Source organism: Phacochoerus africanus, chromosome 4, assembly GCF_016906955.1.
Source record: "Phacochoerus africanus isolate WHEZ1 chromosome 4, ROS_Pafr_v1, whole genome shotgun sequence".
NCBI classification, from domain to species: Eukaryota; Metazoa; Chordata; class Mammalia; order Artiodactyla; family Suidae; genus Phacochoerus; species Phacochoerus africanus.
The window spans coordinates 77,888,184-78,026,094 of NC_062547.1; the positions used below are offsets into that span (position 1 = coordinate 77,888,184).

Consider the following 137,911-nt stretch of genomic DNA (forward strand, 5'->3'; position numbering starts at 1 on the left):
CCTCTGAAGCCTCTGGATGGAGTACAGCCCTGCCACACCCTGATCTCAAACCTGTAGCCTCCACAACCTTGAGAACATAATCTCTGCTGCTTCAGTAGCCCCAGGAGCAGGTGCAGAGGGATGGCTGTTTCATTCCTTTAGCAAGGGAGTGACTGATGTGGGTGGCGGCCTGCTTAGTTTTGGGGGGATGCCAGGCTGTGAGCCAGGGAGGCTCCCTGTAGGCAGAGGCCCTGAGACGCCCTGGCCAGCCCTGCTCGGCTTTATGAGCAGACACACCTGGGAAGGAATTTGCAGCAATAGCTGCCCTCTCACCTCCTTTTGCTCCTCCTTAGCTAGTGTTCTGCCCAGAAAGTGATAGGCTGTTCCCCTGAATGAACTGAGGCTCACATGGCTGTGGGGTGGTGGCCTTTCCTAGCGACTGAGTCTGACAGGTGACAACAGGACAAGACCAAAACACATGCACTGAAAGTGAGACCCAGCTCCCAAACTGCAGAGACTGGCCTGACCGCGGGGAACTCAGGAGAGTCCTGAACCCCTGGGGCTGTGGTTTAGGGGAGAATTGCTGAGCTTTAGGGTTTCCTGGCTTTTCTAGATGTCCCTGTGCACTGATGACTTGTCCTGGAGGAATGAGAGGAGGGCCCTTTGTTTTTGAGAAATCCTCAGACCTACAGGAATCAGGCAGACAGTGACCCCTTCCTGTTGGATTCCTAGCCGGCAAGTGTGGTCACATTCATGCCCCCCCCCATCTCCATCTCTGTCTGTCCTTGTCTCTCTATCTCTCCTTCTGTCTCTGCCCATCTTTCTATTTCTGTCTCTCTAGCTCTCTGTTTCTTCCTTTCTCTCTCTCTCTCTCTCTTTTTTTTTTCTGTCTTTTTAGGGCCACACTCTTGACATATGGAGGTTCCCAGCCTAGGGGTCGAATCAGAGCTGTTGCTGCTGGCCTACGCCAGAGCCACAGCAATGCCAGATGTGAGCTGCATCTGCAACCTACACCACAGCTAACAGCAATGTCAGATCCTTAAACTACTGAGCGAGGCGAGGGATCGAACCTGCATCCTATGGATACCGGTCAGTTTTGTTAATCACTGAGCCACGATGGGAACTCTTCTCTCTCTCTTTCTGTATCTCTTACTCTCTGTCTCTGTCTCTCCCTGTCTATCTCTATGTCTCTGCCTGTCTCTCTATCTCTCTGTCTCTCCCTGTCTCCCTGTCCCCCGGATACGGCGGGAGGGCTGGAACCGGAAGACTATAATTGCTGTTGGATCCACCCTGTCCAATTTCCCAGAGGCTCCAGGCTCAGCCTGCAGGGAAGTTTCCCCTGGGGTCCCAGGCCAGCCCAGGCCTGCACTGTGGCCAGCTGTCCCACTGCTTCCAGGCCTTATTCTGGCGCAGATACAGGTGCTCTGAGCACCAGGCATGTGGGGCTGGGTTTCTAGAAACTCGTGCCAGTGGCCCCTCTCCCTCCACAGCATCCAGCTGAAACCAGCAGTGACCAGAGCCCTGCCTGCCACACCACACCAATGCCCTCTGTTCCTTTAGGCCCCTCAGGTTCCCTCTCACCTGGGGTGGGTAGCAGATAAGCTTCCTCCCCCAGGGGGCCCTGGCCTCCAGAGTCTGGCCTCCACTGCTCTCCGGCCAGTGGCCAGCGGGAGCCAGGTCCCTGCCCATGGCCTCCCCACCTCCAATTCAGGGTCTCGCTGGAGAATGTCAGTGATCCACAAAACATCCCCAGGGTTGACCCTGACCATGAGCTGTGCAGTCAGGGAGCACCTTGTCCTTCCTCTGTGAACTGGAAAGTGCATGCAGTGAAGGCTGGGGTGAGTCCTGTCCTGTGGGTGGGGACGCTCAGCCCTCTCCCTCCCTGCTGGGTGCTGAGGGTCTGCCGTGCAAGGCCCTGAACCTTTGGAGATGAGCTGACATCCCTCCTCCTGGGGTCCCCACGAGGCCCTGCTGACATGGGTCACCCTCTATGGGGGCATCCTGGGCACTGTGGGGTCTGAAGAGGGTGCCTGGCCCCCCCACTCAACACTGGAGCCCTGAGTTATGGGGACAACAGATGTCCCCAGATATGGGGCAGAAGCATCCCAGGTGAGACCTCTAGACTACAGGAAAGTGGGATGCACTGGGGGCACCTTGTGGGCTTGGCATGGCTGGCCCTCTGCCCGCCCCAGGCAGAAGCAATATTACCTAGGTGTTGAGGGAAAGACTCAGCACAGCACCACACCCTTGGGATTCCGTCCATGCGAGTGGAACCACAGGCAGGACCCATCTCAGGCGGGTCAGGAGCCCGGAGGTGGGGAGTGCTCTTGGCCGGGGGGCTCCTGCTCTGTCCTGACCTGGGTGCTGGGTTACACAAGGCTGTCCTCCTGGAGTGTTTGTCAAACACCTAACAACCCTCCAGACTCAGAGGATACCAACCCCGTCCTGGAGATTTAACTCAGTTCTGACCCTCTGCCCAAGTCAGTGCAGACTCCGAAGATTATGGACTCAGCTCCACAGGACAGCCCCACCCCCCCACAACAATCCCAAGTCCATGGTGAGCCCTGAGTTTCTGACCGACCAGCTACATACACATCAGGGTGCCCATTCCCCCTCCTCAAGCTTAATCCATTTGCTAGAGTTGGAGTTCCTAATGTGGCACAAGGGGATCAGCAGCAGCTCTGCAGTGCCATGCTGCAGGTCCCACCCTGGCCTGGCACCATAGGTTAAGGATTTGGCGTTACCACAGCTGCAGCTTACTTAGGTCACATCTGCTGCTCAGATCTGATCCCTGGGAACTCCATATGCTGCAGGGCAGCCAAAAAGAAAGAAAGAAAAATATGCTAAAAAAAAAAAGAAAGAAAGAAAAAAGAAAGACAGGAGTTCCCAATGTGGCTCAGCGTGTTAAGAACACAAATCCATGAAGACTCGGGTTTGATCCCTGGCCCCACTCAGTGGGTTAGGGATCTGGCATTGCTGTGAGCTATGGTATAGATCGCAGACATGGCTTGGATCTGGTGTTGCAGTGGCTGTAGTGTAGGCCAGCAGCTGTAGCTCCAATTTGACCTCTATCCTGGGAACTTCCATATGCTGAGGGTGCAGTCCTAAAAAAAAAAAAAAAAAAAAGTTTTGCTAGAGTAGGTCACAGAACTCAGGGAAAATAAACACACCTTCCAGTTTATTACATAATGAGGGCATGGCAAAAGACACAGAGGAAGAGGCACAGAGGGTGGGGTCCAGAGGTCCCTGTGGGGCTGGGGGGGCGCCCCCCCCCATGGCTCGTGGATGTACCTGTGTGGCCTGAACTCATCAAATCTGTCCTGGAGCTGCTGTGGAGGAGGACAGGCTGATGGATGGGGCTCAAAAGTCTATCCCTGTCATTGACGTAAACTCAGGTGTGGGTGAAAGGGGCTAGTGAGGATGGTTTTAGGAGCTCTGTGCCAAGACAGGACAAAGATCATACTTGGCTATCGCCGTTTGGTCTATGAAAAGCCATCAGGCTGCTTTTTTTGCCTTTTTAGGGCAGCACCGGCTGCATATGGAGGTTCCCAGGCTAGGGGTCTAATTGGAGCTGTAGCCGCTGGCCTACACCACAATGCCAGATCCAAGCCTTGTCTGCGATCTACACCACAGCTCGTGGCAATGCCAGATCCTTAACCCTCTGAGAGAGGCCAGGGATCGAACCCACAACCTCATGGTTCCTAGTTGGATTCGTTTCCGCTGTGCCACAACAGGAACTCCACCATCAGGCTGCTTTGACCTGGGTGAGTTCTGTACACAGGTGACATGGCAATAGACAGCAGAAGGTTAACAAGGCACGCACCCCTCCCAAAGCCATCAATCTTGGGATGGGCTATGCAATCATGAGAAAAACATCTGAGGAAAAAATCTCCACCAAGGAACGTTCTCCAAAGCCCCTGACTCATGTGCTCCACCCCCGGCCCAGACTGCCCAGGGCACATAAAAGGCATGTCCCAGAAATCCTCACAGCCCAGAGCAGCCCAGGGACAGGAGGCCTGAACATCCTGTGGGACCCTGTGGGGTCCTGGGGCTGAGAGTGTCAGGGCAACCCCAGGATATGAGAATAAACTATAGCATTTATTTTATTTTATTTTATTAGCCACATCCATGGCATTCAGAAGTTCCTGGGCCAGGGACTGAACCTGCGTCACAGCAGCAACCCAAGCCATTGCAGTGACAAAGCTAGATCTTTAACCTGCTGCACCATGAGGGAACTCCCTATTCCTTCAACTTCTTCCTCATGGGCAGCAGTAACTATGCAAAAACTCAGGTCAAGATAAGCCTGAGAATTTTGCACAGCAAAGGAAACCATAAAGAAAATGAAAAGAGGAGTTCCCGTTGTGGCTCAGTGGAAATGAACCTGACTAGTATCCATGAAGACAGGGGTCCGATACCTGGCCTCGACCAGTGGGCTAATGATCTGGCATTGCTGTGAACTGTGATGTAGGTCACAGACACAGCTCACATCCTGCATTGCTGTGGCTGTGGTGTAGGCTGGCAACTGCAGCCCTGATTCAACCCCTAGCCTGAGAAATTCCATATGCCATGAGTGCAGCCCTAAAAAGAAAAAAAAAGTATTGGCATATAGTTTGCTTACAATATTGTGTTAATTTCAGACAGCAAAGTGACTCAATTATACATATAGATATATCCTTTTTTTTTTTTTCAAATTCTTTTCCCTTACAGGTGATTACAGGTTATTAAGTAGAGTTCTCTGTGCTGTACAGCAGGTCCTTGTTGGTTACCTACTTTATTTATTTCTTTTGTTTGTTTTTTGCTTTTTTAAGGTTGCACCTATGGCATATGTAAGTTCCCAGGCTAGGGGTCAAATTGACGCAGTAGCCACAGGCCTAAACCACAGCCACAGCAATGCTGGATCTGAGCCTCGTCTGCAACCTACACCACAGCCACAGCAAAGCTGGATCCTTAACCCACTGATCAAGGCCAGGGATAGAACCCATGTCTTCATGGATACTAGTCAGATTCATTTCCACCATGTCGCAGCAGGAATTCCTGGTTATCTATTTTATATATAGCAGTGTGTGTTTGTTAATCCCAAACTCCTAATGTATCCCTCCCTGCCCATGTGGTCATTTCAACATGGCTGTTTGAGCATTTTCATAATAAAATCAGAAGATTCTGCTGGAAAACAGCAGTTCCTCACATGGTGAGAGTCACCACACGGCCCAGCAACCTCACTCTGCCCGACAGGTGTGCACCCAGGAGAACTGAGAACACATGTCCACACACACCTGCTCGTGAACCCACTTCCAGGCAGCCAGAGTGGAAACAACCTGGATGCCTGCTGACAGGTGAGCAGAGGAAGACCATGTCCCCCACACACGGGAGCATTGCTTGTCCCTGAAGAGAAGCCCCAACACTCGCTACTACCTGGATGGACCTGGAGGCCACGATGCTCAGCGAGAGAGGCAGACGCAGAAGGATACACAGGGTGGGATTCCATGGATGGGGAACATCCAGAACAAAGGCACATCCACAGACATAGAGGTGGGGGTGGGGGTGGGTGGGGTTTCTTGGTTGTCAGGGAAAGGGGAAGCAGGTGACTGCTGATGGGGATAAGCTTTTTTGAGGGGGTATGGAATGTCGGACTTAGAGATGCTGGTTGCACAACCCTGTGAATACTGAAAACACTGAATTACTTTTTTTTTTTTTAATTTTTTTTTTTTTGGTCCTTCTAGGGCCATACCTATGGCATATGGAGGTTCCCAGGCTAGGGGTCTAATCGGAGCTACAGCTGCCAGCCTATGCCACAGCCACAGCCACACCAGATCTGAGCCGCATCTGTGACCTACAGCACAGCTCACAGCAACGCCCGATCCTTAACCCACTGAGTGGGGTGAGGGATTGAACCTGCAACCTCATGGTTCCTAGTCAGATTCGTTAACCACTGAGCCACAATGGGAAATCTCCCACACACCTTTTAAATGGATGAATTGTATGGAATGTTAGTTATATCTCGATAAAGATAGTACCAAAAAAAAAAAAAAAGGAGAGAGAGAAATAAGATGTTTTTTCCCTGTCTCCCCTCCAGCTTCCCTGCCCCCAGCCCACCCCTCCAGAGAGAACCTGGCTTTGGAATCCAGCACTGGCCAACACCGCCCTCTGCTGTTGCCTCGGACCCTCGCCAGCTGCTGGGCACTCTGAGCAGCCTCAGAAGTGCAACCTCTGTTTTATTATCAGGGAGAGTGAGGTGGGCCCTGAGGCCCACTACCTGTGGGGACAGAATCCAGGCAGGCTCACACGGTTTCCTCGTTACCATTTATTGGTCCTGAGACATGGCCAGGTCCCCGACTGCCCCTCCCTATGGGGCCACCCTTTGGAGCCTCAGGCAGGAGGTGGGACCCTTATCCGTGGATGACCTTCTTGATCCAGGACTTATAGGGGGCCACGGCTGTGGCCACGGGGGGCTTGAAGATGTCCGTGCAGGCCTCGGAGCTGAAGGACAGGATCCCAGCCACATGACCTCTGCTGCACACCACGGGCCCACCTGAGTCCCCCTGCCCAAGGCACAGAGCAGTGCTCACTCTTGCTGCCCGTGGAGGGGTCTGACTATCCCGGGGTGGGTGGGTGGGGTTGGGAGGCGCAGGAGGCTGATTACAGGGCACAGACCCCTGCCCCGGGGCTGTAAGACCCCACCCCCAGCACCCCTGGCTGTAAGGCCCTGCCCCCCAGCACCCTGTCCCTGTGCCCCACCAACTTCAGTCCCTCCTTCCTTGTCTCTTTTAACTCTCTTTGCTCCTTCTCATTGCAGGGTCTTTGCACAGGGTAGATCCATGCCCTGATCTTCGGTGCTGGAGTTCCAAATCCAGTTCTGCCACCCCTGCCTGTGTGACCACAGGCAAGCCACTTATCCTCTCTGTGCCTTAGTTTCTGCATTTGCTCATGCTGGTGCCAACGTTTGGGACCCCCAGAGAATGGAGGGAGCAAGGACCCAGGGAGAGTCAGGTTGTTGGGTTGCCCGGTAGCCCAGCCAAATGCCTCCCATCAGGTCCACTGCCTGGCACCCCACCCTAGCATCCTCACCTTGCAGGGGCCCTGGTTCGAGGAGTTGGCCTCCAGGCACATCATGCGGGGGGTGATGTCACCATGCCAGTAACGACTATTGTTGCACATCCTAGCATCCAGCACACGCACATCCAGCTCCCGCAGTGCCTTAGCCAGCTTCCCACCCTGGTGGGTCAGGCCCCAGCCGGCCACACTGCACCGAGCTCCTGCTGCCACCGCCCGGCGCCCTCGGGGCAAGTCCAGGGGCCGGATGGTCCTGCTGGGCTTCACCTTCCCGTCCAGCTACAGGGACAGGAAGGGGCAGTTGAGTGGAGGAGGGGCAATGGGGGAGGGACCTGGGGAGGGCAATGGGGGAGGGGCCCTGGGAGAGGGGGAATGGGTAAGGGCAGCGGGGAAGGGTGATGGGGAGGGGAACCTGGAACTGTCATTTCTCCCATTGGCAGTACCTTCAGCAGTGCCAGGTCATTCTCCAGATGGGGTGGTGGCTTGTAGTCGGGGTGCAGGACCACCTCCCTGATGCGGCAGGTAAGGCTGGGGTCTCCCAGCACATGGATCCCCAGCACCAGCCTCAGCAGTTGCTTCCTAGGTGTGACAGATTAGGGTGTGGGAGGCAGCCTTGCAGCCTGGGGATACTTCCACACACCCCAAGCCACGCCAGAGGCATGTGCTGTGTTGTCTAAATGCTGACCACCACCCCCTAGCCTGGGGCTCCAGACAGGGCTTTTGTTATGCCTCAACATCAGAATTTGTTCAGAGGTTGGTACATGACTGACTGGGCCCATCAGTACCTATCTTCATAAATTTGCCCGAACTATAGAGAAACAGGCTCCTTTTACTGGACTTAAGGAGGGCCCATCCTTGCCACCATGTGAGAGGGCTTTCCTAATAATGTGGCCAAGGGGCTAGACAGCAGGGGTGAGAGACAGGCAAACTTCTTTTGTCTGTGTGTGTGTGTTTTTTTTAGGGGCACACCCCTGGCATATGGAGGTTCCCAGGCTTGGGGTCTAATCGGAGCTTTAGCTGCTGGCCACAGCCACAGTAATGCCAGATCCTTAATCCACTGAGCAAGGCCAGGGATCAGAACCCGCAACCTCATGGTTCCTAGTCGGAATCGTTTCCACTGCACCATGACAGGAACTCAGAGACAGGCAAACTTCTGAGCACCTCATGTGAGTACCTAGATCAAGCCATGCCCGAAGGCTGTCTCCTCTTTTTGTTTTAACTTACAGGAACCAACAGACCTCCTTTGGTTACTTTACCCTGTTTGATCTGTGGTCTTTATTACTGGCTAGACTAGAGGTAAGGTATCTCTTATTTTGGGGGGCTTCATGATGGCATCAGGGACCCAGGTTCCTCTGTGCTGGCTCTATCATGCTCCTAGGCCATGGGCACAGGTGGGAGACACATACTTGGGTGTCACAATAGACCAACTCTGTCCATTTGGACGTTTCTTTTTTGTAGCAAATACACCTGTGGATGTGACACTAGGCTGTGAGGATTCGCAGAAACTCTCACAGGCTAGTGTCACATATATATGCCTAAAGGTCGATGACATACGCATGCCTCAGCAATCAGTGGAGAGGAGAAGGGGACCCCCCCCTCCCATGATGCTATAATTGGCTTAAACCTCTCAGGCCCCACCTCCTGGTGAGAATGGGGACCCCGGGATAGATGGGACAGATTCGAGGACCCCCAGGAATGACAGGGGTGGGGCAGGGCAGGGTCACTCACGGCTGGACCAGGCAGTGGGCAGCTGTCAACACCCATTGCTGGTGCACGAGGACACCCCCACACAGATGGGTACCGGCTTTTTGCAGCGAGACCATGTATGGATGGGAGTTGTGGTTAGCCTCTCGGCCCCCAATTATGTGGGTCTCAAATGTGTTGCCTCCTGCGGTGGGGGGACAGAAAAAGCCAGGTTAGGGCTGGGTACCCCTCCCCTACCATGATCCTCTGACTCCAGTTCTGAGGTCCTGGACCCATAACAGATTTATCATCCAAACACAGTCCCTTCTGCTCCCCGAGATGATCAGGTTGACAGGATCCCTCCTACACCTTTACTCCCAAATCCTGGTCACCATCAGGTGACCATCCTACATCTATACCACATCCCTTGCTTCTGGACCCGACTGAACCTCCCTGAGCACCACAGCTCAGCCCCTACTCAGCAGCCAGGGGAGCTGTTTAAAGTGGAGAAACCGGGAGTTCCCGTTGTGACTCAGCGGTAATGAACCCAGCTAGTATCCATGAGGATGCGGGCTTGATCCCTGGCCTCGATGGTGGGTTAAGGATCCGGTTTTGCCGTGAGCTGTAGTGTAGGTTAAAGGTTTGGCTTGGATCCTGTGTTGCTGTGGCTGTGGTGTAGGCTGGCAGTTGTAGCTCCGATTCGACCCCTAGCCTGGGAACCTTCATATGTCGCGGGTGTGGCCCTAAAAAGCAAAAAAAAAAAAAAAAAAGTGGAGAAATGGGGGAGAATGTGAGGTGTGAGACAGGGCGGCCACAGTGCCAACAGTCCAACAGCTCCTCAAAGGTTAAATTATCACCTGCCCAGCAACTTCCTCCAGCAGATGAAACACGAGCACACAAAATGTGCACATATGTTCACAGCAGCACCATCCACAGCAGCCAAACTGTGGGACAGCCCAAATGTACATTGATGGGTGAACATATAAACAGACGTGTTCCTCCACACAAAGGAGCATCACTAGAGGACAAAAAAGAGAGCAGCGCCAACCCTTTCTACCACGTGGACGGACCTGGAGGCCACGACGCTCAGTGAGAGAAGCAGACACAGAAGGACACACAGTGTGGGATTCCACGGGTGGGAAACGTCCAGAACAGGCTCATCCACAGACACAGAGAGTGGGTTCCTGGTTGTCAGGAGTTGGGGGAGGGGAGGAAGAGCAACTGTTGATGGGGAGACGGTTTCCTCTTTAAGGAGACAAAATGTTCTGGAATTAGACTATGGTGATTGTGGCACAACTTCGAATAGATTAAAATTCTCTGAATTTACACTTTAAATGGGCAAACTGCATCCTGCGTGAATGATATCTCAATAAAGCTGCTATAAAAATTGTTCTAAGGGAGTTCCTGCTATGGTGCTCTGGGATTGGCAGCATCTTGGAAGCACAGGGACTCAGGTTCGATCCCTGGCCTGGCACAGTGGGTTAAGGATCTGGCATTGCTGCAGCTGCAGCTTATGTTGCAGTGGTGGCTCGAATCTGATCCCCGGCCTGGAACTCCACATGCCATGGGGTAGCCAAAAAGAAAAAAAAAAAAAGAAAAGAATATGGCATTGTCACCACTATGGCTCAGGTCACTGCTGTAGCGTGGGTTCAACCCCTGGCCTGGGAACTTCTGCATGCCATGGACAAGGTAAAACAAACAAACAAACAAAAAACCAGGCCTAAAACCATGTATGCTCAGCAAATATTGATGGATAGATGGATGATGGATGGATGGATCCCTATCCTGCTGGGTCCCAGTTTATCACAGACCATTGTCATCCAACCAGGCCAGGCCAGGATAGTGGGATGCCCATCACCCTCTTCCTTCCATCTCATGCTCCCAGGTGTCAGCTCTGGCCAAGCATACATGGTTTGGGGAGGCAGCTAGCTTGAGCTCAAATTCCACTCTGTCCCTCTCAGCTAGATGATCCTGGGTAGGTCACCTCATTCTCTGGGCTGTGGTTTGCTGCTCCGCAACTTGGGGTTGTGTATAAATGTGTGTCACAGATCCTACCTCTTGGGTACTGCCAAGGGGGCACATAGCCCCATGTTCTGTAAACCCAGCTCCAGGGTGAGGTGAGGAGCACAAGCTCTCCTCAGAGTCCCAGAGTCTTCCTCAAGATAACTGCAAGGGGAAGATGAATGGTTTCACCCCAAGATGCCTGGTGAAAGTCAGCTTTCCAAGTGGTCCAGGTGACAGCACCAGGTAGTGGGTGAACACAGCGCCCCCGCCAAGGTTCCTTGGGAAAATGCACAACTTGTACCCAGGCAGGGCATCAGCAGACAGGCCCTGGGGCGTCATAGGACCCAGGAGAGAGGGAGAAACTGCCAAAGAAGAGGGGACCAAAGACAGCAGGACAACGGGTGACCCATGCTGGACCTCTGCTCCCACAAAGGACACCAGGGGGACAACTGTGATAGGTCTGTAGATGAGCAGATAGGGAATGACACCAAGAATCCACCAGTCACATAAAAGGACATCCTTGTTCCCCGAAAACACATGCCAAAGCACTTAGGAGTAAGGGGTGGTGTGTCTGCAACTCACTCTCAGGTGGTTCAGAAGAATCGTGATTAAACATACATGTTTATATCTTACACACACACACACACACACACACACACACACACACACGGTGGGGGATATGATAAGGCAATTGTGGAATAATGTTTACAACCAAGGAATCTAGGGAAGAGAATTCAGAGGAGTTATCTGTAGGATTCTCTGTAAGATCAGAATTCAGTCCAAAGGAAAAGAATGCAGAATATCTGTCCTGAGGTGCCCTCACCTCTAGCTTGAGGCCCCTGCTCAGGCCTGGCCCTCGCCCTCGCCCTCAGGCTTCACCTAAAAGCTCCTGGAAATAAAATTCGCAGGCTCTCAAGTCCACATCTGAAGCTCTCAGCGCATGCGGAGTTGAGCCACCATCAGATCATGTGGTCCCAGAACAATGCCTCCCCCTAGAAAGAAAGCTAAACGGTGAACAACCCTCTTCCCATTGTAGTTTTCTTCTGTATCTTCCCACTAGGTCCTCTGTGTGCCCGGCACAAGATACATGAAGTCCAGCTGTGTTGGTGAAAAGTGAAACTCCCCCCACCTCTGCATCCCCACCTCTGTGCTGGGGCCTCCTTCTAGAAATATCCCAGTAAATGGGGGAAGGGATTCTCACAGATGTCAGAAAAGAGCCCCGGGGACGGCAGGTTAGTTCTTGGCTTTTCCTGCAGTCTTGTGAGGCTGCTGTAGGGTAAGCACCTTGTGCTTTGGGGGGAGCTGACATCTCTTCAGTGGGTCCCCTTCTGAGGACAAGGGAGTTGTTCCAATCTCTGTTCCAACAACCAGTGCTCTGCCTCCCACCCAAGGACTCTGGGTCCCAAAGCTTCAGGCCTGGGTTCCCAGCCCTGCTCACCTGCCTGCAGGACCAGCAGCAGCAGCAGCAGCAGCGGTGGTGGCTGCAGTGAGGAGCTGGCAGCCTCCATGGTGCAGGGGAGTCTGAAGAGGTGCTGTCTGGGCCCCCGCTGAACAAAACCATCCTTCCTGTGGGGGAGGTGACATTCACACCCCTCACTGGTTCCATTTCATCCAGAATGTGTTTTTGAGACACATGGGCTCTCCAAAGACAAAACCCCATCACTACTGTTGCACCTGAAAAATGTACAAGAATTTCTCATTATCATCTGGTATTTCGTCATGTTCAAGCCCCTCATCTCATATGTGCTGTTTTGTGGGTTCAATGGGATAATTTCCTTGCTCCTTTATCTTTTTGTGGCAAAACACACAACCATACATTTACCATCCTAACCACTTTTTTTTTCTTTTTAGTGTTGCACGTGTGGCATATTCAAGTTCCCAGGCTAGGAGCCGAATCGGAGCTGCAGATGCCAGCCTATACCACAGCCACAGCAATGTGGGATCTGAGCCATGTCTGCGACTGCATCTCACAACACCGGATCCTTAACCCACTGAGCAAGGCCAGGGATCAAACCCACATCCTCATGGATACTAGTTGGGTTCTTAACCCGCTGAGCCACAATGGGAACTCTGAATCTCTCCCCTTTAAACACTGACTCCCCAGCTCCTCCCCCAGCCCCTGACCCACCATCTACTTCCTGTCTCTGTGGGTCTGACTCCTCCAGGGACCTCCTGGGAGTTGAATCACTCTTTGTCCTTCTGTCTTTCCATGTCTGGCTTCTCTCATTGAGCATCATGTCCTCAGGTCCATCCACATTGGAGCTGGTGTTAGGATGCCCTTCCTTTTTAAGGCTGAATCATATTCCTTTGTATGGATGGACCAGTTTGTCCATCATCTGTCCACGGATACCTGGGGTCTTCTAGTCTTTGGCTATTATGAACAAAGGTGGTATGAATATTCCTGTGTTATGATTACCTGGCAAATCCCAGGGTCCAAGCCAGGCTCAGAGGCAGGGAGCACTGTGATGATGTCTGCCCTGGGCTAGGCAGGGAGGGTGCAGGTATTCATGACCCCAGGAAGTAGGCTCCATTGGTATTGGGGGAGGGGTGATCATACAGGAAACAATAACAGAGGGTGCCTGCTTACATTAGAGTTTCACACAGACAAATAATTTTGCAGTAGAGTTATGTCCAGAAAACTGCATGGGATAACCTAGCAGTAAAAGCCGTTTACCTGAAACCCAACCCAAGGCTGAGGCCCAGAGCTGGGAGTGTTGGGACTCCAAGGCCTCAAATACCAGTGGGGTGTGTGTGCACCAGCTGGGGGGTTTTACACCCAGCTCCCACCCTTGGATAGCCCTGTGGAGGGCAGGTCTGTGTTCCCTCCCCCAGAGGCTGGGGGCTGGCACCTGCTTCCACCTGTCCCACGTATGAAAGTGGTGCCATGTGACCCTGAAGGTGGTGGGGACGAGCTGTTCCTAAGCCCTCATCCTGGATCCTCAGGCAGGTCACCTAGGTGGTAGAGTAGAGACGAGCCAGCCCTGTGCCCCTGTGCCCCCAACATGCACAAATCAAGCACAATGAGGGGTGAACACTGAGTCTGGGGTGGTCTCTGACACAGCAGTGGAAGCGGGGATGGGGAGGAGGGGTCCAAGTAGAGCAGAGGGGCCAGATTGGAGGTGTGAGGGTGATGGTAGGTGGGGTGGGGTGACTCCAGGACAGAGGGCAATGATCTTCTGCAAGTGGCCAGACACTCTGTTGCAACTGCTCAGTTCTGAGGCTGTGGCTCAAAAGCAACCAGATAGAGATGAAGAAATGGGTGGGGCTTTGTTCCAATAAAATTTTTATTTACAAAACAGGCAGAGCTGGGGGGTGGGTCTGGCTGCTGAGGACTCCAGGGTCTCTCATTGCAAACTGGCAGCTCCGGGATGCTCAGTAGGTGACACCAACCCCGGGGATGCGGGGGGAGGAGTCTGCAGGCAACTGGTGGGACCCCCAGGACCCCTGCAGCTCTAAGACCACACCTGTAGGCAGCTGGGGCTTCCTTTTATAACCAGCTCCCTCTTGCCCAGATCCCAGATCAGCAACCAACAGGAATCCTCAGGGAACTTCCAGGCCTGCCTGCCCGCCAGGCTCAAAGGGGTGCTGCCCGCCATGGTCACACACACATGGGCACAGGCCATGCGCCCGGACCCCGAGGTCCTCTGGCTTCTCATAAAGTCGCTTTATTTAGATTCCAAACAAACCAAAGCAGAGCGAAGAGTGACCCCAAGTTACTCGTCTACTTGAGCTGGGACCCCGAATCTCTGGCTCCAGCCAGCAGGATGGACAGGCAGCTGGGGTCCACAGGCCCAGCTCCAGCAGCGGGTGGACGAGATGGAAGCAGAGGACCAGGGAGGGGCCTGGGGATGGCCGGGGGCCGCACACCGCCGGGAGGTAGTCACAGCGGCAAGAGGCGCCGAGAGCCCACACAGTCGGGCGGCTGAGGTAAAATTTGTAAGTTTATTCGTGGGGATGCAGTGTCAGGACTCCTCGGTGCCCGAGTCATCCTCGTCGTCCCCAAAGCAGCTGTCGGCCTCGGCCTCGCCGTCCTCGTAGTAGTCATCGTAGAAGAGGTCCGAGCCCTCATCGGGCACCGGGGCCTTCGTCTTCACGCAGTACTCGGCCAGCGTGGTGGGCACCTTCACGCCATCCCGCTCTGCGTCCACCTTGGTCCCCAGGACCTGCTTCCTAGAGGGAGACGGGGGAGTCAGCTGGTCCTGTCCGGCCTCAGGGACTGGCCTGCAGGGACTGGGCACAGCTCTGGGGCCAAACAGGTGCCACCCACCTTGGCCCCTCATGTGCTCCACATGGAAAACTGCCAGCAGCCTGGGGGTGGGGGTGGGGCAGCCACACTACAGGCGCATGGCCCCAGGGTGCTGCGACCAGAGAACCAGCAGACAGGCCAGCCCCATGGGAGGAAGCCTGAAATGGACAGAGCAGGACACCGGGGACGCCCAGGACAGCCGGAGACTGATCCCTAGTGAAGCCCATGCCTGTCTGCAGGAGCTTGGGTTGCAGTCCTGCTTAGGCAGCACGTGGGACAGCCAGGGTGGCCTGAACTAAAGGACATGGGCTGCTCAATGATAGGCTTGTTAGGAAGACCAGGTCCCCAGGTGGGCAAGGGGGGAGCAGCCCCAGGGGAGGGCATGGCGGATCCCTCAGCAAACCCACAGTGTGCTCAGAACATCCCACCAGGGTTTTAACTTAAGCATCTTCCCAGCCAGCAGGATGTCTCTGCACCAGCTTCCTGTCCAGAGTTTCATCAACGCAGCAGCACCACTGAAGGCCAACAGCCCTGAGCCTGAGCTCTGCCCCTGTGGTTGCGCAGCCAACTCCAGAGACAGGGGTCCACAGGCCTGCACATACGGCTCAGGCTCAGCCTCTGCAGGTGCACATAGCAGGTAAATGTGGGCATGGGTGCAGGTGGGTCGTCATGTAGACCTGTGTCTGACTTACTCACTTTCTACAAGGTAAATGCTTTCTACAGATTAAGGGACAGACTGAAAACCTAATTGGAATAGGCTTAACAAAGGGTTTAAGTTTGTCACAAAACAAGTCACAAGCAGAAGTTCCTGCTGCAGCTCAGCAGTAAAGAGCCTGACTTAAAAAAAAAAAAAAGAGAGACTGACTAGTATCCATGAGGACAAAGGTTCGATCCCTGGCCTCACTCAGTGGGTTAAAGGATCACGCATTGCAGTGAGCTGCAGTGTAGGCTGCAGACTCGGCTCAGATCCGGCATTGCTGCAGCTGCGGCATAGGCTGGCAGCTATCTCCAATTCGACCAGGGAATTTCCATGTGCCACAGGTGTGGCCCTAAAAAGCAAAAAAAAAAAAAAAAAAAACCACCCCCCAAAAAAACCCCCAAACACAAAAACCAAGTCACAAGCTCCAGGAGGACAAGTGACAAAGGAAAATGGTCAGCACAGCTCACAAGACACAACAAACACAACAAGGAAGATAGGAAGTCCCTTGGGGCATCGCTGGGGCAGGCCTCTTGCGCTCTGGGCCCCACACCCAGCCAAGCACCCATGGTTCAGGGAATGTTTGCACAGATGCCTCTGTGAGGATGGCTACCTGCTTCGTCACAGCAGGGACAGGAGACAATGAAAATGAGGGACGGTTAACCCTGGCAAATTCCTAAGTAACGCACTGCTTCTATAACCAAGAAAAAACTGTTTTTCATGAAAGAAGGTATTTCCTAAATATGCTGATATCACATGCCTTTGTTCCCTTTTGCAAGTGGAAGTGACATTCACAGCTATAAGGTGAAAAAATAGATCACACAAAGCATACATGGAAAACACACTCCTGGAGGAGAGCAGCAGAGGCCACAGGCTCACAGACCTACTCTTGGGGTGAGCATGAGGGGTACACGCAGGTGGAGGGGGGAGGGAGACACACACAGGCAGACTGGCAGGATCTCTGCCCTTTCTGTCACAAAGCAAAAGAACATGGCAAGACCCCCTGCTGGAATTCAGTGGTCACAGGATGTTTATCTCTGTGCCCATGTGAGGTATACACATGCACATACTCTGCGGTGCACATGGCACAGCCATGCTCGACGTGCACCACACACTCCCAGGACTGGGACGCCTCGAGGCGCGCAAGAGGAAGAGAAGCAAGGGTTCTCCAGAGAGTGGAGGGAGCAGGGCTCACCGGATGATGTCCGTGTACTCCCGGTCCCTGCCTTTGCTCTCTTTCCACTTCCTGTACATCACCGAGGCATCCACGTTGGCAGGTGAAAAGGTGTTCGGTTCGTTGAGGAGGGAGATGACGCTCAGGAGGATGGTCCTGGGGAGCAGGAGTCAGTGTGGGGGGTGTTCTCTGCCCAGCCAGCCTGTCGGGAGCATGTTCTCCTGGGAGCCTCACACCCTGAACCATGCCCCACCCCCCACCTCCCAGGCTCCTCAGACAAGATCTAAGGGAAGCCAAGGCCAGAACCACCTTCCTTGCACTGAAGTAGGCCTGTCCCCCTCCCCAAGGCATCCTGCCTGGAGAGGGGGTCCCCTTATGCCACCCACTTTTGCTGTGGCCTAGGCCGGAAAAGACATGCAGCAGGAGGCAGGGTGCCTGGGCCTCTGTGGGTGAGCAGTCTGCCTGTGGACGAGGGGCTGTGATCATGGGCTGGAGGAAGAAGGGGAGACCCCAGGGCAGGCAGATGAAGATGTGGAATTCCCAGAGCCATTCCTGAGGTGGGTGGGGCAGGGGTGTCAGGCAGGAGGTGGGGTCCCACGTTGCCACCACCAGCATCTGAGCATCCAGGGCTTGCCAGGCCAAGGACCTCACCTGACATTCTGGGTGGGGTTCCACCGCTCCGAGGGCAGCTCCCCACTCTGAGGGTCGTCAACCGGAGGATGGAGAATGGAGATGCACACGTCCCCAGTCTGCATGGTACAGGAGGGGGTCAGTGCCTGCAGCTCCAGATCTCATCCATAGCACCCCCTCCCACCCACCCCAATGCAGGGGACCAGCTCACCTCATAGATGTTGGGGTGCCACATCTTGGTCAGGAACCGAAAGGCTGGTGGGGAGTAAGGGTAGTCAATGGGGAACTTGAGGCGCGCCTGGTGGGAGGCAGAGAGCATGGGCTCAGTAGGGCCAGAGCAGGCTGGCCAGGGACCTCGCTTGCCGGCCACAGCTCACACAAACCTGGGGCTTTTTTGGGGTCACCAGAGCTGTCCCTGGTCCCTGCCTGCTGCTGGGGGCATGGGCACTGCCAGGGAGCAGCTCCAGTCCTCTGGGCCTGGGGGAGGGGCGGGCACATGCCAGCAGGGGCCTGGGCCTCAGCTTCCAGCTTGTGGGGGGATTAAAATAGCCGAGTGTTCACCAGGCAGTCATCCCCACACCTCCCTGGGCAGGCGCCCGCCGTGGGCGGACATGAGTCAGCGCTGGGCGGAGAGGCTCTCTACCCAAAGGTGTCAGTCCTGGGGGGGGGTGGTCAGGAAGGCGGACAGGAAGGTCACGGGGCAGATGGGGGAGGGCCCTGTGGGTGAAAGCTGTGCCTTGGCTTCAGCCTATTTAAGCCCTAGTCCCAGGATCTGGTGGTGCTTTAGGCTCTCAGAGGCCAGGCAGCATGCTAGGGGCCACACTGGGTACACTGCTGCAGGTCCTTCAACTGACCTGTGGAGAACTGCTCTCCTGTGCTGGAGACACAAGGGAAGTCCCTCTGCCAGCCTGGAACTCAAGCCTCAGACTCTGCCCTGGGGTCTCCAAAGCCCAGTGCTGGGTTTCTAAGTGACAGCCCAAGACCAACTGAAGCTTCCTTAGCAAGGCAGGGTGACAGGCCTCCCCTGACTAAGCACCTAGCACCCACCAAGTCCCAGGGTGCCTTTATTGCTGTGCAAACTGCAGCTCAGAAAAGGAGAGCACTTTGCCTGAGGGCACAGAACTCTGGAGGGGCTCCCAAACTTGGGTTTCCAGGGCATGCCTTCATCACCTGCTGCCCAGGACCCTCTGGCTCATATGGGGAAGTGGGTGAGGCCTGGAAAACTCAGAGGAGGAGGTTGGGAAGCGATGGTGGACCCCCTGGCACTTCCAGCCCCTGCTATTTCTACATCTTTTGGGACACGAGGATCAGAGACCACCGTGGGTCCCAAGCTGGCCTGACGACAGATGCTATAGCAGGCAGATGTGAAATGTGCAGCACCCTGAACCCAGTCCTTCCTTCTTCAGAAAAGCAGGATTATTCCCCCCAAAGCCAGCCTAGAAGGCCCTACCCACAATCCCCTGTAAACAGAGAGTAATAGCCAGAACCACCCCCCTATTCCCCCCCCCCCGCCCCGCCCCCATCCTTTCCTTTCCTTCCAGAGTCCTGGCCTGGCCGCAGGGTGGGACTCTGCTATCCCAGCTCTGAGCACCGGCCCTTATCCTCACAGCCAGTTGTACCCAGAAGCACACAAAAGAGACCAGGGAGGGAAGCTGGTTAGATCACTTAGTGAGCAACCCTAAATCCATGCCCTGCATGGGGAAGATGGATTCCAACCATAGAACTCAGCCCAGAGCTGTCCACACTCATCCCCCCCATCCCACCTCAGCAATGCCAGTAGCCCAGGCTGTTCTGTTGAGGTTGCTGAGCTAGCCAAAAGTGCAAACACAGAATCTGTCCAGGCGGCATCAGCCTCCCCACCCCCCAACCCAGGCCTCCCAGCCAGGCCTGCAAGGCTCTTGGCAGGGTGTGTGTGTGTGTGTTCGTTCCCAGCTGATGGTTCAGGCCCCATCTCTCGCCCAAGGAGACCCCCTGCCGTGTCCCTCTGGCTCAAGGAGCAAAGTCCTTTGATCTGGGAGGGGTCCTTCAAGACCACAGCTAGACTCAGATCCTCCCCAGGTTTTGGCTGGAGTCCATGACACACAAGTCCCCAGGAAAGCACTTGCCTCCCAGCTCTGACAACAAGAGGGAACTGCTTGGATTTAAGCCACCACCGAGGGCCCAGAAACCACGAGAGCTTGAGATTCGGGCCCAAGAAGCCAACGACTCATTGGAACCTGAAAAAGGCCAGGACCCCAACCTTCTGAGGTGGGGCCTGGGGTGGGTTCTGCTCCGTGGTTTCCAGGGACAGGGAGGAGGGTGGGAGTGACCGTCAGAGAGAGCAGGTTACATAAAGCTCAGGATGAAGCCAAGAGGGCCTGGCCGGCTGCTATCGGCAAGGGTGGACGCTTTCCAAGCAGGTCCCTGCTGCCAAGGCCCCATCCTGGCCTCTGTTGGAACCCGAGCAGGAGGCCGAGCCAGTCCCCAGGCCAGCGGGCCTCCCTCCCCCACGCCCTCCCTTCCCAAGCCGGCGCTCCCCGCAACAGTATTGGCTGGTTCTGGGGAGGCTTTTTTGTCTCCTCTGAGCAGCGAGCAGGGCCGGGCGGCGGGGAACACTAAGGGCTGGGGGAAGCAAGAACCCTGCACCCAGAGAAACACGAAGGGTCCTAGGTTTCCTCTCTGGCGCCTGAAGCGGGCTTAGAGGGGATAGGCGCTTCTCGGGGACTCCTGAGGCCGGACAGGGAAGAAGGGGTGACTGAGAGCCCCGAACTCGCCGGAGGCGGCCAGGCAGTGGAGCAGAGGGAGGAGGCCCCGCGAGGGGAGCGGGCAGGGAGCAGAGGTGGAGGAGGGGCCCCGAGGACCCGGAGCAGGGTCGCTCGCTCGCCCCCCTCTTCGCTGCTCACCTTGAAGTAGCCGCCCTCGTAGTAGGTGTTGGGGGGCCCGAAGATGGCCACCTCCCAGTTGTACAGATCGCCCTCGTCCACCAGGGTCACCCGGAAGCCCTCCACCGGCTCCTCCTGCAGCCCCTTGAGCTCCAGCAGCAGCGCCTTCTGCGAGCTGGGCACCAGCGGCCGGGCCATGGCGGCGGCGGACGGGCCCGGGCTCGGGGCCGGGGCAGGGGGCGCGCGGGGCCGCGGGGCCGCGGGACCGCGGGACGGGCCGGGGCCGCCTTCCTCCTCTGCGCCGCCGCCGCCGCCGCCCGGGGCACCCGGGGGATCCACTCGCTCTGTGCCGCCGCCCGGCCCTCGCCTCGGCCGCCGCGCCCCGCCCCCGCCGCCTCCCGCGCCTGCGCGCAGCCTGCCCCGCCCGCGCCTGCGCGCCCGCCCGCGGGGCACGACGGGAAGCGATCCCTCCCCCGGCCGCCGAGCGCGCCGCCGGGAGCCGGGGGCCGCGCGCGCAGGCGCCTTGGCGCTTCCGAGGCCCTGGGAGGCCTCCGCCGCCCCGGCTCTACGAGCTCCCCTGATGCCTGTGCGCGGGGCCGCGGGCAGGGCTGCGCTGCGCTGCCCCGCCCGGCTCGCGGCCCTTTTGGGCCTTTTTGTGACGTCCCGGCGCGGGGTGGGGCCGGGGCGGGGCCGGCTCGAGCCTCAGTTTCCACACCCATGACCCGGGCCCAGGCTGCCCCGGGCCAGCCGAGAGGGTCCCTCTACTTCCGGCCCTCTTCCCCCTTAGGGTGTGCTCTGCCCCACAGTCTCGGGACCTGTTCTGGCCAAACCCCAGATAAAAACTTGACCCCAGCTGTGTCCATATCAGGCTGACCTTTGACTCCAGCTAGCCGGGGGGTGGGAGGGGGTGGGGGGTGGGGGGTCTGGGCTTCCCCCCACCTTCCGACCCCGCCTGGCTGACCTGACAGCACCCTGGCCCAGACACCCACACAGCTCTGGGTCGGAGATGTGTGTATGTGCGCGCGCTCGGACCTGGTCTACAGCCTTGCAGGTCCGCAGGTGACAGCTCCCCACGAGGGTGGGCATGGCCCCCGTGGCCTGTGGTGGCCTTGCTGGCAGGTGACCCGGGCAGCCAGCAGCTGCACCAACACTTGAGGCTGGGCAGAGCTGATTCCCTCCCCCGCCTGTCTGTCACCTGGGCCTGGGCTGGCCCCAGCTGAGGACAGGCAGGTAAATCTGTCTGGAGATAAAAAAAAATGTCATCTCTGGGAATGAGCAAAGGAGCCTGAGAAAGAGCCATGGGCAGAGCAGTAGCTTCAGTGGCTCTCATCAATACAGGGGCTTGCCCTGCACACCAGGGGACCTGGAGGGGCCTCCCCTATAGGGTGGGCCACACACACTTTGTCCAGAGATCCCTGGACAAGTATTCTCTGTCCCTTGTTCTCTGCCAGTGACACCAATGTCATAGTGTTGGTCAGTGGCAGCTTGCTGATAAATAGTAATTAGAATTAATTATGATTCTTCCAGAGAAGTTTCCCAAGATGTATCCCCATGTATATGGCAGGAATTATTGGGTGGGTGGGGAATAGGTAAAGGGAGGTACCAGGTTTACATACTCTGCATTCGGTCCCACTGAGGCTTTGTCTCCCAAGACAGCCTGCATCTCAGGCTCTGCAACGTCCTGAGGTTGTGGACATCCCAGGCTTCTGCCTGCCCATTTTCTGGCCATGGCACCTCCATTTCCTGAGGGGGCCCCCACTCTTAGTCTGCAAGGTTCGAATTGGACTGATCCCTAAGCCCTGGCTGAAGTGGTTAGTTTAGCATGTGACTTGACTGTCTAAGGAGATGCAGCCTGGGATATTTTCTGGGACACAACGCTGAGATGGCTGAGCTGGGAGCCCTGGGCCTTGTGCATAGGCCCATCTCATCAACATGAAGTCTTTGAACAAAGCTGGCACTCAGGAAAGCTAAGCCAACTGATGAGAAAGTGCCAGTGACTGTGCTCCTGGATCCAGCCATGCCTGACCTCCCCTTGCAATGGTGCAAGTCAATAAATTTCTTTTTTTTTTTCTTCCGCTTCTTACTAAGCCAGCAACGTGGGATCTGAGTCAAGTCTGCAACCTGCATCACAGCTCACAGCAATGCCAGATCCTTAACCCATTGAGCGAGGCCAGGAATTGAACCTGTGTCCTCGTGGATGCTAGTCAGATTTGTTTCCGCTGAGCCACGATGAGAACTCTTTTATTAAGCCAGTTTGAGTTGAGCGTTCCATCCACAGGCTATAGAAGAGCCCTGGGAGTTCCCTGCTGGCTCAGTGGGTTAAGGTTAAGGTTCCGGCATTGTCGCTGCTATGACTCTCGTTACTGCTGTGGTGTGGTTTCCATCCCTGACCCAGGAACTTCCACCTGCTGCAGGTGCAGCCAAAACAAAGAAACAAAAACAAAAAACAGAGCCCTGAATTCAAATCTAGGTTCTGCCTTGACTTTAGAAATGGTCCTCCAGGGAGTTCCTGTTATGGCTCATCAGTAAGGAAACTGACTAGGATCCATGAGGAGGCGGGTTCAATCCCTGGCCTCAGTCAGTGGGCTAAGGATCCGGTGTTTCTGTGAGCTGTGGTGTAGGTTGCAGACATGACTCAGATCCTGAATCACTGTGGCAGTGGTGTAGGCCAGCAGTTGTATTCAATCCCTAGCCTGGAATTTCCATATACTGCGGGTGTGGCCCTAAAAAGCAAATAAAACAAATGGTCCTCCAATGCTCAACTTGTTTATCTTAAAATGAGTTACATGAAATATAATGCTTGTAAGCCCTTGGCATGGAGCTGGAATATGTTACGGAGATTTGCGCAATAGCATTTTGCTGCAGTTGTGCCTGTTGGGAAAAGTCATCATCTCAGGAGGCAGTGGGGCTGCAGGGCTGAAGCAGGGGGGTGCATGGGCCCCTAAGTTCATAGCAGCACTATTCACAATAGTCAAGACATGGAAACAACCTAAATGTTCACTGACAGGTGAATGGATTAAGAAGATGTAGTACATATACAGCCATAAAAAAGAACAAAATAATGCCATTTGCAGCAACGTGTATGCAACTAGAGATTCTATACTAAGTGAAGTCAGAGAGAGAAAGACAGGGGAGTTCCCGTCGTGGCGCAGTGGTTTACGAATCCGACTAGGAACCATGAGGTTGCAGGTTCGGTCCCTGCCCTTGCTCAGTGGGTTAATGATCCGGCGTTGCCATGAGCTGTGGTGTAGGTTGCAGACGTGGCTCGGATCCCGTGTTGCTGTGGCTCTGGCGTAGGCTCTCTCTGGCTTGGGAACCTCCATATGCTGAGGGAGCGGCCCAAGAAATAGCAAAAAGACAAAAAAAAATAATAAAGGAAAGAGAAAGACAAATACCACATGATAGCTCTCATATGTGGAATCTAAAACAGCCACAAATGAACCTACCTACAGAATAGAAACAGACTCACAGGAGTTCCCGTCATGGCTCAGTGGTTAATGAATCCGACTAGGAACCATGAGGTTGCGGGTTTGATCCCTGGCCTTGCTCAGTGGGTTAAGGATCCGGCGTTGCTGTGAGCTGTGGTGTAGGTTGCAGACGCGGCTCAGCTCCCACGTTGCTGTGGCTCTGGCGTAGGCTGGTGGCTACAGCTCTGATGAGACCCCTAGCCTGGGAACCTCCATATGCCTTGGGAGCGGCCCTAGAAAAGACCAAAAAAAAAAAAAAAGAAACAGACTCACAGACATGGAGGGTAGACTTGCAGTTGCCAAGGGGGAGTGGGGAGGGAGTGGGATGGACTGGGAGTTTGAGCTTAGTAGATGCAAACTATTACACTTAGAATGGATAAGCAATGAAATGAGGTCCTTTCATACAGCACAGGGAACTATATCCAGCTTCCTACAGCTTCCTAGGACAGACCATGAAGGAAGATAATGTAAGAAATGGTGTGTGTGTGTGTGTGTGTGTGTGAGAGAGAGAGAGACAGAGAGACAGAGAGACAGAGAGAGACTGGGTCACTGCTGTACAGCAGAAATTGACACAACATTGTAAATCAACCATACTTAAAAAAGGCGGGGAGGGAGAGAATGTGACCCCTCACAGGGAGAGGGACATGGAGAAGGAAGACAAAGGTTACAGGGTGGGCTTCAAGTTCAGCTCTGTCTCTTTCTGCAGTCTGCTCTGAAAGCTGGGTCCACTCAGCTACAGTAGTAGACAATAATGCCACAGATGTCCACATCCTGACCCCAGAGCCTGGGTATACAATGCCTCACCTGAGAGAAGGAAATCTGCAGCTAAGATTCCACCCCTTGAAGTGGGATGACCTGGTTCTCCAGGTAGCCCCTGTGAAGGGGCCATGAGCCAAGGGCAGTGCCTCTGGAAGCTGGAAAAGGCAAGAGAATAGATTCTTGCATGGAGCCTCCAGAGGGAACCAGCCCTGCCCACACCTGGATCTTAAGACTTTTAACCTCCAGAATTGTAAGATAATGGACTTGTATCTAAGTTGCTCACTTTGTGGTGACTTGTTACAATAGCCACAGGGACTAAATACACTGGCCTCTATGAGTGTCAGATTCTTCCTCTGGAAAATTGATTAATTAATTCATGGCCTTCCACGGACAATTCTAGGTGCTGGGGGTACAGCAATGAATAAAATATGCAAAAATCCTGCCCCTGGGGGGACTCGGAGAAAGGACATAAAAACCTGATATTTTTTTTTTTGGTCTTTTCTAGGGCTGCACCCATGGCGTATGGAGGTTCCCAGGTTAGGGGTCAAATCCGAGGTATAGCTGCCAGCCTAAGGCAGAGCCACAGCAATGAGCCACGTCTGCGATCATACACCACAGCTCACGGCAACGCCAGATCCTTAACCCACTGAGTGAGGCCAGGGATTGAACCCACAACCTCATCATTCCTAGTCAGATTCGTTAACCACTGAGCCACGATAGGAACTCCAAAGCTGGTAAATTCGGGTAGCAAAAATTGCTATGAAAAAAAATAAAGCATGGTGAGGCATTAGTAACAGGGGGTAGGGCAGGAGGGTTATTTTAGAAAGGGGGTCTCTTAGGAGGTGGCATTTGAGCAGAGAACAGAACGAAATGAGGAAGTGAGACACATGGGTCTGGAGGAACAGTGTAACAGGGAGAAGAACAGCTCATGCAAAGACCTGAGGTAGGGACAAGACAGACTAGCTAGAGACCAGTGTGCCTCAATCAGAGTGAGGGGACAGAGGCAAGAAAAGAAACTGGGGATTCTCTTGGCTCAGCTCTCCTGAGTGCTCACTTTGTTCACAGGCCTTATGGTAAAAAGATAGCTCCAGGAGTTCCCGTCGTGGCGCAGTGGAAACGAATCCAACTAGGAATCATGAGGTTTTGGGTTCGAGCCCTGGCCTCACTCAGTGGGTTAAGGATCCAGGGTTGCCGTGAACTGTGGTGCAGGTCGCTGATGCAGCTCGGATTCTGCGTTGCTCTGGCTGTGGTGTAGGCCAATTTGACCCCTAGCCTGGGAACCTCCATATGCCACAGGTACAGCCCTAAAAAGCAAAAAAAAAAACAAAAACCAAAAGACAGCTCCACCATCCAGGCCTAGCTTCTCCCAACTCAGCTGCCCCAGAAAAGGCCTCAGAGTGGCACTTCATTGGCCAGCTGGGAGTCACATGCTGTTCCTGAGCCAATCACTGAGGCCAGGGCAACTGGAGCACTCCTACTGGCTGGGGGTGCCCAGAGGGGTGAGGACGTGACTGGGCTGGTGTGGAAGGAGCAGGCTGGATGAAGCTGGGATGGCTGTGCAACCCACAGGATGAGAGAAAGGCCAGCTGAGGGGACAGGGGAGGCATCCAGATGGAGTCCCTGTTCTGGGCAGACTGGGGGGCTTCTGCAGAGACCACAGGCTCCAGAGGAGCTCCAGGTTCAGGGAGGCTGACTGGAGGCTCCGTCCTGCACGTGGCAGGCCTGGGATGTCCTTGGCATGTCCCTGAGGAGACGCCCAGCAGGTGCTTGGCTCTCCAGAGCTGGAGCACTGCAGGGCTGGACCTGAGATGTGAATTTGAGACTCCTTGGTGACCAGGCAGTAATTGAAGCCACAGGCCTGATGAGATGCCAGGGGAGGAAGCACGAGGAGAGGCAAGGCCCCTGGAGGAGCAGGAGGACACCCCTCCCTCAGGGAAGGGGCAGGAGGAGGAGCCTTCTGTGAGGGTTGTGGAAGGACTACACAAGGCAGAGAGGCTGAGTGTCCATGCTGCTGCAAGGCTGGGGAAGCAGGACAGCTGCACTTCCCCAAACTATGCCAGTAAAGGGCAAACCAAGACCTCTGGACCCAAGATCAGGCATGATGGTCACTTAGGAGAGGCAGTGAGGGAAGATGGCTGGGGCAGGGGAGGGGGGAGGCATCCTTGGCTGGAGGTGGCCACAGCCTGATCTGGGGTGCCCCTGGAGCATGAATTGTCTCCAGCGTTGGCTGCCTCTGTGGCAAGCAGGCTGGCTCCTGGATTCTGTCACGGTCACTCATTGGCCACGCCTGCCCCAGAGGGAGGGATGGGGCCTCCTGGACATGTGGCTCTATCTCCAGAGAGGCAGCCGTGAGCCAAGGCAGCTGGGGAGGGGATTTGGTGGCACCAGTGACACCTGCTACACACTGTCCAGCCCAGTTCTGATGACCAGGAGGCGGAGGTCCCTCCCAGGGGACCACAGAGTGGCCCAGAGGATGCTTGGGGCCCATGCGTCCGCAGGGTACTGCGTCTGGATCCTGGCCCCTAACATGGGTGCTTGGCCTGGCTGTGAGCTCTGGGCTGGTGGGGGTCTCAGCACAGCTTGCTCCCTGATGTCGTCCGGTCCCACAAGGTCCTCAGCCCACTCACACGTCTGGCCTGTTTTCTGTGTGCTGAATTGGTAACAGCTCATGCTTACTGAGCAGGGTACTTTTTCTGAATCTTCTGGTTATGTAATGAATGACCCCAAAACTTTGTGGCTGAATACAGTAACAATCATTTATTTAGCTCACTGACCTGCAACAGACACTGCTGGGCTTCCTCACAAAGTGGTTGCTGTGTTTTATGCCAGCACCCACAGGGGTACCTCTTGCCTTTTGTTACCCAGGCCTGGAAGCCATGTGCTGTCAGGAAAGCCATCAAGTTCAAGGGGGGGAGGGATGTAGATTCCATCTTTTATCTGCCCCTGGAGGGGATGGAGATTCAGGAGGAGCAAGTGGGAAGGCAAAGGAACCTGCAGCTATTTTTGGTTTTTGGTGTTTTTTTTTTTTTTTTGGCTTTTTAGGGACACACCTGTGACATATGGAAGTTTTCAGGCTAGGGGTCAAATTGGAGCTACAGATGCTAGACTACACCACAGCCACAGCAATGCCAGATCTGAGTCATGTCTGCAACCTACACCATAGCTTACAACGATGCCAGATCCTTAACCCACCGAGCAGGAACAGGGATTGAACCTGTATCCTCATGGATCCTAGTCGGATTCATTTCCACTGAGCCACAATGGGAACTCTCTGTGGCTGTTTTTGGAAAGCCCAGTCAGCCACAATCATTTGCTCATGGATTAGCTGCCCAAGGCCAAGGGCAGATGCTGGGAAACAGGGAGGCAGGGTGGCCCTGTGTGATGTCCTTCAGTCAGAATAAGGGCTGTCTTGAGTCCTGTTTAATGGGGTAGGAAATTGAAGCCAAGAGCATGAAGTCTCTGCCCAAAACGGCTCTGGGCTGGGAAACTACCCCATCCAGGAAGTGATTCTCCTGGGGGAGGAGGGTCGCCTGGGGGCGGTTGGCAAACCTCACAGGTGTGCCTGGACCTGGGATGGGCCAGACAGTGTGGCAGAGGTGCTGTGCCTGTGGGTTACAGAGCACGGCCTGGTTCAGATCCCTGCTCGCCCCTTGCTGGTGGTGTGACCTTCACTACTCTGGGCCTCGGGGCTTCCCCATCCACCAAACTTGGGCAGTGGTTTACCTTCCGCATAGGGCAGCGATGAGTCAAGACACTGCCCGACTTGGATGCGGTTAGCCACTCCTGTCATCACCATCACCCCACCTGCCCGGCCCACCTCTTCCCTTGACAGGGGGGAAACTGAGGTCCAGGGGGAACTGCTAGGGGGCTGCCCTGGTGGAGGGAGACTGGGGGCCCTCCACTCCCATAAAGCTGAGTCCAGGGCTACCCTGGGGTCTCCCAGAACTGGTGGGACCTGCTGGGGGCTGGCTGGGGTGTGGCCTGAGTGGACTGTATTTTCTGTGGACGTGGGCTAGGGCTGGGGCAGCACACACACAGGTGGGCCTGGCTAACAGACTTTATTACTGCTGAAGAGGGGGCCCTGGCGGGCGTGCGGGGAGGGACTCTCAGCCTCCCCCAGTGGGGGCTGGGACATCATTCCAGGTTGGAAGCTGGGTGTGGAGGGGCTCCCTTTCACCCCCGCATGCAGGGACATCCCAGTCCCGGACCCGAGCCCGTTTTCTGCCCAGGAGCAGGTGAGTCGGACCTCGAGAACCCCAGCTGTCCGGGTGGGGAGAAGGTGGCTGCCAACGGAGGCGCTCAGCCCACGGGCTTGACCTTGGCGATGAAGAGGGCGGCGGCCTTCTCCAGGAACTCCTCCCGGGTCATGGGCGCGCTGGGCCGCCGAGCCACCAGCGCGCGGTCCATGGCCAGCGCCAGGCTGTCGGGCCCCAGACGCGAGCCGGCCTCCAGGTAGCGAGCGGGCGCGGTATCGTCGCTGGCCTGCAGGGCCCCCGCCAGCGTGTCCAGCACGGCCTGGCCCACGCGGCGGTCGGCCACGGCCAGGCCCGGGTCTTCCAGCAGCCGGTAGAGGGCGCCGGCGCGCGACACGAATTCCAGCAGCACGAAGCAGGTGAGCATGCCCGCGCGGAACACCGCCAGCGGCACGGCCTCGTGGTCCCGGCACTGGATCTTGCGCAGCAGAGGCGCCACCACCTCCTCGGGGGCTTCCCCGTCGCGGCAGATGCGCTTCAGCAGCTCACTGTACGTGCGCCCATCCAGCCCCGGTTTCTTCTTGCGCCCGCTGGCGCTCAGGCATTCGTAGGCCACGCCGACGTTGTTGTTGAAGGCTGTCCTGCGGGGCGGAGGGGGCGTCGGGCCGCGGAAGAGCCCAGCCCACCCGCAGCCCGCCCCCCCAGAGGCCGATCCGGCCTCAGGAGCTTTGCCCCCGACTGCGCCCTCACCTGGAGTGCCCTCTCCCGGGCTTCTGAGTCTTTGCTCCATGTCACCTCTGGGGCAGGCCTCCCCACTCCCTAACTCCTGTCTCTACTTCTCTTCATGGCAGTCACCACGTCAGGGGCTGTATCTGCCGGTCACTGTTACAGCCCCAGGGCCCAGAACACTGCCCAGGAGCCTGAAAAATGCCCGCTGACTCAGCCACGGCGCACCTGCCCTCCTGCCGGTGTCCTGCGCACCCATAGGGTGTCACTGGGGCCACACACTTTTTACCAGAGGTTAACTCATTGCACCCCCGCAGGCCCAGAGTCAGCAAATCACAGCTTGTAGCTCACACCGGGCTGCAGCCTGTTGGTGTTGGTGAAGATTTATGGGCAGGTGGCCACGTCAGTCCAGATACACTGCCTGTGGCTGCAACAGCAGAGCGTGGTAGTCACATCAGGGACCTGCTGCAGTGCTGACACTACTTACCGCCTACCTGATGAGGATCCTGAGGTCCTGCCAGGCATCCTGGCCAGGCTGTACCTCAGAGGTGGTGAACTGCTTGGGCTGGGGGTTAGCCTGGGAGTCTAGTTAACCCGGCATCTCAATCCATCCTCACCTGGACAGCCAGCGCTCGCCTGTGGCCTGGTTCCATTTCCACTGAAGTAAATGGGAAGGGAGGCTCAGGGTGGGATGATGGTCAGGCCAAGGGCCCCACTAAGAGGTAGACGCCAGGGCTCACACCCACCTTTCCTGGAAGCTTGGCTCCACTTGGGGCAGGACATAGGACATGTACCGCAGCTCCACTCTTAACTGTGGGACCTGGCATGCTGCCCACCTCTAGGGGCCAGCAGGGGTGTGAGCCTGGGACATGCCAGGCTGGAGCACAGCTGGTGTCCAGTACCCTCCCTGCTGCCCAGGGCTAGGCCTGGATGTACTAACCCCATGGGCACCAGGAATCGAGGCCCTTCATAGAGGAGGAACTGAGCCCCAGGGGGAGGATGGGACCTGGGATCTCTCCCAGCTGCCCATCCTCACTGTGGGGTCCTCACGATGTGCTGGAGCTTTAGGGTGCCAGATGCAGTGTCACGACTGGCACTGCACCAGCTGCTGCCACCTCATAACAGCCCTTTGTAGGGGCTCCTGTTATCAACTTCTTCACCAGGACAAGGGGCTGTGAGCCACCCTGGCAGTGGTGGTTCCACATCAGCTCTGTGGGAGCGTAGCAGTTACCCCACTCCTAGGTCACATCACAGCCTGAGTCAGGAACCAGGAATGGCTTGGCTGGCAGCCAGGACCCCAGCCTCTGAAGGATCCCTGTGGAGGCCTCTTCCCCTCACTACATCATACTGGTCCCCTACAGCGGGTGGCCCAGTGTGACATGGGAGGGGGCCAGGAAAGCATGAATATGGGGGGATCTCAGGGGCGTCTTGAAGGCAGGTGGCCACACGTGACAGAAGCATGGTAGGGCCCACTTCCGTGGAGGTTATAAGAGCCAGCCCAGGAGCTCCTGTTGTGGCGCAGTGGTTAACGAATCCGACTAGGAACCATGAGGTTGCAGGTTCGGTCCCTCCCCTTGCTCAGTGGGTTAATGATCGGGCGTTGCCATGAGCTGTGGTGTAGGTTGCAGACACAGCTCAGATCCCGCGTTGCTGTGGCTCTGGCGTAGGCCGGTGGCTACAGCTCCGATTCGACCCCTAGCCTGGGAACCTCCATATGCTGCGGGAGCGGCCCAAGAAATAGCAAAAAAAAAAAAAAGAGCCAGCCCACAGCCCTTGGCCACTGGCTTGACTGTGTAGGTTCCCAGACAGTCCCTGCCAACCCTGCAGTGAGAGGCCCCTTGGCTGTATGAGGCCATAGAGATTTCAGGTGTCTGTTCCTGCCACCAGTTCATCCTGGCAGTGCCTGAGGGTTCCCCATCCACTCTGCTCTGCTGGACCACTCCCCCAGGGGCCTGTCACTCCCTTGTTGCCTTGAGCTAATCCTCGTCCCCTGGAGGTGGCAGCAGGGGTGGGGCCCAAACCAGCACTAGTTCCAGCCAACTGCCCTTGCTGTCCTGTCTGGAGAACAGGTGTCCTGGTCCTTAAAGCTCAGGGAGGACAGAAGGAAGACTGTGCCTGGTGGCCCAGACCAGGCCAGCATGTGGCAGGGCCCGCGTGTGCCTGCCCTTAGCGAAATCAAGCTCGTCCTGTTGCTGTTTAGCACGGACCCCAGGCCTTGGGCAGGAAGGTTCACCGGAGGCACTTCCAGCCCAGTGAGATCAGAGTAGCAGGTGAGATACCCAGAGGAAAGCCATCCCTGGCGCTAGGCTGCAGCCTCTTGTCCATCATCTGTCAGTCCGTCTGTCCTCCAGGGGCTCCCCAGCCACCTGGTCCTCAGGCTTCATGTGAGTCACCTCCCACACAGAGTGGTTTGCAAAGCATGTGGGGCTTTGTTAAAAAAAACCAACCTCTCAGGAGTTCCCACTGTGGCTCAATGGGTTAAGAACCCAACACAGCATCTGTGAGGATGCAGGTTCAATCCCTGTCCTCGCTCAGAGGGTTAAGGGTCCAGCATTGGCACAGGTTGTGGCTTAGGTCAAGATGTGACTCAGATCTGGTGTTCCTGTGGCTGTCGCATAGGCTGGCAGCTGCTGCTCTGATTCAACCCCTTGCCTGGGAACTTCCATATGCCACAGGTGTGGCTGTAAAAAAACAAAACCAAAATCAAACAAACAAAAAAGAACCTCTTGACAGGCTGTGTCCTGGAGTGACAGAGACGTCCTGCTGCTGACTGGGGGCTCTCAGTGGGGGTGATTCTGCCCACAGAGGACACCAGTGATGCCTGGGGTCAGTTTTGGTTGTCACCAATGGGTGGGTGGTGGCCCAGGACGGCCCCCCACAGAGTGACTGCCCCCAGTGTCAGCAGTGCCAAGGGGAGGGACTCTGCCATTGTTTGGAAAGGAACTGGGTTTCCTCCCTGCTCACAGCAGAGGCCTGCATAAATTCCCACTGAGGCAGCAGGTGTAGACCAGGGTGGCCCCGGCGTTTGTGAGTCACCCCCACCTCCTGCCAGGTGTGTATTTAAACATGTGCAGCATCCCAGGACCTCAGGGGTCAGATGGTTGTGGAGCACAGTCTCCTGGAGTGAAATTTCCTAACCCAGGGGTCTCGCCTGGGGAAAACCTGTCCCCATGGGTCACTGGGGATATCTGTGCTTGTCATGATGGGGCTCCTGGCCGTCAAGTGGGTGGGGCCAGGGAAGCTGCCCCCCGCCCAAGCCCAGGATGGGCCCCTCTGCTGAGAAGGCTTGGAGCTGAGGAGCCTGGCTCAGACCAAGTGGTGCTTTTGCATCTTTTTTGGAGCCACAGTGCCCAGGTCTGACTCTGGCGCTCTCCCCTAGTGCCAGGGTGGCCCCTGCAGGTCTGGAGTCAGCTGTGTCTGTGCTCCGGGGGCCAATGAGATGTCAGCGCCACCATGACCAGTCCTAGTGGCCAGCACTTCTGATTTCTCAGGCACCAGCAGAGGGGTTTTGGTAACATTCTCCCCAAATCTTTCATGCTGAGGACACTCTCAAGAATGGCCCCATGGTGCTCCAGCCTACCTCTCTGCCTCGGGACAAAGCTGTCTGGCCTGGGGGGACCACCTCTCACACCCAGGACTCACCTTGACCTGGCTTTGGCTTCTGACCTGTCAGCAGAGGTTAAGGGGCAACTGACTGAACCCACCATTGAGCCCCCTACCAGCCCTGTCTCTGGGGGGATCAGGTGCACCCTGGAGCCCTGGAACATGGCCACCAGCACCTGCCATGGGTCTTGCCCACTCCTGTCTCTCTGTGTCCCCAGCCAGCACCCCAACACCCCTGCAGTGCAGTGAATAGTGGCCCCCAATGCATGTCCATCCAGAACCTGTGAGTGTGGCTTATTAGGGATTAGGGTCTCCGCAGGTATAATTAGTTCAGGATCTGGAGATGAAGTGAGACAGCCTGAAATCCAGTGCCAAGTGTCCTTGTGAGAGACAGAGACACAGAGAAGAAACCATGGAAGATGAGGCAGAGGCTGGGGTGATGCAGCCAGAGGCCAAGGATGCTTGGAGTCCCCATAAGCTGCAAGAGGCAAGAAGGACCCTCCCCTGGAGTCACCAGAGAGACCAGAGTCTGCCACACCTTGATTTCAGACTTTGGCCTTCAAAATTGTGGGACACTAAATTTTTCTTTTCTGGCTGCCCTGAGGCATGTGGAGTTTCCTGGTCAGGGATCAGATCCAACCTGCAGTTGTGACCTATGCTGCAGCTGCAGCAACACTGGATCCATAACCTATGGTGGCAGGCTGGGGATGGAACCTGCGTCCCAGTGCTCCAGAGATGCCGTGGATCCCATTGCACCACAATGGGAAGCTGCAATTTCTATTGTTTTAAGTTACCAAGTTTGTGATAAGTGGTTCCAGCAGCCCCAGAAAACTCAAACAGCTCCCTTTGTTCAAAACTCAGGACACTTCTCAACCCTCATCTACAGAGCCACTGGACCCAGGGCTGCCAACAGCTCACAAGGTGCCTTTGTGTGAATTAGTAGAAGCTCTGCCAGAAGGCTTCACACAAAAGTCCCCACCTGTGATGTCTATGGGGTGGGTGACTTGTGCAGTGCCTGACCTAAACAACTGTACACGACCCTGCTACTGACTCTCTTCCTCCTGGAAGTTGTCCTGGGCTGCCACTCTCCTCTGGTTCCCTCCTCCATGTCTGGTCGGCCTTCTCATGCTGTGGGTTTGCTGAGGCTGTGGTCCCTCAGAGTTGGATCCTGGGCTCTTCCCAGCTCCCCCGAAGCCTTCATAACCCCTCCCAAGTGACAACCTCCTGCCCCTGTCACACGTCTCCGTTGCAGACCTGACTGCCCACCTTTCTGCTGCAAGATTTTCCCAGCCCCCTACTCAGCTCCCCTCAGAACCAGTGTGACCTCCCATCTCAGGACCTGTTCCTGTTCCTGTTCCCTGCACAACTCCTGCCACCTCGGCCCCAGCAAAAGCAGCAACTCGACTTTCAGAGCATATGCCCTGAGCTCTGGACGCTCACCAGCTTGCTCCCTGCCAGGTCCCTATCTCTGGCCACCCCCTTTTCTGGCTGTCACCTTGGACACCCCTCCTTCCCCCTGTGGTACAGATAGGCACTCTGCATGGATGCCTGCTCTCCACACCCCTCCCCACACCCAGGCTTCCTCCAAGCCTCTCTGTGCTCCCCTTCTTAGGAGCTGCCTCCAGATAGGGGGGCTGGGGGATTAGGCTGAAACTCTCCCCTGCTTGGCTTCCTCCCCTTCCTGGGTTCTCTGAGAGCACCTTCTTATAATGTGATCCCCATGTGAATGCTCGCCTCAGGCTCTGCTTCTGGGGAACCCCCAATCCAAGTCCCAGCCCACCTACATCCAGCAGCGACCTTGTCTGGTTGATGCTGGTTCTCTCCATCCACCTGGTATGGCTCACACATTCAACGAGTGTTTCTCAATCCCCTTCTATGGGCTCAGAGCTGGGGGTGGGGGTGGGCGGCAGGCACCATCCCCTCCACACCGCCATGCGAAAGTTCCACGGCCTTCCCTTCCCCTGTGGACCCCCACACTGCAGCCCTACAGCCTCCAGGCCAGTGCGCCTGCTGGCCTTTCCCTGTGCGTCATGCAGGCCCCTTCCTGGACACCCCTCCTGCCCGCAGGAGGCCTTGCCTTAGGGCTGCAAGGGGAAGCTCAGCACCTGCAAAAAGGCATCACAAAAGACAAAGTCGACCAGAGCTCGCAGCACCGGCCCTCATCTCGGTGGCCGAGCCGGGAACCTCCAGCTGACAGCAGTGCGCGCCCACCCCGCGCCAGGGGCAACGGACCACAGTTCCCAGCAAGCCCCACGCTGTTTCGCCGGCGCCGAGGCGGGGAGCGAGCAGCACGGAGCACGCTGGGAGTTGAGGTCCGGCCGCATCCCCTACCCGCCCGGGCCCGGCCCAGCCCCGCACCTCTGGGAGTGGTGAGCCAGGCGAAGATGCCATAGCGCGCGGCCCAGGCGCTGCTGCTGCAGCAGGAGCTGGCCCGGGGGCTCCCCGGCGCCGCCGTTTGCAGGCGAGCGCAGGCCCATGTTCTCGAAATAGTGTGCAAGGAAGGCGATGGGCTCCTCGGGTCGCGCCTCCAGCACCTTCAGCAAGGCCGCGCGCAGCATCTCCGTCACGCCGACCTGCCGCAGAAAGTCCTCCTCACTCTCGGCCGTCACAGCTGCTCGGGAGACCCCTGGCCGGCCGCTGTCCGTGATACTGGCCGCCTGGGTCATCGCCGGCCGCCGCTTCTCCACTGCCGCCATCTTCGCTGAGGGCGACAGGGCCGGAAGCGCCGCCATATTTCACAGTACGCTAGCGACTCGGGCCGGCCATCTTGGTTAAGGGCAGAGAGCACCCGAATCCCGCTGGGATACTGGGAAATCACCACCGCAGGCCACTCATTCTCCTAGGTTCTAACTGGCATTCTCTCTCAGGTTTCCTCTTTACGTGTGCTGGCTGGTTTTCCTGGCTTGGGCCAGGAACTTAAATTTTGCCAGACTCCAAAATGGATCCCTAGGAAGGGCTTGGTTTCTGGTGTGAAGCTGGATTGCTTGCCATCTTGGAAGTGGGCCCTTCATTAGCACGGTGCCCTGGCAACCGGTCTCCTTGGTTACCAAAGACGCCCTGCTGAGCATAGGCTGTATGGCTCCACCCCACCTCCAGGACTAAGTAATGTCCCCCTCCCTTTTCTGATTTTCAACTCAGCGTTTATGCTCAGCCTAATTCAGTCTACGTCTGACTGTGTAGCACTTCGTGGGGAAAAGCTCCCTCTATGCACCAGACTGTGTTCGGGGTCCACTCTGCGCTCCCTCTGCCCTTAGTCCCCGGTACGCACCTGCTGAGTGAGTGGAGTACTCACGGTTCCCGATTATTCGCCCCTGGCTATTACCTTTCCTTCCCACCAGAGGGATCTTTGTCGCCTGCATCCTCTATAATTCTCAACTCTCTCAGAGCACCCAGTTATAGCAGGCTGAAGTCCCTGGCATCTACAGTCCTGCCAATCTCATATCCAGCCCCTCTGTCTCGCTTTTCCCGCCGCCTTAGCCCACAGCCATTCGCAAAGACATGCTATTTCCCTTAACAAGTCACCTCTGTCTGTCTTTGCCCATGCCATCCCCAACAAATCTCCGCTGCTGCTGCTTTTTTTTTTTTGGCCACACGGAAATTCCCAGTTCAGGAATCAAATCTGTGCCACAGTGGTAACAACACAGGGTCTTTAACCCGCTGAGCCACCAGGGCACTCTCTCTTCTCCGCTTCTTTTGAGGAATCCTAGTTATTCTTTTAGCATCAGTGTCCCGTCCCCCCCCCCCCCCCCCCCCCCGCCACCCGGCCCAGGGAAGGGCAGCAGGCAGGCAGAGTGCACACCTCTCCCCGAGCCCTGGCCAGGTGGGGCTGGGGTGTCTGTTCTTCCTTGTCTCTCTGGGGAGTCACCCAGAGCAGAGGATGCCTGGAGCTGTGTAGATGATTCCAGTGTCTGTTCTACCACAGGAACCACTGCCAAAGTTAGGCCAGATGCTCTTTATTCTCCAGCTCTGCACTGTTGGGGTGGCTCCCCAGGGGCCTCACTGAGGGGAAGCCCAGCCAGCTGGGAAGCCTGTATGTGCTGCCATCAAGGTAAAGGGTGCATGGTCAGCCCCTCTGCTGTCCATAACCCTGTTAATGTCCTCTCATTGCAACTGAGTGGAAAGAGAGTCCTCCTCTTTGTGGTCCAGGTGGCGCCGGAGGCCCAGAGGAGCGTAGGCCCAGTCATCAGCTGGTGGGCCGGCAGCGTTTCCACAGGCGGTAGATGAGGAACACCAGGAGAAGCAGCCCCAGCACCAAGCTACCCGTCCATAGGGCTGCAGATGCTGGCAGGGAGCCTGGGGCAAGATACAAAGGGAGCCCTTACACCCCTGCAGGTTTGGGGAGCAGCTTAGCAGAGTCTGCTAAGGGCTCCCACATTCACCGAGTCCCCTAACATTTTACAAAGGACTTCACCATTTAGAATGTCTTTAGAAATGTACAAAAATCGCTGGACTATCCAAAGGCCCTTATTTTATTTTATTTTAATTTTTAGGGCCACAGCCACAGCATATGGAAGTTCCTAGGCTAGGGGTCGAATTAGAGTAGCAGCTGCCAACCTACGCCACAGCCACAGTAATTCCAGATTCAAGTTGCATCTGCAACCTGCGATGTAGCTCATGGCAACGCCAGATCCTTTACCCACTGAGTGGGGCTAGGGATTGAACATGCATCATCACAGATATCATCTGGCTTCATTACCGCTGAGCCACAACAGGAACTTCCAAAGACTTTGGAGTGAACCTTTTTTTTTTTTTGGTCTTTTCTAGGGCTGCACCCGTGGCATATGGAGGTTCCCAGGCTAGGGGTCTAATTGGAGCTGTAGCCACCGGCCTATGCCAGAGCCACAGCAATGCAGGATATGAGCCGCATCTGCGACCTACACCACAGCTCATGGCAATGCCAGATCCTTAACTCACTGAGCGAGGCCGGGGATCAAACCCGCAACCTCATGGTTCCTAGTCAGATTCGTTAACCACTGCCCCACGACGGGAACTCCCTAGAGTAAACCTTTTGAAAAGTTCATAGGACCTTATAGTGAGAAGTAGGCTGTCCAGTGAGGGGCTACTTGTCAGGACTGCATTTAAAGCATGGCCATTCTGAATGGACAGCACTGTTCATGTAAAATGCACATCGTATTTTGAAGACTTAGTTTGAAAAAAAAAACTGATTCATGCTTTGTTGTAAGTTACATGTTGAGAAGATAATATTTGAGATATACTAGATTTGATGCAATATATTATCAGACTTTTTTTTTTTTTTGGCCACATTCACGGCAAGCAGAAATCCCCCAGGCCAGGGATCAAACCTGTGCCACTGCTGTAAGCAGAGCCAGAGCAGTGACAATGCCAGATCCTTAACCCACTTAGCCACAAGGGAGCTCCTTATCAGACTTTTTCCATTTTTTTTTTCCTGAATGTGGCTACTAGAAAAGCTGAAATTACCGAAGTGGTCATATTTTATTTTATTCCACAGGCTGTTGCAGTCCATAGAGGTCAGGATTTACAAACTACTGTGACATCTATATGGTCCCAGAAACTTAACAGTTATCGCCATGCAGGCAGCTATGACTTAACAGTGTTAGGGAAGCATGGCAGACAGCTGGGGACATAGGCTGGCAGGGTGCCTCCCGGTTTAAAATCCAGACACGAGGTTTCCCTGCCTCCCAGCCTCCCCCAGTGCCCACCCCAGCCCCCAGACTCACAGGTTTCTGGGACCAGGTACAGGTTGGCCATCTGGCCCCCTGGGTCCAGGCGACACTGGAACCAGCCCTCAGGGTGGCACTCAGTCCACAGCGTGCTCCCGCTGGTAAGCCAAGCCTGGGCCCCGGCCTCCCTTGTCTTGTAGGCTGCCAGCCCACCGGGAGCCTGGGTCCAGTGCACGGCCACACCTGGGCCGCAGGCCGCCTCACACAGCAACTCCAGAGTTCCCAGTGCTGACACCTGGTGGATTTCTGGGTGGCAGGGCCTGGTGGAGCTGTTCCCTGGCTCGGGGTCGGGACTCCTGGGGCTGTGGGTGGAGGTCTGTTCTGGGGTCTCAGGGGAGGTTGTGATGGGGGACTCCAAGGAGGTTGTGACACAGGGCTCCGGGGAGGTCAGGCCCTGCAGGACTGGAAACAGGGGAGCATTTGTTCTCCCTGCTGCCTAGGCCCCTCCCCTGCCTCAGCCTCTCCATCTGGACCATGTGGTTGGGCCAAGACTGCTCCCAGCCCCATCTTGGGCCACTTGGGTGAATCTCAGGGTGCCCCAGTGAGTAGGGAAGGGGTGAAGGTCCATTGCTGCCCATTCCCCTCAGCAGGCATCTAAATCTCTGTGTGTCACTTTCCTCAACTGTAAAGGGGGGAGAACCCCCTACCCCAGGAGCATGGCAGGCGACATGTGCTCAGAGTGCAGGGCCTTAGAGTACTAGACTTTACTATGATGGAGCTGAGGGGTGGGGAAAGGGAAGGGGATGGCTCCACATCCGTGAATGAGAGTGACACATTCCTCTCTTGATGAAACAACAGCAGGGAAGACAGATAATGGAAAAAAAATCCAACACATATGGGATGTTGATAAAAGGTGTCAACAAAGCCTCTGTAGAAGAGAAAGGGCCTGTGGGGGGGGGGGGCTTGACCCCTAGGACAGGGAGGTCAGGGCAAGGCTCATTGGGAAGGTGACCTGAGAGGGGTGGAGGGCAGAGCAATGCAAAGGCCCTGGGGGTGTGTGTGTTGGAGGAGCAGCAGAGTGAGTGGGGGGTAAAGAGGGAGGAGGTGAGGGCAGGGAGAGGGGCACGAGGTGGGCTATGCAGGGGCCCATGGGCATACTCAGAGGAAGGTGGGAGCCCCGGAGGGCTCTGAGCAGAGGAGGGGCAGAACCTCACGAGCCTAGTAGAGGGCAGTGCTCAGCAAACATGTGGAAGGAAGGAGTGAGAAGTAGCACTCTGGCTGCCACCGGGGGACAGACTAAGATCCAGTGCAGTTTTCCCACCTGCTATGGGGCTGTGACCAGTCCAGATGGGAGCACAGCAAGCAAGGGCGGAAGCAGGATTCCAGAAGCACCCTGGGCACTGCTCATCCAGGCTCACAGGAGCTGGGGGGCGTGACCTCACCCACTTCCTGGACGATCCCCAGACTCACCTGGAATTGTCCGGCGGTGGCTCAGCTCCAAGCCCGGCAGGCTCATGGTCACCTGGCAGTGGAGGGTGGGTGGGGCAGGGATTCCCAAGGGAGGCAGCAACCAGCGTTCTGTCACTTGGAACAGTGGGTCCTCATCCTCCTGGGGCTCCTCCATCACATCCCTGTCCAGGGTCTGCACCCCCTCAAGTTCCTGATCCCCCAGGAGCAGGGACATGGAGAAGACATCAGGGCGAGCAGGGCTGACGTTGTGGGCTGTGCAGGCTACCTCTCGGTCCCGCCCGGGCACCAGGGACTCTGGTGACACAGTCAGCTGGTCAGGGAAGGCTGTGGAGGGAGAGGTGGGCTAAGCCCTGAGGGCTGGGCCTTGAGGAGGGGGCACTGGGGTGAGTGTCGGCTGCTGGTGCACAGAGACAGGGAAGACCCAGCGCCACACCCTGTGTGGTTAGAATATAAAGCACTGGAGTGGAGTCAAGGGCAGAAAGGGCAGGTATGGAAAGCTTGGGGTGAAGTTTGGGTGGTGGGGAGAGGGGATCTAGGGAGGAGGGAGCAAACTGCAGGGCGACTCAGGAGGACCTGCGAGGCCAGCCTCAAACTGGGGAAGGATGGGCAATCCGGGAAGCCTCCCAGGAAGAGGTGCCAGGGGACAGAGGGAAAGCAGGGCCGCTGACTGGGCCCGGTTTTTGACAAGGCAGCAGGCAGGGGGTGCTTACCGAACACCAGGAGATTCACTGTGTGATGGAAAGAGCGTTTCCCGCAGTAGCCCACGCACATGCGGGTCCCCGCAGCCGACAGCGAGGCGTTGTGCACCCAGAGGACGCTGCTGCCCGTGCCTGACTTCACGGAGCCCAGGCTGGTGTCCAGGCCCCGCCACTGCACCGAGGCCACCTGGCCGTCTGCGCAGGCCAGGCGACAGGCGAACTGCCGCGACTCGCCCACAGCCACAGCCACCTCGGGCTCCGGGGGCTCCACCTCCAGCCGCCCACCTGCTGGCAGAAGGCACCCTCAGCCCCGCCTCCCCAGGCCCCGCGCCCCCAGCCTCAGCCCCTCCCTCCTTTGCTCTCTGCTGTCTGTGGGCTCGCCCCTCACCTCCCAGAACCGCCCATCCCCTGCCTGAGCCCCTTCTTCTCCCCTAAGCCCCCCTCCCCGCTCAGAACCTCCTCCCCGAACCCTCACCGTGGCCAGGCTGGAGCAGCCCCAGAAAGAGGGGAAGCAGGAGGGCGAGGCCCTGCTCCATGCTTTGTCCCCTGCTCTGTCCCCTGCCGGCAGGGGAGGTGGCTTAAATAGTGGCGCCCCGGGCTCCTTCCCGCTGACCCTCGACCCTGCTTCCCCTCCCTCTTCTCCAGCTGCTCCCCGGGGGTTTCCTGAGGGGCTTTCCCACTCTGACCCCCGACCCTGGAGGCGACAGAGAGGCAGGGGCTGGGGGCCAGAGATGGGGGCGGGGAGGACAGGCCGCCGAGGTTACACAGGCAGGCGGAGGGTCTGGGCCGATTCCAGGTCTCATTTTTAGAGACAGAAGATGGGAAGATGGAGGCGGAAGAGGAGTGACTGTCGAGGTCAACTGAATGGAAATCTGAGCCCTGCCAGGCTCGCCCCATCCTGGGAATCTCAGCCTTTGTTGCCCAGAGAGGGTGCATGGCGCTGGTGAAGAGCAGCCTCTCCCAAGCTTGGGTGGCCGCATTGGGGGTCTGGTCTTCCTGTGGGGAACCACTTGGAAGATGGTTCCCTCAGGGACAAGGACGTTGTGGGGGTGGGGGTCTCCTGGGGGTCATATCCTCTCCAGGGTGATGGAGCTGAGGTCCACCGGCCTGGGACACGTCACCTCCTGAGCTTGTCTCCCTTTAACAGGCAGGCCTGATGGAGGTGCCCAGCCATGAGGCTGCCTCAGTGCTCAGTTCCACACAGGACTGGGGTCTGGGATCCACAGGAGAAATTTGGGAGACAACCCACAGCAGTCATCAGCCAGTCCTGAGAACTTCATCTTCCCGGCACCCTAATCCATTCACGCCCTTTCCCCTGGGCCCCTCAGCCTGGGCCCCTTTCCTTTAAGGTGGTTCACCACCCAGCACCCAGAGCGAATTTAGAAACACCCTCTGAGTACACAAACACCCCGAGGCTGCCTGTGGCAGAAGGAAAAATCCAAACTCCTCCCTGTGGCTGGAGCCCACTGGCCTGGGCAGCCTCAGGACCTTAGCACATGCCTCACCCTGCTGGGTTTCTGCCCAGGTGAAGGCTCCTGAGTGGGTTCCCAGCAAGTTTCCCACAGCCCCTCCTCCATCTCACTTCCTCTGGTGCCTTTTCTTCGAAGTCCTTCTCAAGGTCAAGGAGCTGAAGTCATTTCCCCCTTGAACTGGAAGTGGGAATGATTTTGTCTCCCCGTTCCCCCACCCCCGTTGTGACCCCGGCCTGATAAAGAGCAGACACACAGGAAGAAAAGGATGGAGGGTCCTGGTTGCCCCCCACCACCCCAGCTGCCTTTTTTTTTTTGCCATTTCTTGGGCTGCTCCTGGGGCATATGGAGATTCCCAGGCTAGGGGTCTAATCGGGGCTGTAGCCGCCAGCCTACGCCAGAGCCACAGCAACGCGGGATCCAAGCCATGTCTGCAACCTACACCACAGCTCACGGCAACGCCGGATCGTTAACCCACTGAGCAAGGGCAGGGACCGAACCCGCAACCTCATGGTTCCTAGTTGGATTCGTTAACCACTGTGCCATGACGGGAACTCCCAGCTGACTTTTGGGTATGACTTTTGCCTCAGTTTCCCTGATGTCAGTGTAAGAGAGGAGCAGCCACGCAATGTGGTTTCTAAGCATCCCTAGCTCTGCCTGTTTGTGTTCTCAGCATTATAATCATCAAACAGAGGCGGAAACTGGGGCCCAAAGCAGGGGCCTGGGGCAGGGGAGGGGAGCTGAGGCTGGTGAGGGGCTAAGGGCGGGGGTGAGGGGAGCTGAGGCCAGGGGGTCTGGGGGCAGAGGAGAGGAGCCGAGGTGGCGCCGGGAGGGGGCGAGGCAGGGGCAGCTGGGGCTGGAGGGGTCTGGGAGCAGGCCCTTGTGAGGGGGGGCCCAGATGTGTGAACCCAGAGTCTGGCTTCCTTGGTTCCATCCCCCTGCCCCAGTACCGGGAAAGGCTGCACAGGAAAGCGGCTCAAGGTGGGGCCCTTCCCAGGCCGGAGGTTTGGGCCCTTCTCGGGAAGCTGGGCCCTTAACCCGGGTGGGGGGCAGCAAGCCTGGTGAATGGGTCTCTTCCCAGCCCCTGACCCCACTTCCTGCTGCCCAGCAGTGGAGGCCCTTGGAGGGCGTGGACCTGCCTCCCCCACCTCCGGCTCCCAGCCTCTGCTGGTCAACCAGGAACCAGGGACCTTATGGATAAGGAGACTCAGGCCTCTCAGAGGGCAGCGCTGGAAAAGCACGATTACCAGGGCGTCAGCAGAGGCCACCCTGAGGGAGAGACAGGTGGGCTGAACAGAGAAAGAAGGTTCTGGGCAGAGGTGGGGAAGAGTCAGAGCCCGGGGAAAGGAGAGAGAAGAGGGTGGAGAGACAAGGAGAGACAGAGACAGACAGACAGAGGGATGCGGCAGGGGCTTGGAGGGGATGGGGTGGGAACTAAACTGCACTTCCCACACCTGCACCAGGGACATCTGGTCCCATCTCTGGGTGACTGAGCCTGTGATGGGAACCGGTGGGTGGGGCTCTCAGTCTGGGCTTCCCGCTCCTGTCACCCCTTCCCTTCCTGGCATCATCCCCCCACAACCAAAGTCCTCAGTGGGCACTGCAGAGAGCCTTCTTCCCACAGAGGGTCTCAGCGGCCTTTTCACCCATCTTCCCAAGACAGCAGGGTGCTCTGCAGGAGACTCAGGACCCGGGTGGGGGGAATGTCCAGAGAAGCCAGTGCCCCAACCCTGGGAGCTGCCCATTCCCTGACCCCAGAACCTCTGCCCCCCACCAGGGGCTAGCTCCCCTTTCTGGCACCATCGGCCAGCTGGGGGCCTTGGGGCTCTTCTTTGAGGTGAGCTGGAGCCCCCCTGCTCTGGTGCTGGAGCCTGCCTTCTTGGGGTCACTCTCTGCCTCAGCAGGTCGGGGGAGGAAGGAGACAGAGGCTGTGAGTGGTCCTCTGATAAGCAGCCACACAGAAGTCTCTAGAACAGTCCAGGGGCTGTTTCACTGGCTTTTGATGTCCAGTTGGCCCAGCTGGGCTCAGGGTGTGTGGAGGGCTGATACCCAGGACCCCAAACAAACCACTAAGGGGGAACGCCCATGAAGATGTCGTGAAGATGTTGCTTGCTGATCCTTGCCCTCCTAGCCTGGCGTCTGCATGCTGCCCGCCCCTCATCTGAGGGACTGAGACTTGAGTCATCAGGACCATCAGGAGAGTGGAGGCTCTGAGCCATGATGTCTGGGTTCAGGACTGGACTGGACAGCAGCCCCCAGAGGGAGTGGGATGGGGGTGACTCTTAAGGCCCCAGAGCTAAGCCCAGCCTCCTCGGGGACTGCAGCTGGTCCTCCACCTGGGGTGGAGGGCTCAGGCAGGGACAACCCTGAGGGAGCTGGACAGGTATGTGTGTGGAGTGCTTCAAGGGTCCTTGGGTCCCCCACCTACCCCAGGAGGCAGGAACACCCTGGTGGGGCTGGAGCTGCCAGACAGACCATTCCTGACCTCAGGCCCTGTGGCCAGTGCAGGCTATGCTGTCCCCCATTGGCAGCTCCTGGTCAGTGTGGGGAGGTCAGGGGATCCCCGCTGAGCCTTTCCTGGGTGCAGGGCCAGGTGACTGCTGGGGGATGAAAAGGGTGACCAGGAGCACCAGGAGAGTGAGGAGCAGACCTGTGGAGGAAGGCTGGCCTGGGAAAGTGTCCAGTGCTGAGAGGACAGGCCTCAGAGGCCAACTTGAGTGGCCCTGGCCCCTAAGGCATGCAGAGGAGTGGGCCCTGGTCAGAAGGCCAGGGGCTGCCATCTCACTCAGCTCCATGTGGAACAGGTAGAAGAGGGATCTGGAGAGGATGTGGCCCCACCCATTGCACAGACCACAGATGCCACATGCTGCCCCATACCACACCTGGGGACAGGATGGCAGGAAGGCCACCAACCCTTCCAGACTACCCCCAGGGCAAGGGGCAGAGAAGGCCCAAACTGACCTTAGCAGGTGTGGGCAGGGTGGAGACCTGCCCACCCAACACCCACCTACCTGTCCACAACCCCCCACCCCTCTGGGTGTTAGGCTGCCATTCCCACTGCCCATGCACCTACCGCCCATCTGTCCACTTGTCGTCCATCTGTCCCCCCCACCCATGCATCTGTCCTCCCCCAAATGAACACCCTGGCCCCTCCACCACCCCCTGCAGACTGACCACAACCACCACGGCAGCCCTGGGGTGGGGACCACCTGTGTCTGAGAAGGGGGGCACTGCTGTGTTCCCATGTGTGTCTAAGGGTGGAGGCACCTCTCTGCTCCCAGGGGTGTGTCTGAGGAGGGAGGCATTGCTCTGCCCCACCAGGAACGCAGACCCAGTGTTGTAGAAGAGGTTTGGGTGTTCTCTGAGGAGTGAGGAGTGCTGGTAAAGAATTCGAACTGATCATAAGGATTTGCCGTGGGTCACCAGGGCCATTGCTGGGCCAGCTGTGTGAAATCCCAACCTTGCCATACTGGAGCCCAGCTGATCCATCCCAGGAGGGCCTGGCTGGGGAGGTGACAACATTAGGGCAGAGGACAAACTCACCACCTGAAGTGTAATTTTTAATTTAAATATCAATGTAAAAACAGATATTTGACTCTTATTGGAAAACTTTAAAGATAAGCATGTTTGGAAAACTTGGGTCTACAGATCTACTTTTTCACTTACAATTTTGGGAAATCACATATACAGATGAAATACAATGGAAATTAAGTGGGAAATACTTGTAAGGGTAAAACACACACTGAATTTTGAGAATTTAGTGTGAACAAAGATTGTAAAAATCCCAGTATTTATCAAGTACTATAAGTTGCGGAGTTCCCGTCATGGCAGGGGAAACGAATCCAACTAGGAACCATGAGGTTGCGGGTTCAATCCCTGGCCTCACTCAGTGGGTTAAGGATCCGGCGTTGCCATGAGCTGTGGTGTAGGAACCTCCATATGCTGGGGGTGCAGCCCTAAAAAGACAGAAAAGACCAAAAAAAAGTATTATAAGTTGAAAGGGTATTTTGGATATACCTGGCTAAGTAAAGCACCTTTTATAAACACATCTTGAGTTACTTGTGGCTCCAGTTTTTCTACGTGGCCACGGGAACTCTATTTCCAGTGGGAAGGGTGGGTGGATGGGTGGGCTCTGGTCCTGTACTGACTGGTTTTGTGTCCATGAGCAACAGAATGGAAGTGGTGAGCACCCCACTCCTCACCCAGACCCCAGGCTGAGACCTGGGAACCCTTGCTGTGCAAAGCGGTTAGTACAGTGGTTTTCATCTGGCAGGGATACTGGGTGATGTCTGGGGACACCTGGTTGTCACACAGGAGGGCACTCCTGGCATCCAGGGAGTGGGGCAAGGTGCTGTCCAATCCCCCACAGTGCCTGGGAACAATCGGGCCCCAGTGCCAGCAGTGCTGTCACTGCCAGAGGCAGGGCAACACCAGGTGGGAAGCTGCTGGTGGACGACTTGGGAGAATCTGGTCGCCTTGACTAGAGGGGGAGGGCTTGGGGCTGGGGGTCACCATCAGCACCCAGAGCAGACCCCCTGAAGGAAGTTCTCTGCTCAAGAAGCTTTTTTCAGGTACAGGCTCTTTTCCTGTGATGTGAGTGAGACCAGAGGGTCTGGGGAGGATCTCCCAGGCTGGCAGCAAGGTCTGGGTGTTGGCAAGTTCAGAGCCCAGGCAAGGTGGAGGTGAAGGTGGTTCTGCGGGGAGAGTGTGAAACTGGGGTTGCAGGATTGTGCCTGGGTGTGTGGGGCTGGGCTCTGGAAGGACCAAGCTGGCTTTGGGGGTGCTGGGTAGGGAATGGGGCCAAGGTTCAACATCCAAGGCTAAGGCTGGGAGCTCAGTGGTCCAGATATGGTGCCCAGTGTATGGAGGGTTGTATGGGGCTGAGGGTCAGGGTCCTGGCAGGACTGAGTGTCAGATGTGAGGGCTGATGGTCAGGGTCGGCCGAGCTGAGGGTCTGAGGTGAGGGCTGAGGGTCAGAGGCTAGGGCTGCGGGTCAGAATCGGGCCGCGGCTGAGGGTCAGAAGTGAGGCCCGGGGGTCAGGGTCCGGCTGTGGTTCAAGCACTCACTGCACCGCTGTCCGTGGCGACAATGTCCTGGGTCAGCTCAACGTGGCCCTGGGGGCCGCCGCCCCCTGCAGCCCCGAAGGCGGGGACGCTCCGGCTCCGCTCCAGCCACGGTCACCGACTCCCGCCAGTTTTCAGCTGCAGCTGCCCTCGAGTACCGATATGCCCTGTGCTGCACCGCGCCGCTGGACTACAACTCCCGGCATGCCGCGGGCGCCGGGGTGGCGGCCCGGGGCGCGTTTCCCACAAGGCCTCGCGCAGCGCAGGGCTCTCTAGCCCCGACATTCGGCCATTGCCTCTTTAAGGTCCCGCCCCCTCCCCTCCCCCCTGTCCCCCTGTTCTGCTGCACTGGCATCGCCCGTAACGACCTGAGGTCGGCCTCTGGCGAGAGTGGGGGTCCTGCACCTCCGTGCGCGCCGAGGAACGCACGAAAGAACGTACCTGGGCCCAGAGCTGCCTTCCTACGCTTGGGGGCATCTCGAGTGACTGGATGGGGTCGTGACCAGGGTAGCGCGCTTGGGCCGAGTCCTGTGCTAGGCGGCCAGGGTCCTATTGGTCGGCCTTCTATGCTGGGGCCCTGAGTTTTCTCTGGCTTTGGAGAATATGTCACTGGTGTTAAAGGCCAGGGTCATGCAGAGGGTGGTTTTGTTGCAAAGACCCTGATGAGGGTCACGCATTAATTCAACAGATAGTTATTGAGCGCCCACTAGTTGCCAAGTATTCTAGATGCCTGGGTGACAGCAGAGAGCAGCGTGGGCAGATTCTGCCCCATGGGGTTTCCATTCTAGGGGGTGAGGGGCGGGAACCAGGAGTCATGAACATTAAGTGTAGTAAACAGGCAGTGGTGTGCCTATAAATGTTGAACAGCTGACTCTCCAGAGCAAAAGGCTCTTCTTTGTAGCACGTGCTAAGTCCTGGGGTGTAAATACTCCCATTGTGGCTGATTTCACACTGCTGGTGTGACATCAACTTGTTCACAAAACTCCTACAAACTTAGCAGTCCGTTTCATGAGCTCCACCCCAACACCGTGCAGGGAGTAAATGCTCTACTCTATTAGCAGATGCTGTGTGGAGAAGGAAAAGTAAAATGGAAGCAGGGTTGGCAGTGTGGAGGTGGGGCAAGTTGTAGGAATAAGTTGGGTGGCCAGAGGAAGACTTGGAGGTGGGGAGCAAAGACTTGGAAGATGTGAAGAGAATTAGCAAGCATCTATGTGGGAAAGGATGTGCCAGGTAGAAGGTACGTTGAGTGCAAAGGCCCTGTGGCTGGAGCTGCCTGGCACGTTCTAGAAAAGCAAGGAGGCCAGAGGGGCTGCCCCAAGGGTAAGAATAAAGCCAGAGAGGGAAGAAAGGACCTGGTCAGGAAGGACTTTGTAGGCTCCAGGAAAGCCTGCGGAGACCTTCTCCAGCCACCCCCCCCCCCCCCCCGAGCTCTTCCTTCCTCTGAACTTCACTGTCCTCATTCTTATAAGGAGGACCCAGCAGAATAGGAGGGCTCCCTACCCCCTTTCTCCCGCTTGGCTTGGTCCCACGTGGAGAGCCAGCTCTTGCCTTTCCGGGATGGAGGCAGGAGAGAGTCTGGCAGGTTCGCTGTGTCCTCATCCTGGGAAGAACAAGTCTTCCTTGTTAGAATCCCTGCGGAACAAAGGGGCAGGTGGCCATAAAGGCATGTGAGTCTGAGTCAGGGGGCTGGCGGCCGGACAAGGGACAATTGGGAGGCCCTGGGGAGGTGGGAAGTGACAGATTGCAGGCTGGGAAGGCAGAGGGAGAGCTGACACTGGATGGGGTGGCGGCCCTGCGAACACCTGGCCTGCTGCCCACTGTGTCAGCGACAGAACCACAGACCATCTACTGACCTAGCTTCCTGGGGATTTGAACTTCCTTTCACCCGCCAGACAGTTTTAGAGAAGGGCTGGGGACCTCGGCTCAGTGCAGCACTGTCATAGCCCGTTTCTTCAGCAAATATTTGTGTATCTGCTCAGGGCCTGTGATGTCCTGGATCCCAGGACAGGACCTGTACAGCTTCTCCTTCTTCCAAGCTAGGGAGCGAACCCCAGCCACAGCAGTGACAGTATCAGATCCTTATGCTACTGTGCCACTAGGAAACTCCCCAAAGCCATCCTCTACTGCTCTCTCTTATGCCTAACACACCCCTCCTCTGCTCCAAATCTTCCAGGGCTCCCACCTCCCTTGGAGTAAAAGCCAAGGTTTCCCAGCACCCACAGGGCTCTGCCCTCAACTCCTCACCCCTCCCCCTTGCTCACTCTGCTCCAAGCACCCCTGTTCCTCTTCCAACACTGGGCACAATCCTGCCCCAGGACCTTTGTACGTGCTCTGCCCCCCACCCAGAATGCTGTGAACAACATTATTTGCAGTTGTGCCAAGTGGAAGTGCTCGAAACTCTGCAAATAAAGCTTGGTCTCCTCATACAATGGAAATGTTACACCCAGCAGCTTGGGACTAGACCCACACCCAACAACAGGATGGCTCTCACACAAGGTTGAGGGAAAGCGCCCTCATAAGAGCACAGCTCACAGTTCAAAAGGAAGGGCAAAACAGCCCTGCTTTAGACGTTGGGATGGTGGTTATGGTGACGTGGGGGCTTCTGCGGGCTGGGAAGTGCCGTTGTGGTATCTGAGTGCTGGCTACGTAGGTGTGATGGGTGTTACTGACCTGCGTGTGGTCAGCCAGCTGTGGGAAGAAATGCTGGTTTACTCTTGCACCAGGGTCTCCCCTGTGAACTGCGTGGTACTGAGCAGCACCTCTGTACCTCCCCCCATCTTGGCAACCAAAACTGTCTCCAGGCATTGTCCAGTGTCCTCTGAGGGCAGGGCCAGCCCAGGTTGAGAACCATTGGACTAAGGGATTGGCTCTAGGCTAAAACACTATACCTGCTTTGTGCAGCACAGCAGCCACTGGCTGTGTACTGCTGCTGAGTATTTGAACTGTGTGGCTGGTCCAGCTGAGAGGTGCCATGAGAGCAAAACACTCACCAGATTTTGAATGAAGAAAAGAATGTAGATGGCGTTCCCTCGTGGCTCAGTGGGTTAAGGATCCAGTATTGTCACAGCTGTGCTGGAGGTTCGACCCCTGCCTGGGGAACTTGTGCATGCTATGGGTATGGCAAAAGAAAAGAAGAATGTAGAATCTCCCATATGTTGTTTTTGTATGCTGAAATGATATTTTGGATGTATTCACTTAAATAAGATATATTCTTAAAATTATTTTTTCTTGTTTCCCTTTCGTTTTTTGAAATGGCCACTAGGAGATTCAGAATTCTGCATGTGGCTCACATTGTTTCTTGTGGTTGCCCTGGGTGCGCCTGAGTCCCTAACACCCAGCTCAGAGCCTGGTACACAGTAAGTGCCCAATAAATGCAGCCCCTGTCCTCATAGCCAGAACCCAGAGGAAAGTGAGAAGAGTGGGCTTCTCCTGGCACAGAGGGAGCCAGGAGAGGGCTTTGTAATCAGGCACGCAAAGGGGGAAGCTTCTGTTTTCTTTCTTTCTTTCTTTCTTTCTTTCTTTCTTTCTTTCTTTCTTTCTTTCTTTCTTTTCTTTCTTTCTTTCCTTCCTTTCTTCCTTCGTTTTTATTTCTTTCTTTTTTTTTGTCTTTTTAGGACTGCACCCACGGCATATGGATGTTCCCAGGCTAGGCATCTAATCTGAGCTACAGCTGCCAACCTATGCCACAGCTACAGCCACACCAGATCCAAGCCGCGTCTGCAGCCTACATCACAGCTCATGGCAACGCCAGATCCTTAATGAACTGAACTGATCGAGGAGGCCAGGGATCGAACCCGCAACCTCATGGTTCCTAGTCAGATTCTTTTCCGCTGAGCCAGGATGGCAACTCCAGCTTCTGTTTTCAAGAGATCATTTGGTCACTGAGTGGAAAACGGGTTGAAGGGAGATAAATGAATTTTGGGGGCAGTGATGTTCTTTCAGCGACTTAAGAACCCATGGAGCCAGGAAAAGGTGGAGGGAGCTGGAAGAGGGAAGAGAGTCTGGGTTCTTAGTGGGGATGGTTGCTCCCCACAGCTGCAGTCACAATAATGCAAATAACGGCTCCACCAACCCTTTGCTGACTATGAAGAACTAGGCCAGGTTTGGGAGGCCAGGTGGCCAGGAATTGACAGTGCCTTCCAGCCAACAGCTAGCCCCCAGTCCTATAACCACAAGGAAATAAATCCTGCAACAATGTGAGAGTTCCCAGTCTAGCCTCCCAGTGAGGTCCCAGGTGGGGCCAACACCTTCCATGCAGCCTGAGCAGAGGACCTAGCTCATCCTCTGAAATTGTGACAAAATCATGGGTGTGCTGTTTTAAGCCACTGTGTTTAGGGGAGCTTGTTGTGTGCAGAGAGGGATAACCAGCAGTCCACCCTTACAGCTGCCTGACCATGTGTCCATGTGTGTCTCCCACGAAGCCCCAAGCCCACAATCCCAAAGCCCAGCTCATGACCTTCTACCAAGACTCCCCTCCCTCCTTAGCGCCCTCCCAGGTCCCACAGCTCCAGCTTTGGAGGCTCACCAGCTCACTCCCTCCCCACCTCAAATCTGTCTGCAAATCCTTTTGGGTCTAGTTTTATGTCCATTTATTTATTTATTAAATTTATTTTGTCTGCACCCTCCACATATGGAAGTTCCCAGGCAAGGGGTTGAATGAGAGCTGTGGCCTACATGACAGCAACTGGGATCTGAGCTGCATCCGTGACCTACACCACAGCTCGTGGCAACGCTGGATCCGTAATCCACTGAGTGAGCCCAGGGATCGAACCGGCATCCTCATGGATACTAGTCAGATTCGTTTCTGCTGAGCCACAGCAGGAACACTGGAACTCCTTTAGTTTTATTTTATTTTATTTTTTAGGCAAGAAGTAGACGTGCAAGCGGGCAGGCACTAAAGCTCTCCTTTAGTTTTGTTTTTTGTTTTTTGTCTTTTTCTAGGGCCGCACCTGCGGCATATGGAGGTTCCCAGGCTAGGGGTCGAACCGGAGCTACACCACAGCCACACCCACTGAGCGAGGTTAGGGATTCTCCTTTAGTTTTAAAACAGACTCAGAACCCACCTGCTTGTCGCCCCCTCCTCTATCCCTGCTGAGCTGGCCGCACCACCAGTCCTGGCCTCCTCCCCCATTCCCCTCCACGCCCCCCACCCCGTCAGCCCTCCCACCGTTACCTGCGCTGACAGCTCTCCCCAACATCCCACCTAAAACGCCCCATTCCCATTCCCCCTCACCCCGCCCCCACCTCCCCATTCTCCTCTCACCCAGTCCCCACTCCTCATTCTCCCCTCACCCACTCCTACACCCCTTATTTCCCCCCCTCACCCCCGCCCCACCCCTCCGGGATAGGCAGACCACCTCATCCCAGTCTCCCGGCGCCGCCCACGGTCTGTTCTCCTGGAGCCGCCAGAGGGTGCCCGTGAGCACCGAGTGGGCGCGTCCCTGCTCTGCCTGCAGCCCCAGAGTTCCCGCACCCAAGGGACCCGCGCCGCCCCGTCCCCTTCCCGCGCCCACCTCCTCCCTATGCCCCTCATTCGTTCCTCTGCAGCCCACGCGGGCCTTCCTGCGGTTCCGCTGGGCACAGTGCAGTCCCAGGCCCACCCGCCCCACCCCTCCTGGTGCTTCCTCTCCCAGGTCTCCGGGCTCCCTCCTCACCTTCAGTCTCTGCTCCAGTGACATCTCGGTGAGGCCTTCCTGCTGCACACTGCACATCTCCAGCCCCTCCTTGCCCTCCAAGCTTCTCCCTGGCAATACTCGGCTTTAACGTCGGTGATCTTATTTGCCTCCCTCACAGAAAAGTGAGGGAGGGTCCTGTTGGCCATTTCCTCAGTTCCTCGAAGTGCCTGACACGTAGCTGAGACCCGGTTGAATTAACAACGTCATTCCGGCTGTAACTGAAGGGGCACCAGCTGTATCCAGGCCTCAGCACCCCCACCGCGCCCACTGTCGGGCAGCCAAGCCTCCTCGCGTGGGGGCTGGCCGCTCACGCCCAGTTTACCTTCCTCTGCCCTGTACTCCGAAGTGCCCTCTGCTGTCAATGTGTCAGTTTGCATTAAAAGGGGTGGTTCGCGCGCTGCTGCTCTGAGATAATTAGCATCTCCCTGCGCATTGCTTCCCTGGGGGCACTGAAGCGGTCTGGGCTGAAGTGAGTCACAGAGACAATGGCCAGCAGTGGGGGTGCCAGACAGGCTGTTCCAGTCCGTCCCCCCAGTCCTACCCCGTATTACCACTGGGCTCCTTCCTGTGTCAGGGGAAACTGAGGTGGTCAAAGCTGAGTCCCAGCTGGGACTAGTATCCCCAGCCGTCCATGGTTGACGTAACCTGGGCTGGGGGGGAGGGGTGACTCCTCCTTCCTCTGCCCGGTCCTGGGTCCACCAGGCGGAGCTGGTGGAGCGTCCCTGGGCTCCTGCACTTTGGGCCAGTGTCGATCAGTGGGAGGCGCAGCCAGGCAGGAGAAGAGAGAAGTGGGGTGTCTCTGTCCCATTCCCTCCTCAGTCCCCAGTTCTGGAGTTTATGCTGCTTCTGGAAAGAAGCCAGTGGCTCATCCAGTTTGGGGCCCACAGGTGATGAGGATGGAGCTGGCTTCGGGCTCCCTGTGGGAAAGTACATCCCAGGTGGAGGGAAGGCAGGTGGAGAACCTGAGGTCCCCATCCCAAGGAACCGGAAGCTGTTGATGTGGCCGCAGGAGAGTGAGTGAGGGCTGAGGGGTAGGAGTCCAGGGCCGAAGGGAAGTGAGGACAGGACTGGGGTCTCCTGTGACAGTGAGGGCTTGAATTTTATCCTTAGGGCAATAGGAATCCACAGAGGATTTCCAGCATTTCCAGAAAGCTGAGCTGGAATTAGAACCATGGAGAAGTCCTTGACCCTAAGCTTTGATCTAAATCCTGTGCCTGTCCCGCCCCCTCCCCAACCCTCAGTTTCCCCATCTGTGACCACCGGTGAGACTCAGCACCAGCACTTCTCTCAGGAGATGCTGAGACAACTAGACAAGATGATGCAGCCATAGAAAGTGCTCAAGCTCAGGTTTTTTTTTTTTTTTTTTTTTTAGGGCTGTACCTGTGGCATATGGAAGTTCCTTGGTTAGGGGTCCAATTGGAGCTGTAGCTGCTGGCCTACACCACAGCCGCAGCAACTTGAGATCTGAGCCATGTCTGCGACCTACACCACAGCTCACGGCAACACCGGATCGTTAACCCACTGAGCAAGGGCAGGGACCGAACCCGAAACCTCATGGGTCCTAGTCGGATTCTTTAACTACTGCGCCACGACGGGAACTCCCTGTTTATCCTTTTAAAGAACTAGTTTTTTTTTTTTTTTTTAATTGGCGGGAACTCCCAAGTTTGTTTATCGTTTTAAAGAAGTAGTGTTTTTTTTTTTTTTTTAGGTGGGGAGTTTTTAATTCTTTTTACAACTCTCCATTTCATGATTGTCTCTCTCTCTCTTTTTTTTTTTTTTGCCACACCCTTGGCACATGGAAATTCCTGGGCCAGGGATCAAACCCGAGCTCCAACAGTGAGACTGCTGAGTCCTTAACCACTAGGCCACCAGGGAACTCCTTTTTTTAAAGTTTCTTAAGGTGAAATTGTAGGTAATTGATTTTATAGCCATTTCTAATATAAGCCTATGTTTCATTTTATTTTATTTTTATTTTTTTTGTTATTATTTTTGTCTTTTTGCCATTTCTTGGGCTGCTCCCGCAGCATATGGAGGTTCCCAGGCTAGGGGTCCAATCGGAGCTGGAGCCGCTGGCCTATGCCACAGCCACAGCAACACAGGATCTGAGCCACGTCTGTGACCTGCGCTACAGCTCATGGCAGTGCTGGATCCTTAACCTACTGAGCGAGGCCAGGGATTGAACCTAAAACCTCATGGTTCCCAGTCGGATTCGTTTCCTCTGGGCCACAATGGGATCTCCCCGATTCCATAATTTTTAAATTTTTAATCAAAATGTTGTTCTTTGGGAGTTTCAGGTTCAACCCCTGGCCTTGCTTGGTGGGTTAAGGATCTGGCATTGCCGCAAGCTGCAGCATAGTTTTTAGATGTGGTTTGGATCCCGCATTGCTGTGGCTGTGGCACAGGCCATTAGCTGCAGCTCTGACTCGACCCCTAGCCTGGGAACTTCCATATGTCGCAGGTGCAGCTTTAAAAAAAGAAAAGGAAAAAAGTTACATCGTGAAGTGAATTGTAACTCAATAAAACTTTAAAAATGAGGGTGCCAGGGTGTTCCCTGGTTAAGGATTTCATATTGTCACTGCTGTGGTCTAGGTTTGATCCCTGGCCAGGGAACTTCCATATGCCGTGGGCTTGGCCAAAAAAAAAAAAAAAAAATTACAGTGCCAAAGAGCTGGACAACGCAGCACAGACAAGGGTGCCACGAGAGACAAGAATTTAAATTCTTTGTGGCCAGGTCTCCTTGAGCCCATGGAAGCCTTCAGTGCTGTCAGGGAAATAAACTCTGTACCAGGGTGCAGTAAATCCCTGTGGGCTTGTGCGAGGCAGGGGGGCTGTCCTGGTGGACCACCATTGCCTCACTGTTGTCCCTGGCAGTGACTTGTCCTCCTGCCCCCTGCACTGCATCCCTGACTCCCATCCGCTGCATGTTTGCAGAACCTTCTAACATGCTCTGTACTCAATGAATTTTGCTGCTTTCCTCTCTCCCCTCCCAAGAGTATCTGCTGCTCTGTTCCTTTCTATCCGTTCCTGTCATGTTCCCACCAACCCAAACAGAAAACAGCACTAGAAGGTGCTCAATAAATCCTCTTTGTATGAAGGAAGGAGGGGAGGAGAGAATGCTTGTTGGCCCAGAGTGGCAGCTCCCGGGGTGGGGAACCTGGACCACACCTCAGTTTTCCCAGCTGTGGAAATGGGACCATGCCGCCCATGACCTTGCCCGTCCTTCCTGCCACCAGACTGTGGGTGTCGTGTTTGCAGCTCCGGTGCGGGCTGTCCGGCTTGGCCAACTCCCGGGGGACTGGCCCTGCTGACACCGGATTCTTTCCTGGACCGTCCAGCTGCCTGGCCGACACTTGATCCTGGCCCCACTTCCAGGCCAGCGACCGCCGATCACTCGGCTCAGGCCAGGGCCCCAAGCTCCCTGACGAGAGACAAGGTGCTTCTGTGCCGTTGGGAGGGTGTGGTGAGGCCAAGGTTCTGCCAACACCAGCAGGAGCCGTGAGGATCTGGGACGGTGCCCAGCCCATGGCCCAGAGCAGCTGCGGCTGAGGAGCGGGCACCAGGCTGCCAGCCCCTGTGCCCCGGGGTCCCACCGCTGCCCACCATGGGGACCCTCAGCTGCGACCCTTCTCCACGACTGACCACAGTGCCCCTGGGTCGGCGGGTCACCGAGTGCCAGATCCCAGAGACCGGCCTGAGGAGAGCCTGTGGCCTGGCCACCTCGGAGAGCGGTAGGAGGGCTGGTGGGCCCTGGTGGTGGGACCCTTCCCTGCTTGCTCTGATCCCCCCACCCCGATGGGGCTTCTGGAATGTTTAGGAGCCCAGCTGGAGGCAGGAGCCTCTGGCAAGTTTCTGCCCTTCCCCAAACCTCGGTTTTCCTTCCCACAGTATGGGTGTGAACATGGTGTCCTTGTCGGCTCCTGTGCTCCTCTATTCAACAGAAGTTGAATGTCCTATGGGCCAGGCACTGGTGCAGGTGCTCATGGTACAGTCGGCAGAGCAGCAAACATCCGGGGCAGAGAGGAGTGGAGATGAGGCACAACAAGCAGCCTTTGCAGTACTGGTATTAGTATTAGTTGGTGATAACTGTCTCAGGGAGAAAGCCGCAGAGCAGGGGAGATTGTGCAGGGGGGTGGAGACCCAGGTGATCCCTGGGGGGGCCTTTAACATTGACCCTGGGATTTCAGTTATGCCCCTGCCCCAGCAGCAGTTTCTGTAACTGTTAATAAGACAGTTGCAGTCAGCTTCTGTGGCCTGACATTGCAACTGTCACAGTGTATCTCTGTGTGGGGGGCTGATTCCCTACATGTGATAGTGTGTCTCTGTGTTGGCCTCAGTGTCCCCCAGCTGTGACAGAGTGACTCTGAGTCTGGGGTCAGTGTCTTCACCTGTGACAATGTGTCTCTGAGTATGGGTTCAGGGTCCTCAGCTGTGACAGTGTGTCTCTCTGTCGGCCTCAGTCCTCCCAAGGTGCCCCGAGGTGGGGAGGCCCCACCGCCCCTCCCTCCTGTGTGTCCTGTGACTCACAATGCCCCTCACTCATTTTCCCCTGAGTGGAGGCAGTGCCTGCTCCCCACCCCTGCCACAGAGGCTGGCTGGGAGGCTGGGTGGGGGCTCAGGGGCTGGGCCCTGGGCTCCACCCTACAAGTCAGGGTGTAGGGCCCCAGACGGTGACCTGAGGGCTTTGGTTGCAGGCTCTGGGCCGGGCTTGTACATCCTGCCGTCCACCGTGGGCTACATCAACCATGACTGTACCAGGGTGGCTGGTCCTGCCTACTCACTCTTTTGGAGGCCCAGTGAGGGTAAGGCCTATTGGGAGAGGGGGGTAGGGCTGGGGGAGGGTGGGAGGGGAGCTTCCCAGCCTCCAACCTCCCACCCAGGCATTTCCTCATCATATAGATTCAAGCTCCCCTTGAGTGAGGCAGGAAGCTGGATGGGTAGATGACAGAGGCAACCCTTGCTGTGTGACCTCGGGGAAGCTTCTGTGCCTCTCTGGGCCCTTGTTTCATTACGGAAGGGGGAGTAGGGTGGTTTGCAGATTCCTTGCTGCTTGACTTGGGCAAGTTGTATGTCTGCTTCCTGCTCTGTACACACTGAGGCACTGACTTAACCAGTTGTCAGGATTAAATACACATTGGATGCCTGGAGAGGTTCATTAAGACAAGAGTAGATACCTTCAGGGAGTTCCTGCTGTGGCATCTAAGCAGGTTAAGTGTCCGACTGCAGAGGCTTGGGTTGCTGTGGATGTGTGGGTTCAATCTCCAGCTGCACGCAGTGGGTTAAGGATCTAGAGTTGCTGCAGCTGTAGCATAGGTCGCAGCTGTAGCTTGGATTCAATCCCTAGCCTGGGAACCTCCATATGCTGCGGGTGCGACCAAAAAGAAAAAAAAAGAAAAAGTAGATGCCTTCAAAGTGGCTCCAGTGCATTGCTGCCCTGTGCCTGTTCAGTGGTGCCCGCACACTGGTGCCTACACATTCTTAGAGCGCTCGGGGTCCCAGTGGGCCAGGGTGGTGTTGGGGGTGTTCTGGGAGGCTCCTTGCTATGTGGGGACTTTGTTTCGTGTGCACAGGAGGCTTGTTGGCAGCTGCAGGCCCAGCAGCTTCTTCTCAGCCTTCAGCATCAGCAGCAACCCCAAACTAAAACTTTCCAAGTTTCCCAAAGGAAACTCAGGAAGCTGCCAGAGGCCCCAGAAGGCCAATGAGGGAATCAACACCATGTTGGGTCACACAGAAGGATTAAGAACGGAGCCTGTGGCCCAGAGCATCCTGAGTTGCCAGCTTCTAATCCATGTGTGCCGCAGGACACATCCTTGGACAGAGGGACACACAGGCTGGGGAATCAGGGGTGGTTACTGTGGACTCGCTGAATGTCCAGGAAAGCCTTCTTGGAGGTGAAGGCATGGAATCAGCTTTGTAGGATGAGTAGGAGTTCAGTGGAACCCCTCGGAGCTGAAGGGGACTCCAGGTAGAGCTGGCAGAAGAGGCGAAGGCCTGGAGGTGGGAAATGCCATGAGTTGGGCTGTGCTTATTTATCGTGAGCGTGCTTCATGTGTGCACCAGGTCATGTGTGTACATGTACACATGGTACTTAAACTAGTTAGTCCTTGTTGGACCTACTGCACTTGATTTACCCCAGAGTGTGCTTATAAACAGTAGCAGTGGCAATCACAGTAAATTGGTTCCAAGTCTTAAGTGCCAGGCACCGACCATCCCCTTCTGTGGGTCATCTCACTTCCCATGGTCTCCCCTCCCTCGAGCTGCTCACACTGGCCAGGGCAAGGCCAAGCTCTGAAGGGCTCTCCTCAGACCCTCCCTTGGGGCCTGACTGCTCTAACTCTATGCACAAGAGGAGACCCAGGGCCCCCAAATCAGTGGTGATACCTCAGTGGGCTGGGGTCCCTGCCTTCCAAGAGGGGGTGGAGGCTGCTGGGGGTGGGAGTGCCTCCTCCTGGGCATTGAGGAGTGGGGCCATCGGAGGCGCCCTCAGGACTCTGTGTTCCCCAGCATCTCCGCAGGAGACCAGCCCCGGACCCATCTACTTCCTGGACCCCAAAGTCACCCGCTTTGGACGAAGCTGCACCCCTGCCTACTCTATGCAGGGTCGGGGCAAGTCTCGGGGTGAGTACCTGGCTGTGCTGCCCCAGCAGGACCCGACCCTCTCAGGGTCTCAGCCACGCTTGCACCTCCCCATCCCCTTCCACTCTTGAGTTCCTGGAACTTCTTTGGAATGATGAAATCCAGTGGACACAGAAGAGGGGCAGGGGCCCTGAGAGAACCTGGAGGGTGAAGTGGGCCAGGATGATGTGATCCTGTGCACAGATGGTGCCACAAGGGCACCTGAGGCTCAGCCTCAGCATCGGGACACAATAGAGTGCAGTGGGGACTGTGGCAAATGCAGTAACTGCCTTCACAGGCTTCTTTCATCTGAGGCACCTGATTTAATGATCTGATTCAAGTCTCCCACTCTTTCATCTTTTGACCTATCAGCCAGCTACTTGTCCACCTACTGATCCACAGACGCACTATTCACCCATCTATCTACTCACCAACTATTTTTGTTGTTGTTGTTGTTGTATTTTTGCCTTTTCTAGGGTTGCTTCCTGCGACATATGGAGGTTCCCAGGCTAGGGGTCTAATCGGAGCTGTAGCCACCGGCCTACGCCAGAGCCACAGCAACTTGGAATCCAAGCTGCATCTGCAACTTACACCACAGCTCACGGCAATGCAGGATCCTTAACCCACTGAGCAAGTCCAGGGATTGAACCCGCAACCACATGGTTCCTAGTAGGATTTGTTAACCACTGCACCACGACGGGAACTCCATCTACTCACCAGTCTATTCACCCAACCACCTGTTCATCATCCAGTCCATCCATTGATCCACTTACCATCCATTCATGAGCCACCCACCTGCCCATCCCCCAATCCATCCATCCCTCCATCCCCCTTCTATCCATCTATCCATCCACCCAATCCATCCATCCCCCCTCTGTCCATCCACCCATCCATCCATCATCCACAGTCCATCTCTCAATCCACCTACATATCCATGAATCCATCATCTACTCATTCACTCCTTACCCATCCACTCAACCATGTACTAAGCCAACTGCTGGAGGTTGAACTGGATTTGACATGTCCTTGCTTTTTGTGAGACCCCAGTCTGGCGTGGTGGTCAGACTGCAGGTGGGAACCATCCTACCTCAGTGTGGCCATGTCTGGAGAGGGCGATGGACCCACACCAGGGGGATCCTGGGAGGGCTGTGAGGGCTCTGCTGAGAAGGAGGGTGTGGGGAGGGCAGCAGGGCAAGGGGCTTTGGGGCTGTCTTGAAGGATGAGAAGCATCCTGTGGGGTGGGAGGCATGGCTGGTAGAGGGTTGAGCTTGGCCAAAGGTGGGAGCTTGAGAAAGAACAGAGGGAGGTCGGGGAAGGAGAAGAAACACCGCAGGGCTGCTGTGAGCACCAGGATGCATGTGGCTATGGGGAGCCATGCAAGATCTTCGAGGATGTGAGGACTCTGCCCACTGACAATCCTCCTGCCCCATTCTTACAGGTCTGGAAGTGACGCCAGGCCCTGGGGCCTATAGCCCAGAGAAAGTGGCCCCTGTGCGCCAGCGGACCCCCCCAGCTTTCACCCTGGGCTCCCGCCTCCGCCCGCAGTCCCTGGACACCTCAGCCCCTGCCCCTAACACCTATACCCTGCCTTCCCTCTGGGGCTCCCAGATCTTCATCAAGCCCAGCAGTCCCAGCTACACGGTGGCAGGCCGCACACCTGCCACCCGCCGCCTGCTGGACCCTGCTGAGATGCCAGGCCCGGGCCAGTATGAGAGCCCGGACCCCAACACCTACCGTCAGCGCCGGCCAGCCTTCACCATGCTGGGGCGGCCCCGAGCCCCACGCCCGGCAGAAGAGACCCCCGGCCCTGGCACTCACAGTCCCGAGCAGGTCACTGTGACAATGGCCCGGGCCCCAGCATTCACCATGGGCATCTGCCACTCCAAACGGGCCACCACCATGGCTGTGGACACCACACCCTGATGCCTTTGGGGGCAAAACGCCCCACCGGCTCCTGAGCTGGGCCTCAGTTTCCCATGCCGCACAGTGGGGTGTGGGCAGACCCTTCCTGGGCTGGCTCTGGTTGCAGGGGGCAGGGGGCAGTTCCCCCTTCCTCTCCTCTCAACTGTTTGAGGCCCTTCCAGGCCACCTCCTTTCTCCAGTCCCGGGGGCTGTGACCCCGTGGCCCTGACAGGGTGAGCCTCCTTTCAGCGTCCCAGTTTCTTCTCTTTGGGTCACCCCAGGCCAGGCCAGGCCAGGCCGCTGGCTGGAGATGCAGCTTCCCATGTCCTAGAACTCAGCGTCTGCCTGTGAGGGCCTAGGTCTCTGGCAGAGCTCGGGTTTCTGCCAGGCTTGGGCTCATCCCTGCTGCTCAAGGAGGCACAGCTGGCTGCCCTGGTCCCAGCCCAGAATTGGGTGTCCTGGTTCCAGCCCAGAATGGGGCTGGAAGGCCATCCCCACCCTGTAGCTGCCTGCCAATAAATCTCCGTGGCGCCAGGAGCAGCCAGCATCACACACCCGTGGGCTGTTCACATCACAGGAACAAAACCTGAACATTGCCCTCAAGATCCAGACCTCTGACTCTGCAGCCCCTGGGGATCTGGATGGGACCAGAGAGAGGACTCAGGGCTGGAGGAGGACAGAGATGGAGCCAGGGCTTTGAGTGGGGGGAGCCAGCCAGGTAGGCTTCTCTGAAGAGGAGAAATTGAAGCTGGGCTCTGAAGGATGTATAGAAGTTTGGTGTAGTCTAAGGTTTGCCATTGGTAGGTGCCTACTGTGTCCCAGATATTGAAAAGATTATCTAAGCATCACAGCAACTCAGGAGTCAGGTTACCGAGGGGCTTTGGAGAGATGGGGCGCTTGTCCAAAGGCACACTAAGCACTACTGTCCTGATCCCTGGTTGTGAGTCCTGGCCTTTGGGCTCTGTCCCTTCTCTCTCAGGGATAGGAAAGGAAGAGTAGCCCAGACCCAGAAGACCCTAACCCAGGAAGCTTGAGGTAGGTGGGACAGACCACACCACGTCTCCATGGAGGACGAGGCCCCACAAGGGGGTGGGTGCTTGAGCAGGCAGAACCCAGAGGGCTCCTGGGTGGGTGTCAGCTCTCCCCTGCTCTGTCCTTCTTCCCCAGCCTGGGGACCAGACTTGACCTCATACCCTTCACCTAACTAGGTGGACACACCAGGACCCCTACACACAGCTGGACACACACTAGGACTTATACAGCTGGACACACACCAGGATCTCTACACAAACACCTGGACACACACCCAGGACCTCTGTACACACCTGGGTATGCACCAGGACCTCTAGACACAGGACACACACCAGGACCCCTACACACACAGGAGGACACACCCTAGGACCTCTACACGTACCTGGACACACACCAGGACCCTCACACACACAGCAAGACACACAACAGGGCCTCTGCACACACAGCTGGACACTCTCACATTCACATCCACGCACAGTATAAATACAAGCCAACCCTCACACAGTCCACAAGTTTGTAGCCCACATCAGAGACAAGGAACACACAGGTGTCCAGGTGGGTGCCCCAGACTCCGACAAAGTCACCCCCACCGGCTGACCCAAGGCCGAGCCCTCTGCGGGCCACAATTTCTCTCTCAGCGTCACTGACCTCCCCCCACCTCCGCCCAGCCCGCCGGCCAATCACGGCCGCGCGCGCCTTCCCTCCCGCCCCCATTGCTGCCTCCTCTCGCGCCGCGGGCGGCGGCCACGCGGTGATCTCACTCCTCTGATTTATCGATCCGGCTCTCGGCTGCCTCGCCTGTCCCCACCTGCCGCGGCCCCGGCCCCCCTCCCTTTGTTTCCCGGCAGCCGGCCCAGCCTGGGGCGGGGCTGGAGGGGGAGGGGGCGGGGAGGGGGATGGGTCAGCCCCGGGCTGGGATGCTGGTCCTGGGGTGACCAAGACCGTCCGTTCTCGGTGCAGAAGCGGCAGCCGTGGAGGCCTTGGCGGACGGAGACGCTGGCGGGCCTGGAGGGCCTAGGCCCAAGAGTTCAGTTGGGTTGATGCTGCACGGGGCTACTCAGAAATGAAGGAGGAGCCGGTGATGCTCTAGCCCGTGCCCCTGGCTTACAGCCGGGGGAACTGAGGTCCAGGGAAAGGCTGCACAGCCAGCCCAACTCGGCACTCCTGGGTCGGAGTCTGCGCTGTGTGTCCTCCGGCACATCCCTTACCCTCTCTGAGTCTCAGGTTCCCAGTTAGGAAATAAAGCAGGGCAAAAATTTTAAGTACCTTCGGTTGGAACAAAGGGAAGTGAGGGAGATGACCTGAGGAGTTGCAGCGCTCTCCTTCCCGGACCGCGCCTCCGCCCCTCTCCAGACCTCAGTTTCCCCACATCAAAAAGGGAAGAAGGAAGCTATTTATAAGGCTCTCCCACCTCTGTCCTAGGTACCTGGGGACGAGTGGGGGGCGAAGTAAGGGGGGGTCTCTGCCTGGGTCCTGGGTTCGGAACCTCTCTCCCTCCTTGGCTACCCGACTCATGCCAGCGCCTGTGTCCTCGTAGGGCCTCAGTTTCCCCAGCCTCCCCACCAAGCGTCTGGACGCCGAGGGCCGGGGGTCCCAAGGGCGCAGCCCCCCGCGGCTGCGCGCTGGGCCGGACGGATGACATCACCGGGCCGGGGGCGGGGAGCGAGCGGGAGCGAGCGGGAGGGAGCGGGAGGGCCTCCTCCCCGCCAGGCGCAGCGCCCGGTCGGGCTCGGTCGGGCGGCTGCGGCCATGACGCAGGGTCCGGGCGGGCGCGCGCCCCCCGCGCCCCCTGCACCCCCCGAGCCCGAAGCGCCCACCACCTTCTGCGCGCTGCTGCCGCGCATGCCGCAGTGGAAGTTCGCCGCCCCTGCCGGGTTCCTGGGCCGCGGCCCCGCAGCGGCGCGTGCAGCGGGGAGCGCGGGGTCCACTGAGCCCGAGCCTGAGCCCGAGCCGGCCGACTCGGCCGGCGTCCCGGCGCTGGCAGCCGCGGTCCTGGGCGCTTGCGATCCGCGCTGCGCGGCGCCCTGCCCCCTGCCTGCTCTCAGCCGCTGCCGGGCCGCCGGTACTCGGGGGCCACGGGGCGCGCGGGGAGTGGCCGGGCCCCCGGACGCCGCCGCGGACGAGTGGATCCGCAAGGGCAGCTTCATCCACAAGCCGGCGCACGGCTGGCTACACCCAGACGCCAGGGTCTTGGGGCCCGGGGTCTCCTACATCGTTCGGGTGAGTGCGCCGGTGGGACCCCTGGGATACCATCCTCCCTGGAGCCTCAATCTGGGAGCAGGGGCTCCCATCCCCCATTTCTTTCTCTTGCAATTCTGGACCCCGAGAGCCAGGTCTCTTGGCTCCGTCCCTCCTCCTCTCTCCATCACCCCATACCCCCACCGCCAACCCGCTCTCAGCTGGCCGCCCCCACCTAGGAGGTGCTGGGTCCAGGTTCCCACGGCGTCACGTGGGGAGGGGCGGGGAGAGGGCGGATGGTGGGAGCGGGTCACGCATGCGCATGTTAAGCGTAGACCCCCTTCGGGTTGGCGGGAGAGTCTAGGGAGTGAGGACGAGGCTGGGTGCATCCTGGCACTCAGACCCTACCGAAAGCTCTTCTGACCGCAGAGCTGGAGACCTTGGCCTGAGGTGGGGGCTCGGGGAGGGGGTTACTGGAAAGTCCATTGCCCCCGCTTGGCTCCAGGATTGGAGATGTGAGGCTCAGGAGACTTGGAAGGAGAGGTAAAGACATGGGTCTTTATGTGTCCTGGTTTTATCATGAACTTTTCGGACGCGCAGAAACGTGTAACGAGTGGCTCGCCTTTACACGGGTTGTAGGCTCCCCGCTCTGCATCTCTGGCCTGTGTGTAGTTTCCGATGAACCATCGGTAAGCAAGAGGGATGACCTCTGTGAATTGCTTCCATGCAGGCTGTCCACCCGCACTTCGTTGTAACATCGAGGGTCTGACAGTATTTGCAGCCTTTCTACTTTTTGGACCGGGATCCTGGAGGTTTCAGAGTTTGCATTTGCTTGTTCTGTCTTTGCTTCCTTTACCACAGTCTGCAACACCTCTTTTCCTCCCTCCTCCCGCAGTGGGTAGAGTGGTATCCCTGCATATTCATTACCTTAGGAACCCGTGGATGTGGCCTTCTTTGGAAATAGTCTTTGTAGATATCATCAAGTTAAGATGAGCTCACACTGGGTGAGGGCGTCCCTAATGCAATTTCTGGTGTCCTTGTAAGAAGAGGGAGGTTATAACACAAACAGGGAAGGGTCACGTGTCAAAGGGGGAGAAAGGAAGTGATGGGTCCATAAGCCAAAGGTCCCCACTCACCACCACCAGATGCTGTAGGAGGTGGGAAGGGCCCTTCGCTGGAGTGTCCTCCACCCACAGCATGGCCCTGCCACACCTTGATCCCCAATTTCTAGCCTCCAGAACTGTTGGGTTAGGGTTAGATTCCTGTTTTTTTTTTCTTTTCTTTTTAGGGCCAAACTTGTACCATTTGGATGTTCTAGGCTAGGGCTTGAATTGGAGCTGCAGCTGCCATCCACAGCCACAACAACTTGGGATCCCAGCCATGTCTGTGACCTACATTGCAGTTCACAGCAATGTCAGATCCTTAAGGATCTGACTGAGCAAGGCCAGGGGTCTAACCTGCATCCCCATGGATACTAGTCAGGCTCATAACCTGCTATGCCACAGTGGGAACTCCTAGCTTTCTGTTGTTTTAAGCCCCCAATTTGTGATGCTTTGTTATGGTGGCCCCCAATGGCCTTGACTTTCTGTGCACCCCAGGCCCTCACTCCTCCATCTGTGGTCCAGCACTGCAGCCCCAGGAGGCTGCAAGAAATGCAGAGCTTCAGGCCTGGCTGCAGGCCTCAGGTTGCCCCACATTCTGGATCTGTCTTTTTTCTCCTGACATCTTCTCACTTGGCTGTGGCCCCTTTTTTTTTTTGTTGAATCTCAGCTTCTCTGGACTCGAGCCTGATTTTATGGCAAGATGTCTCCTGGGTGATGCTTGGGCTTCACACCACAGCCCCTCAAGGGCAGACCATTGTCTGCCCATTGGCCAGGAGCATGGGGATTAGAAGTGTTCAGAGTTCAGACACTTGTGTCGTTGGGGTGCAAGCTGTTGGATTATTCCAGTGATCTTGACTTTTTCATCCATGCAGCAAGCCTACCTCCCTCCAGGTGCTGATGGTGTGGTAGGAAATGAGAAAGAGCTGATCCCTGCTCTTATGGGGCTTAGGTTTCTAGAGGGAGGGAGTGACAATCAATAAAAAAGATAAGCAGGAGTTCCCATCATGGCTCAGTGGTTAATGAACCCGACTAGTATCCATGAGGCTTTGGGTTCAATCCCTGGCCTTAGTGGGTTAAGGATACAGCGTTGCTGTGAGCTGTGGTGTAGGTCACAGACACTGGTCAGATCCCACACTGCTGTGGGTGTGGTAAAGGCTGGCAGCTACAGCTCCAATTCGTCCCTTAGCCTAGGAACCTCCATATGCTGTGGGTGTGGCCCAAAAGAGACAAAAAAAAAAAAAAAAAGCAAACAGGGAAAGCCAGATATTGGTGCGTGCCATGCAAAAATTAAAATCAAGTGCTGTCAGAGCTGGAGATGAACAGGGGGGTGGGGTGCTGCTCTAGCTGGGCTGGTAGGCAAGGCGCCTCTTGGGAGATGACATTTAAGCTAAGACCCAAAGCCATGAAGTGCTCGAACATGAAATGACTGGGGAGAGAGCATCCTGGGCAGGAGCTCAGCTGGCGGTTTGCAGGTCAGCAGGAGAACCCTGTGTGGGGCCAATGGAGACAAGGACAGGGATAAGATTTGGGGGTGTGAGGAGAAGCCTGGCTTTGGACAGTTTTTTTTTTTTTGTATTTTTGAGGGATGCACCCACGGCATATGGAGGTTCCCAAGCTAGGGGTGTAATTGGAGCTGTAGCTGCTGGCCTTCACCCCAGCCATGCCAGATCCAAACCGTGTCTGCAACCTACACCACAGCTCACGGCAATGCCAGATCCTTAACCCACAGAGTGAGGCCAGGGATCGAACCCGCAACCTCATGGTTCCTAGTCGGATTCGTTTCCACTGTGCCATGACAGGAACTCCGGCTTTGGACAGTTCTAAGCAGGGTTGCAGGGCAGCATTGGAGCTGAGAGGGTCTTTGCTGTGGCCCTGTGGAAATGGGCTGGAGGTGTGGATGGAAGGGCCGCACGGAGACCCAGGAGGAGGCTGGGGCGTGGCTGGCTGAGCAGAGATATGCCCTGGACTGGGGTGATGTTGGCATGGGGAGAAGGGACCACAGTGTCTGTGGTGGAGATGGAGACCTCAGGAGCTGCTGACTGATGGATGTGGAGCTCTGACTCCAGCCTGAGCCTGAACCAGCCACTGGGAGCCCCTGTCTCTCTGCACCCACATACCCCAGGTGTCCTGAGAACCGGGGAGTCCCCTCCTGGTTCACAGAGAAGCACGACGTCAAGGTGGGAGCAGATGTACGGAATGGCATGTTTGACCCTGGGCCCCAAAAGAGGCTGTGCTGTCCCCATTTACAAAAGGTGGGGAAACCAGGGCACAGAGGTGGGCTTGTATGGGGTGAGGATTCAGGACCAGATGCAGAGCTTAAGCCCCTGTCACAGAGCCTGAACAAATACCAGGGTGGTCGGCCCCAAAGATGTCCTTGTCCTCATCCTGGGACCTGTAGTGGTGACATCTCACATGGCAGAGGGACTTTGCAGGTGGGCTCCTGTGATGGGGGTGGTCCTGGATTCTCGGGGGCAGGGGGAGCAGTGTTGTCACAAGGTCCTTATAAGAGTGAGGTGGGAGGGTCAAAGGCAGAGAGAGTTGGAAGGTGCTGCCCTGCTGGCTGCAAGCCAGGGATTCGGAGCCTCCAGCAGCTGGAAAAGGAGGAACCATCTCTCCCCTGAGGCCTCCGGAAGGACCAGCCCCACCGCACCTGGATGAGGACCTCTGCCTCCAGAAGCGGAAGACTGTTGTCTTGAGCTGCACAGTCTGAGAGTTCGTCACAGTCGCCCCTGAAAATGAATGCACCCTTCCTGGTCCTTGCCATGCCTGTTCTGTCCCCTCGATTTGTGAAAGAGAGCGCCCTTCCCGCCAGCTCCTTTTGTGAATCAGGATGACTTTCCGGGGAAATCCCCACTGTGTCCTGTGACATTCCCTAAATCGCCCGTGGGCATAGCCCAGACCAGTGCCGCCCAGAGGACCCCTCTGCAGCTGTGGAATGTTCTGGATCTGTGCTGTGCCATTGGTAGCTAGGTGTGGACAAGCGCTCTCGAAGGGGGCCAGTGCTCCTGAGGAACTCACCTTTAACTCTGCTTCACTTTAAGCCAAATTCAACTGGTTGTCTGTCACACGGCCCCTGTGGGACCACTCGATTCTATGCGGACACTTGCCTGGGCCTCCGACCTTCTAAGAAGGGGGAGGGGGCATCTGTGCACAGCGCGTGGTTAGCCGGCAGGGGACTTTGAGAGCCTGTGCTGTGTCCTTCTGCCGTGGCTGTTTCCATATGTGGCACTTCGCCTTCCACGAACAAGCCCTCTCTGCTTTTCAAGGTGCCTTCACATGTGTCCTCTCTGGGTTCCTCACGAGGAAGGTTTTGAATGGGACACAGAGAGACCTAGAGCTGTCCCAGGGCCCAGTGTTTCCTGAAGGCAGGTCTCATAGATGGTGGTGTGCTGGGGACCCCGCAGGTTAAGTGGGCACAGGTGTTTTTAGCTGCAAATGCAGCTGATTTCTTGAAGGCAAGGGGCAGGTTGGCTCCAGGGTGATTCATTCAACAACTCGACCACGTCCCTGAAGACCTAGGTCTTGCCATTCTTTTGCGCTGCCATTTTCAGCGTGCCGGCCTAGCTGTTCTCGTGGTCACAAAATAGTGGCCACAACCCCAAGTATCGTGTACAGATCCATCCATGTCCACTGGAAAAAGAGAAGGCCATCCCTTCTGTACTTCTCCCTACCCGTGGCTGGCTGGAGAGGTCAAACGCCATTTGTGGCAGGGGAGGTGGGCCACCAAATTGGCTTGAACCAATGCTGAGCAGAGTGTGGTGCCTAGACATCTGGGAACTTGTTATAAGTGCACGGTTCTCAGGTTCCACCCTAGACCTGCTGAATCCGAAAGTCCCTGAGTGGGCCTAGTGATCCGTGTTTTACAAGCCTTCCAGCTGATTTTGACACCCACTTAAGTTTGAGAACCACCTGCTGAAGCCAGTTGCTTGCACGCCTGTTGGATTAACCACTGTTCATTTAGAACCAGTGTTTCCTAACCCCCCATCCTGAGATGAACGTGGAAAATATGTGACATCCATCTGCTTGTTTATTTCCCCCTAAAATCAATGTGATGGAATAAAACAGCAATAAAAAGAAAAACACAATGACAGCAATTCACGATAATGTAGAATCTATTTCAGTGTGTAAAGGTGTAGGCTTCTCTCTCCTAGAAGCACAGAAGCCACCATTCATGTGACAGATGAATGGGGGTTACGCTGGCAACTTCGGTACCACTGTTAGAGCTGCTGTAAGCGATGTGGTTTTCCAAAATAGTGGACAGCTCCTGGTAAATCCTGAGCAACACAAAACGAAGCCTTCTGTCAATATACAAGTTTCATTAACTTCACTGTGTATTAAAACCATACCACAAAGTTATGCATAGAATGACTCTACAATCCAGAAATTTACTTTTTCACATGCACCCCAAAGAGCCTGAGGATTATAAAATATGACTAGGGGAATGAGTGAGGTTGAGGGTGTGTTTGTGTGTTGTGTGTACGTCGAGGGTAGAAAATAAGTATTTTTCCTTTTTGGGATCTGAGCAGGAACTCAAATAGGTATTTGTACACCCATGTTCACAGCAACAGGATCACAACAGCCCGAAGGTGGAAACAACCCAGATGTCCACTGACAAACACTTTGCAGTCCAGCTACACAGTGAGATATAACTCAGCCTTAAAAAGGAAGGAGATTCTGGCGTTCCTGTTGTGGTGCAGTGGAAATGAATCCGACTAGGGACCGTGAGGTTACTGGTTTGATCCCTGGCCTTGCCCAGTGGGTTAAGGATCCGGCGTTGCCATGAGCTGTGCGGTGGGTTGCAGACACGGCTTGGATCTGGTGTTGCTGTGGCTGTGGTATAGGCTGGAAGCTCTGATTAAATCCCTAGCCTGGGGACCTCCATATGCCACGAGTGCGGCCCTAAAAAGTAAAAAAAAAAAAAAAAAAAGAAGAAGAAGGAAGGAGATTCTGACACCTGCTCCAACGTGGATGGACCTTGAGGGCTGATGCTCAGTGAGAGAAGCCAGACACAGAAGGACAAAGACTGTCTGTTGCCACTCCCAGGAGGTCCCTAGAGGAGTCAGAGCCACAGAGACAGGAAGGAGGTGGTGAGGGAGGGGCTGGGATGTCAGTGTTTCATGGGGACAGGGCTTTTTTCAGTTTGCGAAGATGAGAAAGTTCTGGAAATGATGGTGGGGATGGCTGCACAACAATGTGAATGTGCTTAGTGCCGCTGAGCTCTGCACTTAAAGATGGTAAAGATGGCAAATTTAATGTGTATTTTGCCACAGTAAAAAGATAAACAAAACGCCCTGCATGACATGCTTGAGTTCTGTATAACATGCAGCTGGGTTGTGGTGGTGACTGTGAAGGGTTTTTTCACATACGTCAACATCCAGGAGGATGTTCTGAAGTCCCTGGGGGCCCAGGACCGGTGTCAGTGCAGGGAGTCCCAGTGCTAAACTCCAGGGACGACCCAGCAATCTTGCAGGCTGCTCCTCAGCCAGCATTTGCTGAGATAGGCTCAGGCTGTGCATGTCAGGCGTATTTGGAACCATGGTCTTTGCAGGTGGGATCTGGTTAAGATGAGGGCATCCTCAGGCAGGATGGACCCTAGATTTCATGTGACTGGTGTTCCTATAAGAAGACGGAGTCTGGGAGTCCCTGTCATGGTGCAGCAGAAACGAATCCGACCAGGCACCATGAGGTTGCGGGTTCGATCCCTGGCCTTGCTCAGTGGGGTAACGATCTGGCATTGCTGTCGCTGTGGTGTAGGCCGGCAGCAACAGCTCCAATTGGACCCCTAGCCTGGGAACCTCCATATGCCGGGAGTGCGGAGCTAAAAAGGACAAAAAAGACACACACACAAAAAAGGCAAAAAAAAAAAAAAGACGGAGTGTTGATGAAGACACACAGGGAGAGACCAGGTGGCCAAGGAGGCCAGGACTGGAGGGGTGCATCTGCGAGCCAAGGCCTGCTGGCCATCACAGGAGCTGGAGGAGGCAGGAAGGACCTTTCCTCTAGGCGGCCAGTTTGACAGATTTGGATGCCTGCCCCCAGGACTGGGAGACAGCCACTCTCTGCTGTTCTAAGCTGCCCAGGGTGTGGTGCTTTGTCACCCTCCCAAAACTAATGCACTCATTGTGGGGGGGACATTTCTCCCTGGTAACAGCTCCATTTGTTTCCATGATAAGTACTACGTATCTGTGGGGATGTACTTTTTTTTTTTCTGGTTAGACTTTCAAAATGGAAGAATAGGAGTTCCTTGGTGGCCTAACAGTTGAGGATTCGCTGTTGTCACTGCTGTGGCACTGGTTCAATCCCTGGCCTGGGAACTTCCATGTGTCGCAGGCTCGGCCAAAGAAAGAAATGAAATGGACGGATGACATTAAAGTGTGCAAGACAGTCCTGTGCATGTAGCAGCTCCAGGCTGCCTGGCCCCTCACTGGCACCCCCAAAGCCCCCACCATCAGAGTCCGGTTTGAACTTCACCTGAGGAGGGAGACTTTGAGACTTTTCAAATAGCCTCGTACCCAACAAACTTTTACTAACTCATATTAGCCAAAATGGACAATTCTGGCCTGGATGGACACTTTCATTTTGAGAATGATATGTTTATTTTAATGGTTATTGGAAAACCATTTGATGCCACTAGGCATCAAACCCGAGGTGTCTGGTGGCAATGTGCAGTTTTCTCTTTTCCTCATGCACGTTCCAAAAAATGAGATGTAATTTAATGTCGTAAAACTTCCTTCTTTAAGATGTACAATTCAGTGGTTCTTAGTACATTCACGGATTTGTAAAACCCGCATAATGATCTAATTCTAGAACATTCTATCTTCCCAAAGAAACCCCATCCCCATCAGCAGTCACCCCCATCCCTCACCCCAGCCCCTGACAGCCAGGAACCCACTCTCTGTGTCTGTGGATGAGCCTGTTCTGGACGTTTCCCATCCATGGAATAACCCACTGTGTGTCCTTCTGTGTCTGCTTCTCTCACTGAGCATCATGGTCTCCAGGTCTGTCCATGTGATAGCGAGTGTCTGGTGCTGCTTCTCTCTTTTTTATGGCTGAGTGATGCTCCTGTGTGTGGAGGGGCCACATTATTTATCCATCATCAGTGGATGGGCATTTGAGTTGTTTCCTCAGTTTCTTTTAGAAATGAACCTAGTTTTGTTTATAAATAGAGTTTGTTTAAGATGAAAATACTATGTAATAATGGTTTGGGGCTCATGGCACAGCTTACAGAGGTAGTGAGGGGTCGAGGGTAGAGAGCCGGATGTTTGTCCTGTGTCTCCCTGGTGTGCTGTGTGAGCTTGGCTGGGTCCTTTCCCCTCTCTGGGCCTCAGTTTCACTACTTATAAATCAGTTTCTTCCCTTACATCCTGGGGTGGGCTCTGGGTTGCTTCCTTCTGCACATGCAAAAGGGAAGGTGGGTCACCAATCCATTTGGGGTCCCTCCTGACCTTCTCTGTTGGTCTCCTGGGGCGGCTATAACAAATGACCACAAACTGCGCCGTTTAAAAATACTGAAATGGGAGTTCCCATCATGGCACAGTGGAAACAAATCCAACTAGGAACCATAAGGCTGCAGGTTCGACTCCTGGTGTCGCTCAGTGGGTTAAGCATCTGGTGTTGCCATGAGCTGTGGTGTAGGTCGAAGACGCAGTTCAGACCTGGAGTGGCTGTGGCTGTGGCTGTGGCCAGAAGCTGTAGCTCCAATTAGAACCCTAGCCCAGGAACCTTCCTATGCCATGGGTGCGGCCCTAAAAAAGCAAAATAAAAACTAAACTAAACTAAACTAAAATAATAAAATAAAAACTACTAAAATGTAGCCTCTCCTAGTTCTAGAGGCCAGACATCCAAATGAAGATGTTGGCAGGCTGGTTCCAGGCTGACTCCCGGCTTCTGGGGGCCACAGCCCCACCTCCAACTCCACACCTGTCTCCATGCATCTCTGTGTCTCAGACTTCCATCTGCCTTTCTCTTAAAAGGGTGTCTGTCATTGGATTTAGGGTCTATCCTAAATCCAGAGCCATCTCATCTTGACATTCTTAACCCAGTTAAATCTGCAAAGATTCCCTTCAATAAGTTTCCGTTCACAGATTCCGGGGGTGGGGATGTGGACATACCCTTCTGGGGGCCACCATTCAACACACTACAGCTGGCTTTTGGAGAGTTTGGCATTCTAGGTCAGAGGTCATTGCTTCCTGGCAGGCCCAGTGCTGATTTTGACCTCTGCCTTCTTTTTTTTTTTTTTTTTTTTTTTTTTAAGGGCTGCACCTCCAGCATATGGAAATTCCCAGGCTAGGGGTAAAATTGGAGCTGCAGCTGCTGGCCTACATCATAGCCACAGCAATGTGGGATCTGGGCCGCATCTGTAACCTATACTGCAACTCATGGCAATGTCAGATCCTTCACCCACTGAGTGAGGCCAGGGATCGAATCCACATCCTCATGAATGCTAGTCAGGCTTGTAACCTTCTGAGTCACAATGGGAACTCCTACCTCTGCCTTTTTTTTCCTGCCTTCTATTTAAAAATTAAAATTCAGGAGTTCCCTGGTGGCCTAGTGGTTAAGGATCTGGCATTGTCAGTGCTGTGGCTCAGGTTACGACTGTGGTAGGGGTTCAGTCCCTGGCCTGGGAACTTCCTCATGCTACAGGTGTGACTAAAAAAATAAAAATAAAAATAAATAAATGGAGTTCCCTGGTGGTGCAGTGGATTAAGGTGCCATGTCACTGCTGTGGCATGGGTTCAGTTCCTGGCCTGAGAAGTTCCATGTGCCACAGGCATGGCCAAAAAAAAAAATAAATTCAGTTTCTTTTCATTGTTTACATATTGGGGGTTTCACACAAAAGCCCTGGATTGCAGTATTCTGGCAGCACTGGGCACCTCTGGCCATAGAATATGCAGTTTGCTGCAGCCTCCACCACTTCCTGCAGTGCTGGCTGATACTCTGGAGCCCAGAGTGTGGGTTCAGATCCTGCTCTGCCGCTTACGAGCTGTGACTTTTAGCAGGTAACTTGATATCCTCAGGGCTCTGTTTCCCTGGAAGTAACACTCTTTTTGTAGCATGAGGATTTGGGTGGAGCAGGTTCAGGTTGTGTCTGCAGGGTGCTTAGAGGAACAGGGTCTGGATGTGACATGTCATCACTGCCTGGCACTCGCCTCAGCCTCCTGCTTACCTTCCCTGCCTTTGTAGTCTGTGCTCCGCCCTCCATGATGGGGACTTCCATCGCATCTCCTCTCCTGTGCAGTTAAATTGTGCCTTCACATCATCCAGGAGGGGCTGGGGGCAACAGGAGGATTTTAGCTGCACAACGAGAGTGGGTTGTACACTAATTAGGGTGATTAGAACCCCTCACTCTGGGGCCCCGCTGCACTGACACCCCCATAGACACATACTCTGCTAGAGGGAAGGTACCTGTTGAGCAGCCAGTGCCCCATCAAAGCTGTCCACTCAGTGTGAGAGTCCCCTCTGGGGCAGGCACCACAGTTAATTCCTTTGAGATTCCACATGTCTAAAACATGCCTGGCATGTAGTCTGTGCTGATCTATCTGTCTCTCTGTCCCTCCATCCATCTGTCCACCCATCATCCCTCATCCATCCGTCATCCATCCATCACCCATTTGTCATCCATCCATAATCCATCATCCATCCATAATCCATCATTCATCATCCGTCTATAATCCTTCATCCATCATCCTACCATCATCTATTATCCACCATCCATCTGCCATCCATCATCTATCCATCTGTCCATCATCCATCCATCCATAATCCATCCATCGGTCAATCATCCATCCATCATCCACCCACTCATCCATCCATCACTCATTCATCATCCATCCAATGAAGGTGAGACACATCCATTCACCCTCCTGCTTAAAACTCTCCTATGGCCCCCATTGTTCACAGTGAAACCCAACCCCTCATCACAGCTCCGGGGCCCCATGTCCTCTCATCTCTTGCTGCTCCTGGCTTCTCTGCTCCAGCCATGCTGGAGTGAGTCGGTGTTCTTTCCAATCTCTTCTCCATTTCTGGCTTGTACTTGCTGTTCCCTTTGCCTGGGTCTTTGCTTGGCTTGCCTCCTCTCTTTCCCTGGTCACTGTCGAGTTAACCAACCATCCCAAAACCTAGTGCGTGGAAACAGCAAACACTCATTATTTCTTGTGGTGCTCTGTGTCGGCTGGGGCTGGGTGCTCCCCTCATTCACATGGTGATTGACTCCATGTCCACTGGGAAATAGAGGTAGACTGCATGTCTCATCCTCCAGCAGGCTAGCCTGGCAGGGTCGTGGGGTCCCGAGAGCAGCAGGGGAGCAATCTCCAGTGACAGGTGCCTTTCAGGCCTCTGCTTGTGTCATGGCCAACTTTGGGCCTGGATTGGGGAGGGGAGTGACATGTGGCCATTTTTACTGTCCACCAGTGGCATCTGGTTCCTCTCCCCAGAAGCAGCCATGGTGTCCTGCTAGAGCTACCTACCCACACATATGCATGTGAGTGCACACGTGCACACGTGCGCACGCGTGTGCGCGTACACACACACACACTGTACGTACCCGCTGTGCATACACTCTTCCTTGGCCCCACAAAAGCCACTCACTGTGCCTTCTACTTGGCACCTTGCTCTTGTCACTTGGTGCAATGTTTTGGAGATTATTTCATATAGATACATTAAAAATTTTGTTTCTCACAACTGCAAACTCTTCCATTCCAAGTACTGTGGTTTGATAGATTTAGCAAAAATACAGGCTTCTCAGTCAAATTTGAACTTCTAGTGAACAGGAATAATTTTCAGTAGAAGCCTGTCTCATGCATTATTTGGGACATACTTATACGAAGAAAACATTCATTGTTTATTGGAAATTCCAACCTCACTGGCATCCTGTGTTGGGTCTTACAACCCTGGAGTGTCGAGTTTTTGGGTGTCTCCAATTTCTTGCTAATTATTCCAGGTCCTGCAGGAAGGGAGGCGTGGGTGAAGGGTGGCAGGGAACCCTGGGGTCAGCACTGGGGGGCTTAGGGCAAAGGGGGTCAGGGGTGCTCCGCAGCTCTGTGTGGGCTGTAGGGGTGGGAGGGAGCTCACAGTCAGTACCCGCCCCTGTCCCAGCTCCAGTCCTGTGGGGGCGAGGAGCCCCTCAGAGCCACTTGTACACACATTGGGAGCCCACAGTCTGGCATAACTGTGGAATAAAGTCTTGCAATGGAGTTTCAGGATCAAAGTGTGTGCATGTATCTTTTTTTTTTTTTTTTTTGGTCTTTTTGGCTATTTCTTGGGCTGCTCCCGCGGCATATGGAAGTTCCCAGGCTAGGGGTCTAATTGGAACTGTAGCTGCTGGCCTACGCCAGAGCCACAGCAACGCGGGATCCGAGCCGTGTCTGGGACCTACACCACAGTTCATGGCAACGCCGGATCGTTAACCCACTGAGCAAGGGCAGGGACCGAACCCGCAACCTCATGGTTCCTAGTCAGATTCGTTACCCACTGCGCCACGACGGGAACTCCCATGTATCATTTTTTAAAAATGGAGGTAAAATTCATGTAACTAAATTAACCATTAACCATTTTAAAGATCATCTTTCAGGAGTTCCCATTGTGCCTCAGTGGGTTAAGAAGCTGACATAGTGTCCTTGAGAATGTGGGTTTAATCCTTGGCTCTGCTCAGTGGGTTAAGGATCCGGCGTTGTTATGGCTGTGGTGTAGGCAGGCAGATGCAGCTCTGATTCGACCCCTAGCCTGGGAACTTCTATATGCTGCAGGTGCAGCTGTAAAAAGAAAAAAAAAAAAAAAGCTCATCATTCAGTGGTATTTAGTACATTCTCAAGGTTGTGCAACCATCACCTCTGTGTAGAGGTTCCAGAATGTTCCATCCCCCCAATAGGAAGCCCCAACCTCATTAGCCTCACTCCCTTTCCCCTCCCTAGCCCCTGACAACCAGGGTCTCATTCTCTGTCTGTGGTGGGCCTGTTCTGGACATTTCACATCAATGGGATCGGATGACAAACACATGGTCCCCTTCCAGCAGTGCTGACACCTCAGTGGAGGAGCTTGTGGCCCATTGTCTGGGCCTCCCACCCCCTGCCCTGCAGCACATGAAACCCCAGACTCTGATGTTATTCCTGCCTCCTGCCCATCAGCACTGTCCTGGAGATTTTGAATAACCTCCTGTGCAAATGGTAGTTGGGCAGGACTCGGCACACTTTTCTTGGAAAGGGTTAGATAGCCAATGCTTTGGGCTTCATGGGCCAGGTGGTCTCTGTCCAGCCTGCTTGCAGGCCCTGTCCTGGGCTCTGGGGATGCAGATGTGAGCAGGGTCACCACTACATGGTCCTGGGCTTATGTTCTAGAGGAGCAGGAAGAGCAGAAATGGCAGGCTCTGTCTTGGCCTGCCAAGAACCAACCAGCTTCTGGGGAACAACCAGAGTCCGGGAGGGCAGCTCAGAGGATGGGCCCTGAACCTGGAGATGAGGAAGGAACATCTGCAAATGGATGGGGAAGGGCCGGCGTAGGGCCTGCGCGGGGCCGGCGATGCAGAGGCCCTGAGGCAGCCAGGCTGGGGAGAGGACAGAGCAGGGTGGAATGCTGGAGTGGCAGGAGGAGAGGGTAAAGAGCTCCCTGGAAGAGGGCTTGGGTCCAGGCCAGTCCCCCGCTGGGCTCTGCTGGGGGTGCCAGCACACGCCCGCTGACCTGTTCTCTCTCCCCAGTACATGGGCTGTATCGAAGTCCTCCGCTCCATGCGCTCCCTGGACTTCAGCACTCGCACCCAGGTCACCAGGTGAGCCTCCGGGTTGACGCCAGGGTGGGTGTGCTGCCGGGTCCCAGCTCTGTCCTTGCCCACCTGCCCTCCCTGCTCTCCAGATCCCAGATTCCCTCCCTAACTCAGGTGACAGCACGTCCCTCAGAGTGTGTGCATCTCGTAAGGGGTATTGAAGACGTCCCGGCACACGTGGACTGGCAGGTGCTGGCCTGTCCCCAGCTGTGACTCAGGTCAGGGCTGGAAGGTGCTGGGAGCCTGTCCACTGTCCCTGCTTTTTTCCAGTACAGAGAAGGCATGTTGATTTCATGATACTCAGAGTTGCCTGGACGGGAGCCCTGCCCAGTCATGGGAGCAACCAGGGCCGAGGCCGGAGGAGGGGACCCACAGCTTTTTGCAAGTTGAACCCTGACTCATCCAGTCACTGTAGGCATTAAAAAACTCTGTTGAGATATAATACACATATCAATCAATTCACCCATTTACACTGTACAATTTGATGTTTTATGCTACTTTGCAGAGTCACGCAAACATCACCTCTATCTAATTCTGTCTCCCCAAAGGGAGCCCCATTCCCATGAGCAGTCACTGCATCCCTGCCCCAGCCCCTGACAACCAGGAACCCACCTTCTGTCTCTGTGAATGTGTCTGTTCTGGACACTTCCCATCCATGGAATCCCACACTGGGTGTCCTTCTGTGTCTGCTTCTCTCTGAGCATCGTGGTCTCCAGGTCCATCCACGTGGTAGCGAGTGTCGGGGCTTCTCTCCTTTTCAGGCTGAGTGATGCTTCTCTGTGTGGAGGACATGTGTGTTCATTTCTTCTTCAGTGACGGGCATTTGGGTGATTTCTACCTTTTGGCTATTGCGAGTGGTGCTGCTGTGGCCATGTATGTACAGGTTTTGTGTGGATGCGTGTTTTCAGTTCTCTTGGGTGTGCACCTGGGGGGGCATTGCTGGGCTGTGTGGTGACTCTGCTTTGCTTTCTGAGGAGCTGCTGCCCCATTTTTCCTTCCCACCTGCTGGGAGCGAGGGCTTAGTTTCTCCTCGTGGCACCGACACTGTTGAGAGCCTGTCCTGTGTCCCTCTGACCTTCGGGATGCTGTAAAAGTTCCAACCCCTCCCCAGGGATTGGTGGTTTCAGAGAAGTCTGTCCCGTTCTGTTTGGGGGTCAGTTCTGGCCCCTGTCTTGGGGAGCCCAGAGCACAGGTCATCCTCTCATGCCACATACAACTTGGGGTTCAGGCTCAAGGGCTGTGTCAGCCTCCCTGAATCTGACCCCTGTGCTTTCCAATGGGCCGTGGCTCAGGGTCACTGAGAAAGATGGAGCAAGAAGAGCTGAGGGCAGGGCCGTTTGCCAGGTGCAAATGGGGTGGGTGGCTGGGAGCACTCGATCTGTGCCTCTGGTCCCTCAGTGGCCCCCTTCCCAGCCCCTCTCCTTCAGGGTCCACTGCACATGGCCCTCTGACCCTCCAGCCTTCTCTGAGCTCCTGCCCCTTCCCCTCCAAGCTCTCTAAGCCCCCTCCCCACCTCCGCCCACACAGGGAAGCCATCAACCGGCTCCATGAGGCCGTGCCTGGAGTCCGGGGCTCCTGGAAGAAGAAGGTGGGTGAGGGGAGAAGGTGGGTAAGGGCTGTGGTCCCGGGTGGGATGAGTGGGGGGGGCACATGGCTGCCCTGGGACCTGCCCCAGCTGGAGCTTTTTGGGACCTACCTTCCCCGGTGCCCAGGCTGCTCCCTACAGCCTCCCCATGCCCCACCACCAGGCCCCCAACAAAGCGCTGGCCTCCATCCTGGGCAAGAGCAACCTGCGCTTCGCGGGAATGAGCATTGCGGTCAGCATCTCCATTGATGGCCTCAACCTCTCCGTGCCGGCCACACGCCAGGTGAGTGCTGCCACCAGCCTCAGCCTCCGGCGGCCCCACTCCAGGCAAGCTGGGTGGGCTCACGGAGGTGAGGCCTGGAGGGGTGGTGGGCGCAGGTCCGTGTTTCACGTGCAGGTGTTGGTAAGGACATACAGACCTGGAGGCCCTGCCTTGGATGCAGCTGCCACCCTCACAGCCCCACAGGTGTCCCAACAGGGGCTCCTGGCATCAGGTGGGCAGGGGTCAGGGGTGCTGCTCCATGCCCCACAGTGCTCAGGATGGCCTCCACAGAGAAGGACTGGGCCCCAATATCTTCAGTGCCCAAGGGGACAGACCCAGGCTTGGGATCTTCTGGGGGAAACAAACCACCAAAATATAACAGCAGGAATGAGGGGATACCTACAGGAAGGGTTGTGAGGCCAGGCAAGTGTTGTGAGCATGCCCAGGGTGCTGTGATCTGGCAGGGGCATCATGGGGGGCTTCCTGGAGGTGGTGATGCTGGTGCCGATGGGGGAGGTGAGAAGAGGACAGCTGAGCAGAGGTCATTCCATGGGGAGCTGAAGCTGGGGAGGTTAGCAAGGATCATGGTGAGGAATTGGGATTTTTCCAGAGGGCACTCAGATTCTGGGAAGTTCTGGGGCTGTGATCTGTGGTCTGGTATAAGCATTAACCTATGATGGTTGTGGGGGATGCAGAGGAGGGGAGCCAAGCCCAGAGCCCCCGAGAGGAGGGTGTGGACCGCCCTGGGGAAGAAACTGGGGGAGGAGCAGCCTGCACATCCATCTCCACAGGGACTCTGTAGGGCCTGCTGCGCTCACCCCATCTGCAGACCAGGACATCAGCAGGGGGTCCAGCAGGGGGAGCCCTGAGGATCCCCACGGGGTGACAGGCTGAGCAAACCCTGGGGGACCTGGAGAGGTGTCTGGTGCATCAGCTCAGCCCTGCTTGGCCAAGTCTGCTGCTCACTTGGAGGGATATGACCACTCAGGGCAGTAATTGGCAGCAGCAGATGGATGCTAATAAGCATGCAAATGAGCAAGTGGATGCAAACAAACATGTAAACGAGCATGTAAATGAACATGGAAACGAGTGAATGGATGCAAACAAACATGCAAATGAGCATGCAAGCGAGTAAGTGGATAAAAACCAAAAGAAAATGTAAATGAACATGGAAATGAGTAGATGGATGCAAACAAGCATGCAAATGAGCACACAAATGAGCACAGATGAGCAGATGGATGCAAATGAGCGTGCAAATGAGCAATGGGATGTAAGTGAGCATGCAAATAAGCGTGCAATACAGGGCATACAGGTGATGCTGCGGGGGTTGACAGTGCAGTCAGGCAGAAGCCTCTAATGGGTCCGTCTCCACGGCTACCTGGGTGTGTGTCTGATTGTGTCTGTGCATGTGGTGTGCCTGGGAGTCCATGTGGGAGGGTGTGAGGACCACCGTGTGACATGTCAAGGTGTGAAGGTGGGCTCGAATGTATCTGTATGTGTGTTGGTGGTTGTGTCTCTGGACAGCTGATGTCCAGAATCTGTGTGGGAGAGTGTGTGTCTGCACAGGAAAGTGTGTGCAGGGGTGTGGTCTCTGTCAGGTTTTAGCAGGTGTGTCTATGCCTGGAGCTTGGGTAAGCATGTGTGAAGGTGTCCACCAGCGAGGCCTGGGTTTGTCCTCCTGCACGTGTTCTTGCATGGTCTCGGGCCTCTGTGTCCTGCCCTGGCTGCAGGGCTCCAGGGCATCCTGGCATCCCATCCAGGAGATGGCTCCATTCCCACCTCCCTGTCCTTCTGGTCCCTCCCTGTGGCCCTGGTCCAGTGACTGGCCCAAGCCCCCCACCCTGCAATGCTGCCCTGTCACTGTGGTCTCTCTCTGGCCAGATCATCGCCAACCACCACATGCAGTCCATCTCCTTCGCGTCAGGTGGTGATACGGTAAGACCAGGGACTGGGGGGTGGCTTCTGGCCCTTCTGTCCCCTGTGGCCATCGGCTCCACACCTGCATTGCTGAGAATCCTCCCTGGGCTGCCCTCTCTCCCCAGGACATGGCGGACTACGTGGCCTATGTGGCCAAGGACCCCATCAACCAGAGAGGTGAGTCCCGCTGGGTGCAGGCGGGGCCCGGTGGGCTGGAGTGGGTCAGCCAGTCCAGGCTGCACTGACACAGGATAATGACCCTGCAGCCTGCCACATTCTGGAGTGCTGCGAGGGCCTCGCCCAGAGCGTCATCAGCACCGTGGGCCAAGCCTTCGAGCTGCGCTTCAAACAGTACCTGCACAGCCCCCCCAAGGTGGTCGTCCCCCCGGAAAGGTACCAGCTTGCCTGCTCTGCCCCCCTTCCCATCCCCCTCCCCTGCTCTGCGCCCACTCCTGGCTCATGGCCCAGCCACCAGTACCCCTTTCCCTCATCTGTAAAACCGGGATGAAAATATCACCGCTCCTGGCTGACGTGAGGCTGTCACCCTGTCATCGTTAGTCTGCACGGGGGCGGCCCACTGGTCCCAGCCACTGTTTCAGGAAAGCAGCCAAGGAGGATGTGTAAGCTGAGAGGCGGCTGTGTGCCAATGAAACTATTTATGGATCCAAAATTTAAATTTCATCTGACTTTCACATGTCATCAGATGTCATTCTTGGATGTTCTCTTAACCATACTTATATGGGAAAAAAGAATGGAGATGTATATTTATAATTGATGCACTTTGCTGTGCACCTGAAACTAATACAATATCGTAAGTCAACTGTACTCCAATAAAATTTTTAAAAGTTCTAAACAAAACAACAGTTTGGGGAGTTCTCGTGGTGGCGCAGCATGTTAAGAACCTAACTGCAGCAGCTCAGATCACTGTGGAGTTGTGGGTTTGATCCCCAGCCTGGCATAATGGGTTAACGATCCAAAGTTGCAGCTGGGATTCGGTCTCTGGCACACAGACGTCCACGTGGCACAGGTGCAGCCATAATTAACAACAACAACAACAGTTCTATGGCTTAGAAGCGTAGAAACATCCTGAGCTCCTGGGCTGGCAGGTGGAGGTGGTGGGTTTGCGGTCGGCTATTTATTTATTTATTTATTTTGAGGCCCACACCTGTGGTATATGGAAGTTTGCAGGCTAGGAGTTGAATCAGAGCTGCAGCTGCTGGCTTACACCACAGCCATGGCAGTACCAGATCCAATCTGAGTGTTCGACCAACACACCGCAGGTTGCTGCAATGCCGGATCCTTAACCCACTGAGGGAGGCCAGGGATTGAACCCAAATCCTCATGGATAATAGCTGGGTTTTTAACCTGCTGAGCCACAACAGGAACTCCTGTGGTCAGCTATTTAAATATCAAAGCAGACTTGTTAGAATAAGTAGTGAATAAACGAACTTGTTAGCAGTCCAGTATGCACCTGCTGAAGGACAGGAGCACACAGCTGGACATGCCCCTTTGGCCTTGGCATGGGATTGCACGTTCCCCCCCCCCCCCATGCACACATGCACACACACTGGTTTTCTTCACCTGGGGTGGCCCCAGCCCCTCCCAGGCTGCAGGGCCCTCCTTTGGGGCCCACACTGCAGTGTGGTGTCCCTCCCTGACTCAGGGGCAGGCAGTGGCTTCCCTTCTTTACTCTTAGGAACCACGCTTGAGGACCCCACGGAGGTAGCATAAATTTCTAAGGTGCCATCCAGGGATGGAGGGCAAGGGCATTTTATTGGGCATTTTCTTTTCTTTTTTTTTTTTTGTCTTTTTGCCATTTCTTGGGCCACTCCCACAGCATATGGAGATTCCCAGGCTAGGGGTCGAATCGGAGCTGTAGCCGCCAGCCTATGCCAGAGCCACAGCAATGCGGGATCCGAGCTGCATCTGCAACCTACACCACAGCTCACGGCAACGCCGGATCGTTAACCCACTGAGCAAGGGGAGGGACCGAACCCGCAACCTCATGGTTCCTAGTCGGATTCGTTAACCACTGCGCCACGACGGGAACTCCTGGGCATTTTCTTTATTTAAAAAATTCCATTATAGTTGATTTACAATGTTGTATTAACTTCTGCTATACAGCAAAGTGATTCATATTATATTCTTATATTCTTTTCCATGATGGTTTATCACAGGATACTGGATATAGTTCCCTGGGCCATACAGTAGGAGCTTGCTGTTTATCCATCCTATATATAATAGTTTGCATCTACTAACCCCAACCTCCCAATCCTTCTCTCCCCACACCCCTTGGCAACCACAAGTCTGCTCTCCATGTCTGTGAGTCTGTTTCTGTTCTGTAGCTAGATTCATTTGTGCCCCAGTTTAGATTCCACATATAAGAGCTATTATGTGGTATTTGTCTTTCTCTTTCTGACTTACTTCACTCAGCATGTCGTCTCTAGGTCCATCCACTTTGATGCAAATAGCATTATTTCATTCTTTTTGATGTGAGAGTGTTTTAAATGCTGAGAGTGTCACCACCATAAGCCATGGCACCCTGGTTCTAGGTACAAGCCTGGCGCTGTGCTCCAGCTGCCTGGTGGGACAGGAGTGGGTGGAGGGTGGACACCAGATTTTCTGGGGCCCTGCTGCAGCTTAGCTAGAGCCCTAAGAGCGGTTCAGAATCTCCTTTGATGGACAGAAAGGGGCACTCAGTTCCTCTATCAGCAAGAGTTCCTGGCACCAAGCACTCAGCTGGTGGGAGGTGGGCTCAGAGTCCCTGGCCTGGCTTGTCCCACTGACCATGCAGAGCTCAGCCTGGAGCCTCAGTGCCCGGTCAGGAGCCTCCCTGTCCCCCGCATCAGGTCCCAGGGCCTATGCTCCCTTTGCTCTGTGTGTCCCAGGCTGACGGGGCTGGAGGACTCGGCCTGGGGGGACGAGGAGGAGACCGAACACAACTACTACAACAGCGTCCCTGGGAAGGAGCCACCCCTGGGCGGGCTGCTGGACTCCAGGCTGGCCCTCACACAGCCCTGTGCTCCGGGGGCCCTCAGCCAGGTCAGCCCCTGCGGATCCCGTGGGGAGGGCTACCCCTGGGGTTTCAATCCCAGCTCTTCCTTCTGCTCCTATTCTCCATGATCCTCAAGGGTCTCTCAGCACCCCCTCCCCAAAACTGTATGGATCTGCTGGGCCCTATTCTGGACTCTTGAGATGGGCGTCCCCCTTCAGACATGGAGTAAATAATGACAGTGGAGATTCGCTTGGGGCTTCCCTGGAAGGCCGCGAAGATGTACAACAGGGAGGCTGAGTATCTGTGGTCAGGAGGACTTCCCTGAGGGCACAGTTCTGTCTGGGTCCTGATGACTCAGTAGGAGTTGCCCAGGAGAACTGTTTTAGGAACAAGGGACAGCGTGTGCCAGGGGACAGGCCTTCGAGGTGGAGGGACTGTGCAGCTTGAGGCCAGGGAGCAGGGGATGGGTTCAGAGCTGAGCTGCAGACCTGACTTATAGGGGGATTGGGGTGGGAATTGGGGTGTGAGTCTGGGGAGAGGGGGTGCTCCGGGCCTTTGAGGACAGTTGGGGTGGGAGATGGGGTGCTAGTCTGGGGAGAGGGGGTGCTCCAGGCCATTGAGGAGGGTTGGGGTGGGAAATTGGACACTGCAGGAGGACCCCTTCCTCTCTTTTGCAGGGAGCGTCTCCTGCTCGAAGAGACACCCGTGGCCTACAGTGGGACATGGGGCCCTCAGGTATCGTTGGCTGTTCTCTGGACTGTGGGCCTCCCAGCCCATCCCCACCCTGGTCCCCACTGCCCCTGCACCCCTTCTCCTCTTTGTGTCACTCCGATTCTCAGGCAAGATTGTGTTCACTCCCCAAGCTCTTATGAAACTTGATGGCATCTGCTCCCCCACCCACGTCATGCAGAAGAGTTTCCTTGCATTGTGGATGTAGATGTCCCACCATGTGGTTCAAAACAGCAGCATGTAAAACAGCATCCCATGAAAAGTCAGTGCCCTGCCCCAGTTTGCTTTATCCACCTCCCTAGTCAGGCGGCCACTGTTAGTATTTCCGTGATTTTTCCCCAATTGTGCAGGCACATTCAAGTCAGCTCAGACATACACGGCTTGCCCATGTATTTTACTTTACAGGTAGTCATGTGCTCTGCACGCTTCCACCTGCTTTTCCCTGGTGACAGTTTAGCTTGGCATTCCCCCCACCTCAGTGTACCAAGCCGCCCTGCTCTTTCTCGCCACAGCTTGGTACTCCACCAGGTGGAGGTCCTTGCCCACCCCCCCACACCTTGATCACAGACATCCGGGTTCTTTGCAGGCATTTGCCAGCATAGCAACAGTTGGAGGAGTAGCTGTGAGTGTCTACCATTCAGCTGTGCTCAGGGTTCACCCTGGGACAGCGGCGCTGTTTCTCGTGATGGGAATGACACAGCTGCCCCCTCTTTACATTCCCACCAGGTACTGCGAGCTTTCAACAAGACAGTTGAGCTTCCAGCCCCATGAGCATTTTATCCTGTTCAGCATTGAAAATGACAGAGAAAGCTAAACTCTCCTTTGCCCCAGCTCCACGGTCATGAGCCACCTCCCCTGGCACTTTTGTGTCTCCTTTCAGAGTCTATACAAGCAGGCACCCAGAGAAATGAGGCCCTTGGAAGTGGACTGCAGGCACCCTCGGTCACTCTGGGCTCAGGCTGTCAGGGCGGTCCCCTGTCCCTGGACTTTGCTCACTTCCGTGGTCCCTTCTTGCTGGGTGTTCAGGATCTCATAGCTCTCACTCTTATTCGCACAATGGCAGATCCCCCCTTGTGCCCTCTGTGTCCCTGTCATGGGTGCTGAGCCGTGGACCTGTGGGCAGTGGAGGGGAAGCTGCCAAATGGCTCCCCAAAGTGACCAGGCAGTGAGTTTCCCCACCAGCCCTGCTGTGGCTCCCTGTCTTCTCAAAGCCTTGCTAACATCCGTGTTGGGCTTTTTTTTTTTTTTTTTTCCTCCGATCTTCCTATAAAATCTGCTGAGCATCTGAACCCTCACTGGTTCTCAGTGCCTGTGATCAAAGAGCATGCATGGCATCTGGCTCTAGTCTGCTATTTCTCTGGGATGCTCACTCCTGACTCCCAGGGCTCTCTAGCATTTTCTACCCCTGAGCCTTTGCACATGATGTTATTGCTTCTTCTTGTGCATTCTCAATTCTCTGGCCAAGAGCTCCTATCAATATGTCAATGCCCCAGCTCCAAGGCCCGGGAATTTTCTCTCTGCCAACCCAGGTTTCTTCCTTCTCACCCTACCTTGACTGTAAGAGGCTGGGAGAATCTGTGCCTCCTTTGTGCAGACTGGGAAGCCTGGGCTGAGGTTCCTCTGCCCCAATCAACTACCCAGGCCTGGAACAGCATTGGCACTCTATATTAAATCATAACTTTTGCCAGAGGTTTTAATTTTCCCCCTTACTTGTGAAGAAGTTACTCTTGTTCTCCCCATTTTGCAGACAGGAAACAGAGGCACAGAGGTTACCTGACATGTTCATGCCTACAGAGGGGTGTCTATGAGGGTTAACAATGTAATTGGCATAGAGCAGAGATTGCAGCTGCAGGCCCTTGGGCTGGATTTGGCTGCCGTGTAGCCAAAGATCATTATTTCCCTGCCAAGGATTTAAAATGGGGACATTTAGAAATGGAGGGACAGTTCTGAGAAAAGAATACACAAATGTCCTTTGAACCTAGGAAAAGAGGCTCAACCTTGCTCAATATAAGAGGAATGGAAACTAAGGTCCCATAAGACGCCATTTCTCACCTCTCAGGTCAGCGAAAAATCCAACAGTCTGTTAATAGGGGTGGGTGAGGCCTTGGGACCTGGTCAGGATCCAGCAGAATCTGGACGGGGTGAAGTGACCCCATGAGAAACTCCCTCAAGGATAGCTTTTCATGTTGTGGTTTTTGAACCATGGAAATGCTTTACACATTCAAAAACAAAATTAAAAAAAAAAAAGGAAACCTTAAAATAGAACACAAGCAAACAAATAGCCTGACTGTATATTATGTTGATAACATAATTGCAGGGAGAGCAGAGTTGTACTGTTATTATTTTTTAAATGTGGATATTTAACATAAATATCGGGCTTTCTGGCTTCTCTTGAAACTAGGAAGCTCTGGCCTCTGGGCCACCTTCCTGCCTGGCAGACAGGCATGGGGGTGTGTGGGGTGCCGGGTGGGCGGCTCCGCTCCCTCCCTGGGTGTGGATCCCAGTACCCCCACAGCCGCTGGCTGGGCTTTTATGGGGTTTTTCATTCCTGAAGGTGCTGCTCAAGGGGGCGCGGCTTCCTTCCCGGAGGGAGACAGGTGTGGGCGGGGCTTCCCTCCAGGGCCCCTCCCCTGGCTGATCCTGTGCCGCTCTGGCTCCCCAGTCCCAGCCCCGCCCGGGGACGGCTACGTGCAGGCGGATGCCCGTGGCCCCCGAGACTACGAGGACCACCTGTATGTCAACACTCAGGGTCTGGATGGCCCCGAGGGCCTGCAGGCCGAGGACAGCCCCAAGAAGGACCTGTTCGATATGCGTAAGTTGGAGCAAGCCAGCCTGACCCGGGAGGCCAAGTCCCGCGCAATCTGTGGTCTGATGGGGGATGCCAAGTCAGGGGGTGGTGCGGGGAAATGTTTCCTATGGGACTCCCCACTTGGTTGGGGAGGCCTCGGGGCTTCTCCTCCATGGGACTCTCCCAGCTTCCTCTTTTTGAGGGTCCCCAGTCTGACGGGAGGGGCCTCGTTTCCACCTTGGAAGAGTGTGATGGGGTGTTTAGGCATCTCCTCTATGGAACCCCACAGTCCGCGGGATGTGGGGAAGCCTAGCTCCCTATCTCTAGGTCTCCCTAGTCTGAGGAGGCAATTTAAGCTCCCTCCTCATATGACTGCGTGGTCTGAGGGTGGAGGCCCAAGCCCTTTCCAATGGAAATCCAGCCTGATGGGGGACCCCCAGTCTGAGGAGGGAGGTCTGATCCACATCTTGATAAAGTGACTTGCTGATGGTGGAGTCCGTTCCTTCTTCTCTCTGGGATATCCCAGCTTGAGAGAGGGCTCAGTCTGATGGAGGAGGTTTACCTCCAAAATACCTTCCCCCACCCTCTGACAACTTGATATCTCGTCATCGCTATAGTGACACGAGCAGCTGCTGGGGGCTGGGCCCTGGACTAAGAGGGCGGCCCCACCGGCTCCTCACAGCAATCTCAAACAGGTAAAGGTGCTCCTTCTGGGGCAGGCTGTCCCCTTGGGTGACCGACCAGATGGCGCAGCAGCTGCAGTGGAGACAGGGATGCTTGTTTCCAGGCTCCCATTAGAAATCCTGGGTTTGCCTCTGATTTGCCTGCCCTGGGTCATGTGCTCATCCCTCAGCCAATCATCAGGCCGGGAATATGAGATGAAGATGCTGATTGGCCAGTGCCGGGCACATGCAGTTGGAGGCTTAGTCAGTCTCAGCTAGGTAGCCCGAGGAGTCAGGGAGGAGGTCCCAGAAGTGGAAGGAGAGCAGAGGGCTAAGCACAGACGCACCAGGGCTAGGTTCAGGGCTGCAACTCCACGCTCCAGGGTGTCTGAGCTATGCTGGTCACATCTCAGAGAGGGCGACTGGTTTGCACAGTGTCACGATGGTGCCTGCCGGGAGCCTTAGGAAACTTCTGCAAACCATCAGAAGCTTTTCCATTAGAGTTTGGAGAAGAAAGGGGTGCCTGCTGCCTACCACCCAGATGGAGCATGTGGTGAAGGTCCTGGCCAGTGCGGCCAGACGAGATGATGAAAGAGGAGGCATGCACATTGGGAAGGAAGCCAGTGTAATAAGATAAGAAAAAGAAATAGGTGTGCACACTGGTAAGAAAGAAATGCTGTCATTCTTTGCATTTTCTCAGAAAATCCAAGAGAATATATTGCTTTACTAATAGAACCAATAAGAAGGTGAGGGAGTAGATACCCTTAGCCCAGGCCCCTGCCTCCTGCACTGTCCTCTCCCGCAGGACCCTTCGAGGATGCCCTGAGGCTGCACGAATGCTCCATGGCTGCAGGTACCGCAGCAGCGCCCCTTCCGGTGGAAGACCAGTGGCCCAGCCCCCCTACGCGCCGGGCCCCCATTGCCCCCACGGAGGAGCAGCTGCGGCAGGAGCCCTGGTACCACGGCCAAATGAGCCGGCGGGCGGCGGAGAAATTGCTTCGAGCCGATGGGGATTTCCTCGTCCGCGACAGCGTCACTAACCCCGGACAGTATGTCCTCACCGGCATGCACGCTGGGCAGCCCAAGCACCTGCTGCTTGTGGACCCTGAGGGCGTGGTAAGGTGGGCGAGGGGGTGGTGAAGGGCTTGGAGTGGGAAGGCGGACAGGGAGCAGGTGTGGGGCCCCAGGCGGCTCGGAAAAGGGAGTTAGCCTCCCACCTTATAAGCTCCCTTTAGGTTTAATGAAGTATTTTTCGGATTACAGAGCACCTTATGTTCACAGGTTATGTTCTCATTTCCTAGATACTTTAGAATTACAAAGTATTTTCTCGTTTAAGAAGACGTTTAGGTTTTGCAAAGGATTTCCCCAAACCGTCTCCAGTTTCAAGGTCTTTTAGGGTTTATAAAATACATTTCAATTGTAAGATGCACTTTCCCCCCACATTCTATCATCCCTAATGTATCTTACGAATAGTGATGCCTTTGAGTGATGAATATGGTTATTTCAATTTCTAATGTATTTTTGGGTTCACAAAGCATGTTTCAATTTACAAAGAGTTTTACGGTCTATAAAGTTTCTGAATTGCTTCAATCCTTTGATACACACTTTTTTTCTTTCATTTTGACATCTCTGAAGTCTGTTTTTTTTTTTTTTAATAAGTTGTTTTTTGTCTTTTTGCTATTTCTTTGGGCCGCTCCTGCGGCATATGGAGGTTCCCAGGCTAGGGGTCGAATCGGAGCTGTAGCCGCCAGCCTATACCAGAGCCACAGCAACGTGGGATCTGAGCCGTGTCTGCAACCTACACCACAGCTCACCACGCAACGCCGGATCGTTAACCCACTGAGCAAGGGCAGGGACCGAACCCGCAACCTCATGGTTCCTAGTCGGATTCGTTAACCACTGCGCCACGACGGGAACTCCTGGTTTGTTTTTTTTTTTTAACCATCCATTGCACCTTTGAATTTTATCCTATTGAACTTGAAGGTTTTTGCCTTTCCTTCTGGTACATGAATTGTGATGCATCTTAACAGTTGCTTTGAATCCGTGAGGTTTGGCATTCTTCAGCTCTGGAAGCATTGTAGGGTTACAAGGCGTTTTCCAGTTTTCAAGGAGTTCTGGAGGTGTGAAGCATTTTCCAGTGTCCAAGGGTCCTGGGTTTATTGATTATTTCCCAAGTGAAAAGGTGCATGGGGTGTTAACAGCCTTCTCACAGTTTCCCAGGTGCTTTTCCTCAGTTCCACCCTCAGTGGCTTCGTATGCTTCTTGTCCCCTGCAGGGCACACTCTGGTGGGGGCTGTGTGGCCTGGCTCAGGTGGGGCCACGGCTCCAGCTCTAGGGCAGTTGTTCTGTCACTTTTCTGAGCCACTTCCTCCCTGTGATTGATTGTGCTGCTCACCACAGTGACTTCTGCCTGGTGGGATAGCAGCCCTGCCTGATTCCCTCTCCTTAAAGGGAAATAGTTGGTTTGCCCTGGGCCTGGGAATGTGCATTGTAAGCCTGCTTCCTGGGTGACTTGTGCCCAGTGGGATTGGTATTGCCCATGAATGGCTGGCAGCTGGCGGTTACAGGTCTGTGCTGTACCCGGGTCTGCCCAGATCTCACTCTGAGATGCAGATTACTCTGGGATTTGGTGATTCTGATTTTTGGATCTGTGTCCACAAGATTCCGGGGGTGTAGTCATTTCCTAGGGCATCCCTACCAAGCGACTACAGACAGGGCAGCTTAAAACCAGATTATTCTCAGTTCTGGCAGCCAGAAGTCTGAGATCTAGGTGTTGGCCAGGCTGGTTCTGAGGCTCTGAGACAGGATCTGGTTCAGGCCCCTCTCCCAGCTTCTCCTGGTTGCCAGAAATTCTTGTTCCTTGGCTTGTCCATACATCAGTCAGTCGCTGCTTCCATTTCTCGTGGCTTCTCCTTGTGTTTTGTTTGTTTGTTTGATTTTATTTGTCTGAGCCTCTGTGGCATGCAGAAGTTCCTAGGCCAGAGATTGAACCCACGCCACAGCAGTGACAATGCTAGATCCTTAACCCACTGAGACACCAGGGAGCTCCCTCTCTGTGTTTCTGTGTCCAACTTTTTCCTCTTCTTATAAGGACACTGGCCATTGGATTTTGGGCAACCTGAGTAATCAAAGATGAAATCCTTTTAATCGCATCCACAAAGAGGCTTTTTCCAAATAAGGGCCCATTCATGGGTTTCAGGGGTTAAGACTTGGACAGATCTTTTTGGGGCCACCATTCCGCCTGCTGTAGGAAGCGTGGCCCCAGAATGCTGGTGATTTTGGAGCTTGTGTCCACACCTGGATCTGGAATTCCGAGGCTGGTTCTGTGGTTGAGGCCCTGGAAGTCTCTGACCCAGTGGTTCTCAGACTTGAGCATCAGAGCCACCTGAGGGGCTTGTGAAAATGCAGCTTCCCATCAGCAGGAAGGGGCTGGCCCATGTGTTTGCCTCACCTGATGGGCTCCTGGTGGTGCTAATGCTGAGGCCTTTGGCCCCACAGGTGCGGACAAAGGACGTGCTGTTTGAGAGTATCAGTCACCTGATCGACTATCACCTGCAGAATGGGCAGCCCATTGTGGCCGCCGAGAGTGAGCTGCACCTGCGGGGTGTGGTCAAGCGGGAGCCCTGAGCCAGGTGCGTCCGGCCCCTCCAACTCCCCACGTGTACCCATTTGCCAGATTTTTCTCATTTTAAAAATCGAGAAAAAATGCACACACTACACAGTCTGCCCATTTAGAGGATAAAACTCAGTGGGTTTCAGTATCTTCACAGAAATGTACAACCTTCCCCCATTGAATTTCAGAACATTGCATTACCCCAAAAGGAAACCCCATCCCCAACAGCAGTCACTCTCTGGGTTGTTATGGTAACTTAACTGGTGGTAAAAAAAAAAAAATCTCTGGGAGGAGTCCGTGTTTGGCTACCCTGGGGGTGGGCCCAGGATGGCTGTGACTGGTGGGCTTGGCGTGTGAGGTGAGGTTGGAGGGGTGTTGCCTCTGGGATCTGTCACCTCTGGGGCCATGGGTGTCTGAAATGGGGGGGACAGGCAGGTCTGGGTGATTCTAGGGCCTCTGGCGGGAGAGGGGAGCTCTGGGTGAGGCAGGGCCCACCTAGGCAGGGGAGGATGGGGCTGTGTGGGGTGCATAGTGGTCGGGGTGTCAGGAGCAGTCTTTGGGGAGGAGGAAGAGGCAGGAACTCGGGGCTCAGCTGGGGGAGGGGAAGGGCTGTGGAATTTCCCCAAAGGTTGAGAGGCGCTTCTGGGCCAGGTTGGGCAGCTCTCCTGTCCCCATGACAACAGTCTCCTTCCTGCCTCCTCCCCCACTTGAGCTGGCCTCCTCCCTGCCCCCAGCCAGGCCTCAGCTGCAGGCAGAGCAGGGGCTCCCAGTCTGGGGAAGGACTCCAGGGATGGGGTAGTCCGTGGAACACCTGAAACGATATGCAGCCACAGGGCTGTGTGTACGCATGTGCCAGAGTACCACCTGCTTCCCTTCTGCCCCCTACACTGCCTGTGACATGAGAAATAACACTGATGGCAGTAACAATAGTTGCTAAGGCAGAAGTTGCCGTGTCCAGGTACTGTGCTCAGCCCTTCCCCATATCTTTTTTTTTTGTCTTTTAGGGGCTGCACGTGCATCCATATGGATGTTCCCAGGCTAGAGCTCGAATCCTGCTTAACCCACTGAGCCACAATGGGAACTCCTCTCCCCACATCTTCATTGACTCACATGCAGCTCTGAGATGAGCATTGTAATAGTGTTCCCATTTTGGAGTTCCCATTGTGGCTCAGCAGAAACGAATCCAATTAGGAGCCATGAGGTTGTAGGTTCGATCCCTGGCCTCACTCAGTGGGTTAAGGATCCAGCATTGCCATGAGTCGTGGTGTAGGTCACAGATGCAGCTCGGATCTGGCGTGGCTGTGGCTGTGGTGTAGGCCGGCAGCTGTAGGTCCAATTAAACTCCTAGCCTGGGAACCTCCATATGCTGTGGGTGTGGCCCTAAAAAAAGTGTTCTCATTTTGCTGAAGCAGCAGCAGCACAGAGAGGTTAAGGGATGACGTTAGGTCACCCAGCAAGCTGGGAAGAGCTGGGACTTGAGCCCTGGCCCTCAGCCTGAAGCTCATGCTTGGGCCACTGTGCTGCCCTATAATTGAGTTCCCTGACAGGAGACCCCCCCCCATCTCTGGTTGCTGTCTTATCTGACCCCTGCTCTCTCCTTCACTTTTTCCCCCAGGTGATGTTTCTCAGCCCAGGGCTCCCGCCCCTGCTCCCTGGATGCCCCTGTCATGGCCTTAGGGGCCACTCAGCCTTTCTCTGGACCCTGGTTGGGCTGGAACCGCCTCTGTCTCTCCTTGTTCCACATAGGTCTCTGGAATCTTCCTTCTCCAGCTGGCCCTGGGCTGGGCTGGGTCAATCGGCCAGGAGATGGGGCCCAGGACCCCTTTCTTGCCCCCGAGCCCCTGCCCACCTCCACCCTTCACCTGGAGTGAGGGTGTACATACCAAAGACAGAAACTTTTCTCGCCTTTAAAGAAAATATATCCAAAAGCAGCCGTCTGTCTCAGAGCCCTGGCCAAGGCCCCCGATGGCACAAGGAGGCACTGTTGCTCTTCCCGGCTGGACTTCAGCATGAAGACAGAGTCCTGTCCTGGCCAGGCTCAGTTTTTCCTCCTGAAAGATTCACGCACAGTTGTCTTTTGGGGGGGAGAATGAGGTGCTTTGGGTCCTCAGGCTGGGGCAAATGCTGATGTTGAAGGGGGCAGCCCTGGGGTTCACCTGGAATGATGGGGAGTATCCAGGCAGCTCCACGACAGCTGACCCAGGCGGGCTGAAGCCCCTGTTCTCCCAGCTGTCAGCCTGGACTGGACATTTGGAATCTGTTTGTAATTAAACCTGGGAATGACCGTGGGAAGTGTGAGCCGCCTGCACTTTGAGAGGCCCTGCCAGGTTGGGGGTCCAGGGTCAGTCTCAAGGGTGGGAAGCCAGAGCCACAGGGATTTGGCCTGGGGGGGGGGGTTGGAGGAGGAGGGGGGCACTGGGCCCTGGCTATGCCCCTGTTCTAGGGGGACGGGGGGCAGTCCGCTTCCCCAGAATCCTTGACATTTCCCAGACCCTCTTCTGTATCCCAAGATCAAGCACACCCCACCTTCCCTGTTAAACATGCCCCAACTTGCTTTGGAAACGCCCTAGTTTGTCTCCTGTGTGCCAAAACCCCGATGTCTTTGGCAACAAGCTCCGTTTTCTTCCAAATTTCTCTGATCTCATCCCTGAGGATGGCCTGACTTTTCAGGTGTCCACCGTCTCTCATCCTCATTTTCCGAGAAGCCCCCAGTTCCCTCACAGCCCCTTTGTCGACCTCAAAGCCCTTAGTTCTCCCGCACACCTGGCACCCTGCTCTAGCCTCCGACTCTCTCCTCCAGACCTTCCCTCATGTGATTTCTAGACTGTTCCTCCCAGAGAGACCCCATCTCCCCCCAGGACCCTCCTGCAATTCCTCCCACAAACACGGAGGCATCTCCCAGGCCTCACCTGCCGGCTCCCCTCGCTGCCCTGGGGAGTGGCTGTGCCTTCACCGCCATCAGCAGGCTCTGCCCCAGGCCCTGTGGGGACCTGGTAAAGGTGTGTGGAGTGAAAGCCACCCTGGTCTGCCCCTAACTAGAGGTGAAGCCACCAAAAGGCACAGCCAGAAGAGGATTCTGATGCCATGCCTCTTACTTCAGAGATTTGGACACAGAGCCGCCAGTCCATCAGTCTCCCCATCCATCCATCCATCCATCCACCCACTCACCTGCCTATTCACACATCTGTCTACGCATCCATCATTTATCCATCCATATAGTCATCCATCAGTCATTCTATTCATTGATCCATTCACCCACACCCCCCCACCCTAATATCCTTTAATCTGCCTTCATAAGCTCCTTCCATCTGCCAGAATCCCTGGTGGGTAATTGGATGCACTATAACCAAGACAAACAGCACAGGTGGTGGTTAACAGTCAAATGACAGTCCCCAGCTGGTCATCACTAAGTGTATAGTGACAGCTGTGGGAAGGAAGAGCCCTGGAGTTTAGGGGCCCAGAAATCCAGGGCGGTTTCTCTGTGGGAATGGTCTAGAGGACAAGCAGGGGCTCCGAGCATGGAGGACAGGCTCTGAGCATGGAGGACAGAGATCAGGAGGGACGGTGTGTACAAAAGCCCTGGGTGTGTGGGGCACAACTCATTTGCAGAACAGAAGTATGGCCAGAGTGGCTGGAAGTGAGGTCAGAAGGGCGGTGGACCTGGGTCCCTCCTGAGAGCTTGCAGACTGGCCTTCCTTCAGTTATTAGCATGTGTCTAGGGTAGGGGGTTCTAGGTTAAATAGAGTTTGATGGGGAAGGCTTGGGCCTCAAAGGACCCAGAGCTGGGAGGGAGGAAGGAAGTAGGGAACCACAGATCTCCAGAATCTGACGCTTGTTAACTCCCCTCAACCCAGTGCATTCCCCACCACCCACCCCCAGAGCTCAGGGGGGAAGCTGTTCTTCCAGAGCCACGTGGCACCAGGGGGCCCCTCAGGACAGGAGCTCAGATCTCGGGCCCTTCAAGTCCCTCCCTGAGCCTCCTCCAAGCCTCCCTTAGACTTGCCAAGCCCCCTCCCCATACAGTGGGTGGTGGGTGGGTGTTGAGGACCAAGGCTAGCATGAGGTGGCAGGACTCAGAGCAGTGGGGCTGATCACACAGCTTGGGCGCCCTCCCCATCTCTGATTCCAAGGCTGCAGCTGGGTGTGTGTGGGTCTTTGGGGGCTGCCACGCCCATCAGCCACAAGCCATCTTCCTCCAGAAGATGGATTCTATAGACCAGGAGAAGCTCCTGTTTATGGAAAGGGACATGGAGCTGAGCTAATGAGCTGGAAGAGCCCCTCTGTGACCCCCTCGCAGGGTGTGGTCCACAATGGCCCACAGGGCAGTGCCTCAGTTTCTCCAAATGTGATGGGGTGGGGGATAGGAGCAGGGCTGCTGGCTGAGCTGGGCTGAGGTGGGGTCAGGGTCCCCGGGCTCCTCCCCCTCACTTCCTCCTTCCCTTTGCCCCCCTCCCCCTCCCCTCACCACCCTGGAATGATAGCCCACACTTACCTCGCACATTCCCAGGCCTGTTTTAGGCACCTGGCAAGTAGTACTTCGTGCTGCGTGATTCAGAGACAGGTGTTATGCCATGGACCACTGAGGATAGAGAGTCTTGGACACTTGCCAGAAGTCACACAGCAGGAAGTGTTGGCATCAGGATTTGAACCCAGATCAAGAGGCTCCAAATTAGTGTCCTGAGCAGCTTAGCACAGAAACGGGCACAGAATAAGCCCACTGCCTCATCCCTGCACCCAACCAGGAGGAGAGCCCCTGCCCCCATCAAGGCAAGAGCCTGTAGGGAGTAAGGCTGGCCTGTCATCAGGGCTGGTCACTTCCCCTTCCTGGACCACACAGTCTATGCTCTGGAGGAAGATGGCTTGTGGCCCCTGCAAGCAGGGGCATTGCTCTAGGTGTCATCCTTCCTACTGAGGCACTTACTCATCTCAGGGACACTGCAGGGATAAGGCCACCACAGCCTTTCCTTCTGGGAGCTCCAGGCCCAGCAGCGGGGCAAGGAACATCGACTGAATAATTGCTCTAGGCTGAGATTGGGGCTCAGTGGGCTCTGTCAGGCTGTGACACAAGCAGGCAGGGCAGGCTTCCTGGAGGAGACAGTGAGGTGATGCCTCATTGGTCAGACAGTGGCCAGGCCAGTGTAGCCCTCAGCACAAAGCTGGGCTGTGTTTGCTGGGTGAGCAAGGTCAAGACAGCCTCTCGAGGCGTTCCCATCATGGCTAAGTGGTTAATGAACCTGACTAGCAATCATGAGGACGTGGGTTCGATCCCTGGCTTGTCTCAGTGGGTTAAGGATCTGGCATTGCCCAGAGCTGTGGTGTAGGTTGCAGATGTGGCTTGGATCTGGCATTGCTAGGGCTGTAGTGTAGGCCAGTGGCTGCAGCTCTTATTGGACCCCTAGCCTGGGAATCTCCATATGCCTCAGATGTGGCCCTAAAACGCCAAAAAGCCAAAAAGCCAAAAAAAAAAAAAAAAAGACAGCCTCTCTAGGAAGCCTCACTTTCCGCATCTGGGCAATGGAACTCTAAGCCCCACCTCACTCCAACATCATGGTCCGTCTAGCCTGCTGCCTGCCTCAGGCACTTCCTTCTGCCATTATATCAGCGGTCCCTCCAGACCAGCCTTCATCCCATCTCCAGCCACGACAATGCTTGGGGACATTCCTGGAACATAGGAGGCTCCTGGACAATCTTAATTTAATAAGGTCCAGCCCTCGCTCCCTGCATCAGTCCTGGCAATACATTATCTTGCTGGACTGATCCACCTTGGGTTCCAGAAGGGGAAACTGAGGCTGGGAGGGAGGGAGGGTAAGGAGTGAGGAAACCGGGGTGTGGGGGGTTGGGGGATTGGGGGCCCACAGATCACAAGGGTGGAGGGTGGAATCTGAGGGAGCTGCCAGGCCAGAATTGGGTTTCTCCATGTGTGAATTGCAGGGGGGAGGGGGTCCTCTTTCACCCCAGTCACAATTTTCCTGTTAAGTTTTATCAGGGGAGCCAGCAAACCTGCAGTTATTACTTACGTGCACCTCTCCATTGGGGTCCTTCCCAGTGAGACCCTGTCACAAAGCTGGGAGCTGCACCCCAGTTTCAGCTGTGACTCTAGCGTCCAGATCACTGTCCAGCGACCAGGAGGTGCTCAATAAACATTTCTCCATGAAATAAAGCCCTCGGCCAGCTGCTTGAGTGGCTGCACTGTGTGGGTGCCCGTTTACAGGGAAGACCACGTCTCAGCGTCTAGTTCGTTATTTCCAGAAGGAAACCTTCACCTCTCTCATTTGCAAACTGGAGGTGGCTGCAGGACCGACTCACCCGTTGTTGTGAGAATGAGTTGGCGGAAGGACGTTAAGCCTGGCACTGAGAAAATGCTCGATAATGAACTCAGCTGTGGTTATTATTATTGATACTATTTTACTCGTCATCGTAAGCCAAAAAAGCTGCTCACCAGAGAAATGGCCCGCAGACGAACTGAGGCAGGGGCTTGAGGTTTCCGGGGTTGCTCTCCTGCCCAGATCCATCAGCAAGCTGCGATGACCTTCCTCCCTCCCCCTCAGCCCCCAGGGTCTGAGCCAGGCTCCCCAGTGCGACCCGCCGGGGGCTGTGCAGACAGCCCGCCGGTGTCCGCGGGCGTGCGAGGCGGGGGCGGAGGGCGGCCGTACTAGAAGGAATACGGCGGCGCGGCGGCCGGCTGGGCGGTTTCCCGCCGCCGCCGCCGCCGGTGAATGAGTCCGACTGCGCTGCTGTCGCCGCCCGACAAAGGCTGCGCCCGCGTCCCCGCGCCCCCAGCCCTCGCGCCGAGACCCCAGCAGGTCCACGGGCCAGCCAGCGTCGGCCACCAGCCCCGGGCAGGTAAGTTCGGGGTCCCGCCACCTCCTCGGGGGCCTCTAGGACCCCATCCCCACCAGGAGCGGAGTCCCGCGGGGGTGCGTGGGGGGGGGGAGGAGGGAGGGGGGTCACCTCGCTGCGCCGATAGCCCCCAGACTCACCTCTTCTCACTTCCCCCACCCCGGATGCCAGGACCCTCAGCCCAGGGAGAAGCCACAGGTGGGTGGGAGCTTGAGGGGGGGCGGAGCTGGGACACCCCGGGGTCCACCCCTAGCCCTGGGGTGTCTTCCCTGTGGAGTGAGCGAGGAGCCCTTCAGACAGCTCTTTGAGATCCTCAAAATGGGGGTGGGGTGAGAGTGGATCCTCTGTCCTCTGGGAGCTTCCCCCGAGTCGCGCGCCGCCCCCACCTTTGCTGCTGGGCTTCGGCGCTTGGAAGTTAAGCGCGATTCCTCCCAGAAGGGGAGAAGAGGGGCAAGCCCACTCCGCCTCCGTCCTGAGCCACAGTGCTGGCCTCAGGTGACCTGCTAGCCCACTGAAGTGTTCCCCCCAAGGAGCCCTTCTTCCAGCCGCCAGGTGCAGGGGAGCTCCCCGCAGCTCCTGAGCCCTGCTTCTTTTCCCAGACTCCGCAGACCCCTCCTGGCTTCCTGCCTGCGGCCCCAATGAAGAAAACCAACATGTGGTTCTTGGAGCGGCTTCGGGGGTCGGGGGAGAATGGAGCCACGGGGGGAGAGGGTGGGGACAAGGCCGCCAAGGGGCCCCTGTACAGCAACGTGCTCACGCCCGACAAGATCCCCGACTTCTTCATCCCTCCCAAGCTGCCCGCCAGCCCGGCAGAGCCCGAGGGGCAGGCTGAGCTGGGGCCCTCGACCTCGGAGCAGAACCTGGCCTCCGCTCCGCCCCGCCGAGGCCCCCGGAGCCCCCGGCTGCCCGCCAAGCTGGCCGCCGAGAGCAAGAGCCTGCTGAAGGCGGCCACCCGGCACGTGATCCAGATAGAGAGCGCGGAGGACTGGCCGGCGGAGGAAGCTGCCACCAACGCCGACCCCCAGGCCCAGGGGGCCATGTCGTTGCCCTCGGTGCCCAAGGCCCAGACGTCCTATGGCTTCACCACGTTGGCCGAGAGCCCCCACACGCGGCGCAAAGAGTCTCTGTTCCACAGCGAGCATGGGGCTCTGGCCCAGGTGGGCTCCCCGGGCACCCGGCGCCGTAGGGGTACCGCCAAGGGCAACGGGGGCGACGGGGCACCTAGAGAGGCCAGCGGCGCCCTCATGAGCCCGGGCCGCTGCGTCAGCGGTGGGGAGAGCGACACGGCTTCCTCGGCCGAGTCCTCTCCATTCGGGTCTCCCCTGCTCTCACGCTCTGTGTCACTGCTCAAAGGCTTCGCCCAGGACAGCCAGGCCAAGGTGAGCCAGCTCAAGCACTCGGTGGGTCGCCATGGCTCCCTGTCAGCCGACGACAGCACACCGGACACCAGCCCCGGGACGCGGCGCCGCTTCCCCCGCAGGGCTGCCCCCGAGCCCGGCCCGGAGCCCAGCCCGACACCCCGCGCGGAGCACGCGGTGCGCATGGGTGTGCGGGGCAGCGTGCGGCTGCTTGCCGAGTACGAGGCGGCCCAGGCCCGCCTGCGGGTGCGCCTGCTGGCGGCCGAGGGCCTCTACGACCGCCTGTGCGACGCCCGCAGCATCAACTGCTGTGTGGGTCTGTGCCTAGTGCCGGGCAAGCTGCAGAAACAGCGCAGCACCATCGTCAAGAATAGCCGCCACCCCGTCTTCAACGAGGACTTCTTCTTCGACGGCTTGGGGCCGGCCAGCGTCCCGAAGCTGGCCCTCAGGATCAAGGTGGTCAACAAGGGCAGCAGCCTCAAGCGGGACACGCTGCTTGGGGAGAAGGAGCTCCCGCTGACCTCCCTGCTTCCCTTCCTGTAAAGGCCCCGCCCCTCCGACACCCCCCCCCCCCCCATAGGATCCAGGGCGGGCTCAGGGGAGGTGGTTTCCACTCTGTCTGGGTGGGGTCCTTATGTTGCAGCCCACCTTGGGGGGGAGGGTCCTGGGTAATACTGCTTGCCCTGGGTTAATTTCTCCAGAGGAGAAGAGAGGGGGCTGCCTGGGAAAAGAAAGGGCCACCCTGCCAGACTGAGTACCTTGAGCCCCAAGTTCCATGCCTCCTCTGCTGCCTCTGCCTTGCCACTTTCAGAGTTCTGGAACTTGGGCCAGGAGGCAGCTGAAGCAGATCACAGACCCAGAGGCCACTGGTCCTGAAGCCCAAATGAATCTTTTCCTCTGCTGCACCAGTGTCTTCCTCCCCCAGGCCTGCCACCCCCCACCACCAGAGAGCTGTGCCAGGCTCAGCTTCTGCCCACGGTGCCCCATGGGGCTGCAGGAGGACCTGCTCCAGGGTTAGGAAGGCTCTGGGCGGCCCACCCACGTTCCTCCCAGGCTCCAGAGGCAAGAGATGGTCAGAGGGAGGAAAGTGCCATGTCTAAGAGCCACTTCCTGGCAAAGACAGGCAGCAGTGGAGGAGGTCCCAGAAGATGAAAATAGGAGCCATGGCTCCTTTCCTGTTCCTCAAGGGAGACTGCCCTCCCATTGGCTGTTTTCCTCCATTGCCTTCTCTGCTCGGGACCCTGGCCCCTGCTAGGGTGTCTGGAGCCTCCCTTCCCTGGAGGGGCTGCTCAGAAGGTGCCCAGAGAGAGGCGCCAGCTTTTGCCCCGTTCCTCCTAGTCCCCTGCCTCCTCCTGTGCATCTGGACCCCAGGAAGTGATGTCCAGTGACTGGTGACCTTGGCTTCACTGCACACTGTAGATAGGTTTTGATTAGGGTGGGTGGGGAGTCCCTGGTTGTGGCTTTTCATGCCACTGAGGCAGCTGCATGGGTTTAATTGTCGTGTCAGTATGTGGGTCCTTGAATGAGTTTTGTGGAGGTTTCCAGCTCAAACGAAACGGAAACGGTACAGTTTGAAGCAGGGGCCAGGCAAGGCCAGCTCTGCCCTTTGGCCTCTCTTGGGCTGCCTGCTGGGTGAGGATGGAGCAGGCCAGCATGTGGGGGATCCTGGGCTGCCCCTCCCAGTCCAAACTTCATCCCCCCCGGACTGGTTTGCCACATCTCATGGTGGAGGGGGTGGTGTGAGGGTGCAGATTTCCCTCCAAAGCTGGGGAAGCACCTGGCAGGATGCTTGCACTCTGGCAGGATGGACCCCTGCACCCTAGAGGCTGAGGCTGACGCCCTTGGCCTTGGGGGCCTTGTGGCCCCTCTGGCTCCCTGCCCCTGGGGACCATCCCTGGCCAGGCCTGTGGGCAGAGGAGATGGACAAAGGGCCCTGCGTGGAGTTAGGAGACTCATACTCCCTTCTCTCTCACCCTGACTGCTCCCGCCTCCAGCTTTCCCTCTGGAGGCCCCCATTTTATAGGCCCTTGTACCATTTGATATCTTTGTGTTTGCAGTTGACTGTATGTACATCTTTAAGACATCCTCCCCAAGTGTGTTTGTTTATAAATGCTGTTTTTAGTGCAATAAAGGTGTTTCAGGGATGCGGGGGTAGAGATCTGCTTGCTTTGCTGTTTAATAACAAAGGAGGAATTTTGTCTTGAATTCCGGGGAGGATGGAGGGAGGCTTGAGGATGGGTGAAGCCCTTCTCATGCTTTCAGATTCTCCAGGTCCCTTCTGCTTCGGGTGGAGACAGGATGAGGCCACAGTGACTCCAGGCCCTGTTATGATGTCTGCTAATGTTGATCCCGCAGATGCGGGCGCAGGTGCTGTCCTCACCCAGGAACATCCTACCTCACAGGTGTAGACACTGAGCAGTTCAGTAGGTCCCCTGAGGCAGCCTAGTTAATGAAAGCCAGGACGTGAAGCTGCACCCTCGCTGTGCCCACCAGGGAGACAAATGCCTTCCTGGTTCTGTCCCCTTGGACATAGAGACTGGACATCAGGGCCATCACCACTGGGGACCCCCTCAGCTGCCAAAGTGGAGTGCCCCCACTGACCTGCCCCTCATTCCCATCTGGTCTGCTCCAGCCCCTGCCATCAGACAGGAGTCAGCAAGGAGGCCAGTCCCCACCCTTGGAGACCCCCTGGGCTGGGGCAGCAGGGTTAGCCCACTCCAGGCTGTTCACATCTGTGCCTTCCCACAGGCTGTTCCCTCTGCCTGGAATGAATCCCCGCCCCCTCTTCTTTGCTTTCAGGTTCTAGCTGAGATGGCACCTCCTCCAGGAAGCCCTCCTAGTCCTCTCTGCTGAGTGTTCCCTATCCCATCTCAGCTGTCTGGGGTTGTGTCTATCCCTAACTCCCTGGCTGTCAGGTTTATTTCCGTCAAAGGCCATCTCCGGCCTCAACACTGTGCTGGGCCCCCGGAGAGGCTCTTGAGCAATGTGTGGAAAGCTGTGGCTGACGCAGTCTCTGCAGGGTTGCTGGGGCACCAGGGAGCTGGCCATGGAAGGTGGGGGTCCCAGCCCCCCCGCTTACTCCCCCTGAGGAATTGCCTTCTGTTTCCAGCTTGGGTCCAACTTCACCTTTCCTTGTCTCCCTTTGTGGAAGGGCTGGTTTGGCCAGAGATGGATGCAGAGACCTTTGTCCTGGTGATAGCATGAGAGAAGTGGCATCCTTGAACTGGGGGAATCCTGGGGATTGGGCGTGAGTGGGTCTGCAGCCTGGGACCACCCAGCCTTGGGGAGTGTGGTGGGCCTCCACTAAGGTGGCTGTGTTACCCCCTTTGACAGATGGGGAACTGAGGCCCAGGCCATGGAATCAGATGAATGTGTTCAACAGGAATGGGGGGCTTCCTAACCAGTGCCCACTTGGGAGTGAGGGGTGAGCCAGGCAAAGCCACACCTAGACGACAACGACCCCAAGTCTAGGAGACGGGGTGCTGGGGGCTTTGGGAACTGGGGCAGAATCCTGTCAGTCTGGGGGGCAGAGCTGGCAAGGCGGGCCTTCTGAGCTTCCACACACCAGAAGATACATGGCAGTCAGTGAGGCTGGTTCCAGGAAAGGGCCCAGTCCAGGCCCAGAGGGTGGCACTGCCACCCAGGCGCTGCTGTGCATCCCTGTCACCCCTTCCTCTTCAGAGCCCGTGCTGGCCCCCAGCCTGGCAGAGCCAGCACCTGTCATGCACAGCTGTCGGGACTGCGTGGGCTGCTGGGAGGGCAGACACCTCTGAGCCTCCAGTCCCTCTGCCAGGAGGCATTGATTGAGCTCCTGCTGTATATTACAAACAAGTTGAGTCTCAGCAAAGCCCGGTCAGGAAGTGCCACATCACAGGAGGAGACATCAGGAGCCAGGGCAGGATGGGGACGTGCCCTGCTGTGCACAGCTCCGGGGCCCAGGGCGCCCACAGTTTTCCCATGGTTTTCTCCTCCTGGCTTCTCTTCGCAGCCCCAGGAAGGTCCCAGCAAGGGGCTGGCCTCCAATCCGCGTGCACAGGACATGACCTGGCCAAGGCTCAGGCTGGGGACCCCCTGACTGCTGGCTTGGAGCTGAGGCCCCCTGGATCCCCACACCAGAACTGGGTTCTTCTGGGGTTCTTAGGCAGGCCTGTCTCCCCTCAGACCCCAGTACTGGGTTGTGTCTCCCCTCACACACTCCGGGGCAGGATGTGTCTCCCCATAGACTCTCTTATCTGGGGCCCTGTACCAGCTCTGACTCTAGGCCTCCTTCCTCTTCCCTGTCTCTGTGGGGCCCAGGCTCTTGGGCTGTCATGAAGCCACCAGGAGCCTTTGTGCAGGGCTGGGTCCTGAGCAGCCCCCACCCGCTAACAGTCTGCTAGATGAGCCGCGTTAACAAGGCCTGGTCGGTTCCAGGATGCGTTGCCAGGGCAACTGGGCGCCTTCTCGCCTCTTCCCCACCAGCCACTCGTGGATGGGCAGTCCATGTGTGTGCATGTGTGTATCATGTATGTGTGCACACACAAAACCACGTGCCTCTGTGCACATGTGTAACTGTGTGCTGTCAGCTTTATGCATATGTGTGTGTTAGTGCAGCCACATGTATCTGAGGGTACAGTCATGTGAGTTCATGTATGCACACAAGTGTAGCAGTGTGTCCCCACGTGTGTGCACCTGTGCTCTCACGTCTACATGGGCCCTGCACAAGTTTGTTTCTTGTGTGCACCACATGCATGTGTATAACCATGTGCATGAGTGTTGCTATGTAACATGTGTGGCTATGCACACACGTGTATGTGCATGAGCTCAAGTGTGCATGGGCCTGCACTGTGGCTGCCCCATGCCTCAGGATGCCCCCAGACATATGGGACTCAAGAGGACCTCCCTTTCTGCCTTGCCTCTCTCCGTGCTGGTTCCCTGCTGGGAACACCCTTGCCCATGTTTTCTCCCTCTGGAACATCCCAGAGCTCAGCCCAGGGTGCAAACAAAACAGATATCAGTGCTCTCTTCTAGTCTGGCTACCATCCTGCACCTTCCTACTTTCAGGAGGGTTGTGGGCATCCAAGGCCAACACTAGCACTAGGCACCTAATTTGGTGCAAATCACAAAACAGTGCCCCTTTCTCAGAGTGGAGCCAGCACAGGGACAGCAGAGCAAAAGATGAGGAGTTAAATGCCTAGTAACATGGTGGGCACCTAGATCCAGCTGTGCCTGAAGTCCATAACTGTGCACCATTTCAGTTCATAGGGCCAATAAAGTCTCTCCCTTGCTTAAGCTAGATTGACTTTTTTTTTTTTTCATTTGCAATCAAAGAGAACACTGATTACAGCGCCTCCAGTCTGAGGAAGACGGTACAGTGCTGATCTTGAGTTGCCCAAGGGCTGACAAGGGAATGGGAAGCAGAGAAGAAAGGCAGCATGAGGAAGGCCTAGGATTTGTACATCCCACAGAGCTGTAGAATGTGGTCCTGGAGTAAGGAGTGAGTTTCCATCAGAGCATCAAGGAAGGATCTGGAGATGGAGCAGATTTTAGAACAGGAAAGCAGCAGTGAGGCAGCAGATAGATTCTGGAGATAGAGGGAAGGGGCCTCTATCGGCCCCGCCCCCAGCCCTGGCTCACTGCCTACTCTGGTCTGCCCCCTCCCTTGCCCTGCTGCCCCTGCTCTGAAACCTCCCATAGTTCCCATGGCCCCCCACCCTGGCACGGGACACCTGCCCCAGGCGCCGAGCCCCGCAACCACGCACCTTTCCCGGTCAGCATGATGTGTGTGCTGCCTCCCCCACCTAGGACGCCCACCGCACTGGCACCCCACTTCTGGGAGTCTGGAAATCTGAACCCTGATGTGCGCGGGCGGGAACCCTGATGTTCCCTGGCCAATTCAAGCCCGCGATTTCCCACTCGCCCGTGTTCTCAGGGAAAGTCACGTGGCCTGTCTGGTTCTCAGGCTCCCCACGCGGGCGCTCCAGCTGTGCGGAGCCCCAAGCTCACGCGTGGAAAGAGCTTAACGCATAGGCGCGTTCCGCCGCAGCGGGTGCAAGGTAGCGAGGATATTAATATAATCACATTAGGAGTATCATTAAAGGCCACCATCAGACCCGCTGAGTCCTGGGCTCTCCTAGCCTCCCAGTGCCCGCGGGCCTCTCCGCTGCACCAGCCCCCCCCCCTCCCCCAGTGTGGGATTCAATTAAGCTTCTGTTTGCTTCTCAGCTCCTGGGCTGGGAGGGAGGGGCTGCTAGCAGCCGGCTCTGCTGAAAGGAGGAGAGAAATGAATTCAATAAAAAGGAGCAGAGTGGGGAGCTGACTGGGACTTGCATCCCTCCTGTGCCGGGCTGCCTTGAGAGTCCTGGCCCCTGTGCACATAAGCTGGCCCGGCTCTCTGGGCCTCAGTTTACCCCCCTGTGCAATGGGGTTGTAGAAGCCCACCCTTTGGGGTCCCATAAGGTACACACATACCGTCAGGGTCTATTTATTAGGCCTATGCTGGTTGAGAGGGACCACCCACTGGATCCTCAGCAAAACGTTCTAGACCCTTCTCATGGAGTGGGGTGAAGGGTGGGGTGGAGGGATGAGGCACAGGGAGGCAAAGGGGCCCGCTCAAAGCCACCCAGGACAGGCAGGACACAATTCAAACCAGTGCTAGGTGCAGACCCCAAGGTTTCAACTGGGACAGAAGGCGCCTCCTCCCCTTGAGAGCCCCCAGGCCTGTCCTGGGCTGTGCAGCCTGGGTTTGGATCCTAGCAAGACACCCTTTATCTTATGACTCAGTTTCCTCAGTAGGGTCCTCCCAGCACAGACAGGGCTGCGAAGGCGGTAAGGGGGCGTGTAGAGGATTCGGCCTTGCCCCAGGGGTCTGGGAGGTGACCTGTGTCACACCTGACAGGACTGGCCACGCCAGAAACACCTTATGCTTTAGGGTGGGCCTTGGCTAGTGGCATCAGTGGACCTACAGACTGAGCTCTGCTGGTAGACTGTGCACCCACCACACCTGCCTGGCCCCGAGCGAGACATGCATGATGGCGGGAGGGGCACATGTCTTGGAGGATGGAGGTGAGGCCAAGTTTCTCCCCACTCCCCATGGGGCTCCACCCTCGGTAATTCATATGCCTTTGGCCGTGCCTTCCAGACAATGATCATGCCGCAGTGTGGTTTGGGGGACCCTGAACTTGCAGTTGGTGTCACAGTAGACACTGTGCCCTCTGGCCTCTGCAGCTTGGCCAACCCTGAGCACCGCAGCTCAGCCCCATGCCCTCCCTGGGAGCACGGGGCCTGGGTTGCTATGGTGATGCAGAAGGCCCCCCCCCCCATCCCACGCCAGTCACTCCTCACCCCCATAATCCCCAAGGCCTGAGTAAGGTGACCCTGAGGCGCCTAGCCCCCATGGCCCACTCTCCACAGCCAAGCCATAGAAACTCCTTCCTTATTCCTTGAAGCCAGGGAGGCATCTGGGATGGTGGTTGCCCCCCCCCCCCCCCCCCGCTCCCGGGCTCCCCACACTCAATATAGACCCCGGGGCAGGCCCCTCCCCTCCCGGAGCCTCAGTTTCTCCATGTGTCAAAGAAGGTGCTAAGCTTGGGCTCAATTTTGGGGGCTGGGGTGATGGCATAGCCTTCAAAATGAGAGCGAGCCTGGCCATCTGGGCTCGGGTCCCAGCCTCATCCTTTTGTGTCCGCCCACAGAGTGCACAATCCTAAGAAATGCTTGTTTCAGGAATTCCCGTCATGGCTCAGTGTGTAACAAACCTGACTAGCATCTGTGAGGACGCAGGTTTGATCCCTGACCTCGCTCAGTGGGTTAAGGATCCAGCGTTGCTGTGAGCTGTGGTGTAGGTCACAGATGTGGCTTGGATCTGGCGTTGCTGTGGCTGTGGCATAGGCCAGATTGGACCCCTAGCCTGGGAACTTCTGTATGCTGTGGGTGCGGCCCAAAAAAGAAAAAGAAAAAAAGAAATGCTTGTTTCACATGCTGTCTGGGGGTCTGAGTCTCCAGAACTTGGGGGCTTCCTGGAGGAAGAGACACAGGGTGGGGGAGGGTGGGGAAGAAGAGCTGTGTGGATCCGAGGTCAGGAGCAATGGGCTCTGATTAATATTTTAGGGAGAGTCTTCAGCGTCTGAGAGGAAGGGGCTGTCAGGGGGGTCTCTGTGCTGGTGTTGAGTCCAGCGGAGGGCGGAAGGTGCTGGGATCCGGGTGGGCAGAGGTGGGTGGACAGCTGGCGTCTGAAAGAGACCAAGGACTACAGAGTCTGGGGTGTGCTCAGCTTGCATGGGATGGCTGTGGGGTGGATCTTCTTTCTCTTAGCCCCTTTCAGACCCACCGACCAGCAAACCAGAAACTCTCCCTTCCAAACACCCAGAACCATCCTGCAGAGAAGAGGCTACTGCTGGCATCAGCCCCGGTGCACTCAGCACTTAATGTCATATGAAGGACAGGCTGTGCAGTTCCACTTGTAAGAAATTCAAGAACAGGCAAGACGAGTCTGCAGAGACAGCGGTCAGGATGGCAGCCACCTGCAGGTAGGGACAAAGAGGGGTGGGAATGACCTCTGGGGAGCTGTCACTGTCAATATTTTCATCTGAGCAATGGTTGCTTGGTGAGTTATTTATAAACATTTACTGGCTCATAAGGATCAGGTTTCCAGAATAAATTTTTAAAATTCTTACAACTCAACAACAAAAGGACAAATGACCCAATTTAAAAGATGGGCAAAAGACCCAAATAGACACGGATCCAAAGAGGACACACAAATGGCCAATACTCACCAAAAGATGCTTGACATCATTAGTCATCAGGAAATACAAATCAAAACCATGGGGTGACAGCACTTCATACCCATAGGATAGCTGTGACCATGAAAATGGAAGGTGAACAGGGTTGGTGAGGATGTGGAGAAAGCGGACACTTTCCACACTGCTGAGGGATGTGAGACTGTGCAGCTGCTATGGAAAAGGGACGGCTATTCCTCAAAAAGTTACACATGAAATTACCCTATGGCCCAGCTATTTCACGCCGGGTATACTCAAAGGAATTGAAGACTGTTTCTCAAACAAAAATTTGTCCATTGATGTTCACAACAGCACTATTCATGAATAGAGCAGCCAAAAGGTGGAAACAGCCCAAATATCCAACAACAGATGGTGGATAAACACCATGTAGTCCCTCCACACATGGAGCATCACTCAGCCTGAAAAGGAGAGAAGCACGGACACTTCGCTACCACGTGGACCTGGAGACCACAATGCTCAGTGAGAGAAGCAGACACAGAAGGACACACAGTGTGGGATTCCATGGATGGGAAACATCCAGAACAAGCTCATCCACAGACACAGAGAGTGGGTTCTTGATTGTCATGGGCTGGTGGGGGATGGGGGTGACCTTTGATAGGAATGGGTTTTTTTTTTTTTTTTTAGGAGTGATGAGAATGCTCTGGAATTAGAGGTAAGGGCTGCACATTGTGTCTGCACGGAATGACACTAAATTGTTCACTTCAGAATGGTTTTATTTTATGTAACTTCTACTTCAATTTTTGAGAAAGTTCACTGAGCTTGATATATTTACAATTTGTGCATTTACCACATATAAGCTCTATTTCATTAGAAAGGATATGAGGGAGTTCTCTTTGTGGCTCAGTGGTTAACGAATCTGACTAGGAACCATGAGGTTGTGGGTTCGATCCCTGGCCTTGCTCAGTGGGTTAAGGATCCAGCGTTGCCGTGAGCTGTGGCGTAAGCTGGTGGCAACAGCTCCGATTCGACCCCTAGCCTGGGAACCTCCATATGCTGCGGGGGCGGCCCAAGACATGGCAAAAAGACCAAAAAAAAAGAAAAAAGAAAAGAAAGGATACAAAAAAATATTTCCCAGAACCTGCGTGTTTCTTCTCCCTCTGCCCACGTCTGACCCCACTACCCACTCCCATGGCTCCCCATCCACCTCCACCATCTGCTCCCAGTATGCCACCATCATATCCCATACCCCCCTACCGTACCCCCTAACCATTGGCCCCCTCCACTCCATCAGCCCTTTCCATCATCCTCCCATCCCCCATCTTCCACACTATCCCTCCTGGACCATCAGCCCCATGTCAGCCTTCCCTTCCTCCCTCCCACTATTTACCTCCATCCCTCTGTCATCCCCTCACCATGTCGCCCCATTGTATACCCCCCAACTCCCCACCATCTCTCCCACCATGTCCTTCCATGGTCTCCCCCACCAGCCCCCATTTCTTCCCCATTTCCCAACTGCCCCCCCAGCATCCCCCCACCATTTTCCCCTTCATTCCTTCCCTTCATACCCCACACGCCCCCACCCTCCCATTCCCTCCTCACCCCCGCCTCACCCCTCCCGGACCGGAGCAGTCTGCTCCATCCTGGTGTCCTCGCGCCGCCCACGGCCTGGTCTCCCGGAGCCGCCAGAGGCCGCCCGTGAGCACCGAGTGGGGGCGTCCCTACTCTGCCCGCAGCCCCAGAGCTCCCGCGCCCGGAGCCCGGCGCTCACCTCCTTCCTCTGCCCCTCGCTCATTCCGCAGCAGCCCACGCGGGCCTCCCCGTGGTTCTGTCCCTCACCGTGCAGTCCGCCCCACCCGCCCCACCCCGCCTGGTGCGCCTTCTCCTCAGGTCTCCACCAGGGCCCTCACCACAGAAAGGCCCTTCCTGGCCATCCATCCAAGATGCCTCTCTTCCCCTCCCTTAATTTTCCTTCTAGCCCCCTGGAGGCCCAGGACTGCCCCGCTGCCGTCTTTCCAGGGGGTGGATCAGAGCTTGGCACACAGGTGCTCGACAGGTATTTGCTGAATCCACAACCCAGTGAATGACCGCAATGATGCCATGGTGCTGAATTTTTGGAGACTTCTGCAAGGCAGAGGCAGGCTGGCCTCCCCTTTGGAGGCAGCTGCAGGTCCCCCCCCCCCCGCAACACACACACAAACACACTCACACTGGCAGGCTCCCCCAGGCTGACTGGGATGGGCTATGTTTTACTGCCGGATCGCCTGCCTCGAGGGTTTTAATTGCACAATAATAAGGGCAGGTCATGGGTTGGAAACCTAAAATTATCTCTGCAAACACAGCCCATGTGTGGGGGCCGCTGGCCCGCGTGGTCCTCCATGTGTCCACCCTCCCTCACGCAGCGAGGCCCCAGGGAAGCCTTCCCAGGCGCGTGCTCCAGAGCCTGTGGGCGGCTGGCTGCCTGCGAGGGGGGCAGGCACCGTCTGGAACAGGGCTGCACATGCAGGGGGAGGGGGTGGCTTCCCCCTAGGGTCACAGCCGCAGTGCAAGGTGTCCTCTGCCCTCCTCCACTGTCCGCACTCCACTCTGGTCTCCCTGTTCTCATACCCGGCGCCTGCCCACCCCCCACGGCTTTCACCCTGGCTGTGCCCCTGCCCAGGCACTGTCCCCCACACTCCTCAACTTCCTTTCAACCCCTTCAGTCTGTTCAAAGTCCCCTTCAAAGTTTCCTGTGATCACTTTATTCAACCTGCCCCCAGGCCACCTCACACCCTTATTGTCTTGGCACTCTGTCCCTCCAGGGCGTGCACAAAGTAGGTGCCCAGGGTATGCAGAAAGTGTACGTGAGTGAATGACATCCAGGCCCATGGTCAGCTCTTCCTGGAAGTGTCTGGATCAGGATCCCGTGCCTCTCATGGACTGAGTGGCACCAAGGGAGTGAGGCACCCAACTCCCAGCACCACCTCCCTGTCCAAGAGGCTCTCTGGGCTGGTCCCCTGGGCGGCCTGCTGATGTGCATGCGCTGGGCACTTAAACAAGGAAACCTGCTCTCTTACAGTCTGGAGGCCAGACATCCAGACAGGGTGCCACCCTGGGAGAAGCTGTTCCAGGCCCTCCCAGTTTCTGGCGGTGCTGGTATCGCTCCACATCTGTCCTCCATGACTGCTGCCCTGGAGCGGGGGTCTATGTCCACAATTCACTATTCTCATGCCCACACCACTTTGGACTTGGGGGTCACCCTAGTCTGATTACAGTTCAAACTCCCTGCTTGCAAATAAGGCCCCATTCACAGGAGCTGGGAGCTGGGATCTGGAAGCTGGGACTTGAACCTGACCGTCTGGGAGATGTAATTCATTCACAACCCTTCTAGTCCTTGGCGGCTGGTTAAATCAGATTCTGAGCCCACTTACTAGAGTTCCCCCTGTAGCTCAGCCAGAAAGAACCCGACTAGGATCCATGAGGACACAGCTTTGATCCCTGCCCTCACTCAGTGGGCTAAGGATCTGGCATTGATGTAAGCTGTGGTGTAGCTTGCAGACGAGGCTCAGGTCCCACGTTGCTGTGGCTGTGGTGTAGGCAGGCAGCTTCGATTCAACCTCTAGCCTGGGAATTTCCATATGCCATGGTTGTGGCACCCCAGAAAGAAAGAAAGGATTATGAGCCCACTTAGACCTGCAGAGTCAAGTCTCTGGGGGTCCAGAACGCTGCACTTGGATATTATTTCTTTTCTTTTTTCTTTTTCTTTCTTTTTTTTTTTTTTTTTTTTTTTGCTTTTTAGGGCCACACCTGCGGCATATGGAGGTTCTCAGGCTGGGAGTCTAATGAGAGCTACAGCTGCCAGCCTATGCCACGGCCACAGAAAAGCAGGATCTGAGCCACATCTGCGACCTACACCACAGCTCATGGCGATGCCGGATCCTTAACCCACTGAGTGAGGCCAGGGATCAAACCCACAGCCTCATGGTTCCTAGTCAGATTTGTTTCCACTGCACCACAGTGGGAATTCCTGGGTATTTTTTCCATAACATTTAATTTTTCAAATTGAAATATAGTTGATTTACAATGTTCTGTTAATTTCTGCTGTAAGCACAGTGATTCAGTCGTACACCTCTCTGCATATTATTCTAAAACTTCTTTTCCATTATGGTTTACAGTAAGACTTTTTGTTTATCCATCCTATATATATAGGATGTGCTATACAGTAGGACTTCGTGTGTGCGCGTGTGTGAGTGTGCGTGTGTGTGTATGTGTCTTTTTAGGGCTGCACTTGTGGCTTATGGAGATTCCCAGGCTAGGGCTCCAATAACACCACAGCCACAGCAATGCCAGATCCAAGCTGTGTCTGCAAACTACACCACAGCTCACAGCAACACTGAATCCTTAACCCACTCATCGAGGCCAGAGATCGAACCCTCATCCTCATGGATCCTAGCTGGGTTTGCTAACCACTGAGTCATGAAGGGAACTCCTCCATATTTACTTTTCTGAGGAACATCCATACTGTTTTCATAGTGGTTGCACTAACTTACATTCCCACCAGCAGTGTAGGAGGGGTCCCTTTTCTCCACACCCTCTCCAGCATTTGTTATTTATAGATTATTTATTTGTTATTTATTATTTGTTATTAATGATGGCATTCTGACAGGTGTGAGGTGGTACCTCATTATAGCTTTGATTTGCATTTCTCTAATAATTAGTGATGTCGAGCATCTTTTTATGTGCATGTTGGCCATCTGTAAAAAAATGCTTAATTTAATATAATTTCAAACTTACAGATAATTTCAAGATTAGTGCCAGACACTCCTATAGACTGCCCAGTTCACAATTTGTTGAATTTTGCCCCATTGGTTTTGTCAAATTCTGTGTCCATAACTTCCTATACCTGTGTCTACAGCTATTATCTATATACATATACAAATATTTATATGGATTTTCTGAACCCTTTAAGACTACATTGCGAGTGAGAGGCCCCTTCACCCATGACACATCACTGTAACTTTTCTAAAAACCAGGACTCTTTTTTATAACCCGGCACAGTTCTCAAGATTAGGAAATTTCACATTGATGCAATATTCATATCTAGCCCACCGTTCATATTCAAATATCACCAGTTGCTCCAGTGATGCCCCACTGGGGGAGCCTTGGTACCCAAGCAGGTTGCCATGGCAGCAGATGCTGGAAGCCAGGTCAACAGGCGATAGCTCCGAGGAACTTGGGCTGGGCCTCCTAGGGAGCCAGCCTTGGGGAAGGGGGAGAGGAGGGTCCTCCCAACCCACCAAGCTTGGAGATGGTGCTGGTCCTGGGGTCAGTGTTAATAGAGCCTTGAGGACCATGCAGAGCCAGGTTCCTCTTGGTCTTCTCAGATCTCAGGGCAGTGTGAGGAGTTGAACATGTCTCTCTGGGGGAGACAATTTAACTCAGGACAAGGAGAGCCTAAATTCCTGGAGGAATAGGGTTTAGGTGTTAGCCCAGGCACTGTTGGGTCAGGTGAGGGGCATCCGGCTTTCAGTTACAGTCCATCCACGCCGGGCATCTCCAGGTTGCCCTTCGCCAGCAGATCCCCCGCCACTGCCCCATGCTTGATGATGTCCCAGCCCTTCCTGCTCCTGGCGCAGACCCTGCCTGCCTCTCCCTCCCTTGAGCCTGGCTGCTGTTTGGGCATCTACTCCCCAGAGTGCCTGGGTGCTGGCTTGAATCCTCACTGGTGTCCCACCCCTTTGCTGGGGTTGGCTTGTGTGTGGACATGTAGCCTCTTCTGGCCAATGAGATGTGAGGGATTGGGGGCATTCTAGAGTCTCCACATTCCTCAGTTCATGAACCCTCAGCAATGGGGACTGATCCTTCCTGCTGCCCTCTCTTCAGATTTCACTCTTCTGCTTCCTGCCTCCACTTATAAGGGCCCTTGTGATGACACTGACCCCACCCAGGTGATCCAGGGTAATTTCCCCATCTCGAAGCCAGCTGATTAGAAGTTTAATTCTATCAGCAACCTCCATTTCCCCCTGTCATGCAACATGATATATTCTCATGCTCTGGAGATTTGGATATGGATATTTGGGCGGGGGGGGGGGGAGTGCTATTTTTCTGCTGACCACAGAAAATTTCCTTGCTCATAAGAGTGAGGCTCAGGAAAACGGTCCCTTTCTGCCTATGGCCATTGAAGCTTCATGATGAGATGTCTGGAGCAGCTGCAGCCATATTGGCGCCCATCTGAGGACAGATATACTGCAAAAGGAAGTAGAGCCAAGGGGACCACAGAGCAGCAGAGCCAGGAGGCTTTGAGGAGGCTTTGCAGGGAGGAGTCCAAGAGCCTCTTTTTTGGAGGAGAAAACAGGTCGCCTCATTACTTAGGCCCACCTGGGTGTGTGTCTCAAGGGAAAGGACTACATTTCCCAGCTGCCCTTGTGACCAGGTGTGGCCACGTGACTATGTTCCAAGAGTGGGATGGGAGCAAGGATGGCTGAGCCTTTAGAGGGAGTCCAAGCCCTGGAACCAACCCAAATCTCTGTCCAACATAGATCTAATCTCCATCCACAGTGGAATGGACAAGCGCCTGTCCATATGTGCACAGTGGGGAATGAACCTGGATGAATCTCACAGGCATAGTTCTGAGCTAAAGAAGTCAGACAGAGAAGAACATAAATTCCATGTATATAAAGTTCACACTCAACCTTATTCTGTACTGCTGGACGGAGGGGACCGGAGTAGGAAAGAGAGAAGAGGTGGGGAGGGTCTGCAGGGGTCCTGGGGGCTCTTACTGAGACAGGCTGGCACCTGGGACCTGGGATCCTTTGCTGCAGTGGCTGCAATGCTTGTAGCTGGACAAACATCTCCTTGAGCAACAAAATACAAAGAAACTATAAGGGACTAAAAATAACTGTGTGCATGCGCAGTTGGGGCAAATTATGGATAAGATTAAAAAAAAAAACCAAAATACTAAAAAACCATCCACCACTTCTGAAGAGCCTGGAGCAAAAGCAGGGCATCGGGTGTCAAAGCAAAAGCAGGTACTATGCACACCCCCTGCACACAACACCAACAGGAGTGGGCAGACCACCTAAATCACCCCTCTGCCTGGACTCCTGGACCCATCCTACCCTCACCCCATACGAGGAACCAGCTCACCCCCAGCCTTGAGAAGGGAGCAAGGAAGGGAACCCCTTACTGGTTTTCACTGCCCCTGGCTGCAGCAGGGGTCCCAGCAAAGCCTTGCTGGAATTCTCCTGTCTGGCCTCTTATCAATTTCTGTTGATTAAGGAGGCCAAGAGCCCAGGACAGTTTCATTCCCTGGGCATGGCCTGTCGTGGGAGTTCACCAAGCTCTACACTTAGGAGATGTGCCCTTCCACACAGAAAAGTAGGAGTGTACCATGAGGAGGGAGGGGCATAGCCTCTCTTCCCCCTTCCCTCTCAGTTGGGGAGGGACTGCATACTTCCAGACATCTGTGGAAAGAAGTTAGCTTCTATTTTATCTTATTTTATTTTATTATTATTATTATTATTTTTGTCTTTTGAGGTCTTCACCTGTAGCATATGGAAGTCCCCAGGCTAGGGGTTGAATCAGAGCTACAGCTGCCGGCCTACACCACAGCCACAGCAACGCCAGATCTGAGTCACGTCTTCAACCCATACCACAGCTCATGGCAATGCTGGATCCTTAACGCACTGATTGAGGCCAGGGATCAAACATGCATCCTCATAGATACTAGGAGAGGTTTTTACCACTGCACCACCCCGGGAACTCCAAAGCTTCTATTTTAATAAGCCGGCACCTTCTGGGGCTTTGCTGCACCATGAGGCCAGGCTGTCTATCGAGGCCTGGTACCAGGGCCCTTTTCAGACACGCAGGAAAACATGTCTCATCCTTTTAAGGGTGGTGCGTAGGGGATTCTGGGCGCTGGTTTGCACTCTCTGCCTAGACCCTCAGCCAAGCCTCATTTTTGGGATCGTCTACTGTGGGAGAAAAATAGATGCTCCTCATCAGGGCCCAAGAAGTCAAGCCCAAGAGCCATGTTCTTTCAGGAAGGACGAAGTTTCTTAAATAGGAGTGAAGGACATTTTGCTATTGGAGGCAAGCGCTCCTGGCAAGTTGGAGTTCCCGTTGTGCCTCACTGGGTTAAGGACCCGACACTGTCTCTGTGAGGATGCAGGTTCGATCCCTGGCCCTGCTCAGTGGGTTAAGGATCCTGCGTTGCTATGAGCTGTGGCATGGGTTGCAAATGAAGCTCAGATCCAGTGTTGCTATTGCTGTGACATAAGCCCCAGCCCTGCAGCAGCTCCAACTCAACCCCTGTCCTGGGAACTTCTATATGCCTCAAGTGCAGCGGTAAAAAGAAGAAAAAAAAAAAAAAAGAGCAGCTGGCAAATATTTCATCCTGCTGTCCTGCCATTTGGACACTCCACCCGGGCCTCACCTAAGGAGCAGTCATTCTCTCTCAGGGTGATCCTGCCCCCAGGGGATGCCTGGCAGAGTCTGAAGACACCTGTGCTTGTAAAAGCTAGTAGATGAAATTTGATGAGGGAAAACAGTATTTGCCTTGTCTCAAAGTAGCTCCCTCAAGATTACTTATTAATTTTGGAGTTCCCGTCGTGGCGCAGTGGTTAACAAATCCGACTAGGAACCATGAGGTTGCGGGTTCGGTCCCTGCCCTTGCTCAGTGGGTTAACGATCTGGCGTTGCCATGAGCTGTGGTGCAGATTGCAGACGCGGCTTGGATCACACGTTGCTGTGGCTCTGGTGTAGGCTGGTGGCTACGGCTCCGATTGGACCCCTAGCCTGGGAATCTCCATATGCCGTGGGAGTGGCCTGAGAAATAGCAAAAAGACAAAAAAAAAGATTACTTATTAATTTCAAGGGGAAATCACAGTACTTTACAGTGGAGGAAACTGGAGCTGAGACAGGCTGGGACCTGGGACCCTTGGCTACAGTAGCTGCAGTACTTGCACCTGGACAGACACCTCCCTGAGCAACAAAGTACAAAGACACTCTAAGGGATCAAAAATAACTGCATGCAGGCAAGGCAGTTGAAACAAGTTATGGAGCAAGTTATGGACAATAAGATACAAAGGACTAAAAATCCCAACTCCACTTCTGAGGAGCAGGGAGCACACAACACCACCAAAGGGGTGGGAAGACCACCTAAGCCATCCCTCTAGAGCTACCCCTACCCTCGCCCCATGTAAGGAACCAGCTCCCCTTCCTGTAGGAGCCAACAAGCAAGGGAACCTGTTACTTGTTTTTGCACCCCCCACCCTGCCTGGCTGCAGCAGGGGCCCCAAGGAAGGCTTGCCTGAGTTTCTTGTCTGGCCCCTTTTCGATTTCTATTGATTGGGAAGACAAGGACCTGGGTCGGGCACAGGGCGACCACCTGAGTCAAAGGACAGGGTCAGCATCGCCATCAACAGGACCTGTGCCTCTGGACACCACCCTCTGAGGAGGACACAGCCCCAGGGCACAATCTCTCATGGTCAGGAGGCAATGTTCAAGAAGCCCGGGTTGGGGAGTTCCCGTTGTGGCGCAGTGAAAACGAATCCTACTAGGAACCATGAGGTTTCAGGTTCAATCCCTGGCCTCACGCAGTGGGTTAAGGATCTGGCATTGCCATGAGCTATGGTGTAGGTCGCAGACACGGCTCAGATCTGGCGTTGCAGTGTCTGCTGTGTAGGCCAGCAGCTGTAGCTCTGACTCGACCCCTCGCTTGGGAATCTCCATATGCCCTGAGTATGGCCCTAAAAAGGAAAAAAAAAAAAAAAAAAAAGCCCAGGTTGAAAGACCTCCTGTAGAATAACTGAGCAGAACCCTCAATATTGTTTAGGTCCTGGAACATGGAGTGAAGAACTGTTAGATTATCAGAGATGGAGGAGACAGAGAAATATCCTGCCACACCTGGCCTGGCTCCTGGGCCAGGAAAAAATAGCTATAAAGGACATTATTGAGACGTGCTGTGACATCTCAACAAGAATTCTGAGTTCCTGCTGTGGCACAGTGGGTTAAGAATCCGACTACGGTGGCTCGCATCACTGTGAGCCAGGCATGGGTTTGATCCCTGGCCCGGCACAAGGTGTTAAAGGATCTGGCATTGCTGCAGCATAGGTTGCAGGTGTGGCTCGGATTCAATCCCTGGCCCAGGAACTTCTATGTGTCTTGGGTCCAGCTACTAAAAAAAATAATAATAATAATAATTCTTGACGACATAGAGGGTTGTATTGATACTACCTGCTTCTGATCTGGATAATCATGCTGTGCTTATGTAAAGGAACATCTTTGTTCTTAGAAACACACTGGAGTGTTTAGGAGTCAAGGGGCCTGATGCCTGCAGTTTGTTTTCAGATGTGCAGGAGAACGTGCAGAGAGAAGCAACTTTCGGAACTGGATGAGGGATCCCTGGGAGTTCACAGTAAACTTCCAATTTTTCTAGAAAGTTTGCAATTATTTCAAACAACTGCAAAACAACCAGAAACAGGCATGCAAACAAACACCAATGAGACCAAAATGAGGTTACTAAGTTCCAGCTTTTATGGCCTATCCCATAAAAGCTGGGTCTGCTCTCCCTTTGTTAAAAAGGATGAGCAAAACTGGGAGAATTCCTGCTTTAGCTCAAGGGGATCAGCAGCATCTGTGGAGGGCTTGGATGTGGGTTCGATCCCCAACCTGGCACAGTGGGTTAAGGATCCAGCTGTGGCTTGGATCTGATCCCTGGCCTGGGGACTCCATATGCTATGGGGTGGCCAAAAAAGAAAAGAAAGAGAAAAAAATGGAGAAGGTTAAACTTTTGTGTGCTCCAAGCTGAGGCTTTCTTCCTGAGGTTCCTAGCAGGATTGTAGAAGGGAAAAGGGAGAAATTTCTCATCACCTTATCTGATATTATTTAGCACAAGACCGTATCCCACATTAATGGCACTTTCAAGATGCCAATCCATGTCCCTGCTTTGGGAAACTTTTTTTTTTTGTGTCTTTTATGTATTTTTTTAAGGGCCACATCCATGGCATATGAAAATTCCCAGGCTAGGGGTCCAATCGGAGCTATAGCTGCCGGCCTACGCCACAGCCGCAGCCACAACCATGCCAGATCTGAGCCATATCTGAAAACTATACCACAGCTCACTGCAATGCGGGATCCTTAACCCACTGAGCAAGGCCAGGGATGGAACCTGCATCCTCATGGGTACCAGGTGGGTTTGTTACGCTCAGCCACAACAGGAACTCCTGAGAAATGTTCTTGTAGAGGTTGGGAGCCACAGAAAGTTGCTGAGGGAGGGACCGGTTGTGGCTGGTCTCCAGGGAGATGAATTTAGGCCCAGGAAGGCCCCCACTCATTCCAGATCTTTGGTCAAGGGCGTTTGCCATAACCACTGCATTTTGTGCATTCGGCCTCAGTTGGAGGCACCAGCTGTGGCTTCTACCGAGAACCTGGGCGATTTGGGGCCCTGACTAGCCTCTCTGAGCCTATTTCCCCGTGGGGGAAAGCGGAACCGCGATGATGATGAAACGCACCTGGAGGGGTGGACTGTGTATGTGGGGTGGCCGGGGGTGGGGTAGGGGTGGAGGTGGCTTCAAGGAAATGACGCCCCAAGCCCTTGGTCTAATATTAACGATCCCGATGGAGGAGCCAACATGCCCTTGAGAGCAGCGACATCCCGTGTCAGCCACGGGGTACTGCAGCTTTTTCCCTGTGCGAGTGCGGCTGGGAGTCCTGGCACCTACCCGCCCTAGCAGAGGTCCTAGTCGTTCTTTTCTCTTTTTTTCATTTTTTAAAAGCTTTATTGAGGTATAGTTGATTTACAATGTTGTGATAATTTCTGCTGTACAGCAAAGTGATTCAGTTTTACATAGATGCACATCCATTCTTTTTCAGATTCTTTTCCAATGTAGATTATCATTGACTATTGGGTGGAGGTCTCTGTGCAGTGCAGCAGGTCCCTGTTGAAAGCCCATATTCTAATGGAATAAGAAGCGACCATAGAGGTTAAAATGCGGTATGTGTGGTCATGATACATGCTCTGAACAAAAACAAAATCCATGTAGACTTAGGTGGAAGAACAAGGAAGTTCTACTTAGCTGGGTGGCCAGGGAAGGCTTCTTGGAGGAGGTGATGTCTGAGATGACTCCTGAAGAACTCATTCACACGAAAATCCAGGGAAGGGTGACTTCACAGGTTGGTGTAATAGTGAAGAAGTTTTTTTCTATTACAAGTTAATCACTAAAGGGATGTTGCCTATAAATTTAAATTCTACATAATGGGCCCATCTCTGGGCCTGCCTCCCAGGTAAGGAGCATTAAGCTAAAGTCCTTTGTTTAGCTCGCAGGGAACCTCCTGACCAGGCCCACCTGTGAGTGGCTGCGGGGCGGAACAGGAACCGGAATTGAAGCCTGAATGCTCCTTTGGGGGAGGTGGGTCTTTGGGCTGTTAGTCTACCATCTTCTGGATCCACTGGCTTTAAGCATGAGGTCACTCTTTTATACCCCGACACGTCATCTCTCTATTGATTGGCTTGTAGTGCGGTGAGCAGTATGAATTTCGGACTTGTAATGGGGGCAAAAGTGTGGTGGGTGTGTGGCTCCCCTGCTGGGTGATGAGGGGAGTGGATGTGATCAGGCCAAGGTTGGGGAGGAGAAGGGAGGTGCCAGGGCAGCCAATAGCAGACCCCACCCCCCCAAACCCCCCACCCCCACTACTTTGACAAGCTCAGGATGGGGTGGGGAGGGTGGGTTGCAGTGACCCACTGTTGAGTAACACAGAGACTCACTAAAATCACAGTGTTACTTCCTATGAGTCTGCATCCTGGTCTCAGGGGAACAGCTGTCTGTTTCATGTAGTGTCAGTCTGTTCCACGCAGTGTCCCACAGGGCTGGAGTGATGGGGGCAGCTTCTCCCCTCACAGGCTCAGGAGCTCGGAAGCCTAGGTCTCCCTGGTCACTGGCCCAGGCCTTCCTGTGGCTGCTGGGGCTTCCTCCCCCAGCATGGTGGATGGAGAGGGGTCAGCCTTCCTCCCTGGTGACCTTTGCAGTGGGTAAGAGCAGGTGCTGCAGGCCCAGGACCTCCTTCTACTCCATTCTGCTGATCCGGGCATCCCCACCCAGATTTACTGGGGGGCAGAGAGGTGGTGGGAGGGAGCTGGTGGAACAGCTGGAGGGCACCTTCTCTGAAGGCAAGCTGCCCTCGGAATTGAGACAGAGCATGAGTGTTGGCAGTATCCCCAGATTCTGGTCTGTACTCTGTTCCTGATGCCTAGTTTCCTCCTTTCACAATGAATGGATGTATCTGGTGCTTCCCCAAATCGGGGTGCCTGTCTATAGGCCCTGCTTCTTTTGGAGCTCTTTAAAAATAAACTGGGTGGAGTTCCCATTGTGGCGCAGTGGTTAATGAATCCGACTAGGAATCATGAGATTGTGGGTTCGATCCCTGGCCTTGCTCAGTGGGTTAAGGATCTGGTGTTGCCGTGAGCTGTGGTGTAGGTCACAGACACGGCTCAGATCTGGTGTTGCTGTGTCTGTGGCGTAGGTCGGCGGCTACAGCTCCAATTAGACCCCTAGCCTGGGAACCTTCATATGCTGTGGGAAGCGGCCCTAGAAAAGGCAAAAAGACTAAATAAATAAATAAAATAATAAACTGGGTGGAGGAAATTTGAGAGATGGCTGAGCTACCCAACTGCTCCTTCCCTCCGGCTCTCTCCCTTTCTTTGGTTTGTATCTCAGGTGCACAGAATTAGATGAGCAACTGTGCATTACTCCTAAAATCCTACCATCCTTCATCCCACGTGCCCCTCTCTTGTCTTTTCAGCCACCCCTTCCACCTTCTGCTCACTCATACTGTAAAGAACACCCACGCAGAGCTCCCTGGTGGCACCAAAGGTTAAGGATCCTGAGCATGCACTGTTGTGGCTTGGGTTCCATCCCTGGCCGGGGAGCTTTGGAACCCACGCATGAGAACATAACTGTAACCACCCCACCGACAGTCCCCGCAAGCAACATCATCCTGGGTCCTTTGCCCCATCTGTTCTCCCGCCCCCTCTGTCCCATCACGTGTGGCACGTGGGCACACGTGGACTGGCTTGTTCCCCTGGGCTTTTTTCCTGAGCTGTGTCTGTGCTGCTCTGTCTGTGGCCATGACTCACTCGTGTTCCCTGCTGTCCAGGACTCAGCCGCACGGTCTCAGGCTCCTGGGCTGTTTCCCGCTCTTTGCCACGATGAATGGGGCTTCTCTGAGTAGCCTTGCTCAGGTCTCCAGACAGATGTCTGGGGGATAAATCCAGGAGTGCAGTTGCTGTGTATTAGTGCACACCCAAGTTCAGCGTTGGAGATAATAATGACATCTCATTTTCCCAAGCCGGGCCAAATTACTGGAAGAGAGATGACTGATCCACCTTCTCTCCAGCTTGTCAATGGTCAGCCTCTTGGATTTTTGCCAAATGAATGGGTGTAAAATGTGCTCTCTTCGCCTCCCTGGTTATTCCCGGCACCAGGCATCTGCTCCTTTTCCTCCTAACTTTCCTCTCTGAATGTCTCTTCATGTCTTCCTATTTTTCACTTGATTTATCTTTCTAATGGATTTATAGTTCTTTATAATTAGCTATGTGTGTGACAAATATCTTCCAATTTGTGTCTCGATTTTTTAAGCCGAGATAAAGTTAATGTACAATATTATATAAATTTTAGGTGTAGAATAGAGCGATCCACAATGTTTAAAGGTTGCACTCTGGGAGTTTCTGTTGTGGCTCAGTGGGTTAAGAACCCACCTAATGTCCATGAGGATGCGGGTTGATCCCTGACCTCGCTCAGTGGGTTAAAGGACCTGGCGTTGCTGTGGCTGTGGTGATGTTCCCTAGCCTGGGAACTTCCATATGCCGCAGGTGTGGCTAAAAAGGAAAAAAAAAGTTATACTCCATTTAGTTATTATAAAATATTGATTATATTCCCTGTGCTCTACAATAAATCCTTGTAGCGTATTTATTTCAAACATAGTAGTTTGTGCCTCTTACTCTGCTCCCCTCCCTACATCCCTCCCTGCTTCCCTCTCCTCACTGGTGATCACTCAGTTGTTCTCTATATCTGTGGGTTGGCTTCTGTTTTGTTATATTTATTTGTTTATTTTATATTTTAGATTCCACATGTAAGTAATATACAGTATTTGTCTCTTCTGATGTACTGAGCATAATACCTTCCAAGTCCATCCATGGAGCTGCAAATGGCAAGATTTCATTCTTTTTTATGACTGAATAATATTACTCTGTGTGTGTGTGTGTGTGTGTGTGAATCTTCTTTTTCTGTTTATCTGTTGAAGGACACTTAGGTTGCTTCCTTATCTTGGCTGTTGTAAATAATGCTGCTGAGAACCTTGGGGTGCATGTATCCTTTTTTTTTTTTTTTTGTCTTGTTGCCCTTTCTAGGGCCGCACCCGTGGCATATGGAGGTTCACAGGCTAGGGGGTCCAGTTGGAGCTGTAGCTGCTGGCCTATACCACAGCTCAAGGCAACACTGGATCCTTAACCCACTGAGCAATGCCAGGGATCGAACTGAGTCCTCATGGATATTAGTTGGGTTTGTTAACTGCTGAGCCACGATGGGAACTCCTATTTGTCTATTTTGTAAATAGTAGTTTGTGGAGTTCTGTGGCTCAGCAGTTAACAAATCTGACCAGCATCCATGAGGACTTGGCCTTGCTCAGTGGGTTAAGGATCCAGCGTTGCTGTGAGCTGTGGTGTGGGTCACGGACGCAGCTCGGATCCTGCATTGCTGTGGCTCTGGCGTAGGCTGGCAGCTATAGCTCCAATTTGACCCCTAGCCTGGGAACCTCCATATGCCATGGGTGTGGCCCTAAAAAGCAAAAAAAAAAGAAAGAAAAAAAAAGAAAAAATAGTAGTTTGTATCTGCTAATCTCAAATTCCCAATTCATCCCTTCCCTTTCAGTAACCATAATTTTGTTTTCTCTGTCTGGGAGTCTATTTTTGTTTTGTATATAAGTTCATTTGTATCATTTTTTAGATTCCACATGTAAGTGATAGCATATGATTTTTGTTTTTCTCTAACTTCCCTTAGTATGATAATCTCTATGTTGCTGCAAATGGCATTATTTTGTTCTTTTTATGGCTGAGGAGTATTCTATTGTATATATCCACCACATCTTCTTTATCTATTTCTCTGTCGATGGACATTTAGATTGTTTCCATTTCTTGGCTGTTGCAAATAGTGCTGCTAGATGTTGAAGTTTTTTTGGGCTTTTTAAATAAAATTATTTTTATTTTTTCCATTATAGTTGGTTTACAGTGTTCTGTCAATATCTACTGTACAGCAAAATGACCCAGTCACACACATATATATACATTCTTTTTCTCAAATTATCTCCATCATAAGTGATTAGGTATAGCTCCCTGTGCTATATCGCAGGATCTCATTGCTTATCCACTCCAAATTCAATAGTTTGCATCTATTAACTCCAGACTTCCAGTCCATCCCACTCCCTCCCTCTCCCCCTTGGCAACCACAAGTCTGCTCTCCAAGTCCATGAGTTTCTTTTCTGTGAAAAGGTTCATTTGTGCTGTATATTAGATTCCATATATAAGTGATGTCCTATGGTATTTGTCCTTCTCTTAGTTACTTCACTTAGTATGAGAGTGTCTAGTTCCATCCACGTTGCTGCAAATGGAATTATTTTGTTCTTTTTCATGGCTGAGTAGTATTCCACTGTGTATATATACCACATTTTAATCCATTCAACTGTCGGTGGACATTTAGGTTGTTTCCACGTCTTGGCTATTGTGAATAGTGTTGCAATGAACACATAGGTGCATGTATCTTTTTCAAGGAAAGTTTTGTCCAGACAAGTGCCCAAGAGTGGAATTGCTGGATCATATGGTAGTTCTATATTTAGTTTTCTGAGGTACTCCATACTGTTTTTTTTCTTTCTTTCAGGCTGCACCCATGGCATATGTAGTTTCCCAGACTAGGGGTCAAATTGGAGCTGTAGCCACTGGCCTACGCCACAGCCACAGCAACCTCGGGATTCGCAATTACGAACTACACCATAGCTCACGGCAATGATGGATTCTTAACCCACTGTTGTTTTTTTTTGCCATTTAGTTGTGTATTTTAGAGATTAAGTTCTTGTCAGTTGCATCGTTTGAAACTATTTTCTCCCATTCCATGGGTTGTCTTTTTGGGACTTTTTTATGGTTTCCTTTGCTGCGCAAAAGTTTGTCAGTTTGATTAGCTCCCACTGGTTTATTTTTGCTTTTATTTCTGTTGCCTTGGCAGTCCGACCTAAGAAAACATTTGTGCAGTTGATGTCAGAGAATGTTTTGCCTAAGTTCTCTTCTAGGAGTTTTGCCTAAGTTCTCTTCTAGGAGTCTTAGGTTTAAGTCTTTAAGCCATTTTGAGTTTATTTTTGTGCATGGTGTGAGGATGTGTTCCAGTTTCATTGATTTACATGCAGCTGTCCAGTTTTCCCAGCACCACTTGCTGAAGAGACTGTCTTTTTCCCATTTTATCTTCTTGCCACCTTTGTCAAAGATTAATTGACTGTAGGTGTCTGGGTTTATTTCTGGGTTCTCTATTCTGTTCCATTGGTCTGTATGTCTGTTTTGGTACCAGTACCACACTGTCTTGATTACTGTAGTGTTGTAATATTGCCTGAAGTCTGGGAGAGTTATGCCTCCTGCTTGGTTTTTGTTCCTCAGTATTGCTTTGGCAATTCTGGGTCTTCTATGGTTCCATATAATTTTTTGTTTGTTTGTTTTTGTTTTTTAGGGCCACACCCACAGCATATGGAGGTTCCCAGGCTAGCAGTCAAATCAGAGCTACAACTGCCGGCCTACGCTACAGACACAACACAGAATCTGAGCCGTGTCTGCGACCTACACCACAGCTCATGGCAACGCCAGATCCTTAACCCAATGAGTAATGCCATTGATTGAACCAGCATCCTCATGGATGCTAGTTGGGTTCGTTAACCGCTGAGCCACAATGGGAACTCCATCCATATAAATTTTTGGATTGTTCTACTTCTGTGAAAAATGTCATGGGTAATTTAATAGAGATTGCATTGAATTTGTATTGAGTTGCTATTTTTTTAGGGCCACATCCATGGCATATAGAAGTTCCCAGGCTAGGGGTCAAATCAGAGCTGCAGCTGCTGGTCTATGCCACGGCCACAGCAATGCGGGATCCGAGCCACATCTGCAACCTATGACACAGCTCACACAACACTGGATCCTTAGCCCACTGAACAAGGCCAGAGATGGAACCTGCATCCTCATGGATACTAGTTGGGTTTGTTACCACTAAACCACAATGGGAACTCCCTGGCTGGCTTTTTGTTGTTGTTGTTTTTTGGTGGTGGTTTTGTTTTTGGCCACAGCTTGCAGCAGTTTGATATGAGATCTCAGTTCCTAGACCATGGAATGAACCCAGGCCTCAGTGATGAAAGTGCTGAATCCTAACTACTAGACCACCAGGGAACTCTACCTAGATGTTAAATTTTATGAGCTGTTATATATATTGGATATTAACCCCTTCTCAGTCACATTATTTTAAAATATTTTCTCGCATTCAGTAGACTGTGTTTTCATATTGTAGAGGGTTTCTTTTGCTGTACAAAAGCTTTTAAGTTTAATTAGGTCCCATTTGTTAATTTTGCTTTTATTTCTTTTCCTTTAGAAGTCAGATGCAAAAAAATACTGCTGTGATTTATGTCAAAGAGTATCCTGCCTATGTTTTCCTCCAAGAGTTTTATGGTTTCTGGTCTTAAATTTAGGTCTACAATTCATTTTGAGTTTATTTTTGTTTATGGTGTTAGACAGGGTTTTAATTTCATTACTTTCCATGCAGCTGTCAGTTTTCTCAGCACCTCTTGCTAAAGAGACTGTATTTCCCCAATTGTATATTCTTATCTCCTTTGTCATAGATTAATTGACCATAAGTGTGTGGGTTTATTTCTGGGCTTTTTATCATGTTCCACTGATCTATGCGTCTGTTTTGTGCCATGCATCTAGATTTTTCATTTTCTTGTCTTTTGATGATCAGAAGAGCTAGAATTTAGCACATTTATGATTAGAACTTTTGTGTCCTGTTAAAAAAGTCCTTTCCTACCCCAAGGGCAAAAAGAAAGCTACCTTAATTTTTTCCCAAATCTTTAAAGTTTTGTCTTGGCCTTCAAATCCTGAAGCCATTGGGAGCTGATTTTTTTGTGTGGTGTGAAGTGAGTGTCGTGGAAAGGACAACAGCCCCAAAGATGTCCGCATCTTCATCTAGGGACCCTGGGGACCTGTTGTCTCATAATGCTAAAGGGTCTCAGACTAGCCTATGTGACCCAGATGGGCAGAACTTAATCCTGTGGGTTCTTTCTTTCTTCCTCCCTTTCTTCCTTCCCCCCTCCCTTCCTCATTGTCTTTTTAGGGCTGCACTTGCAGCATGTGGAGGTTCCCAGGCTAGGGGTCGAATTGGAGCTGCAGCCACAGGCCTACACCACAGCCACAGCAACACCAGATACTAGCCACATCTGCAACCTACACCACAGCTCACAGCAACACTGGATTTTAACCCACTGATTGAGACCAGGGATCAAACCTGCACCCTCATGGATGCTAGTCGGATTTGTTTCTGCTGAGGCACGATGGGAACTCCATTCCTATGGGTCCTTAAAAGCTGAGACCCTCTCCTGGCTGTGGTCAGAAAGATGAGGAGCAACACAGAGCTGAGGTGGGTGGAGGAGGTAGGTTGCAGCCAAGCAACTTGGGTGAGGAGCCAGGAACACCCCTCAGCTGACAGCCACCGCCACCACTGTGAGGAAACCAGTCCCTGAATGCCCAGGGGACAAGTCCTCTGCAGCCTCAGGAAGGAGCCAGCCCTTCCCGGTCTTGATTCAAGCCTAGAGAGACCCATCTGGGATGTCCGTCTTCCAGAACTGTCAGATATTAAACCCCTACTGTTTGAGGAGTTTGCTTGTGGCTCACTGGGTTAAGGACCTGCATTGTTACTGCTGTGGCATGGGTACAGTCCCTGGTAAGGCAGCTTTTGCATGCTATGGGCATGGCCAAAAAAACCCTACTGTTTGAACCTCTGAGTTTGGGGTGATTTGTGTCCAGTAGAGGAGGAATCTGGCAGGGATCCAGTTTTGGTTTTTTTTTTTTTTGTCTTTTTGCCTTTTCTGGAGCCGCTCCCTCGGCATATGGAGATTCCCAGGCTAGGGGTCTAATCAGAGCTGTAGCCACCGCCCTATGTCAGAGCCACAGCAACGAGGGATCCGAGCCGTGTCTGCGATCTACACCACAGCTCACGGCAACGCCGGATCCTTAACCCACTGAGCAAGGCCAGGGATCGAACCCACAACCTCATGGTTCCTAATCAGATTCGTTAACCACTGCGCCACCACAGGAACTCCAGGGGTCCAGTTTTATATTCTGCTCTGCGTACCCCAGGCCCAGCACCTGCACTGAGATGCCCACCAGCTGCCATTCCTGCTCTGTTACCATCAAAGTTCCAAACTCCCCTCAGCCTATGCTGTTCTTTATTTTCTGTTCAAAGCAATGTCATACAATCCAGAAATCACCGCCCTGCTGCATCTCAGCTCCTCAGCCATGAACTTTCTTGCTTTTCCACGTGGCTGAGCAGCAGAAAAGGACACTTTGACTCTCCCTTCGAGGGCTGACAGAGGTCTGGCCTATGGAATGCCCTCTCCTGACCCCATGTGAGTGCCTGGCTGGAAAGATTGGTGTGGGGCAATGGTGAAGGGTGACTCTGGAGACCAGGGCCACCCTATTCCTCCTGTGTGACATTTGGGAGGGGTCTCAGCCTTCCAGAGCACAGTGTCCAGCCTGCACCCCAGGCTGTAACCAGCCCCCTCTTCTGGAGTTGTTGTGGGAGGGAATGGGTTGACTGAGGTCCTGTGTGCAGGATGGCAGGTGCGGCTTCAGCTCCCTGGAAGTGAGACTGTTACCGACCAGGTTTCCTGGCCTTCCTTAATAAATAGAAATTGATGGAGTTCCCTGGTGGCTCAGTGGGTTAAGAATCCAGCATTGTCGCTGCTGGGCTCAGGTTGCTGCTGTGGTGTGGGTTTGATCTTTGGCCTGGGAACTTCCAAGTGCCCTAGGCAAGGCCAAAAAAATAAACAAATAAAATTTTTGGGTTTTTTTTTTTTGGCTTTTAACTCAATGAATTTCACTATATTTATAGTTGTGCAATGATCATCACAACCCAGTTTTACAGCATTTCCATCCCAAACCCCTAGCCCATCCCTCCCCTCTAATCTGTCTTCTTTGGGAACCATAAGTTTTTCAAAGTCTGAGTTAGGATATGTTCTGCAAAGATGTTCATTGTATCCTTTTTAGATTCCACATATAAGTGATAGCATATAATGTTTGTGTCTCACTGTCTAACTTCACTTAGCATGATAATTTCTAGGTCCATCCATGTTGCTGCAAATGCCATTATTTCATTCCTTTTTATGGCTGAGTAATATTCCATTGCATGTATGTACCACATCTTCTCTATCCACTTTTCTGTCAATTGACGTTTAGGTTGCTTCCATGTCTTGGCTATTGCGTATAGTGCTGCAGTGAACATTGAAGTACATGTATGTTTTCGAGTTATGGTTTTCTCTGGATAGAGGCCCAGGAGTGGGACAGCTGATCAAATGGTGATTCTATTTTTAGTTTTTGGAGGAATCTCCATACCGTTTTCCATAGTGATTGTGCCAATTTACATTCCCACAAACAGTGTAAAAGGGTTCCCTTTTCTCCACACCCTCTCCAGGATTTATTGTTGGTAGGCTTTTTGATGATGGCTGGTATAAGGTGGTACCTCCTAGTAGATTTGATTTCCATTTCTCTAATAATTAGTGATGTTGAACATCTTTTCATGTGTTTTTTGGCCATCTGTTTGTCTTTGGAGAATTGTCTGTTTAGATGTGTGCCTATTTTTTGATGAGGTTGTTTGTTTTTTGGTATTGAGCTACAGGAGGTATTTATATATTTTGGAGATTAATCCCTTGTCAGTCGTTTCATTCGCAAATATTTTTTCCTATTCTGTGGGTTGTCTTTTTATTTTGTTTAGGGTTTCCTTTGCTGTGGAGAAACTTCTAAGTTTATTAGGTCCATTTGTTTATTTTTCTTCTTATTGTCATTACTTTAGGAGGTGGATCTGAGAAGATATTGCTGTGGTTTATGTCAGAGAGTGTTTGGTCTGTGTTTTCCTCTAAGAGTTTTATAGTATCCAGTCTTATATTTAGGTCTTTAATCCATTTTTTATAGGTATGTACCATTTTATTTAGTTACTTTTAAAAATATTTTTATTTTTTCTATTATAATTGATTTACAAATTTAATCCATTTTGAGTTTATTTTTGTGTATGGTATTAATTAGGAGTGTTCTAATTTCATCCCTCTACATGTAACTGTCCAGTTTTCCCAACACCATTTATTGAAGGGACTGTCTTTTCTCCATTGTATATTCTTGCCTCCCTTGTCATAGATTAGCTGACTGTAGGTGTGAGGGTTTAATTCTGGGCTTTCTATTCTGTTCCGCTGATCTATATTTCTGTTTTTGTGCTAGTAACATACTGTTTTGATGACTGTAGCTTTATAGTGCAGCCTGAAGCTAGGGATCCTGATTCCTCCATCTCCATTTTTCTTTCTCAGAATGGCTTTGGCTATTCTGGGTCTTTTGTGCTTCCAAACAAATATTAAAATATTTTGTTCATGGAGTTCCCATCATGGCACAGCAGAAACAAATCTGACTAGGAACCATGAGATTGTGGGTTTGAACCCTGGCCTCGCTCAGTGGGTCAAAGGTCTGGCATTGCCATGAGCTGTGGTGTAGGTCACAGATGTGGCTTGGATCTGGCATTGCTGTGGCTGTGGTGTAGGCTGGCAGCTACAGCTCTAATTAGACCCTTAGCCTGGGAACTTCCATATGCCATGGGTGCAGCCCCCAAAAGACAAAAAGACAAAAAATAAAAATAAAAAAATAAGATATTTTGTTCTACGGAGTTTCCTTTCATGGCTCAGCAGTTAACAAACCCGACAGGGATCCATGAGGATGCGGGTTTGATCCCTGGCCTCACTCAGTGGGTTAAAGATCTGGTGTTGCCTGGAGCTGTGGTGTAGGTCACAGATGCGGCTTGGATCTATGGTGTAGGCCAGTAACTGTAGCTCCGATTTGACCCCTAACCTGGGAACCTCCATGTGTTGTGGGTGCAGGCCTAAAATAGCAACAACAACAACAACAAAAGTTCTAGTTCTGTGAAAAACGCCATTGGTAATTTGATAGGAATTGCACTGAATCTGTAGATTGCCTTAGGTAGTACAGTCATTTTGACAATACTGATTCTTCGAATCCAAGAGCATAGTTATCTTTCCATCTGTTAGTGTCATCTTTGATTTCTTTCATCAGCATCTTATAGTTTTCAGAATGTAGTTCTTTTGTCTCTTTAGGTAGGTTTATTCCTAGGTATTTTATTCTTTTTTAACATTTTAAAAATATTTAATGATTTTTTTTCCCATTATGGCTGGTTTACAGTGTTCTCTCAATTTTCTGTTGTACAGCAAGGTGACCCAGTCACACATACACATATACATTCCTTTTTCTCACATTATCATGCTCCATCATAAGTGACTAGATATAATTCCCAGTGCTATACAGCAGGATCTCATTGTTTATCCATTCCAAAGGCAATAGTTTGCGTCTATTAACCCCAATTCCCAGTCCATTCCACTCCCTCCCCCGCCCCCTTGGCAACCACAAGTCTATTCTCCATGTCCATGATTTTCTTTTAAGTGGAAAGGTTCATTTGTGTCATATATTAGATTCCAGATATGTGATATCACATGGTATTTGTCTTTGTCTTTCTGACTGACTTCACTTAGTATGAGAGTCTCTAATTCCATCCATGGTGCTGCAAATGGCATTACTTTGTTCTTTTTTATGGCTGAGTAGTATTCCATTGTGTATATCTACATCTTCTTAATCCATTCATCTGTGGATGGACATTTAGATTTTTTCTTTTTTTGCCTTTTTGCCATTTCTAGGGCCACTACCACGGCATGTGGAAGTTCCCAGGCTAGGGGTCGAATCGGAGCTGTAGCCTCCGGCCTACACCAGGGCCACAGCAACACGGGATCCGAGCTGCATCTGCAAACTACACCACACTTGTGGCAACGCCGGACTGTTAACCCACTAAGCAAGGTCAGGGATCGAACCCGCAACCTCATGGTTCCTAGTCGGATTCGTTAACTGCTGAGCCACGACAGGAACTCCTAGATTTTTTCTATGTCTTGGCTATTGTGAATAGTGCTGCAACAAACATATAGGTGCATGTATCTTTTACAAGGAAAGTTTTATCCGGACATATGCCTAAGCATGGGATTGCTGGGTCATATGGTAGTTCTATGTATAGTTTTCTAAGGTACCTCCATACTGTTTTCCACAGTGGTTGTACCAATTTACATTCCCACCAGCAGTGCAGGAGGGTTCCCTTTTCTCCATACCCTCTCCAGCATTTGTTATTTGTGAACTTATTAATGATGGCTATTCTAACTGGTGTGTGGTGGTACCTCGTAGTAGTTTTGATTTGCATTTCTCTAGTAATCAGTGGTGTTGAGCATTTTTTCATGTGCTTGTTGGCTATCTGTATATCTTCTTTGGAGAAATGTCTATTCAGGTCTTTTACCCATTTTTCAGTTGGGTTGTTCTTGTTGGTTTTTTTGCTGTTGAATTGTATAAGTTGTTTGTGTATTTTAGAGATTAAGCCCTTGTCAGTTGCATCATTTGAAACTATTTTCTCCCATTCTGTGAGTTGTCTTTTTTTTTTTTTTAAATGCAAACCCTTGTCAGTTTGATTAGGTCCCACTGGTTTATTTTTGCTTTTATTTCTGTTGCCTTGGGAGACTGACCTGAGAAAACATTTGTGCAGTTGATGTCAGAGAATTTTTGCCTAAGTTCTCTTCTAGGAGTTTAATGCTGTCTTGCCTTAAGTTTAAGTCTTTAAGCCGTTTTGAGTTTATTTTTGTGCATGGTGTGAGGATGTGTTCCAGTTTCATTGATTTACATGCAGCTGTCCAGTTTTCCCAGCACCACTTGCTGAAGAGACTGTCTTTTTCCCATTTTATCTTCTTGCCACCTTTGTCAAAGATTAATTGACTGTAGGTGTCTGGGTTTATTTCTGGGTTCTCTATTCTGTTCCATTGGTCTGTATGTCTGTTTTGGTACCAGTACCACACTGTCTTGATTACTGTAGTGTTGTAATATTGCCTGAAGTCTGGGAGAGTTATGCCTCCTGCTTGGTTTTTGTTCCTCAGTATTGCTTTGGCAGTTCTGGGTCTTTTGTGGTTCCATATATATTTTTGGATTTTTTATTCAAGTTCTGTGAAAAATTTCATGGGTAATTTGATAGAGATTGAATTGAATCTGTAGATTGCTTTGGGTAGTATGGCCATTTTTACAACATTAATTTTTCCAACCCAGGAGCATGGAATATCTTTCCATTTCTTTGAATCCTCCTAATTTCCTTGGTTAATGTTTCATAGTTCTTAGCATATAAGCCTTTCATCTCCTTGGTCAGGTTTATTTCCAGGTATTTGATTTTTTTGGGTGCAAAAAATGTATTGTTTTTTGTATTCCTTTTCTAATCTTTCATTGTTAGTATACAGAAATGCAACTGATTTCTGAATGTTAATCTTATATCCTGCTACTTTGCTGAATTTGTTGATCAATTCGAGTAGTTTTTGTGTGGAGTCCTTAGGGTTTTCTATATATAGTATTAAGTCATCTGCATACAGGGACAATTTTACCTCTTCTCTTCCAATTTGCATACCTTTTATTTCTTTTGTTTGTCTGATTGTTGTGGCTAGTACTTCAAATACCATGTTAAATAAAAGTGGTGAGTGTGGGCATCATTGTCTTCTTCCAGATTTTAGTGGGAAGGCTTTCAGCTTTTTGCCATTGAGTATTATATTTACTGTGGGTTTGTCATCAATGGCTTTTATTATTTTAAGGTATGTTCCCTCTATACCCACTTCGGTAAGAGTTTTTGTCATGAATGGATGTTGGACTTTGTCAAATACTTTTTCTGTATCTATTGAGATGATCATGTGGTTTTTGACTTTTCTTTTGTTATTGTGGTGTATGATGTTGCTTGATCTGCATATGTTGAACCATCCTTGTGAACCTGGGATGAATCCCACTTGGTCATGGTGTATGATCTTTTTTGTATGTTGTTGGATTTGGTTGGCTAAAATTTTGTTGAGAATTTTTACATCTATATTCATCAAAGATATTGGCCTATAGTTTTCTTTTTTGGTAGTATCTTTGTCTGGTTTTAGTATTAAGGTGATGGTGGCTATTTTTTTCTTTTTGATGCAGTGGTAAATGGGATTGTTTCCCTAATTTCCCTTTCTGATCTTTCACTGTTAGTAGATAGAAATGCAGTCAATTTCAGTGTATTAATTTTGTATCCTGTGACTTTACCAAATCATTGATGAACTCTAATAGTTTTCTGGTAGCGTCTTTAGGATTTTCTAGGTATAGTATCATGATATCTGCAAACAGTGATAGTTTTACTTCTTCCTTTCCAATTTGGATTCCTTTTATTTCTTTTTCTTGTCTGCTATGGCTATGACTTCCAAAACTATGTTGGATAGTGGTGTCAAGAGCAGACATTCTTACCTTGTTCCTGATCTTAGTGGGAATTCTTTCAGCTTTTCACCATTGAGTATAATGTTAGCTGAAGTTTTATCATATATGGCCTTTATTATGTTGAGGTAGATTCCTTCCATGCCCACTTTCTAGAGGTTTTGGGTTTCTTTGTTTTTGTTTTGTTTTGTTTTTTGTTTTTTGTGTTTTTGTTGTTGTTGTTGTTGTTGTTGCTGCCATTTCTTGGGCCGCACCCGCGGCATATGGAGGTTCCCAGGCTAGGGGTTGAATTGGAGCTGTAGCCACCGGCCTACACCAGAGCCACAACAACTCGGGATCCGAGCCACGTCTGCAACCTACACCACAGCTCACGGCAACGCCGGATCGTTAACCCACTGAGCAAGGGCAGGGACCGAACCCGCAACCTCATGGTTCCTAGTCGGATTCGTTAACCACTGCGCCACAACGGGAACTCCTTGTTTTTTTTTTTTAATCAGAGATGGGTGTTGAATTTTATTAGAAGCTTTTTCTGCATTTATTGAGAGGATCATATGGTTTTTATTCTGCAGTTTTTTTGTTTGTTTTGTCTTTTGAGGGCCTCACCCATGGCATACGGAGGTTCCCAGGCTAGGGGTCTAGCTGACCGCCACAGCCACAGCCACAGCAACGCCAGATCCAAACCGCATCTGCAGCCTACACTACAGCTCACAGCAATGCCGGATCCTTAACCCACTGAGCAAGGCCAGGGATCATGATTCCTAGTTGGATTCATTTCCGCTGTGCCATGACAGGAACTCCTATTCTTCAGTTTGTTAATGTGGTGTATCACATTGACTGTCTTGCTGATATTGAAAAATCCTTGCATCCTTGGGATAAATTCCACTTGATCATGGTGTACAATTCTTTTAATGTATTGCTAGATTTGTTTGCTAGTATTTTGTTGAGGATTTTTGCATTTATGTTCATCAGTGATATTGGACTGCAATTTTCTTTTTTTGTGGTATCTTTGTCTGATTTTGGTATCAGAGTGATGATAGCCTCATAGAAGGGAGTTTGGAATGCTCCTTCCTCTGCAGTTGTTTGGGAATAGTTTCAGAAGGATAGGTGTTAGCTCTTCTCTAAATGTTTGGTAGAATTTGCCTGTGAGGCCATCTGTCCTG

General features: G+C 54.0%; 7 protein-coding genes across 10 annotated transcripts; 3 read left to right on the top strand and 4 right to left on the bottom strand.

The window, feature by feature from the left end:
• Positions 1–6,265: 6,265 nt before the first annotated feature.
• Positions 6,266–13,846, bottom strand: GZMM (granzyme M). Of its 2 annotated transcripts, none has more exons than XM_047777831.1 (6): positions 12,845–13,846; positions 12,155–12,390; positions 8,758–8,917; positions 7,473–7,608; positions 7,045–7,308; positions 6,266–6,456 (listed from the first exon to the last, which is right to left on the bottom strand). In XM_047777831.1, the coding sequence occupies exons 2-6, from the start codon at positions 12,222–12,224 to the stop codon at positions 6,397–6,399; spliced, it is 690 nt and encodes a 229-aa protein (XP_047633787.1). In that variant the 5' UTR covers positions 12,225–12,390; positions 12,845–13,846; the 3' UTR covers positions 6,266–6,396. The 2 variants fall into 2 exon arrangements, with proteins under 2 accessions (XP_047633787.1, XP_047633786.1); XM_047777830.1 differs by having other exon boundaries at positions 6,266–6,518.
• Positions 13,847–13,982: 136 nt separating this feature from the next.
• Positions 13,983–20,637, bottom strand: CDC34 (cell division cycle 34, ubiqiutin conjugating enzyme). The gene is made up of 5 exons (XM_047777832.1): positions 20,346–20,637; positions 17,675–17,761; positions 17,485–17,582; positions 16,855–16,989; positions 13,983–14,886 (listed from the first exon to the last, which is right to left on the bottom strand). The coding sequence occupies exons 1-5, from the start codon at positions 20,520–20,522 to the stop codon at positions 14,679–14,681; spliced, it is 705 nt and encodes a 234-aa protein (XP_047633788.1). The 5' UTR covers positions 20,523–20,637; the 3' UTR covers positions 13,983–14,678.
• A 7,956-nt stretch (positions 20,638–28,593) lies between these two features.
• TPGS1 (tubulin polyglutamylase complex subunit 1) lies at positions 28,594–35,822 on the bottom strand. The gene is made up of 2 exons (XM_047777834.1): positions 35,431–35,822; positions 28,594–29,384 (listed from the first exon to the last, which is right to left on the bottom strand). Exons 1-2 carry the CDS (start codon positions 35,802–35,804, stop codon positions 28,850–28,852), a joined length of 909 nt encoding a protein of 302 aa, XP_047633790.1. The 5' UTR covers positions 35,805–35,822; the 3' UTR covers positions 28,594–28,849.
• A 1,187-nt stretch (positions 35,823–37,009) lies between these two features.
• On the bottom strand, positions 37,010–41,449 carry MADCAM1 (mucosal vascular addressin cell adhesion molecule 1). Of its 3 annotated transcripts, none has more exons than XM_047777836.1 (5): positions 41,358–41,449; positions 40,895–41,167; positions 40,185–40,508; positions 38,772–39,176; positions 37,010–37,365 (listed from the first exon to the last, which is right to left on the bottom strand). In XM_047777836.1, exons 1-5 carry the CDS (start codon positions 41,416–41,418, stop codon positions 37,256–37,258), a joined length of 1,173 nt encoding a protein of 390 aa, XP_047633792.1. In that variant the 5' UTR covers positions 41,419–41,449; the 3' UTR covers positions 37,010–37,255. The 3 variants fall into 3 exon arrangements, with proteins under 3 accessions (XP_047633792.1, XP_047633791.1, XP_047633793.1); XM_047777835.1 differs by having other exon boundaries at positions 40,895–41,170; positions 41,358–41,448; XM_047777837.1 differs by lacking the exon at positions 38,772–39,176.
• A 15,242-nt stretch (positions 41,450–56,691) lies between these two features.
• Positions 56,692–61,625, top strand: ODF3L2 (outer dense fiber of sperm tails 3 like 2). The gene is made up of 4 exons (XM_047774719.1): positions 56,692–56,818; positions 57,782–57,889; positions 59,592–59,705; positions 61,141–61,625. The coding sequence occupies exons 1-4, from the start codon at positions 56,692–56,694 to the stop codon at positions 61,623–61,625; spliced, it is 834 nt and encodes a 277-aa protein (XP_047630675.1).
• A 2,744-nt stretch (positions 61,626–64,369) lies between these two features.
• SHC2 (SHC adaptor protein 2) lies at positions 64,370–95,510 on the top strand. Its single transcript, XM_047777838.1, has 13 exons — positions 64,370–64,856; positions 78,607–78,677; positions 80,199–80,259; positions 80,420–80,539; positions 82,400–82,453; positions 82,561–82,612; positions 82,702–82,828; positions 85,324–85,477; positions 86,108–86,165; positions 88,822–88,971; positions 90,415–90,725; positions 93,108–93,241; positions 94,838–95,510. Exons 1-12 carry the CDS (start codon positions 64,386–64,388, stop codon positions 93,234–93,236), a joined length of 1,758 nt encoding a protein of 585 aa, XP_047633794.1. The 5' UTR covers positions 64,370–64,385; the 3' UTR covers positions 93,237–93,241; positions 94,838–95,510.
• A 5,154-nt stretch (positions 95,511–100,664) lies between these two features.
• On the top strand, positions 100,665–101,971 carry C2CD4C (C2 calcium dependent domain containing 4C). The gene has a single exon (XM_047774456.1). The coding sequence runs from the start codon at positions 100,701–100,703 to the stop codon at positions 101,961–101,963; it is 1,263 nt and encodes a 420-aa protein (XP_047630412.1). The 5' UTR covers positions 100,665–100,700; the 3' UTR covers positions 101,964–101,971.
• Positions 101,972–137,911: the final 35,940 nt, after the last annotated feature.

What these genes read in the sequence shown, in the direction of transcription:
- C2CD4C (XM_047774456.1), top strand. Translation starts at nt 100,701, where the DNA reads ATGAAGAAAACCAACATGTGGTTCTTGGAGCGGCTTCGGGGGTCGGGG.
- TPGS1 (XM_047777834.1), bottom strand. Translation starts at nt 35,804, where the DNA reads ATGGCGGCGCTTCCGGCCCTGTCGCCCTCAGCGAAGATGGCGGCAGTG. An exon ending in CTGGCTCACCACTCCCAGAG is followed by an intron (nt 29,385 to 35,430) that starts GTGCGGGGCTGG and finishes TCCGCCCCGCAG; the next exon opens with GACAGCCTTCAACAACAACG.
- CDC34 (XM_047777832.1), bottom strand. Translation starts at nt 20,522, where the DNA reads ATGGCCCGGCCGCTGGTGCCCAGCTCGCAGAAGGCGCTGCTGCTGGAG. An exon ending in GGCACCCCAACATCTATGAG is followed by an intron (nt 17,583 to 17,674) that starts GTGAGCTGGTCC and finishes TGTACCATGCAG; the next exon opens with ACTGGGGACGTGTGCATCTC. An exon ending in GAGTACACGGACATCATCCG is followed by an intron (nt 14,887 to 16,854) that starts GTGAGCCCTGCT and finishes GTCTCCCTCTAG; the next exon opens with GAAGCAGGTCCTGGGGACCA.
- SHC2 (XM_047777838.1), top strand. Translation starts at nt 64,386, where the DNA reads ATGACGCAGGGTCCGGGCGGGCGCGCGCCCCCCGCGCCCCCTGCACCC. An exon ending in GGGGCTCCTGGAAGAAGAAG is followed by an intron (nt 80,260 to 80,419) that starts GTGGGTGAGGGG and finishes CCCCACCACCAG; the next exon opens with GCCCCCAACAAAGCGCTGGC. An exon ending in GGACCCCATCAACCAGAGAG is followed by an intron (nt 82,613 to 82,701) that starts GTGAGTCCCGCT and finishes ATGACCCTGCAG; the next exon opens with CCTGCCACATTCTGGAGTGC.
- MADCAM1 (XM_047777835.1), bottom strand. Translation starts at nt 41,418, where the DNA reads ATGGAGCAGGGCCTCGCCCTCCTGCTTCCCCTCTTTCTGGGGCTGCTC. An exon ending in GCTGCTCCAGCCTGGCCACG is followed by an intron (nt 41,171 to 41,357) that starts GTGAGGGTTCGG and finishes GCCTTCTGCCAG; the next exon opens with CAGGTGGGCGGCTGGAGGTG. An exon ending in CCACCGCCGGACAATTCCAG is followed by an intron (nt 39,177 to 40,184) that starts GTGAGTCTGGGG and finishes CCCTGTTTCCAG; the next exon opens with TCCTGCAGGGCCTGACCTCC.
- GZMM (XM_047777830.1), bottom strand. Translation starts at nt 12,224, where the DNA reads ATGGAGGCTGCCAGCTCCTCACTGCAGCCACCACCGCTGCTGCTGCTG. An exon ending in GCTGCTGGTCCTGCAGGCAG is followed by an intron (nt 8,918 to 12,154) that starts GTGAGCAGGGCT and finishes CCCCCACCGCAG; the next exon opens with GAGGCAACACATTTGAGACC. An exon ending in ATGACCTGGCACTGCTGAAG is followed by an intron (nt 7,309 to 7,472) that starts GTACTGCCAATG and finishes CTGTCCCTGTAG; the next exon opens with CTGGACGGGAAGGTGAAGCC.
- ODF3L2 (XM_047774719.1), top strand. Translation starts at nt 56,692, where the DNA reads ATGGGGACCCTCAGCTGCGACCCTTCTCCACGACTGACCACAGTGCCC. An exon ending in CCTGGCCACCTCGGAGAGCG is followed by an intron (nt 56,819 to 57,781) that starts GTAGGAGGGCTG and finishes CTTTGGTTGCAG; the next exon opens with GCTCTGGGCCGGGCTTGTAC. An exon ending in CTTTTGGAGGCCCAGTGAGG is followed by an intron (nt 57,890 to 59,591) that starts GTAAGGCCTATT and finishes TGTGTTCCCCAG; the next exon opens with CATCTCCGCAGGAGACCAGC.